Source organism: Petaurus breviceps, unplaced genomic scaffold (assembly GCF_028583685.1).
Source record: "Petaurus breviceps papuanus isolate PSGF00001 unplaced genomic scaffold, PetGlider_PUasm1.0 90762, whole genome shotgun sequence".
NCBI lineage: Eukaryota > Metazoa > Chordata > Mammalia > Diprotodontia > Petauridae > Petaurus > Petaurus breviceps.
The window spans coordinates 610215-748691 of NW_027187339.1; the positions used below are offsets into that span (position 1 = coordinate 610215).

At 49.0% G+C, this 138477-nt stretch overlaps 5 protein-coding genes across 29 annotated transcripts; 3 read left to right on the plus strand and 2 right to left on the minus strand.

The window, feature by feature from the left end:
- The first annotated feature begins 1173 nt into the window (after positions 1–1173).
- Positions 1174–21911, plus strand: SEC24C (SEC24 homolog C, COPII coat complex component). 3 transcript variants are annotated; one of them, XM_069068252.1, is made up of 24 exons: positions 1174–1321; positions 2524–2720; positions 5854–5992; positions 9183–9352; positions 9875–10237; positions 10731–10867; positions 12005–12073; positions 13513–13624; positions 13872–13999; positions 15391–15529; positions 15739–15854; positions 15984–16108; positions 16253–16444; positions 17162–17255; positions 17398–17514; positions 17757–17927; positions 18145–18241; positions 18352–18497; positions 18884–19022; positions 19335–19453; positions 19601–19780; positions 19968–20159; positions 20401–20490; positions 20640–21911. In XM_069068252.1, the coding sequence occupies exons 2-24, from the start codon at positions 2552–2554 to the stop codon at positions 20778–20780; spliced, it is 3345 nt and encodes a 1114-aa protein (XP_068924353.1). In that variant the 5' UTR covers positions 1174–1321; positions 2524–2551; the 3' UTR covers positions 20781–21911. The 3 variants fall into 3 exon arrangements, with proteins under 3 accessions (XP_068924353.1, XP_068924356.1, XP_068924355.1); XM_069068254.1 differs by lacking the exon at positions 1174–1321 and adding an exon at positions 1456–1638; XM_069068255.1 differs by lacking the exon at positions 12005–12073.
- Positions 21912–21992: 81 nt separating this feature from the next.
- On the plus strand, positions 21993–32390 carry FUT11 (fucosyltransferase 11). 5 transcript variants are annotated; one of them, XM_069068263.1, is made up of 5 exons: positions 22059–22745; positions 23048–23670; positions 23893–23968; positions 31655–31774; positions 32129–32390. In XM_069068263.1, the coding sequence occupies exons 1-5, from the start codon at positions 22074–22076 to the stop codon at positions 32240–32242; spliced, it is 1605 nt and encodes a 534-aa protein (XP_068924364.1). In that variant the 5' UTR covers positions 22059–22073; the 3' UTR covers positions 32243–32390. The 5 variants fall into 5 exon arrangements, 4 of the variants coding, with proteins under 4 accessions (XP_068924363.1, XP_068924361.1, XP_068924362.1 ...); XM_069068260.1 differs by lacking the exons at positions 31655–31774; positions 32129–32390 and adding an exon at positions 26026–27551 and having other exon boundaries at positions 21997–22745; positions 23893–24080; XM_069068261.1 differs by lacking the exons at positions 31655–31774; positions 32129–32390 and adding an exon at positions 26026–27551 and having other exon boundaries at positions 21997–22745; positions 23893–24072.
- Positions 32391–32468: 78 nt separating this feature from the next.
- Positions 32469–50857, plus strand: ZSWIM8 (zinc finger SWIM-type containing 8). 4 transcript variants are annotated; one of them, XM_069068259.1, is made up of 26 exons: positions 32469–32604; positions 38780–38933; positions 39105–39199; positions 39294–39466; positions 39674–39781; positions 39916–39997; positions 40228–40348; positions 40623–40824; positions 41431–41606; positions 42029–43022; positions 43447–43578; positions 43663–43842; positions 43948–44131; positions 44257–44355; positions 45321–45445; positions 46080–46320; positions 46425–46583; positions 46810–47038; positions 47263–47552; positions 47685–47908; positions 48386–48865; positions 49112–49262; positions 49363–49557; positions 49777–49896; positions 50102–50280; positions 50367–50857. In XM_069068259.1, exons 1-26 carry the CDS (start codon positions 32559–32561, stop codon positions 50568–50570), a joined length of 5343 nt encoding a protein of 1780 aa, XP_068924360.1. In that variant the 5' UTR covers positions 32469–32558; the 3' UTR covers positions 50571–50857. The 4 variants fall into 4 exon arrangements, with proteins under 4 accessions (XP_068924360.1, XP_068924357.1, XP_068924359.1 ...); XM_069068256.1 differs by lacking the exon at positions 32469–32604 and adding an exon at positions 35234–35562; XM_069068258.1 differs by lacking the exon at positions 32469–32604 and adding an exon at positions 35234–35562 and having other exon boundaries at positions 50170–50280.
- Positions 50858–50983: 126 nt separating this feature from the next.
- Positions 50984–57689, minus strand: NDST2 (N-deacetylase and N-sulfotransferase 2). 3 transcript variants are annotated; one of them, XM_069068264.1, is made up of 15 exons: positions 57397–57687; positions 56481–56840; positions 55096–56382; positions 54881–54968; positions 54326–54480; positions 53945–54130; positions 53599–53727; positions 53300–53482; positions 53101–53197; positions 52900–53023; positions 52533–52707; positions 52186–52356; positions 51988–52097; positions 51700–51802; positions 50984–51600 (listed from the first exon to the last, which is right to left on the minus strand). In XM_069068264.1, exons 3-15 carry the CDS (start codon positions 56083–56085, stop codon positions 51475–51477), a joined length of 2637 nt encoding a protein of 878 aa, XP_068924365.1. In that variant the 5' UTR covers positions 56086–56382; positions 56481–56840; positions 57397–57687; the 3' UTR covers positions 50984–51474. The 3 variants fall into 3 exon arrangements, with proteins under 3 accessions (XP_068924365.1, XP_068924367.1, XP_068924366.1); XM_069068266.1 differs by lacking the exon at positions 51700–51802 and having other exon boundaries at positions 57397–57689; XM_069068265.1 differs by lacking the exon at positions 56481–56840 and having other exon boundaries at positions 55096–56107; positions 57397–57688.
- A 580-nt stretch (positions 57690–58269) lies between these two features.
- Positions 58270–118140, minus strand: CAMK2G (calcium/calmodulin dependent protein kinase II gamma). 14 transcript variants are annotated; one of them, XM_069068281.1, is made up of 25 exons: positions 117940–118140; positions 116420–116514; positions 104067–104126; positions 92894–92948; positions 91479–91544; positions 87903–87975; positions 87578–87680; positions 87029–87112; positions 86244–86338; positions 85678–85800; positions 81844–81927; positions 81309–81351; positions 78180–78242; positions 76520–76563; positions 71696–71728; positions 68964–69026; positions 67055–67099; positions 66580–66628; positions 65292–65408; positions 64321–64446; positions 63386–63461; positions 62934–63028; positions 61385–61465; positions 60607–60851; positions 58270–60257 (listed from the first exon to the last, which is right to left on the minus strand). In XM_069068281.1, the coding sequence occupies exons 1-24, from the start codon at positions 118002–118004 to the stop codon at positions 60619–60621; spliced, it is 1971 nt and encodes a 656-aa protein (XP_068924382.1). In that variant the 5' UTR covers positions 118005–118140; the 3' UTR covers positions 58270–60257; positions 60607–60618. The 14 variants fall into 14 exon arrangements, with proteins under 14 accessions (XP_068924382.1, XP_068924370.1, XP_068924369.1 ...); XM_069068269.1 differs by lacking the exons at positions 64321–64446; positions 71696–71728 and having other exon boundaries at positions 58270–60254; positions 117940–118138; XM_069068268.1 differs by lacking the exons at positions 64321–64446; positions 71696–71728 and having other exon boundaries at positions 117940–118138.
- Positions 118141–138477: the final 20337 nt, after the last annotated feature.

The following is a 138477-nucleotide window of genomic DNA, read 5'->3' on the forward strand; positions in this document are numbered from 1 at the left end:
GATAAGGTAGAAATTATTATTGTTGTTCCTGAGAAATCATTTTATCTTGTTCAATGGAGTTCAACTAGAAACTGCCCTGGAACATCACTATCCTGTCATTCTTTTTATGTTTGGTGTAAAATTATTTCTTTCTGTAACCTAAAAAAGTAATTACCACATATGCTTGTCTTCTGTAGACTTGCCAAAAGCATCTTAGGGCTCTGTATTTTGAAAGATTTTTGTTCCATGCAATTTGGAGATGATGTATGAGTACTTAGCATGACTTACAGCTATTAGAAACGTGTTCTCAAGTCGTTGTGGATCATGTCAGCACTAGCCAACGATAGTTTGATTTGTGATAATGCACCCGTTCCAGGACAGTTTCCTGTTTTCAAGGATATTTTGAGGGGTTTTGGCTGTGTCAGTTTATGAAGGACACGCTTCTCGGATGTATACTTGAAGCCTCCAGGTTATGTTTTGTTAGGTATTTGGTAGGAGTTAAGTCTTTGCAGCCCGCTTGCAGTTTCTGTTGTTTTCCTTATTATCAGTGTTATGGGCACCGCTGTTGTCGTCAGCGTCGCCGTCATCATCATCACCCCCCAAACCTGCGAGTTCCTAAGGCCCGGGGAGAGTCCCTCCCATTTCAGATAGGGATTCCTGAAGGGAAGGTCTCTTTCTACGTGCCTGTAAACGTCCTAGGCTCTAGAGATTTGGTTAGAAAAGGGAGGGATGCCTGTCCTCAAAGAGATTCCATTCTACATACAACTTGGGTTTCTGCATGCACCCAAGGAACCAGCAGGGGGCGCTGCAGTGGAGCCCTGGGCTCGGCTAAAAAAAAAAAATAAACCACTCAGCCTCCACCGCCTGTTAGGGCCGGGCCTGCCAGCTGAAGTCTTGGGCGTCAGGGTCTCTCCTGGGCCCGGGGTGAGAGGTCATGAACACGTCACAGGAGCGCTACCGTGGCGTCCGTCTCAGCTGCGGAGTCTAACGCCATTGAGGTTTAGACTTAGGGTGGGCTGAGAAGGCGGTGCTAGGGGAAGGAGAGACTTGTCATGGCCTTAACATAACATCATCGCAAGGGGCGGAAACACGTCAAAAACAGCAAAGCTTCCTCCGCCGCCGCCATGACAGGGAGGCGGCAGCGGTGGCGTCCGCGCACGCGCAACATCCGGGTCCGTTCGCCTCGTCCTAGTGAGGACGTGGCAGCCCCGGAGGCCGAGGCCTCCGTGCGCGGGGGAGGCACTTCCGGCGGCGACTCCACGGCCGGCTCGGAACCGGAAGTGGGGCCTGAGAGTCGCGACGCCGGGAGCGCAGCCGGGGAAGGCGCTGGAGCCGGAGCCGGGTGAGGCCCTCGAGACAGGGGAGAGGTCGAGGACAGGAGGGCTGAGAGGAGGCTGGGGAGTGACGAGACAGACTGGACGTCCTGGGGGTCCTTCCTGGGCGAGCCCTGTGCGCAGGGGAAGGGAGGAGCCCGGGGGCGGGGCCGCGGCCGGGAGGGAGTGGACTGGGCCGGGACCCCCATCCTCGCGGGCCTTCACCCCGTCACTGCCAGTCCAAGCCGAGGGTCGCGCCCGGGCCGGCCTCCAGCTTGCCTCACTTCTCCCTCTGGGTCTGCAGCGCGGGGGTCACCCAACCCGGAGTCCTCTTTGACCGGAAGAGGTGATCCCGTCGTTCTGCCTGCCCGCCCTCTCTTAGCCCCGGCCGTCTGCCGGGGACCCAGCAGGGGTCCTCCACGTTCCTTCTCAGCTTCCTCAGGGGCAGCCCCCTCCGGCCTTCGGAGGCTGGGGAGCCCGCCCCGCCTCCTGGGGACTGTCACCCGGGACCCCCCCCACGCGTGTGCACCTTGCAGCGTGTGCTTGTTGTGGGTCATAGAGCTCGTGTCTCCCACCCACCCCGTTTTCAAGGGAGAGAAACTTTCCTTGTCCGCTCCCCCCCTCCGCCGCCCCTTTTCTCCCGTTGTATTCGAATGGTTCCCCGACCCTGTTGACAGCCCGTGCCATAGCGGTGGCCGGAGCTGGACTGCCCCGGCGACATGGGGGTTGGAGCCTGCCTTGACATTTAGCAGAAGGTTTGGAGGTGGGGTAGCATTTAGGCTCTGCTGCCGGACCAGTGTTTGTTCCACTGTTACTGTTCAGTGAACGTTGTTTAACCTTTCTCTGTGTGTCCTAGGCACTGGGAATGCAGGAACAAAGATGTGACCATCTCAAGCATCTTGGTCCAGTTGGTTTGGGGGGTGGGTGGGGTGAGGAGGAATTTACTTGAATTGCATTGTGGATATAAGTAGTCTCAGAATCTGGTGAGCCCGGCTGGAAGAATACCAGACAACTTGGAAATTGTGGTTGCTGTTCTACTCCAGGGAGAACTGTTTGCACTGTGAGAAACAGGATAGGGGCTCCAACCATATCCTGACTTGGAGCAGAAACACAGAGCAGACATCTATCTAGCTAGCCTCAGTCCCACTTTGGGCTGAGTGTCACTTATATAATATGTTGCAACTTTGGAAAGCTGGTTTCTGAACCTTCCCCTTTTTCTCCTACTCTGCAGGTGAGGCCAGGTTGGGGATGCACTCAAGATGAATGTCAATCAGCCAGCTCCCCCTGGGGTGCCCTATGGACAGCCTCAGCCTGGCTACACCGGATATCAGTCCAGCTATGGTGGGCAGCCAGGATCTGTAGTCCCCCCTAGTCCTTATGGAGCCTACAATGGTCCAGTGCCAGGCTATCAGCAACTGCCTCCACCAGGTATGTGTTTGAGTTACTTGTAAGCTATGAAGAGGTGGTGGCTAGCATCCTGTTGAGGGGTTTTTTTTATGTGTGCCAGTGAGTATCTACTCTTTCTTATTTCTGGTTCTTATTCACTTTTGTGACATTTAATGAGTGTGTACTTCCACCTTGTATCCATTGATAATTCATTGCTTACAGATATCACTATGAGGTGGTGTTCTAGTTTCCTTGGACTACTGCCAGTCTGGGCATACTGGCAAGGACTAGACAGGGAAAGGGCATGACTACCCAGTTACCCAGTAGGGGTAGGTGTTTTTCAAGCCTCTGAGTGGTAGTATTCTTGTTCTGTGTCTTATTTTTTGGTCTACCTTGAGAATTTCTGAACTGTTCCCTGTGGTTGGGTTTGCCTCTTCAGGACTGACTTGGTCTAAGAACTTGAGGAACTGGCTATTCAGCAAAAGGGGTAGAGTTTACACATCTGACTTTTTAGGCCTTTTATAGATTTCTGCTGAGATCATTTGCTTCTGTCACAGCCTTACTTCTGGCACCTCAGTCTTTGGGTACCATGTGTGTTTGGAGGGCTTTGGAAAATCATTCTAACATTCATTGTGGGGTGCATGTTTTATTATAATACTCTTTCAGGGAGTATAGTACTGTGCGCAAATGGGATTTTGTGCCGTATTTCAAGTTCAAAGAAACATCTTAGAGGAGAAGAGAATACATCTTCGGTGTGTGCCAAACTTACTGTTTTTAGTGGAAATGAGAAGAGGGGAGACTACTGAAAACTTGTGGAAAAAATATGAAAAATGAAAACGAAGTATTAGAATTCAAAGTTGGCAATGCTGAGACTGATTTGAGGTGAAAAACAAGTTTTCAGATTTGTAACATGTCCCTGCTCTGTTCTGGTTTGGGACTTTGATCATGACAGAGTCCACCTTAGGCTTCTAACTCCCATATCAGACTGGAGTTTGGCATCACCTGGAGAGCTATCTCTGAAACAGGAACAAATCTGGGTCCCTGCCATGATTCATAGGTATCAATACCTTACATTTATAAAGCACTTTCACAAAATACTTTCACATTCTTTTTAATGACAATAACTTTCATTTATATAATATTTTGAGGTTTACGAAGTGCTTTCCTCACAATTCTGTGAAGTAGGTAAAATAAATATCCTTGTTTTCCAGATAAGAAAAATCAGGCTTACAGTGTTTAAAATGATTTGGTCTCAAAGTTAGTAAATAAAACTGCTAGCACCAGCTCTCAGATCTTGACTTCTAGGCCAGTGCTCTTTTAAATATGTCGTGATGCTTCTGTAAAGTTGGGTTTATCATGTTCCATATGGTGTTTCTGCTTCCACTGAGAGCAGAAAGAACAAAAGAAACTGAGCCGTTTTTGTGGAATAATATTCTGATCTGAATTTAGGAGACTTGAGTTTCACCTCTAGTTCTGATGGTTACAAATAAGCTATATATCACCTTAGGCAAGTCATTTTAATTTCACTGAATGTTGTTTCTTTATTATTTGAACAGATTAGATTAGACTAGATGATCTCCAAGGTCCCAAATTCTGTGATTCTACCTGTGAAGGCAGAACAAAAGTGGTGTAGAAGAAATGAATAATAAAGTTTCCTTATGGGGAAAAGGGACTGTGGGTAGAGCTGCTCTCAGAACCTCTTAAGGGTTTAGAAAGGAGGTTATCTCTTTTCTTAGGGATAGAAATGGGGTCATAGGATCATAGATTTAGATGTGGAAGGGATCTAAGAGTTCTAGTCCAAACTCTTCATTTGACAGATTAGGAAACTGAGATCCAGAGAAGTTGGACAATTTGTGCAGTCACACAGGAAGTGGTAGAGCTGAAGTTCCAGTCTGGCTCCAAAACAAGCCTTCTTTCCATTGTACCATGTGGCCAGTGGTGTAAGGAATGACATACTTTATGAGAGGAGACTGGGGCTAGGGTACAAATGAGAAGCTGTTGGGGGAGGCCTGGCTGAGATGTGCCAGAGTGAGGGGCAGGTGACAACAGCGGGTTCCCTGCCCTTACCCTCTCCTTCACATACCTTCATAGCCGAGGTCTATGTCGTGCCCTACTAAAACTTCTTATCTGCCCTTTTATGATTTATCAAGTGGCTAATCCTCAGTTTAGACGCTTTTTCCTGGGAAATGTTGGCATCTGAACTGTGGAAGGGCCAAACTGTACTAAATTAGGGGAGTATAGGCGTCAGGTCAAATCATTGAGCATTTATTAAGTACTTACTGTGTGCTAGAAACTGTGCTGAACTCTGGGAGAGAAAGAAAAGCAAAAACACTCACTGTCCTTGTGGAACTCACATCCCGATTGTGAAAACCTTCAGACAGCTGTGTACGTGCAGGATACGCACAGAGTGAACCGGAGGTGGTCTCAGGGAAGCACCAGCAGGGGACGGGATTTGAAGGAAGCCAGAGAAGCAGGAGGCAGAGACGAGGAAGGGTAGAATTCAGGCATGTGGGAGATAGCAAGTAAAAAGGCACATAGTTGGGACATGGGGTGTCATGTGCAAGGAACAGCAAAGACACTGATGTTGCTGGATCCTAGAGTACGTGGAGTAAAGTGTGAGAAAACTGGAAAGGCTGGAAGGAGCCGGATTAGGAAGAGCTTTGAAACCCAAACAGAAGATTTTCTGTTTGGTCCTGGAGGTGATAGGGAGGATTATTGGGTTGGGGGATGGTAGGGTGGTATGATTCTAGAGATCTGTGCTTTCGGAAAACGACTGGCGGCAGAGTAGGGCAGAGACTTGGGGAAGGGAGATGGCCAGAGAAGACTATTGCCTGAGGACCTGTGTTGGAGGAGAGGAAAGGGCTGTAGATAAGAGATGTTGAGAAGGTGGAATCCGTAAGATTTGACAACAGATTCAATATGAAGATCTCAGCAGGGTTTTGTGACTGATAGAGGGCTCAGCCAGTGACATGATAGGGGTATGCAGGGAGCTTGCTGTTCAGGGTCCAGGACAAAAATGGCTGCTGTGGCTAAAGTTGACAATCAGTAGTGTCATCTTCATTGTGAGGCAGTAGGAGTGGCTTGTAGAGGCCTGAACACGCTGATCCCTATTTTGCATCTGGTTCAGGGTGGAGACCTTTTGATAATTTACTGAATTTCTGTTCATTCCTCTTAGGGGTGCCAAGAGCGCCACCTTCCTCGGGAACACCCCCAGCCTCCACTACAGCCCGAGTTCCTGGTGGCCAGTCTGCATATGGCCAGTTTGCCCAAGGAGATGTGCAGAATGGGCCAAGCTCCACTGTTCAGATGCATAGGTAAGTGTGTCACCTTTGGTTAATCTCAGATAAATAGGTATACAGATCATATTCAAGCTATGTAAGAAGTAGGCAACAGTGTGAGTGGGCCCCCTTCCTTTTGCTGTCTGTTCCCTTTTCATCTCTCTTTTTTCCTGTCCTACCCTTTCTTGACTTACTTCCTTTCTCTCCATCTTTTTTTCCCTTTCATTTCCTTTCCTCAGTCTTCTGCTCTTGCTGGTATACTGGTATCTTAGCTAGGATTCTGTTTCACATTCTCTCCTTTGAGCTCTAGACTCTCTGCCACTAGATTTTTTTCCTATCTAGACACGATCGAGCAGTTAACATTACTGCTCTTACTGAGTCTGCCCCTAGGAAAGAATAAGAAGGGTCTTTGAGATCCCTTAGGCCTGCTCCTGTCACTTGGCTGTGTGGAGGGCTGGCTGGTTGGACTCCGGCCAGCCTTGTCCTAAAGCACAGAGGAAAGAATAGCCCCTACATTTCACAGAGGCAGAAACAATGAGGACTGGGATGTAACTTGTGAGGGGCATAGCAGGAAGGCCCAAAGGAGAAATCATCCACACTCTTTGTCAGAGCAGTCCCCAGGACATTCGGGAAGCTTTTCTACTAGGGCACTGTTTGTTTTTCAGTTAACGAAGGAGAAGATGGAAGGTCCCAGAATTTAGAGTTATACATTGGGGTGAAACAGAGTAAGGGAAATAGCCTAGGAAACATCCTGACCTTTGTTAGCTGAACATGTGGCAAGTGACCTTTATCTTCTTGGGGCCATGAGATAAATATATGTTGGATAAGAATGGAAGGAGCTCTTAATCATCCATGCTAATACAAGGGTGGTTGATGAAACAGGTATCCTACCAACTATGTGTTTAATGAGTGAGGTACCAGAGAGTACAAAGTATAGTCTTTTTTTTCCCCATGGTTTTTTTTTTTTAATTTTTTGCTTTTTGGAGGGCAATTGGGGTTAAGTGATTTGCCGAAGGACACTCAGCTAGTTTTTGTGTTATGTGTCTGAGACCAGATTTGAACTCAGGTCCTCCTGACTCCAGGGCTGGTGCTCTAGTCACTGCGCCACCTAGCCACCCCCACAAAGTATAGTCTTGTCCACAGTGTAGTAGGGAAGATAAAACTAATAGGAATAAAATGATATGTAACAAAATTCTAAAAGTAAAACATTATATGTGAATATGTTAATTGTGGATTACAAATTAAAAGAGAGAGGTGAGAGGATAAAGTCTTCATGGGAATATAGTCTACTTTAAAATAGAATTTGGGATGGCAAGTCTGTCTGGGCTTCTGTCCAAGGGAGTTTTATTCCCCACAGAAACACCAGGAGGACCTTTTATATTATAGGCTTCTAACATGTACTTCCAAGGGTAGCATTTTAGCCAGGCTCCTTTAAATTTAAAATAAATTAACTTAAACAACAAAAGCAATGAAATATACATTTATAACTATTAACAATTAAAATTTAATACATACAGTATGTCCACAATAGCTTATTAGTTGCTTCTTCTTCTGTTTGTCATTCTCATTTTAAGGCAGCAGGAGTACCACTCTGACCCTTAGTACTTAACAGAACTTGGGCAAGTAAATTAGCCTCTATGGACCTCAACTTTCTACTCCATGAAACAAGGGGTTGAAGAGTCCTTGAAAGTCCTTTCAAACCTGTGATCTCCTGCAGTTTATCTTTCTGTAGAGTTTTCTCTCGATGTGTCTACTTTCTCTACTTGATGTCACTTCATAGAAACCTTTCCAAATATGTTTAGTAGTCTTATATTTTTCATCTCTAATGTCATTGTGACCCCTCAGTTCAGAGCTTTCTTTTGACTCTTACTTGCAAGATGGCTGTGGCCTAGTCACAGCCTCTCTGAACCTAAGGCATTTCTCTACCACTTGTTTTCTACAGTTTAGATGGTTTGAAATTTGTATTGCTTCACCACTGAAATCACAGATCCTTGATGTGCCATTGTAGTACACTGATAGTCCACTTTATTACACTGATGTACTATAGTTCATTCAGCCATTCACCAAGTGAAGAATATTTAGGTTGTCCAGTACATCTATATTTATGAAAATTCATTTCTAGATAAATTTCATCCATATCTATTGTATATTTTAATTTTTATGAGAACATTCTTGGAGTATATTCCCAATAATGGCATTATTTGGTTAAATTTCATGATTCTTGTTAAATTTTAGATTATATATAAAAAGATTCTGTTCATTTTCAGTTCTAGCAGCAATGTGTACATGTTTTTTACAAGTTTTTTAGCAATGAGTTTTCTCAGCTTGTATAATTTGAAATGTGGTTTTGTACTAATATTTGAATAGTGGCTTTGAAATAATACTCATGCAACATGCCAGACTAAGATGAACTGCTCTCTGAATTTATTTACTTTATGGCTCACACCTGTATTTTAGGAAGAAATCTCAAATTACATTCATTTGACCAGTATACTGTTAGTATAATGCAGTGCTCCTTCACTTCTAGCCCCTGGAATGTTGACTACCATACTGTAGCAGTAAAGTCAGTGATGGGCTTAGGCAGAGAAATTACATTGATAAGAGCACTTGGAGCTTTACAAAGTGTTTTCCTTACCCAACCCTTGGACATGGTGATGTCATGATCTAGTGCACTCACAAGTTCAGAATTAGATTTGTCACAGATGCCACCAAAAAAAAGTGGTTCACAGTATTGTCTCATGAATATTTAACCCAATACCTCATTGTAGTGAGGAGATGATTTTGGATTCTTGAAGGCTTTGGTGGTCCTTTCCCAGGTAAAAAGGCTTTGAATGTGATCTCAGTGCTACTGTTGACAGATACTGTTGTCTAAGGACCAGCCTAATTCAGTTTGGAGCTTCACCACCAGGTTGGCAGCAGGGGATTGGGGTGGAGAAGGCATGGGATCTCTTAGTGACAATCTGCTAAATTAGTGGGATTGCAGTGTTTGCAGTGAAAAATCTACCACATCAGTAAAAACACAGATCCTTGATATGTCAAAGAAATTCACAATTTGGATCATCAAGAAGTTGTACCATTTGTGTGTAGATATGAAAGGAAAAATGAAGTCTTGGCAGAGCCCAGTTTAGGGGAAAGAAGGGTAAGGTAGTTTGGGGCTAGAGATTCTTGCCAAGTTTGCCAGGGTCCTTAGATCTCATTATTACCTCTACTCTCACTCTCTCCTCAGGCCCCCTGTGTCTCAGCCATTTGTGCCAGCCCCAGTGGCCCCTCTGGTGAACCAGCCAGCTGCATTTCAGCCCTATGGCCCTCCCCCAACTAGTGCACAGGTGACCACTCAAATGGCAGGAATGCAGATCAGCGGCTCAGGTGCCCCTCCTCCTTCAGGGTTAGGCTATGGTAAGTGCCTGGGGGTACAAAGATTTTGTTGCCTTCCTTTCTCTCCCTTTCCCCAAAGGAATGGAGGAAAGAACATTTATTAAGTTCTTACTATGTCCAAAGCTTAACCTTGGAGGCATCAGAAGAAAAGTAGGAGCTCCTCTAGTGGGTGATACAACACATGTAGGAGGTTTCAACTTTTGAATCAGATGGGAAGGCACAGCATCTTTAGGGTTCAGCGGCCAAAGCAGGTGATCATGGATCTTTAGTGACATTTCTATTAATTAAATTATGCCAGCTTTTTATATAGAACTGCTGGACACTGCCAAGGACTTTGCCATTGAGAGTTTTGTTTTCTAGGTCTTTGGTAGCTGTAACTGATATAAGCTAGAAGGTTCTTTGATGGGTGCCCTAACTCTACTTTCCTTTGCCTCTTGGTATAAAAAAAATTATAAAACGACTTTGCTGTGTGGATAGAGAAGCAGCTTGTAATATGCAGGAATTAGGGACTAGAGTAGTAACTTATCCTCTTCTGTTCTTTAGGGCCACCACCTACATCAATGGCTTCAGGCCCAGGAAGTTTTCAAGGCTCCAGTCTATATGGCTCATACCCTCAGAATCTGGCTCCATCCACTAGCCTGGCCCAGGCTCATCCTGGTGCCCAAACCCCACAGCGCTCTGCCCCTATGCAGCCTTCTGGTTTCCCACCCTCAGCAGCAGGGGGCCCCAGGCCTCCTTCAATTGCTGGACCACCCATGCCTGGACAGAGTTTTGGGGGGCCCCCAGTGAGCCAGCCCAACCATGCATCCTCACCTCCCCCACAACCTCAGCCCCCAATGCCTGGGCCCCCAGGACCACCGCCTCCTATGCACTCCTCCCAGCCAAGCTATCAGCTACAACAGAATGGTGAGTCTTCCTCATGTTGGCTTTGTCAGAGCTGGGATGGCCATGAATTTAAATACCATTTGTTTGACTAGTAGTTTTCTGTATGAGATAGAAGGTAGATTGTCAGCAGCTCTCTTTCCCAGGAGTTTATGATAATTTTGATAATCACATTCATAAGAAGACTTGGAAATTTGCAAAGTGTTTTCCTTATCCAATCCTTGGAGATAGACTAGGTAGTGCAAGTATTGATTCTATTTAACACGGGGAAACTGAGGCTTAGGGAAGTTTAAGGGACTTGCCCAGGGTCACATAGCTATTAAACATGTGATCCAGGACTTATGACTCCCAAGATTAGTTATTATTTTTTATATTTGATTTTTTCAAGTTGTTGGTGAGTGAGCTGTATCACTGTATCTTAGTATTTATCTCTTGTGTTTGTGAAATGCCTTAGACCTTGTGAGAGAGGATAGGGAGGAAGTTATGGGGTTAAAATCTTCATGCCTTTGCCTCGCAGGCTCCTTTGGACCAGCCCGAGGCCTTCAGCCCAACTATGGGGGAGCCTACTCCGGAGCACCCAACTTTGCCAGTCAGCCTGGGCCTCCTCAGCCTCCTCCCCCGAAGCGCTTGGATCCTGACTCCATCCCTAGTCCTGTAGGTACATTGTCTTGTGACCATGGCTGTTGTGCACCTGTGTGTGTGCGTGCTAAGCTGGAGAGAATTGGAACAAATCTTAAGCAGCATTGCTCAGTCCTTTCCCCTCATCACCCTTTCCTTTTTAAGAGTTTAGAGTAAATTTTGGTTGTTATTATTTGCAGTAAAAGGGGATAGGGTAGGACATAATGTGAAGCTCCAAGGTTTATGGAGCTGCAGTGATCTTTAGTGAGGTATTTCACTAGCAGATACACCTTGGAAGTCTTGGGAACTGACTGCCTCATTTTTGGAGCGTGGGCTGAGACCATTTCTCCTACACTTAACACCTGGTTAGATAGAGCTCTTTCTCCCTAGAACATTCCAATTTCATTGATAGTGAGGGGAGTTTTTTCCCTGATTATTATGGGAATATGAATTGAAAGGCCTATAACAGAAGTACTTCTTTTCAGAAAGTGAGTATATTTTATCCCTGAAGTGGTTGGAAACTTCAGAATCACTAAAACTTAGCTGGATGCCAGGGGGCTGCTCTCTCTTGAATCAGCCCCTCAACCATTCCTGTCACAGCATTTGGTGTATTGCTCACTCCGTCATATTTTCAAGTTACCGTATTTCATCGTGTTTTTCCCCACTCTGTGGGGTTGTTCCCCGGGGCAGAGCCTGTATTCTGATGGCAGCCTGCCTGGCTGAGGGTAGAGTGAGCAAAGCTTTCCTCAGGTAATTGGAGCTCTTTTGGATCTATAGAAGACCAGCGGGTTTGAGGTCATTCCCTTTCAGTGGGATGAATCTCTTAGGTGTCTGGCTACCTGCTCAATGACTGGTCAAATGGGAACACCCCCTTTCCTCCCTGCAGCACCTCTGCCTGCCCAGCTCTTCCCCATACTCTCCCTGCTTGGCCTCCGTCTGTGCCCTGTTTCTTGTCCTCCTGCATCACACCCTGAGCCACCAGAGCCTTTGAGCTGGGAGGCCAGGGACGCAGGGGTTCCCCCACCCAGACAGAACCTGGTTTCACAGTGTTTTCAGAGCTCCAGATATATGTGTCTGACTCCTTTAGGGCTCAGAGAAGTAACATCTGCTTGTTCTTTTGTTTCTCTCTGTGTGTCCTTTTGCTGCCTTTATTATTAAAACACAAACTAAAAGCAACTCAATGAGCTGCCTCCTCAGCAGAAAACCAGGCACAGAATAGACCCCGATGCCATTCCCAGCCCAGTAAGTCCGGGGGTGGGGAGTGCGCGTCTGCTCCGTGTTGGTGCCACCTGTGCATGCTGTGACTTCAGTTTCACTTCATTCACTGTGTTTACCCCTTCCCCAGTTCCTTTCATCCTTCAACCCACCCATCCTCCTACTGGCAGGAACAGCATGCATGTCTCTGCTTACTGTGTTACAAAGAAAGTAGAGGGCTGGGAACAGCAGTACATGAAGATTGGGGGTGAAGTTTCTAGAAAACTCTATTATTAGTAAACCATCATTCCACTCACCTCACCTGATTTATCTCCCCCCTCCCCCCCCCCCCCCCCCCCCCCCCCCCCCCCCCCCCAGCCCTGCTGGCTTCTCTGAGACATCATTACCCAGTAAGACTGGGTGAGAGTAGAGGTCAGATTTCCCTCACTTTGATGCTGGTTTACCTATTGTGGATGAGTTCAAGCCTCTTTAGGGGCACTGGACTACAGGGCCTTGATGCTTAGGGACTAAGCTGTCTATAAGGGGGCCTGCCAGCTTGGGTTGAGGGATGGGGTAGCTGGTTCTGGACCTCTTCCTCATGAACTCTTGGATACTGTTGACTTTAGCCCTCCCTCTTCTATGGAGGACTGTGTAATATGAGGTGGGGTCATCAGAATCATGTCTTCTTTTCCCTTACTGTTGGCTTCATTTACCCCTTACTAGGGAGACTGAAGATAACCATGCTGGTCAAGAATGTCATCACTGGCCCACCAAATTTTTCTCCTTTTCTTTCCCTTCAGCATTTTTGTACAGTAAAAGGAAGCTCTGGACTAAAATAATGTTTTCTATTCTACTATAAGGATTAAGGGTGTTGGGATCAGGGTTGGGGTAGGTAGCAAGATGCAGCATCTTTCCCATGCTCATGTCTAGTGCTCCTTTGAGACAAAGGCAGCCTTTGTTCCCTGCCCACCTCACTGTTCATCCTCTTTACCCATTCCATTGAGCGTGGGGTCATTTCAGGTAGATTCATTTTCACCTTGTTAACATTTGTTTTTTTTTCTGACTCCAAATGTAACTTATGGGAAAGAAAGGGAAGTGGGGAGAGGGAATTTGATCAACCCAAGGGTCTGTATTTGGATTGCCCTAGAATCATCAAGAGAGGTTGGGGTTAACCATTTGTGGGGATTAAGTGATTTCATTGTCCAGCCCATCAATCATCTGACATACCTCTCCTCCATCCCCCAGTTTTGCCTGCTCAGAGTACTGCTGGCTTGAGAGTGGGGATTATCAAGGGTGGGGATTGGGTTTATAACCCATTCATTGGTATCAGTGGAAAGGGACCTAATTTAGGAGGTTGGGTGTGTGTAGGTATGTTGCTTGGTGAATCATCAGAGTCTGTTGTATAGCTCTGCTCTCTTCTATTTCTTGGTTTTCTGTGGTCAGCTTTCTTCCTTTTTACATTTACCCCATTCTCCTCATTCCTGCAGATTCAGGTCATTGAAGATGATAGGAATAACCGGGGGTCAGAGCCATTTGTCACTGGAGCACGAGGCCAAGTCCCACCCCTGGTTACCACCAACTTTGTAGTGAAAGACCAAGGTGAGCCAGGCACTGACATCTTCTGTGGAGTCTTTCCCTTTCCCATTACTGAGGGGCCTTCATAATTTGGATGGAGGTAAACTTAACCATGGTCTGCAGCTTGAGAATTAGGTTTTTATTATGTCTAAGCAGGGCACACCCCTTATGGCAAGGAACAAAGCCACCTTTGGTTGGGTCTGTGGGTCTGTTGATAGGGGTGATAAGTAAGACAAACTGGTCTAAATCTGACTCTGTACCTTTCTTGCAGGAAATGCAAGTCCCCGATACATCCGGTGTACATCATATAACATCCCTTGCACATCTGACATGGCCAAGCAGGCTCAGGTGCCCCTAGCAGCTGTCATCAAGCCACTGGCCAGGCTGCCCCCTGAGGAGGCAAGTGTTCTGGGCAGTGGGGTTGGGAGGGAGCTGGGAGTAAATAATAGTCATGAGAGTCATCATTTATCTAGTACTTTAAGGTTTGCAAAGAGCTTTACATAGACTATCTTATTTGATAAAACAATCCTGTAATTATCAATCCCATTTTACAGTTGAGGAAATGGCTCAGAGGTTGAGACATCCCCAGGGTCACACAGCTAGTGTCCCAGGCATGATTTGAGCTTGGGTCTTTCCTGACTTCAGTACTCTACCTACTATGCCACCCAGTTGCAGAGGGTGATGGTATTTTAGTTGTATGAGTAGGAGCCAAAGGCCTCATTGCTTATCATTCTGAGGCCCATGTTTAGAAAGAATTATAGAGGTAAGACTGGATCGGGGCATTTGGAGGTTATAGCCAGTCTGACAAAAGGAATTTAGTTTGGGTAAATGGGGTGGGAGTGGGGAAGGTGGGATTTGAGGAACCGGTTCTAGGGAGTTTAGACATAGCTGATATCTCAGTTTTGCCCCTTGTTGTCCTCCAAACACGGTTGGGTTGGAGAAGGCAGTCTTTCTCTTCTGCCTAGGTCCTTACCCATCCCTTAACAAATAGACTACTTGGATAATGAGAACTAAGCAGCTACCAAATAAGGCCCTGGTCGCAGGGTCCATAGCACATGTATCCCAGAGGCCTCACAGGTCCTGGGGAGGAGTGGGGGGAGGTGGATGAGTTGAGTGTGGCCTTATGTCAATGACTGTTCCCATCCTGACCCATTTAGTTTTGGAAGGGTTGCATTGAGTTTGGCTGAAGATTTTAGTGTTCCCCCAGAGGCCCCTTTCAGTTTCCTTGATGGATCTGTCTGCTCTAGTATTAGGGAGATGGTTGGTTACTTGGCTGGAAGATCTTCACCTGCTCATGTTCGTCAACCCAAGGGCACAACAGGAGTCACTGATACTTAGGAATGGAGGAGGGCAGGAGTCATAAGTATATAGTGGAAGGTCAGGAATCTTACGTATTTAGGAGTTGAGGGTAGAGGGTAAGGAGTCTTAAACGGAGGGATGAGAGTCTAAGGAGGTCTGAAGTAAAAGTTCCTAGAAGCATCTGGGAATTTCCATCTTGGTTCATGTCATAGCCCTCAGCTAAATGGGACCAGCACAGCTAATCTTCACCACTTCAAGGAGGGAATTGATTATAGGGATGGGGAGATTACAGTGCCCATTCTTTGAGGGACATATTTCCTGTGACCATTGCTCCCTTCCCCTTTCCCTTCTTCCTTCCATTTCTGCTGTTTCCCCCCACCCCCTTCTTCCTCCAGGTTGTTGTTATTCCTTTCCCTTGCCCCAGTGCCTGTCCCTCATGTCGGACCCACCCTAGTTCCCCTGTGTCTCAGCTCCTCCCCTCTCTTCCCTAGGCCCCTCCGTATGTGGTGGACCATGGAGAATCAGGTCCTGTGCGCTGCAATCGCTGCAAAGCCTACATGTGCCCCTTCATGCAGTTTATTGAAGGCGGGAGGCGATTCCAGTGCTGCTTTTGCAGCTGTGTTACTGAAGGTCAGTCTGTGGACAGGGCCTGAGAGTGGTATGTCTGGGGCTACGCCAAGTTGGTGATTGCCCCATCTAAAGAATATTGGGAAAATTTGAGAACATAGGGAATGGAACTAAGATTTTCAAGTCTGAGCTCAGTATAGGCTACTTCTTCATCATTCATGGAAATTGATAAAGTGGTTTTCTTTATAACATCCCACTGTACCCTTTGACAGTTCCTCCCCAGTATTTCCAACACCTGGATCACACTGGTAAACGTGTAGACTTCTATGACCGTCCTGAGCTTTCCCTGGGCTCCTATGAATTCCTGGCTACTGTGGATTACTGCAAGGTGAGGTCAGAGGGAAATAGAAGGGTGGCTCAATCTGGGCCCCTCCGATTTCTTTTCCATTTCATCTTCTTGCTCCTCAGTCACTTTATTGATAACCCTCATTTCCCCTCATGCTTCTTTCTACCTCAGAACAACAAGTTCCCTCATCCCCCTGCCTTCATCTTCATGATTGATGTCTCCTACAACGCTGTTAGGAGTGGCCTTGTCAGGCTCCTCTGTGAGGAGCTCAAGTCATTATTGGACTTCCTGCCCAGGTAAGGGACTGTGAGCTTGATATTCCCTCCTTCCCCCCAGGGTGGTGGGACAAGTTGGCTGTTAACGTGGCCACTGGCTTCTGGGTGGTGGGGAGGACGGCACTCAGGAAGGGAGTATCTCCTGAGGAGCATCCCCTCCTACAGGGAGGGCGGGGCCGAGGAGTCGGCCATCAGAGTTGGCTTTGTCACGTACAACAAAGTGCTGCACTTCTACAATGTGAAGAGTTCCTTGGCCCAGCCACAGATGATGGTGGTGTCTGATGTGGCTGACATGTTCGTGCCGCTGTTGGATGGCTTCCTGGTTAATGTCAGCGAGTCCCGGACAGTCATCACCAGGTGGGCTCCAGGGCCAACTGTTTGTGTCACCATGACCTATGATGGGGGACTGAGGGGAGGGAAGGGAAGAGCTGTTGGTTGGGCCTCCGGGGTCCCTGGTGGGATCCTGTTTTCAGTTTCCACTTTCTCCAGTCCATTCTCCACATTGTTGCCTGAGTAATCTTCCTAATGTACTCCTCTGATTAAGTTGTCATGCTGAAAAACTTTTTGTGCTCCCCATTGCCTCCTACACAGAGTAAAAACTTAGTCTGCCTTTCAAGGCTTTCCACAGTCTGGCTCCCAACATCCATTTCTACCTGTCCATGCAGAGTCTGTTCCAATCAGACTATACTACTGCACTGTGTACCTCCAGACCTATTAAATGTTTTTCCTTTCTTGTAAGGACCACCTCAGGTGCCTTCTCCTCCCCTTCCTCCAAAAAACTGAAAGGCATCTCTCTTTTTTCCCCCAAATTTGTCATGGTCCTTTTGACTTCCTTATGGTTAGTAGAGTATGTTTCCTATTCTCCTTAAGAGATGGCAAGTTTCCTGAGGGCAAGGGCTGTGTTACTTTCTGTTTGTATTCCAGTGCTTGACACAGTGTCTTGCACGTATTATGTGTTGGATTGAATTGTAATTGGGAGTACCGTCTGCGATTGGAGGCTTTGGTGGTTGGGATCCTAGATGGGGAGGAGATGATGAAGGTAGCTGTTAAGACTGACTTTTCTTACTCCTTCAGTTTGCTGGACCAGATTCCAGAAATGTTTGCAGATACCAGGGAGACAGAGACAGTATTTGCCCCTGTGATTCAGGCTGGAATGGAGGCCCTGAAGGTAAGTATAGAGCTGTCATGGGGTAGAGTAGAGTGTGTCAGATGTGACTCCAGCTCCTTTAAGGACTGTTAATGTTGGTTACCAGAGGGAAGTGTCTGCCTAGCAGGTATGTCCATGACTCTTCTTCCTGCTCCATCTATAGGCTGCTGAGTGTCCAGGAAAGTTGTTTTTGTTCCATACATCTCTGCCCATTGCAGAAGCCCCTGGGAAGCTGAAGAACCGAGATGACAGGAAGCTGCTCAACACTGATAAGGAGAAGGTAGGATGGGCTGAGTAGGCTTAGATGAGAAATCCTGCTCCTCACAAACTCTGCATGCCTCTAACATGTTTCTCCTACTTCCCACTAATACTTTGAGACAGCTTGTTTGAGAAATAAGCTGGGATTCATAGTAGCTCCCTGTAGACACTTTATATATTTTTTTTTTGTATCTCACACAGTACTGAATAAATAATGAAATATTTGTTGACTATAACTTTTTGTCCCTTTTTCTCCTTTCTCAGACTCTGTTTCAGCCACAAACAGGCTTCTATCAGTCCCTGGCCAAGGAGTGTGTGACCCAGGGCTGCTGTGTGGACCTGTTTCTCTTTCCTAACCAGTATGTAGATGTGGCTACCCTTGGGGTAGTACCCCACCATACTGGTGGGTCCATCTACAAGTACGCTTGCTTCCAGGTATGGGCTCTAGACACTCAAATATACTGACCAACATCAAAGACAATGGCAGAGCTTGGGGGTTTTCTGTCATACCTATTCTGTTGATAAGGATAGTGTCTAGAGAGCGTGTGGGCTGGGGGGGAGTAGTTCATGAAAGTATATTGGGAGGGTGAATAGGGATGGTCCATACTGTGAGGGGAGTCAGTGATGTGACTTGTGGCTTGGGAAACTGCAGGTGGAAAGTGACCAGGAACGCTTCCTCAGTGATCTACGTCGAGATGTACAGAAGGATGTTGGCTTTGATGCTGTGATGCGAGTCCGGACAAGCACTGGTTGGTCCTGGGATGGGAAAAGGAAACATCTTAGGGAGGGAGGTTTCAGGTGAGGTTTGGGGAGCTGCTCTTACATAGCCTTTGTCCTGGCACTGTCTCTGTGACCTCAGGTATCCGGGCTACAGATTTCTTTGGAGCCTTCTACATGAGCAACACAACAGATGTGGAGCTGGCAGGTCTGGATGGGGACAAGACAGTGACTGTAGAATTCAAGCATGATGATCGCCTCAGTGAAGATAGTGGAGCCCTCATCCAGGTTAGGAGATGAGATCCAGCAAGGAAATGTCAGTTACCAGGTGTCTCTTTCTGAGAAGCAGTTGTTTGATGGCCATTCTGAGAGTTCCAGTCACATTAATTGTGGCTCTGTGACCTTGAGCATATAATTTCTCACTGCCTCAAGCAACTCTCAGACTGTCACTTGGCCAACAGTTATGACAGGTAGGCATCGTAGAGGGAGTTTCTTTGCTTGTAGTTCCCTACAAAGGTCAATAAAATCACAGGTCCAAACTAACAACCCCCCACTCCCAAATTATTCTTTTGTCTGTAGGGGGGTGGGGTGGGGAGGGGGTGATGGGACCAAAGAAGGAAGCTGCTGGGGAAAGGGACTGTCTTTGACTCTTGCTCATCTCTGCCCGTCTCCAGTGTGCTCTGCTCTACACAAGCTGTGCTGGGCAGCGGAGGCTCCGTATTCACAACCTGTCGCTGAACTGCTGCACCCAGCTGGCTGACTTGTATCGGAACTGTGAGACTGACACACTCATCAACTACCTGGCCAAGTTTGGTGAGGGATGGGCACCTGAGTAGGCAGGGTAGATGTTGGGGAACAGAAATCAGGTTTTGTTAGTTAAGTTTGATGAGGTGAGTTATATGACCATGGCCATGTCACCTAACCTTGTCTGCCTCTTTCCTTATCCTTAAGATGGGGATAAGAATAACAGCATTACCTCTTAGGGTTGTTGTGAAGATAAAGCAAGATAATATTTGTAACACATTTGCAAACTTTAAGGCACTATGTAAATGCTAGCTGTTATTATTAGTGTCTTTTATAGCAGGGTGACTTGGAATGACTTGCCTTGTATTTTTTCTCTCTTAGCATACCGGGGGGTACTGAGCAGTCCTGTGAAGACAGTACGTGATGCTCTCATCAGCCAGTGTGCCCAGATCCTGGCCTGTTACCGAAAGAACTGTGCCAGCCCATCTTCTGCTGGACAGGTTTGGGAATAAGGGGTGGATGCAAGTGGGTGGTTGAGAGTTGAAGTTACATTGGGCTGCAGAGGAGATGAAAAGAAGGGAGCTAGGCTGGTTTTGAGAAGGATTTTCCCAGGCTCGCTCAGTGTCCCTCTTCTCTTCCTCCTTCAGCTCATCCTCCCAGAGTGCATGAAGCTGCTCCCTGTTTACCTAAATTGTGTGCTGAAGAGTGATGTCCTACAGCCTGGGGCTGAGGTCACCACTGATGACCGGGCCTACGTCCGGCAATTGGTCACTTCCATGGATGTGGCAGAAACCAATGTCTTCTTCTATCCTCGACTCCTACCACTGGTGAGGATGAGGGGTTGGTATGTGAGCTCCTGCTAGGGAGAAAGTGAGCTTGGGGGAGAAGGTAGGCACTGATGAGAGTGAGAGGTCGGCCTGGGAGAAGGGAAGAATCTGAGCAAGTTGGTGTTGTCTTGGGTAGGAGTTTACTGGTTTCCACTGGTCTGATCATCTTTCCCTCCTCTACTCGCAGACAAAGGTTCCAGTGGAAAGCAGTGCCGAACCACCAGCTATCAGGGCATCCGAGGAGCGCCTCAGCAAGGGAGATGTGTATTTACTGGAGAATGGGCTTAACCTTTTCCTCTGGGTTGGGGCCAGTGTGCAGCAAGGTGTTGTCCAGAGCCTCTTCAGCGTTCCTTCCTTCAGCCAGATTAATAGTGGCCTGGTGAGAGGCTGGGCTTCTAGGAAATCTGGGAGGGGGAGAGGCTTGTAGGTGATGTTAATGAGCAATGGCAAAGTTAGAGGGATCTAGCACCTTGGACAGGCTCTGCTGGTCTTTTCCAAGAGGTATGGGACGGAATTGTCCCATCTTAGGTCCTGTCTTTGCTTCATGGGGCTATATTCATGACTGGGCTGAGATACAGTAACTTGGCCATGGGGGAAACCTCGAGTTCTGTGTTCTCTAGAGTGCCCTGCCAGTCCTGGAGAACCCATTGTCTAAAAGGGTGCGTGACCTCATTGATGGCTTCCGTGCACAGAGATCCCGATATATGAAGGTACTAATCTCTTCCCAAGTTCCCCTTGCATCATTGTCTTCCCCAGGTCTAATGGGGCCAAAGATGATCCTGTAGAATAGTGGTGGAGGAGGGATGTTTGGTTGGTTGGCTTCCACCATCCTCCCATGTAATGTCTGCTCTGGCATTAGCTTATCGTGGTGAAGCAAGAGGACAAGTTGGAGATGTTATTCAAGCACTTCCTGGTGGAGGACAAGAGCCTGAATGGGGGTGCATCCTACGTAGACTTTCTGTGTCACATGCACAAGGAGATCCGGCAGCTGCTGAGCTAGAGGAAGTGGGTGCAGGGCAGAGGGCTCCAGGCCAGCTCCCCACAAGTCCCCAGGACAGCAGGGAAATCTGGACAGTTGCATATATTTTAAGTCACGTAAGCAGAGATCCCCTCAGTCTCAGGAGGGTGGGGGAGGGGATGGGGAGGGTAGCCCCTCTCTGGGTCCAAGTGTCTCACCACTCAAACTATGTCCTGCTGCTGGCAGGTACTCCTTCTATCCCCCCCTTTCCTGCTAACCCTGTCATAATGAATGTAGTTTCTCAGTTCACTGTGTGTGACTCAGTGTTGGGGGTGCAGAGGCACCCAAACTCTGGGAATGCTCTGTGTCCGTTTGGGCCAGCCTCTAAGCCAAGAGAGGGGGCAGCAGGAGTGTATGGTGGGGATCCAGGGGATTGGGGCAGCGGTCAGCCGGGACAGAAAAGGATTCAGGTGCTGCCTGTTTTAGCTGGTTCAGCTCTATATCCGTGACTTCCTATATTAGGGATGACATGTAGGGTGACATGTAGGAGCCGGGTGGGTGGCACAGTCCAGTGTTTTTCCAGGGTCACCCACCCCTCCTAGGCCTGTGGGAGCAGCAGACACGGGGGAGGTGGAAGGGTTGGGGGAAGGGGGAAGATGGCCTCCAACGTTTCCCCTGCCCTCATGTCTGGTGTTCACTGTGTGGGTGGAGACCCTGGGGGTTCTTTGCACCCACCCTTTCTCTGCTAGGAGAGCCCGGGACCCTTCACGGAGGTGGACGAAATTTTGGACGTTAGGGGGATAGGGGGCCGTGTCACCAAGCCCCTTTCCGTGGGGGTGTTTTAACACTGGATGGTTCTGTAGGGAGCCTGGTCATCAACTTGCAATACCTCACAGAGCCAACCCTCCTGGCCCTGACCCCGCTGCCTTGCCTTGCCCCGCCCCGCCCGCCCGGCCCCCCGGGGCCCGAGTTGGAGAGGCCGGATGGACAATGGTGCAGGAGCCCTGGTCCTGCCCCTCCCCTGGGACAGCTGGACCTTTGAACAGACCCAGGTCCGAGGGCGAGCACTGAGCTGGAGGTGGGGGACGCTCGGGCCTCTCACTTCTCCTCACTGGTTTATTTTTTCAATGCATCTTTAATTTGTAAAGAAATAATTAAAAAAATTAATTATGTTTTCGGCGGGCTGGTGTTTGTTGCTGCCTCCTCACCTCGGGGGGGGGGGGGGGGGTAGGGGGGGGGGGGGAGCTGGTCGTAAGGAGACGCGCATGCGCGCTCTACCCGTCTCCTCGGGGCGGGGTCTCGTCTGAGGCCGGCGGGCCGGGGCCGGGTGGAGGCATGGCGGGCGCCGGCGTGGCGCTGGCCGCCGCGGCCATGCTCTGGGTTTGCGGCGGAGCCGAGGCGGGGTCCGAGGAGGCGGAGTGGACGGAACCCTGGGACGGTGCGGTCTTCCGGCCGTCGGCGGCGCTGGGTTCGATGGGAGTGGCGCGGGGCTCGGGGAAGCCGGACCCCGACGAGGGCGAGTTGCCAGTCCTGCTGTGGTGGAGCCCTGGCTTGTTCCCCCACTTCCCCGCGGACTCGGAGCGCATTGAGTGCGCGCGCGGTGCGTGCGTGGCCTCCCGGGATCGGCGGCGGCGGCGGGAACCGCGCACACGCGCGCTGCTCTTCTACGGCACGGACTTCCGTGCGTCCGAGGCACCGCTGCCCCGCCTGGCGCATCAGAGCTGGGCGCTGCTGCACGAGGAGTCGCCGCTCAACAACTTTCTTCTGAGCCACGCGCCCGGCATCCGCCTCTTCAACCTCAGTGCCACCTTCAGCCGCCGCTCCGACTACCCGCTGCCGCTGCAGTGGCTCCCGGGGCTCGCGTACCTGCGCCGCGCCGCGCCCGCGCCCCAGGAGCGCGCGGCCTGGCGCCGCCGCGGCTACGCGCCGCTGCTCTATCTGCAGTCCCACTGTGACGTGCCCTCGGACCGCGACCGCTACGTGCGCGAGCTCATGCGCTACATTCCGGTGAGGCGAGGGGGCGGAGGGAGCAGGGTTAAGAGGAGGGACCCAATGGGGGCGGGGTCACTCAACGGAGGGCGGGGTGAGCGAAGACGGGGCCGGGTTACCAGAGAGCCTGGCGAGGAGAGGGCGGGCTTGAGGGCCGGGTCAGTGAGGAGAGAGGCAGTCCCAGGAGGGAGCGGCCGGGTTACGTGTCAGAGAATCTGGGGGCGTGGCGAGGGAAGGGCTGGGCAGCCTTGTGGGCGGGGTCAGAGGAGGTGAAGGGGCGGGTCCAGAGCGAGCTTGTCCTCTCCCTCCGGGACCCCCAGGTGGACTCGTATGGCAAATGCCTGCAGAACCGCGAGCTGCCGCCCCGGCTTCGCGACACGGCCACGGCCACGTCGGAGGACCCCGAGCTCCTGACCTTCCTGTCCCGCTACAAGTTCCACCTGGCCCTGGAGAACGCCATCTGCGAGGACTACATGACGGAGAAGCTGTGGCGGCCGCTGCACCTGGGGGCCGTGCCCGTGTACCGCGGCTCGCCGTCGGTGCGCGACTGGATGCCCAGCGAGCGCGCCGTCATCCTGGTAGACGACTTCGAATCGCCGCAGCAGCTGGCCGCCTTCATCACCTTCCTGGACAGTCACGAGGACGAGTACGCCAAATACCTGGCCTACAAGCAGCCCGGGGGCATCACCAACCGGCTCCTTCTGGACAGCCTGGAGCAGCGCGAGTGGGGCGTCAACGACCCGCTGCAGCCCAGCTACCTGGAGGGCTTCGAGTGCTTCGTCTGTGACCACGAGCTGGCCAGGCTGGCCGCAGAAAGGGCCCACGCAGCCGACCCTACCCGCATCCCGCCGCCGCCGCCCCGCATCGCACAGCGCTCCCACATGGCCTGCCCCGAGCCCTCCCCCGGCTTTGGGAGGCTCGAGGAGATCCCCGACAACGACAGGTAAGGGGGACTGGTGCTGCATGGGGTGAGAGACAAGGGGGGGGTGGACCAGTAGGTATGGTTACTTGTGGATGCCAGACTACTTGGATGGGATAAACCTCCCACAACCCGGCTCCACCTGGCCTGAGTGCCTCTGCCAGTAGCCCCAATCTGGCTGGCTCCAGTGTGTGCCTCTGACTCTACCAAGGGCTCCATAATTCTAGTGCTTCTTTGATGTTTCAGCTGGAAAGAGATGTGGCTGCAGGATTACTGGCAAGGCCTGGACCAGGGGGAGGCCCTAACCACCATGATTCACAACAATGAAACCCACCAAGGGAAGTTTTGGGATTACATGCAGGACATCTTCCTCCGAAGGAACCAGTACCCCCAGCCACCTACATGAATCCCTTGGGCACAGCTGAGGTGAGGAGGTGAGGAACGGTCTGGGAAAGGACAGAATCTTTCTACTTTGTGACTTAAAGGGAAAGACCCCACTTCTTGAGGTATGGAGATTCCCAGTACGTTCCCTCCCCCCCTCCCCCATCCCAGTTGTCCTGCTGTTTAGCATGTGGTTTCACAAAAACCCTTCTACCCTGAAAGAAGAGGGTAGGGTAGAAATTGGAATAGGAACTGCTTATTCTGCAGCAGACCCTGTGAAGGGTTCAGTGAAACCCCTACATTTTAACTGGTTTTATTTAGAGAGCGGGTCCTCAGAGTTAAATGGCAAAAAACTACTCAGTTCTCCAGACTTTCCATCTTTTCCTTAAGCCACAGGGTCCTAAAATGTTTGAATTGGAAGGAACCTCATTAGCCCCACTCCCCCCACCCTATTACACATGTTTTTTCAAACAAGTCAAAAAACCATGGGTCAGGTGAAATGATTAGCCCAATTTTTAGTTAATTAGCGAAAGACAAGAACTGTGTCTTCTGGTCCGCAGTTCAGAGTTCTTTCCCCATTACTCCTTTGCCTCAGAAAATTCAATGGAGGAAGTCTTCCTTGGGTTAGTCTCTTTGTGACATTAAGCTATACAAACAGGCTGCCAGCCAACCAAAATATGATCTTTTGTTGGCAACACATGGCCTTCTGCTTTTCCCTGCTGCTCGGTGAATTTTGTTAGATTTTTGTGTGCTGCAAAAGTCATTTTATTCTCTAAAGAATCATGGAAAGAATGCTAAAGATGCCATTTTATATAGCTTTTTGAATAACATATCATAAAGCACTTTCCATCCCAAGTCAATTGATATTTTAGGTTCACTAACCTTCCCCTTGGTTTGTTGCTTCTGTGTAGAGTTTCTTCTCACAACCATATGGTGTTATGATGTTGTATCATCCATTGACAATGTATTATTCAGTCTAGCTATTTAGGATGGAATAAAGCAAAGGTACCAAGCAAATGGGGATGGGAAGGTAAGAGATGGTCACCACAAGTGGCTGCGTAAATAAAAAGCTGTAGTCAGTCAACTTTTGGGATGCAGCCAAACCCACTTAAATCACTTGTGGTTTGTATGCACAGCCTGACTTCCTCTGGGCTGGAAGACTGTAGGGCCATCAGTGGGGAACCTGTGGCCTTGAGGGCACACATGGAACACATCCTATTTGTTTTGTGAAGTTTGGATTTAGTCAGGGTTGCACTTGAGGACTTAGAGGTTCCCTACCCCTGCCATAGGCTTTTTCTAGGGCAGTAGAGCAAGAGTGCATTGGATCCTAAATACAGACACAAGTTTTGTGGTTCTTCATTGGTAAATTATCTTTGGGAGTGGTGGACAGCTTTCATGCCTCACCCTTGCAGCTGTGGTCCCCAAACATCCATACACCAGCATTACTGAAATATTTTCTGGAGTTTGCCTCTCCTTTTGCTACCAAAGCCTTCTAGCATTGAGTGTATCAAGCAGTGTGTAATGCCAAGCAAAGGCAACTTCCCAAGGTTCAAAATACCAGCATAGCTGTTCTCCATTTTATTCAGTGACAAATTAAGAACTGAGAAAATCAAAATATAGCATAATTCAAAATACAGCATTCACCAAGTGTAATTCAATCAAGTACTACTCCACTCCTGGACATTACATTCATTTAGTCAATCACAAAGCCCCTCTTCTCAAATGGAGATTAGTTTCCAATCATAAGTACATTTATTTGTTCAAACACAGAGCACAAAAAAAAGTCAAAAGTTTCCCACCCTTGGATTACAACTGAATAGGCCATGTACTCCAGAGTTACAACAAGCTTAAGCACAGCATTTAATACCCAAAGAGAGGTCTTTTCTTCATCTTGACCCGAGGCAAGTTCTCAGCAATCTTTGTTCCTGGGAAGACAAAGCTTAGCAAGGCCACAAGATACATTGCCAGTGTCCTCATTAATTCATTCTCTGTCTGCAGAACAGTCCTAGGACCCCTGAAAATATTAGCAAAACCCTCTCCCAGGATTTCTGTAAACATACAACAAGAAAATCCTTCTTCAGGGCTTCTGAACCAACAGAAAGGTTCCCAGACTCCTGCAACAACAGCACTGTCCTTCACCAGTGGACACAATTCACTCTCTGTCTGCAGAACAGTCTCAGGAGCTCTGAACCAACAGCAAGGTTCCAGGACCTCTGCAACAACAGGACTGTCCTTCACTAGTGGACGAATCTGGCAAAACAACATCAAAACAGACAAAGTACCAGCATAACAGCCATGTCTCCTCAGTCTTTGGCAGCTCTGGGTGGCAGCTCTAAAAAGTCCTGGGCATTTCAAACTGGCCCTTAACAATCCTCTCCGTTTCTGCCTCCAAGATGCTGCTTCCAAAAAATTCTTCTGCCTTTCTCTTTGCTTGTGACTCTCTAAATTTATGTCACCAGCTCCTCCCAGTTTAGCCCTCTTTTCACATCAACAAGTCCATCCCACAAGTGGGATTCACAAGCTCTCGGTTTTAACACAATCAATCCAAAAACCAAGCCAATACAGGCGATCTTTAAATTCCATTACTATTACACAGTGATAAAAAGGAATTTTCTTTGATGCTTAGAAAACTATGAGACTGATAGAAAATGCACTTTATAACAGATTAAAAAGGCTGCTTAAGTCCTCTTTGGGCATTCTAGTGGAAAGTTCAGTAAGGAAAAGAGATTCAAAGGAAACTTCTAGAGAATGAGATGAATAACAGTCAACCAAAGCTTTTACTAGTTTCCCATTTAGATGTGGCACTATTCTGGGCAGCTTCAAAAGAAACTAAAAAGCAGACCTTGCCCTCTGAATTTACAGCTTTAGAAACAGAATATATTAAACAGAGACAAAACTAGTTTGATGTTATTTACATAATGTGTAATGAAAGGATAGATGCTTTTAATAAAATGGTAGGGAAGGTGCTAGATTCATCCCTGCCATCCTTTCTAATTACACAAGTGTGTCACAGCACTTTATATGCACTCAGTGGGTCAGTCATTAGGGAATTATAGCAACCATGAGGCAACATCTGATTGCTAGCTCCATTTGGGCTTTTCTTTTTTACTCACCTGCTAATAATACACAAGAAAGCATAACATTGGCCACTTGTGTGACAGAGCAGATACTGCTGGACATGGGTGGAAGTGGAGTGGGGCAGCATGGGAACTCAGGTGAGGGTTTCGCTTTCCCCTTATGGGGACCAGGCCAGTATGAACTCTGTCCTGTCTCTGGGACTTGAGATGCTGGTTTAGGTAATTCTTTTGATGTACTGGTTGCCTCCACCAATATAGGATAAATCTGGTTAATCTCAGATTTGTCCCCTGCAGACTTAGATTCCCCAGTTATGTTAGTGTCTGCCTTGGAATCTATGTTATTTTAGATTGTTTTGCAGTGAGTTTCTGCCTTCATCATCATGATTTGTTACTATTTTTATATTATAATCTCAGGTTTAATTTTGTAATAAAATGCTTTTATTATAACTTCTCCTACTTGAGCATTTTTCTTGTGTGTTCTTTATGGAGAGGGAATCGAGTACATTAATGGTAGAATGGATATAGAAGTGAGTAGAGCTTCAAGATTATTTTCTTTGCCCATGAAAAGAGATGTTGTGCTTAGGACTATGATTGCCCAAGATACCACACAAATGAAATGTGACTGATTTAAAAACATTTGTTATTGATACCTTTTGTTTTTATATCACCATAATTTCCCCAGTGACTGATTTTTGATAAATATACAACATATACTTAGGATCAGAGATTTATAGCTGGAGACCATAAAGATCATTTAACTCAATACCCCCTCATTTTGCAGATGAGGAAACTGAAAGCCAGAGAGATCAAATCAAACAAGAATTAAGTGTCAGAGCAGTGATTGGAATCTTGGTCTTTTGACTTCAATTCAGAGCTTTTCCTACAACAAGGGACCATAAAGATTTTGAGCTTGTTAGGCAATAAAGATTTTTGAACTAAAGATTTTGGAGCAGACAATAGATGTGATAAAAAAAAAAAGTAAGCATGATTCATCTGGAAGCTGAGAGATGATTTGAGTAGGGAGAGAGTGAAAGGGATTATGAATTAAGGAATTCAACAAGTATTAAGCATTTACCATGCACACAGGAATGAAACAAAGCAGGAAATCTTTGAGCAAATGAATGAAAGCAATCTGTCCTCCCCATCAACAAGAGTGGATTCTTTTGCCAGACACTGTAGATGAATGGTCTCTTCCCCCTAACAACTGGTAACTGCTCCCTTGGAGCAGGAGCACAAGAAGTTCCTAAGAATAGACTTTCCTAGCTCAAGAGATGACATCAGCTGAAGCAGCAACACATGGCAGAAGCAGATAGGTGCTCACTTACTTGGGCCTGAACAGTCTAGGCATTGTGATCCCAGAGTCTGGCTTTCTAATCAGAGAAGGGAAATTTCCTGGGGAGTGACCCTGTGTGTATCTCTAAGTTCAAAAATTCCCAAGTTGGAAAGTTCAGGCATCAGACCTTCTAAGGAAAGAAAATGATTGAACAGCATTGGCCTTGGAGAAAGAAGAGAATTGCCCATAGGGCCCCTATTGACAGACTAGTCATAGGAGCAGTCCAGATGCTGACTTTGACACTTATTCCCATGAGTTATTTGGGCAGTGGAGGTCCAGTGGGAAGGGGGTACTGTGAGTTAGCAGTTTTAACAAGCCTTTTTCCCTTCCAGGCCCTTAGAAGTTCTCTGTGGAGCTAAAGATAAATTCACTGGAATGTTGAGATTACTGTGTTTTATTTGAGTCCTCTGTGTTTTCCTGTATTTTCTGTGGATTGAAATTAAGGCTACAGTACCCAATATGCATTTATTAAAATGCATGTGTGCAGAGAGGCTAGGAACCTTGTTATTCACACTTGGGAAGACTTACACATAAAGTATAAACCTAAACTATATTGGGAGATTTTCCTAGATTAACTCTTGTTTGGGGATTGAGCCAAAAAGAGAGACTCTGACTTTTGGGGTTGGTCCCCATTACCAGATGCTAGTCATGTAGGGCTGAGGCTATTGAGCACTGGGTCACAGGTTATTGACATTATGATGGGGAATGCAACGGAATTCCGTACCGACTTGAGGAACGAGTGAGTACTAACCTCTAGGGCATGGGTAAGGAACCTGCAGCCTTAATGCCACAGGTGGCCCTCTAGGTCCTTTGTTCTGTGAAGTTTGGATTCAAAGGGCTGCACTTGAGGACCTAGAGAGCCTTGAGGGTGCAGGTTCCCCACTGCTGCTCTAGGAGAATCAAGGAATGTTTCCTGAGCCCTTGGCACCTAAACTGAGTCTTGAAGAATGATAAGGATTGAGAGACTGGGTTGAGAGGGTACACTGTGGTTAAGGAAGTACATTCACCAGTGAGACCTACACAAACCAAACAAGTGCTGTCAACTTCAAAGGTAATACACTTATCTTCTACAGTGCCATTATTGCTCAGAATATTTTTTTTTAAGCAATCGGGGTTAAGTAACTTGCTCAAGGTTACATGGCCAGGTGTTTCTGGGTGGGTGCTGAGTGTCTGAGCCCGGGATTCAATCTCCAGGTCATCCTGACACTGGAGCCTGTGCTCTTACTAGCTGTGCTACCTGGCTGCCCCAGCTCAGAATATTCTTGGGACTCTTGGATCTGCATGAAGTGTCTAAGCCTGAAATTGTGTGAGGAAGTTTCTTAAGTTTCAAATCCAGCTTCAATACTGAATAGTTGTGTTGGGATGAGATAACATTTGTAAAGTGCCTTGCAAACCTTAAAGTAATATAAATGCTAGTTGTTGCCTTGTTGTTTTGATCTGACTAGTCTCAATAATATATATTCTTGTGTGGCTCCTGATCTGTCTTGGAGTGCAATTTCAAAAAGCTTGAGCAAAGGCAACCTCCTCAGAATAAATGGATAGCTTTCCAAGGTGACTTAGGAAGGGGAATCTTCCCCATTGTGTAAGTTCTGATATGTCTATGTAGGGAAAAATCACCTTCATTAACTCTCTGCCTCCCAGACACCGTCTTGGTATGGAAGTTTGATCAAGGATATGCCAAAGATGTTCAAACTTTAAGGTCCTACCAAGCTGGAGGAGCCCTGATGTGTTTCCAGATACTGACAATGTTTACTATCTGGAGATAATCTCAAGTGTTCACTGGCTCCTCCCCAGCACTTAGTGGCAGGCATTTTGGCCGCATCCCAGAAATCCAGTTCAATAACTAAGCATCTATCAAAGACAATCCTGCTAGGCAACTCCGTGCAGCTCCCTGGGCTTATGGGGCAGGTCTATTCAAGGCAGCGGCCGCCCTTTCACCCTGCGGAAAATGCAAAAGACCTCACAGTTAAACAAAGGCACGAAGCGTGAGTCCTGTTCTCCCCGGAGCCACTCGAGAGCCGTCCCTGAGAAATCCATGCCGGCATTCAGCCTTAGGAACGTGCCTAAGGAGGAGGAGCCGTCGGGCCGCAGAGGAGCTGGATGTCACGGGCGCTGCCCCCCTCCAAAGGTGCAGGCGCGCTTCTCCGGGCGCTGGATCCCAGGGGGCTCTCCCCGGGCCTTCCTCAGCTCCCGCTCCGCCCGCATGTTCATCAACACGCATCCCGCGTGGCCCAGCCTCTCATTTGACAGGCAGGGAAACTGAGGCCCGGGAGAGGTTCGGTGACTTACCCAAGGTCGGATTCCGCTGGGCCTCGCTGCCTCCCTGGGGCAATGTCCCGCGAGCCTTGGGCCTGGAGCTTGGTCCGACACCCCCGCTTCCAGGCCTTCCCGAGGCCGGGTGCGACCCCAAGGAAGAGGCCTGGTCTGGGGAAATCGTGGCTGCCGCAGCAGGGACGAGGCGTGGCGCGTCTCCGTGGAGACGAGCCCTGCCCCCGGCGTGCGCGGTGACGTCAGGACGTCCCGGCGCGCCGGCAGTGGTGGCGGCGGCGGCTGGGGCAGGGGCAGGAGCGGGGTCATGGCTGCGCCAAGCCTGCGGGGCCGGCTGGCCCGCCTAGGCAATGGGAAGCGGCCGGTGCTGAAACCCAACAAGCCCCTGATGCTGGCCAACCGGGTCGGGGCGGGACGCCGCGAGCTCGGGGGTGAGTGCTTCCCGGTGCGGGCCAGCGGGGTCTGGGGGGGGGTGGGGGGGGAGGGGCCGCCTCCTCCACGAAGCCGGGCCGGATTTCCGGGCCCGCTTTCTCGGCGTCCTCACGTGTTCCCGGAGCTTTTTGTTTGGACGCCTTCCGCTCCTTCCTTGTGCACTTGTCGTGTCCCCCAGGCTCCCCAGGACCGTCCAGCCCTCGTGGGCAGGGGCTCCGCTACTGTTTATTCATTGTTACCCCGGAGTCTGGCCTAGAGTAAGCTGGAGAAACCTTGAGTGAGTGAATGAATGAATGAATGAAGCGGACAAGCTGGAGAGTCTTTTGACTGAATGAAACAAACAGACGGCTGGTGAATCTGAGTGAACGAATGAATGAAGCAAGGAGGTGAATCTTTTAGTGAAGGAATGAATGAATGAGGCAAACAAATTGGTGATCGTTGAGTGGAGAGTGGATGGGGATGGGAGAGAGAGGCAGGTGGGCACTCTGACTTAGGGATGCCTTGCTGCCTCCTTCCAGAGGCAACCTGTGTAACGGAGATGTCCCTGATGATGGCTTGCTGGAAGCAGAATGAATTTAGCGACACAATTTGTTCCAAGGAGATCAAAGACTTCTTTGACTGTGCTTCAAAGGCTGAGGTGACAGGGACCCCCTGGAGTGGGAGGGGGTGCGGTGGGGTGGGTCACCTGCCCGGGGTGGGGAGGGAGCTGGCACCCTCTTGTCAGGGCCCCCCCCCCCCAAGATCTCTGCTCCTTGAGAGGGGAGATCCAGGAGTAAAAGGGAAGGGTATTTACCTCCGGTGAGACACAATTTCAGGTAGATCTGAAAGGTCATTTGGAAGTCACAGGTTTCTTGTGTTTCAGATGAGGAAGTAAGAACAGGACAAAGGATTTGGGCCCGGTCCCTTCTCTTCCCCTAGAGTTGTTAGGGACTAAGTTTTAAGTCAGAAAGAATTTTGGGTGTCAACTCTGTCATTACTTTTTTTCTTATAGGCAGAGCGGAAGCAGAAGGCAAAACAGGAGTTGCTGGGCCCCTCTGGGAATTTGACGCCCAAGGAAACAAATAAATTGTTGGGGAGGTTTCCTAATATATCCTACATTATCTGAAGGTGTTATGTAGCTCTTTAAGAACTGGCCTGATGAAAACAGCTTGATGGTGTTTGGACTGAGTGGCAGAGGACATGGTCTCACCCCTGTGGGGTTGTGATTTGGGCGAGAATTCTGCTTTACCCTGAAATAAAATCTTGACAAGAGAGTGGGCTGTGTTGTGGGTTAGGTCACCCTTTGCCTCTCAGCTGCTGAACCCCCAGCCTTTTCCAGGGCCCTGGGACCTTCTTTGATTCATAGAGAAGAACCTAACCTGCTTTGGGAGTGGACTTAAGTTTGATCTCAGGGTCATTGAAGGACAGCTCATCTGGTCTGGATGTTGATGTTTGCTTTGGATGCCTCTTGCTACCGGGGGAGGCCAGGTATACCTTTGTCTTCCATGGTTATTGATTCATCACAAGAGTAGAGGATTTTGGATTTTATGCTGGTTCACTATCAGTGATGACTCTTATTCTCTCATTGTCTTTAAGATTCCTACAGTGTGAGAGTAGACTCATAGTTCAGATCAAAGGTTCTTAGCCTGGGGTCTGTGAATATGTTTTTTAAAAAAATATTTTGATAACTGTATTTTAACATAATTTTGTTTACTTTGTAATTTAATGTATTTAATTTTATGCATTTAAAAACATTCTGGGGACATAGGCTTCACTAGACAGCTATAAAAGTTTAAGACCCCTGATTTAAAACTTTAAGTAGCCACTGTGCCCAAGGTACTGTGTACTAAGTACTGGGAGGCAGTAGCTGTGGTGAATGAAGGAAAACAGACCCTGTCTTCTAACAAGCTAGCACTTTAATTGGAAGAATATAGGTACCTCAATTGAAACAATGTACAATTCGATAAGTTCGAAGGAAGGCTCCTAGTTGTGAGTAAAAGTTTAGGATGGAGAGATCACTTTCAGCTCAGGAGATCTAATAAAGTTACTGGAGGAAGATAGAGCTTGAGTTAGGCCTTGGGGGGTGGGAAAGAATTAAGTACAAAAGGAGGGAAGTTACTGCAGGCCTGGCCCTGAGGTAGAAGATGCCCAGAAGTAGCTGAGTTTGGCTGTTTTAAATCTTTTTTAGTAAAATTGTACATATTAAGAAATATTTCTCTGGTCTCAAAGCCCATTCTATACTTTTCTCTTTAGGAAGTAGGTAGAACAAAAGTTAAGGCCATTCTTAGGGAAATAAACGAAACAACTCTTTTCTAGAGTTGTCTTGCCTCCTCACCTACCTGGAAGGATATGCACTGATCACCCACTTAAAGACTGACCTCTTTTGCATTTAAGGTGTTAAGGTACTGATTACTGATTGAAAATGTTTTTCTGGGGCAAGTGGCCCAACCCCAATAGCTTTCCAAAAATTAAAAAAAAAAAAGTAAGTTACCCAAACTCCCCTTAGGGCAGAGTCATATTGGTGGGTATAGGAGAGTTTGCCAGCTTGGACATCTCTAAGCTAGAAATGCCTGGCTATAAATAGGTAATAAATTTAAAATATTTCTGGCAAATAAGCCTAAAAACATAGGGTACAGTAGTAATTTTTCTTCAAAAGAGGAAAGGAATAAGCATTTAACAGCACCTACTAAATGCCAGTCACATTGTGCTAAGAACTTTTTACAGATATCTCATTTGACCCTTATGACAACCCTTTGGAACAGGTGCTATGCTGTTATTTACCTAGAGTGAGTGTGTGAGGCAGGATTTGAACTCGGGAAAGGTAGGGGCCTTGAAGATAACCAAGATAAAGACATCATCAGTAGATGATGGGAGTGAACCACCAAATATTTTTGAAGAGAGAAAAGATAACAGAATAATCATTAGAAGGATCATTTAAGCAGCACTGTGAAGGATGGACTGGAGGAGAAAAAGTGGAGGCAGGTAGCTTGATTAAAGAACTCGTGTAATCCAGGTAAGTACAGGTTGGACGCCAGGGTGGTTGCAATGGCAAATAGGAGATTGGCAAGGAGGGAGATTATGGAAGTAGAATTGACCCGGCTTGGCAGCTGATGGAACCTGACAGTGAAAAAAGAGTTTTGAGCCTGGGGACCTAGGAGGATGCTAGTCCAAAGCAGACATGTGGAATGTGCGCTGCTGAGGACCAGTAAGGGAAGGGTGTCTTTAGCTTATTGCCAGGAAGAGTTCCCGTCCCTTTACTACCAGCTAGAACCCTATGCCCGGTAGACATCCTTTCTGCTACTGTCTTCCCCCCCTCGTCCTCTTCGCTGTACCTAGCATATATCCCGTTTGTACAGTGTTCGCCTTGTTCCCCCCGAGACAAGTCTGAGAGCAGTGGGCGCTTAATGAACGTTTACTGTCGCTGCCGGAGCTGCCTCCAGCCTGGGGAGGGCTTCTTTCTGACGACATGTAGATGACTTTTGCCTAATTCGAGTGGGGACACAAGTCTGGGAGTGGGAGCCGAGGGCCAGATGGCACGTTTCACGATCTGAGTCCCGCGTGTCAGATGGAGCGAGGGTGTGGGGAGGAGGAAGGAAGATCGCACGAAGCCAAACTTCGAGGCTAGTCCTACTCCATCATTGTTTTTCAACTCCACGTCGCCGGACTACGACTCCCAGGATGCCGCGCGACGCAGGAGTCGGAGGAGCACAAAGATCCGCGGGATTCCTGAGCTTCCAGCGCAGAGCCTACGATTCCCAGCATGCGTAGCGGGCCCCCCACCCCCGCCCCGTTCAGGAATCTGGAGTCTCGGCCAAGTTCGGAGGAGGCTGTCTGTAACATGCCGCGTGAAGGCAATGAGGAGGCGGGGAAACTGGGCAAGAAGGGGACGAAACCTCTAGCCAGAACTAGTTCCTCCTCGGGCACGCAGGGGAAGGGGCCCGCTCGGGAGGCGGAAGTGGAAGTGGCCACCGCGACCGGAAGTGCGGATCAGCTGATGGGGGAGGCGGCGCCGCGGCTGCTGGGAGGCCCCGGTGGCGGCAGCAGCGGGTCTCGGTCCCGGTCCCCGAGTCCGCGAGCCCAGCCCTGTGCGTGCGCCCGGCGCTGAGGCGCGGCCCCTTCCCGAGCACGGCCAGGGCCAAGGCCTGACCCTGGAGGCCATCCCGAGCGCCCGGACCTCCCCCCCGAGCCGGCCCGCCCCCGAGGCCCGCCCGGGCCTCTCCTCCTCCATCTTCAGCTTGGGCCCCATGGAGCTGATGTTTGCCGAGTGGGAGGACGGCGAGCGCTTCTCGTTCGAGGATTCGGACCGCTTCGAGGAGGACTCGCTCTGCTCCTTCATCTCGGAGGCCGAGAGCCTCTGCCAGAACTGGCGGGGATGGCGCAAACAGTCGGCCGGGCCCAACTCCCCCACCGGCGGCGGCGGCGGGGGCGGCGGGGGCCGCAGCCGAGGTGAGCCGGGGACGCCGCCGGCGCGCACACGCGCACGCACGGGCGGGGGGCCGGGCCGGCCCGGGACACTCCGCATGCACGCTCGCTCCTGGAGCGGACCCTTCGCGGCGCCTGAGCGCCCCAGACCCCGGGGGGGGGGGGGTGAGGGGGAGGTCGTGCGGCGTTTGTCCCGGGGCGGGGGGGAGGACCCTCCGACGCACGCCGAGCCCAGCAAGGGAGCAGCAGCCCCCGGGAAAGACAACTTTGTTTGAGGGGCGAAGGTGACCGCCTGAGGCTGACAGCTCGGCCGGGGTTGACCTGTCGCGCTCTCGGTCAGTGGGCTGGGAGGGTCCTAGAGAGGTCATCCTACGGGCGAGAGGGCAGGCTCCCGAAGAGGGGTCAATCTGGGGACTTGCCCTGGGGACACCGTGGCACAGCCCGACTGGCCGCTCCCAGCCCCAACAGACTGAGGGGTCCCGGCCTGGGGCGCCGAGGGGTGCAGCAGGGAAGTGAGTTAGGGCGTCCCGGAAGACCCCAGCGGTGTTGTGGGAAGGGGGAGGCAGCTGTCTTCCGAGGAAAGGTGTCAGGACTCCCCCCCCCCCCCATGGGACTCCCATCGGGAGTTAGGCTAGAGGCCAGGGTGTCAGCCCAGGCTTCTGGCTTGGGGTCTGGAGAGGACCAGTAGGCATGGTGGTCCAAGCCCGTGGGGGTGGGCTCCGCCTAGTGCATGGTGGCATCCTGTTACAGAGGCTGGCACTGGAATCCGCCCCTAGGCGCCTTCCCAGGCTTTTTTCCCTCTTCCATGAGCCTTTTTGGAACTTTCATAAATAGATAAATAGCCAGCAATACTCTTAACGGATTTGGGTGTGGTTGGGTGGAAGGACTCCTTTTCAGCATCGTGGGTTTGACCAGATCCCCCAAAGATCGCAGTTTTGCCCAGCCCCCCCCCATAATGGATTCTGAAATGGCTCTGGAAAGAATCTCATCCAGGGACCCCTCTTCTGGGCAGTTGAGAAGAGGGATCAGACTAGGATTGTTTTCTGCTTGTTCCTAGAGAGCCACGTTTTTAAAAAGCACTTATCAGATTTATTTTCTTTTATGTAAGCATTCCAATACAGGAACCATAACAAAAGAAAGTAGGAACTAACCAATATAATTATGTATGCATGCTGGTTGTTGAAAGAAACAAAAGGAATTTATACTAACTTGAATGAGGTTTTCTAATGTATTATGGGTTTTGTTTCTGTTTAATTTTAACATAGTCGTATATATTTAGGGTTTGCTTTATTCACAGTCTTCATATGTCTTCCTATATTTATTTGAATTATATTTTTATTTCTTATGGTGCAATAATACTCCATTACATTCATATACTATTATATATTCATCTCTTCTTCCCCCCCTCAAAAAAAATATCAGGCACATAACTTATTTTTTTATTTTTGTCTATTTTTGTACAGATAGAAGGCCTTCCCTTCCCACACCCCTCCCCAGCACCAGTGCTTTTAAGATGCAAACCTAATAGTTCTAATAGTGGAACATGAAGGATATAAACATTTTTTGTAACTTATTATACAAATCCATATTGCCTTCCAAAAAATTAAAGTAATTCACATTGTGAATTAAGCATTGTGTTCATTTTTATGTAGAAGTTCAGTCTGTTTACATTTAAGTGTGTAATTTTTTATTTTTTTTTTCCTGACTATACCCTGTTATTATTAACATGGAATACAACCCATTGTTTTACTTTTATCAATCTAATCCTAGTTGGATTGGTAAACACCCACGCCATTCTTCATTAACACCAAATTCATACTTTCATTGATATGAACATTTAAAATCCCTCCCTCCTAGTTCCACATTGGAGTTTTGAGATTGCTGCCACCGCTGTGCCGTGGCAGAAGAGTCCTGGAAGGAGTCAGAGAAGGTGGTTTCAGGTCTTGGCTCTGACCCCTCAGTCACTTTGTGACATCAGGCAAATCTCTTACTGGCAGTGGACCTGATTTTCTCATTTGTAAAATGAGGAGATTGGACCAGAAGACATGTAAGGTCTTTTTTAGTTCTGAGTCACCCCTTTATCTGCCCCCTTCCCAGTCTTTTTTTTTTATATGTGGGTGCCTACCCAGACTGGATTATTTCTTTTTTTTTGTAATCAATTGGTAGCTATTATTTCCTTGATAATTCTCTTGAAAAATGGGACATCAACAAAACAGTCTCCTAGTAGAGCTTTCTGGCATGCTCCTCTGGAACAGAAAATAATCTACTCATGTCATCTCTAGGCACAGTAATGATCCAACTTTAGCTTAGGAGGGACAGCACATGGTTGTGTGAGCACATGTGGACTTTAAAAAACCTTTTTTGGGCCCCTTGTGTGGCTAACCATTTCTCCCTCTTGTCACCTCTCCTTCCCTTCGTGTCCCTTATAATGAAGTCTCGCCACCCCCTCCCCTCCAGGGACCAAAGTCCAAACTGTGGGGCCCTCTGGGGCAGGGGCCTGGGTGAGGACAGAAAGGTTAATGTTACAGCGCTAGGGCTGAGGGGGAAGACTGCAACTGTAGTGGAAATTTAGCCAGAAATAGAGTCTGCAACATTGACTATCTTTTGCCTTTGCTGAGTGTGGAATGGGGACTCATCTGGAGTGAATTGACCCTAGGACTGAACTGAGGCTGTGACAGCAGAAGCTGCTCTTCCTTGGCTTCCCCTAGAGTGACCTGCTGTCCTCTCTGAGCTCTGATGTGTTAGGAGACCACTTCTTCCCTCCCTGCCACACCATTCCTTCCAGAGCCTTCCCTTTGGGCTGTTCTTCTGTTGGAGGGGATGGACCCTGGGAGAGAGGGTCAGAAAACAAGCACTGAGAAATGGGAAGACTAGGCTGATGGTAATAGCCTATGACACAAGCCTGTTTTTGTAGTTCTGAGTGAAGGAGGATCATTGGAATAAGACTATCTTGGGCTAGGGATCTCCAGGGAAAACCTCTGGCATCCCCCTTTGTAGAGGGGGTGAAGAAGTGGGAGGGGCGTCTTCTTCCTTTTCTCCCTGGGGTGAATGAGTCTTTGGGTTAACACAGCCTCTGAGATTCCCTCTGCCACTTTATATTACAACCCCAGATCTTTTCTCTCTGCTATGGGAGCAGATCCCAGACAGGTTCCCATGAGTAGAGTTAGGAAGAAAGTTTTAGTGCTTTGCTCCAGAGTGGGATGAGAATGTTGGTGGCCCTCCCCTCCCCCCTTTTTGGCAGACGGCCTCGTGATCCCGTTGGTGGAGCTGTCGGCAAAGCAGGTGGCATTCCACATCCCATTTGAAGTGGTGGAGAAGGTTTACCCCCCAGTGCCTGAGCAGCTACAACTCAGGATTGCTTTCTGGAGCTTCCCCGAGAATGAAGAGGACATACGGTACTGCTAGGGGCCAGAATTAAGGGGCCTGAGGTAGAACTTGGGGGCCAGGGACTATCTGGGGACCACATATGGGGGCAGGGAGCACGGGGCCACTGTATGGGGAAACCTGCTGGTGTGTGTGTGTGTCTGTCGGTGTCCATGTCCATGTCCATCCTCCCTCCCTCCCAGGCTCTATTCATGCCTGGCTAATGGTAGTGCAGATGAATTCCAGCGTGGGGAGCAGCTGTTCCGAATGAGAGCTGTGAAGGATCCGCTACAAATAGGTATGGACAGGTGGTGGTGGTGGGGCTCTGGGGGATGCCACTGCCTGGATCCCCTCCTTATAAATTGTGCTCCCCTCCCTCCTTGTCCTGGCAGGGTTCCACCTGAGTGCCACAGTGGTACCCCCTCAGATGGTTCCCCCTAAGGGTGCGTACAATGTGGCTGTGATGTTTGACCGATGCCGGGTTACCTCCTGCAGCTGTACCTGTGGGGCTGGCGCCAAGTGGTGTACCCATGTGGTGGCGCTTTGCCTCTTCCGGATTCACAACGTGAGAGCCCTTTTCAGCTGCCCCTCACGCCTTCTTATGGCCTTCTCTTCCCTAGCCCACCCCTTGCTTACACTTTTTACCTTTGATGGTACCTTCAGGAAATAGATAGCCTCTGCCTCTTTCCAAACCCCTTATGCTGGCCCATCTTTCTTTTGGCCTCACGTAGCTTCTACTGCTTTCCCCCAGTGTCTTGTGTCTTCCATGTAGGCTTCTGCAGTCTGCCTTCGGGCTCCTGTCTCAGAATCCCTGTCTCGGCTCCAGAGAGATCAGCTGCAGAAGTTTGCTCAGTACCTCATCAGTGAGCTCCCTCAGCAGGTGAGACCCTCAGCCCTGACCCTTCTCCCCAGTCTTAGGGTCTCTTGCTCTCTTGGATCTTTCTCTCTGTCTGGTCTATTCTTCTGTAGGCTCACCAGCACCTTTCTCTCTCTCCCTGCCCCTTCCACCCCAAGATCCTTCCCACAGCCCAGCGCCTCCTGGATGAGCTTCTGTCCTCCCAGTCTACTGCCATCAATACTGTGTGTGGGGCCCCAGGTGAGTGAGGTCGTGTAGGAGGGCAGAATGGAGGTGATGTGGCAGGGCTGAAGTAGGGAGTTCTCATCTCCCAGGGAGTGCAGCCACTTCCCACATTGGTAGATTGATGGCAATGGGAATCAAAGGTGGTTGGAACCTGCATGCAGTTTTCAAGAGGTCAGGTAGATGTGCCCACGACAGTTGGAGATCCCTGGGGACCAGTGCCTTACCTATGTCTGTGTTATACCCAGACCCAACTGCAGGTCCTTCAGCTTCTGACCAGAGTACCTGGTACCTGGATGAGTCTACGCTCAGTGAGAACATCAAGAAGACATTGCACAAGTTCTGTGGGCCCTCCCCAGTTGTCTTCAGGTGACCCTGACCTTCTGGCTAAGAAGCACAAGTGGGCTGGTGGGTTGGGGGTGATGTGGAAGGAGGTGAGCTTCTGGGAGTCCCTCTTGATCCTTCCTCCTGCCTTTCGTTAGTGAAGTGGTGGGTGTGAGGGTGGTGCTAATCCTCACATTTGCAGAGTTCCTCCTCCTAACTTGGTGCCTGGAGTCAGGTCATCAGCCTTTGACTTTATACTTCCTTTGACCTGCAACTCATCCTCTTCTCATTTACTTCTGCCACCTTTCTCCTCCCACAGTGACGTCAATTCAATGTATTTGTCGTCCACGGAGCCCCCAGCAGCAGCCGAATGGGCGTGTCTCCTGCGCCCGCTCAGAGGCCGAGAACCGGAGGGTGTGTGGAACCTGCTGAGTATTGTTCGTGAGATGTTCAAAAGGAGAGACAGCAATGCTGCCCCGCTGTTGGAGATCCTCACGGACCAGTGTCTCACCTATGAGCAGGTAAAGCCTACCCTCTCCTACCCACAATCTCAGCGGAAGCTGGGCTCAGGTAGGCGATTGAGAGAAAGCACATCGGTGGCTCCTTGTGGGGACTCTTCACCGCTTTTCCAGTGTGATTTCATTTTCAGTTACAGATTCTCTCCCTCCTCCACCCATTGAGAAGGCAAGAACAACAAAGCCCCTCACATATATAGGCATCCAGAACAAATTCCTGCATTAGTCATGTTCAGAAAGAAAGATGGGAGGGACAGAATGTATGCTTCAGTGTACTCCCCCATCTGGAGGTGGTCACCTTGTCTCAAAATGAGTCCTTGGGGTCTGGGGTTGGCCATTGTATTGATCAGAGTCCTCGAGTCTTTCCAGTTGATCCCCATTGTAACATGGTGGTAACTGCACGCTCTTCTCACATGTCTGCTCACTTCGCTACACATCAGATCCTACAAGTCTCCCGGGTTTCTCTGAAGCTGTCCCCTCAGTCATTTCTTGGGGCCCATCGTTTAGAGACCCCAGGCTGGAGGTAGAACATCCTCCCTAGGGTGGGGGTCAGGGTGTTACTTATGCTCTCGGGGTCCTGGTAGTAAGCCGACACCCCCCTTTTCTTCCCAGATCACGGGCTGGTGGTACAGTGTGAGAACCTCAGCCTCCCACAGCAGTGCCAGTGGGCATACAGGCCGCAGTAATGGGCAGTCAGAGGTGGCTGCCCATGCATGTGCAAGTATGTGTGATGAAATGGTTACGCTGTGGAGGCTGGCTGTGCTGGACCCCTCAATCAGCCCACAGCGGTGAGTCATCGGTGTGCCTCTTCTTGGTGCCCCTGCGGAAGCTTCCACCACAGAGTTTTCTCTATTTAGCTTAACACATAAACTGTCTGCAAGATATCACAGCCTGGAATTTCTTATAGTACCTAGGATCTAGGTCCCAGAGAAATAGGGATGGCCCTAGGATGTAGGGAATACCAGCACCTTGTGCTTAAGAATATAGAAGTCACCTTGCCTGGCCTTGGTTGCCTTTCCCATCCCCAGAAGATTTTCCTCTCCACCCTAGAACCTATGGTCTCTATTGCAGGTTGAAATGTTGTTATGACTTTGGGAACCATGGGGTGTTTGCTCCTCAGAAGCTTTTCCTTATGTCTTTCACCCTTGTTTCCCTTGCTGTTGGCAGGGGGATAACTGACCCCAGTATCCTATTGCCTCTGTCCCCACAGTCGCCGGGATCTGTGTGCGCAGCTGCGCCAGTGGCACCTGAAGGTGATTGAGAACGTCAAGCGGGGTCAGCACAAGAAAGCCCTGGAGCGGCTCTTTCCAGGTTTCCGGCCTGCAGTGGAGGCCTGTGACTTCAGCTGGGAGGAGGCCTACCCACTCCCTGGTGTTACCTATAGCGGTTCTGACAGAAAGCTGGCTCTTTGCTGGGCACGAAGCCTTCCTTCTCGGGCTGGCCCTCCCCGCTCTGGGGGTCCCGATGAGGCTGGGGATCGACCCCGGCCACCCCCACCAGAGCCTTCAGTTCGACCTAAAGAGCCTGGGGCCAAGCGCAAGGGGTCAGGTGAAGGGGTTCCCCAGTCCCAGCGTGGCCCCCGCCGCCCCTCAGCTGAGGGAGGAGATAAAACTGCACATAAGCAGGGTCTAGGTGGAAGCAAGGCAAAGCCCCCAGGTGGAGGGTGTGGTGGTAAAGGCCCAGTGAGTGGTGGGGGCAAACGTCGGCTCAGCAGTGAAGACAGCTCGCTGGAGCCTGACCTGGCTGAGATGAGCTTGGATGATGGGAGCAGTCTGGCTCTCGGGGCAGAGGCCAGCACCTTTGGGGGCTTTCCTGAGAGCCCCCCCCATGGACTTCCCTCCAGCACTCCCCTTAGTCCCCCCACCTTCCACTCTGAGCCCCCTGATGCCTATGAAGAAGATGGTGGTGTTTACTTCTTAGAGGGGCCTGAGCCCCCAGTTGCTCCCTCCAGCCTACCGGGACTGCTCCCTGGGGAAGGAACTCCCCAGGATGACCTCCCCTCCACAGATGAGAGTGGCGGGTGCCCCGCCAAGCCCAAAGACGTGGCCCCTGGAACTGGGGAGGAAGATGATGATTACCAGGTGTATTACCTGAATGCCCAGGATGGGCCAGGGGGTGAGGAAGAGAAGCCTGAGGTGGGTGCTGGTGAGGAGCAGGACCTTTTTGCTGGGCTCAAGCCCCTGAAGCAGGAGAGCCGAATGGAGGTGAGCCTAGGAGTGGGAGGCAGAATGCTTAATGATGGGCAGAGAGTGCAGGGGGGTGGGGTTATTTGTGGCTGGTGCTTGGAATGATTGGGCTTGAATTTGTGTGGTGCCTTCCAGAGGTCTATGGAGTGACTTATTTTTCCTTCAATAGCACTACAAAGGGGGAGTGAACATTTTATATCTACTTCGCAGAGCATTGGATTATAGATTTAGGGCTGGAAGGAAGCTGAGGTCCTCTAGTCTAACCCCACCATTTCACAGATGAGGAAACTGAGGCGTGGGGAGGTTAGGAGATGAGCCCAAGGACAAGGAGGTAGTAATTGGCAGTCAGGATTTGAACCTCATCTCCTCTGATGTGCAGCCCAGCCTCCTGATCCTGGGGTAGCTGATAGGCCCCCTCTCTCCCTCTCGCCTCCCATGTCAGGTACTTTTTGCTTGTGCTGAGGCACTGCATGCCCACGGCTATAGCAATGAGGCTTCTCGACTCACCGTGGAGCTTGCTCAGGACTTACTGGCCAACCCGCCTGACCTCAAGGTGGAACCCCCCCCTGCCAAGGTGAGACGCCCTTCCCTCAGACCCTCCTGTTCGCCTGAAGGAAGTGAGTCCGACGTAGTTGTCTCCTTTTTGACTTAATCTTAGGGTAAGAAGAACAAGGTATCCACGAGTCGCCAAACCTGGGTGGCCACCAACACTCTGACCAAGGCAGCCTTCCTCTTGACTGTGTTGGGTGAGCGGCCTGAGCATCACAACTTGGCCTTCCGCATCGGCATGTTTGCCTTAGAGCTTCAGCGGCCTCCGGCTTCCACCAAGGCCTTGGAGGTCAGACCTCTTTCCTCCCCTTTGTAACTTGTCAGCTTGTGCCCTCCTGCCATGTTGGCCCTAGCAAGGCCAGGGCTCTGTCTGATCTCCCATCTCATGTCCCAGGTGAAGCTGGCATATCAGGAGTCAGAGGTGGCCGCTCTGCTGAAGAAGATCCCTCTGGGAGTGAGTGAAATGAGTGCCATGCGCTGCCGGGCTGAGGAGCTTCGGGAGGGGACCTTGTGTGACTACCGGCCTGTGCTGCCTCTTATCTTGGCCAGCTTCATCTTCGACGTGCTCTGCACACCAGGTGCGGCAAGGCCGCAGGGGCCACACTGGCAGGGATGTGACTGTCTTTTCTCCTGCACCCCTGAGGCTCTTGGGTCTTCCTGACTTGTGTTTCCTTCTGCTCTTTTTCCCCTAACTCCCCCACAGTAGTTTCCCCCACAGGTTCCCGACCCCCAAGCCGAAACTGGAACAACGAAATGCCTGGAGATGAAGAGTTGGGGTTTGAAGCAGCTGTGGCTGCCCTGGGTAAGTCTGGCCCAGCAAAGGACAGATGACCTCCTGGGTGTCCAGCCCTGTTCCAGGTGCCGTGGCAGGGGCTTTTTATCTTTTTGTGAAATGGTTCGCTCTGGCAGGTCTAGGGCATCCTAGGCACCCCTTCTCAAACTCACGACCTTTGAATGTATCAGATGCAAAGGAAACCAATGATAGGAAATGTCGTCATCTATTTCTTTAAAGTTCGTAGACCAACCTGTGTGCAATGGCAAATGCAAAAGTATAGAAGACTTGGTACACTCTCTCATGTAGTTTACACATTAGTTGCAGAAACAAGACATGAAACAAGTAGAGAATATGAATTGATATACAATTAAGCTCAGATTATAGTGAATGCCCTAGGAGATCAGAGAAGGAAAAGCCCAATGGAGAGTGTTGAGGCAAGAAGAGTAGTTCCCATTTTAAGGTTTACAGCATCTCTGTGAAGTAGGTAGTGGAAGTGCTGTTTAGCCCCATTTTAGAGAGGAGAAAACAGGCATAGAGCTAGCCTGGTGCAAAGGTTGGGCCTCGTACTCTGTCCACCACATGAGGTGCCTTCCAGGAGGTGGTGGTGTGTGAGCCAGGCCTTGAAGGAGTGAGTGTCAAATGCATCTAGGCCAGGTCCCAAAGGGTCCAAGAAGCATGAGGCTTGTTCCTGAAAGAGGGTGGTGGGATTCCCTGGGCCTAGGGATGGAGGTCGTAGAAAGCAAGACAGAGTGAAGACTTCAGGTGGTCAGAAATGGGGGCCCATGGCCTTCTCTTATCCTTACAAAGGTATTTAAGGGAAAGCAGTCTTTAATTGCCCACACTGCCCTTGGAAACCTAGTGGTCCTACCTGGTCTCTTCCCTGTCCTGGAAGGACATTCTCTTGAGCTCTCGGGAGTGAAAAGAGCGAGTGCTGGGAGGGTCCAGGTGGGTCTTGACCCACTGTCCTGTGACTGGCACTGCCTGACTCCTAGGCATGAAGACAACTGTGAGTGAAGCTGAGCACCCACTCCTGTGCGAGGGCACTCGCCGAGAGAAGGGGGACCTGGCTCTGGCCCTGATGATCACCTACAAGGACGACCAGGCCAAGCTCAAGAAGGTGAGGGGCAGACCTCCTGCCCTTCCTCTGTGGTCGCTGCTCTGAGACCTTGGCCCTGGGAGAAGACATTGCAGGGCCCAGCATGTGTGTGCTGGGGAAGGCTGCATTTGCAGATGGGTATTGGTAAAGGGGGAGGGAAAGAATCTGAGACATTCACCACCTTTAGCAAGACTTTATTTTGTGCTCAGCCCTTGGCTAACCCAGTTCTGTGGGGGGGCACAAAAATGTTTGAGCCTGACCTAAGAGCTTGTAGGAGGCTTCCTGGAATGCCCTTTTTTCTCCTTCCTTTTCATCGACCTTTAGCCCAGGTACTGCTTCTGGGAGGTTTCTCCTGATCTCCTCAGTTGCTAGTATGCTGCTCCCCCCACCCACATTCCCAAGAGGACTGGCCTCTAACCAGGAATGCTGGGTTCCTGCCTTGCCTCTTGATATAGACTGGCTCTGTGACAGCGTCAGATCCTTTTCAGGACTCTGAGCACTCCCATGTCCTTAGCATTAGGCCTAGTGCTTGATGCAGCAGGTGTGGACTGGAGAATTCCTGGAAGAAGTTCCCTTGAACTTGTTAGAGTAGGGAGAACATGGAATGGCAGGCAGGAGGTTTTGAGAAGAGCCCTTCACTGTCTTTCTCCTCCAGATCCTGGACAAGCTTCTGGACCGGGAGAGTCAGACACATAAGCCACAGACGCTCAGTTCTTTCTACTCATCCAGCCGCCCAGCTACATCAAGCCAGAGGTCCCCATCTAAGCACGGGGCCCCCGCTGCAGGGGGAGGCCTGCAGCCGCTGCCTCCAGGCTCGGCAGGGGGTGCCCAGCCAGGGGCTGTGGCTGGGGTCAACCCAGACCCAGCTGAGGGCTTTGCAGAAAAGACTGTGCCTGGTGAGAGGTGGGGGACCTGGGCAGGGGTGGTCCAGTGGGATAAACCCCAAGTCAGGCTCTCTTCCTCTTGGCACTGTCTGATAACTTATTGCTCCCTTGCCTAGAGAGCTCCCCGCGTTCCCCTTGTGAGGGCCCCCCACCTGAGGCTGCTGTGGCCCCCAAACCAGAGGGGAAGGTTCCAAGCCGCTTGGCGCTTGGCAGCCGAGGAGGCTACAATGGGCGGGGCTGGGGATCCCCAGGACGGCCCAAGAAAAAGCACACAGGTATGAGGGGCCCTGGGTTGGGCATGGCTGGGAGAAGGGTCTTTGCCTGAACTGAGGGCTCTTCTTGGGGTGGGATGCTGGGAGGCTATTCACCACTCCCTGAAGCAGTTCCCTAGATTGAGATGGGTCCCAGACAGGTTCTAGGGGTCAGATCTGGGAGTTCCCATCCATTGGGTTCTCCCTTCTTGCCTCCTGGCTGGGGACTGACTGCTGTCTGGGGGATTAGGCATGGCCAGCATTGACAGCAGTGCCCCTGAGACGACATCGGACAGCTCCCCAACCCTGAGCCGAAGGCCACTGCGGGGGGGCTGGGCCCCCACCTCCTGGGGCCGGGGTCAGGACAGCGACAGCATCAGCAGCTCATCCTCCGACTCTCTGGGCTCCTCCTCCTCCAGTGGCAGCCGCCGTGCCAGTGCAAGTGGGGGTGCCCGGGCCAAGACAGCCGAGGTTGGCAGGTAAGTGGGAGAGGCCAGTCTTGTCCACTGGGATCCCAGGTGCTGTCCTCTCCACTTTCCTCCCCCCATCAAAGGTGTGAATCTTCCCCATCAGAAACATCCTTCATCCTCAGGCCAAATCCATGTCGTCTTTTGTTTCCTCTGCTCCCTCTGCTTCTCGTGTCCCCCAGGTGCCCATTGCCCTCCAGCCTCAGCTTATTCTTCCTATTTGCACCGCTCCTCAGGTACAAGGGCCGTCGCCCAGAGAGCCATGCCCCCCATGTACCCAACCAGCCATCAGAGGCAGCTGCACATTTCTACTTCGAACTGGCAAAAACAGTGCTGATCAAGGCCGGGGGCAACAGTAGCACCTCCATCTTCACCCACCCATCCTCATCAGGGGGCCACCAGGGCCCCCACCGAAACCTGCATCTTTGCGCCTTTGAGATTGGGCTCTATGCCCTGGGTCTGCACAATTTTGTTTCGCCCAACTGGCTCTCTCGAACCTACTCCTCCCATGTGTCCTGGATCACAGGTAAATCTAAGGCCCAGGGCTGAGCTTGGGGGGCAGGGGTAGTTCTAGGAAGGAAGGTGCTTGCCTTCACTGGCCGAGGAACCTCTCTTCCTGCATTATGGGGTCTGCTTCGTCCTGATCCCCACCCCACAGGCCAAGCAATGGAGATTGGGAGTGCAGCTCTGACCATCCTGGTGGAGTGCTGGGATGGGCATCTCACACCCCCTGAAGTTGCTTCTCTGGCGGACCGGGCATCACGGGCACGGGACTCCAACATGGTGAGGGCAGCAGCTGAGTTGGCCCTGAGTTGCCTGCCCCACGCCCACGCCTTGAACCCCAACGAGATCCAGAGGGCGCTAGTGCAATGTAAGGAGCAGGTAGGTGTGCTCAGCTGGAGTGGAAGGGGACAACGGGCGACGTGGACGGGGCCCAGCTCTTTACCTGCGGCCCTGGCCTGTCCTTTATCCTTCCATGGCGCTCTGTGTCTGGATGTGGTGCTTTGCATGTGTTTAGGATTCTTTCTGTCCATTATTGAACTGATCCTCACAATAGCCCTGGGAGAGAGGCAGGCTGGGGGCAGAGGGAAAGAGCAGATATACTTTCAGCTGAGGAAAATCCCATGCCTAAAGGCTCCATGATTGGTCCCCTTATTTAGCTAGTGACTGGCCAAACCTTGGGGCTCCTGCCAGCCAGGAGGCCCTGCCCTGAGCACCTGCTCCTAGCTTTCTGCTCTCATGTCTGGGCTCCAGCTGGTTCACCCTGAGTCACTTAGCCAGGGGCTCTGCCCCAGTAGGACAGTAGAGAGAGGTCTCTAGCTAAGACTCCTCCCTTTGGACTCTCTGTGCCCTTTCTAGGATAACCTGATGCTTGAGAAGGCGTGCATGGCAGTGGAGGAGGCAGCCAAGGGTGGGGGTGTGTACCCTGAAGTGTTGTTCGAAGTCGCCCACCAGTGGTTCTGGCTGTATGAGCAGACGGTGGGGGGCTCAGCCACACCACGTGAGGGTGCCACAGGCTGCAGTGCCAGTGGGGCCCGGGCATCGGGGGAGGCTGGGCGGGCACTGCCCGAGGGCCGTGGTGGACCAGGGACCGAGGCAGTCACAGTGTCGGCAGCGGCAGTGACGGCAGCAGCTACAGTGGTACCAGTCATTTCAGTGGGGTCCGGTTTGTACCCAGGGCCTGGCCTGGGACATGGCCACTCCACTGGCTTGCACCCCTATACCACTCTGCAGCCCCATCTGCCCTGCAACCCCCAGTACCTTACCCACCCTGGTCACCCCTTGCCCCATATGCCTCGGCCTGCTGTTTTTCCTGTGCCCAGCTCTGCATACCCACAGGTGAGACAAGAACCAAGGGGAGGGAAGGGAATTGGGACCCTTTGGGAGGCTATGGTGAGGGGACTCTGGATAGAAGAGCAGCAGTATGTTCAGGGCTGTCTCGGGGGGAAAGGCCCTCCTTGGGCCTTGGAATCAGGGGGAGGACTGTCAGCTGTGAAAAGGGCTTTAGGTATCTGGGTAAATAAAGCTAGAGAGGCGAGAGTGCTATGCCAACGTGACCTGGTTTTCCCCATCTTCTGCCTCCAGGGTGTGCACCATGCATTCCTGGGTCCTCAGTATCCCTACTCAGTGACACCGTCCTCACTTGCTGCCACAGCTGTATCCTTCCCTGTTCCCTCCATGGCACCCATCACGGTGCATCCCTACCACACTGAATCAGGGCTCCCACTACCCACCAGTGAGTGAGGGGCCAGAGGTCTGGCAAAGGCTGGGGCGGGGGGGTGGAGGTGGGGTCTTCTTGGCCCTGAATGCTCTGCTTCTTCCCCCTCCCCCTGCAGTGAACAATGTCCATACACCTAGCAGCATCCATCAAAGCTCCACGTATCCTGCTGTCCAGGGCAGCTCCATGTCCACCATGAGTACCCAGCCAAACTCCTTGCTAAGTGGCAGTTTTCCCCCGCCGGAGGAGGAGACACACAGCCAGCCTGTCGGCACCCAGAGCCTCCATCATTTGCATGCTGCCTACAGAGTTGGTGAGATGACTCCCCAGGGGGTCTTGCCACATGCCAGCCCGTGCACTCTATGCGGGCCCCACAGACGTCCTCCGCCCCCATCTTCCTTAGTACAGCCCTTTGGCCTCTCACTCTCGGCCCATGTTCTGCCCCTTTTCCTTCCCCTTGGCTCGGTGATCCCCTCAGTGCTCTTATGACCGTCTTGTCTCAGGCGTATGCCCCACGTCCATTCTCCTCTAGGAATGCTGGCTCTGGAGATGTTAGGCCGACGGGCGCACAATGACCACCCCAACAACTTCTCTCGCAGCCCACCCTATACCGAGGATGTCAAATGGTTGCTGGGGCTTGCGGCCAAGCTGGGTAACACCTCTTCCTAAACCTCTTCTCGCCCCTCCCCCTGTCTTGCTCCAAACCGCCTTCACAGCCAGAGGCCAGAATTGAATCCTGGGCTTATTGGGGTGGGCAAAGAGAGAGGGGCTGTTGGACCTAGAGCTGAGAAGGGCAGCTAGGCCCTTAGGGCAGGGGTGTCTGCCTTGGTCTCATGCCCCTCCCCCCTGCCCCCCAGGAGTGAACTACGTGCACCAGTTCTGTATGGGGGCAGCCAAGGGGGTGCTGAGCCCATTTGTGCTACAGGAGATCGTCATGGAGACGCTGCAGCGGCTGAACCCTGCTCATGCGCACACCCACCTGCGCACCCCAGCCTTCCATCAGCTGGTCCAACGCTGCCAGCAGGCTTACATGCAGGTGAAAGCCCAGGGGAGGTGGAGGAGGGGTGGAAGGGGCAGCAGGTGCTGGGAGAGCCGTGGCCTGAGCCCTGCTGTCCCTTCTAGTACATCCACCACCGCCTGATCCACCTGACCCCTGCCGACTACGACGACTTTGTGAACGCAATCCGCGGCGCCCGCAGCGCCTTCTGCCTGACCCCTATGGGCATGATGCAGTTCAACGACATCCTGCAGAACCTCAAACGCAGCAAGCAGACCAAGGAGCTGTGGCAGCGTGTATCGCTTGACATGACCACCTTCTCCCCTTGAGCCTGGCCCCCCCTCACCCTCCCAGAGCCCGTCTGGAAACACCGAGGGACCTCTGACCAGCTGGGCAGATCTCTTCTGCTCAGGGGGTGAGGGGAGGTCCCTTGTAGCCCCAACCAGCGGTTGTTCCTAGGACGTTGTTTGTGGCTAGGCCTGGGGCAGGGGGAGCAAGCTGGGGACATGCTGCCTCTGGGCCCAAGAGCCAGTGGCTAGTTGGGGGTGGGGGGTGCCGGGCAGCCTCTGATATTTATTTGGCATTTATAAATATATAAACTCTCCTTTTTTACTCATCTGTCTGGGCCTCTCTGTTCCTTAAGTGTGAAGGAGATGAGATCTCTGTCCCCTGCAGGCAGTAGTGGCTGGGAGACCCAGGCCTTAACTTCCTACCCCCACATCAGACAGACGGACAGACAAGACAGAAAAATAATGACGTTTATTAAGGATCTTTAGCCTTGTTCTCAGCTCCACGAGCTGCTGTCTGACCTCATCCCCATTCAATGTGAATGACATAGGGAGGCCAGACTGCAGAGTGACCCCTTTGACTGAAGGGTTCATAAGCAAGAGAACCTGCTGACCTTGGAGGCTGCTTCCTCTGAGAAAAATAGAGATGTACTGCTGGGAATGTGGGATGGCAGTCAGTTTATCCTTCTTCTTCCTCCCCCCACCCCCAAAGACCATGGGTTGGGAGGGCCCTGATCAGGAGTAGGGCCTTGGGCCCCAGCAAGGATGCACAAGTCCTTGACCTCAGGTTGTACAAAGGAAGTGAGGGTCCTGCTATCCTTCCCCATCCAGGCCTGAAGGAGCACTGAGGTGGGAGGGAGTAGGCCAGTCCGCAGCCCCTGCTGGCCCTGCCCAGTCTTCTAGCCTTGAGGCCCCCCGCCTGCTGGGTATCTGTGGGGTGGAGCACTCAGCCCAGGCCTGATCGCTGTAGTTCTTCCTGAAGCCAAGAGGGCAGTGGTTGCCCAAGCCGACTCAACAGTTTTGATAATTCCAGATTATGGTCCCGGAAAAAGTCAATCAGAAGAAGGCGGGACTGATTTAGAGGGGAGAAAGGTTAAGTCAGATGGGGTAAGAGCCAGGATGGAAGCCAAGAGATGACTGCAGGGGGAATCCCCTAACTCTAGGTGCTCACCTCAGGTTCCATGTCTGGGTACCTCCGTCCTTTGCTCTTTCCCAGGCATCGTGTCTTGCCACCCTCTAGCCCCTGGCACCAGAATCCCTTCCCCTCATCAAACCTGCTTAGCAGGAGAAGGCAGTCAGGTGACTTGGAGGGAAGGAATGCCAGCCCCTACAAAGACACAAACACGCCCCCTCCCAACCCTAGAGAGTTGTCCCAGACAGTCCCTCCCAGACACGGGCCTCTTCTAGGCAGATTAGTCTAAGCTCAGCAGGTCAGCCCAGCTCTCCCCACCCATCCCACCTGAGGGTTCTCGTGTAGTTGAGGACAGGGGTGACACCTAGGAACTTCTGGATGCTTTCCATGGAGGCTGCTGGGTTTGTGCGTAACTCCTGCCCATCCACTATCAGTACCTGTGGGCAGAGAGGCACAGCTGCCTACAGGGCCGTTTGTGGAGGTCTGGGATGCTGCCAGGGTGCTGTGGGAGGGGAGGGACTCTACCTGCCCAGAAGGGTAGTAGGTAAGCCAGCGCTGCAGATGGGTGGAGTAGTAGCCAGGGATGAGGCAGCGGTTCTGCAGGGCCCGCAGGGCCGCAGGAGCCTGGGGCGGGGCCGAGATCACTTGGTAGAAGGTGTGGTTCAGGGCTATCGGGTCCCCATGTGCTCGTTGATGCTTGAAAAAGGAGAGGGTGTGGATGAGGGATGAAGTAGCAGGGCTGGCCCCAGAAACACTGCCCCAATCACACAGTATCCTTTCTGTCCCCTCTCCAAGATGATTTCCCCATTCTTACTCCTCTGGCTCCCCTTCAAACTTGCTTCGGCATGCCTGGTCACTCTACACAGACTGACCTGGTACCAGGAGTAGGCCCGGTCGGCAGGGTTGGTAAGTACTGTGATGATCTTGGCACGGGGCAAAAGGGCTGCTCCCCGACGTGGCACAACCTCGGAGTCAAAATAGGTGGCACTTTTCTCAAACAGGAAGTCAGTGCTGGCATTGGAGGGGACTGGGAAAAAGTCCATGTACCTGGGGATGGACTTAGGGTCAAAGAGCAGAACAGTGCAGAAAGATGGAAGCCAGGAGAGGAGGTAAAGTGAAGAGCTCAAGCAGTAAGCACTTAGGGAACACCTGCTGTGTACGGGCACGGCGCTAAGTATGTACGAACAGGGTGGAAAGAAGCTTGTGCCAAGGAGCAGCCCAAGGGGGTCCCCCTCTCACCAGTCAATGCCCTTGTAGTAATTGGGGCCGTTAAAGAACTGGATCTCTTCGAAGGTGCTGGAACTAGGGAAGCTGCTGGTCACTGCCGGGTGCAGGCTCAGGAAGAAATGGACAGCTGTGGTCCCTGGAGGGGAGAGCGAGCTCAGCCCAGGGGAAGCCAGGGGCACCAGGCTAGGGCTCCCAAAAGGGAAGAGTCCTCACCTGTTTTCTGGGGCCCCACGATGAGGAACTTGGGAAGCCGGTCACAAGTCTTCTCCTTAGACCAGATGTCCTTGTGCCTCTTGTCATCGCAGGGGTTCTAAGGAGGGGGAGAGACAGTTGGGACCGGCTTCTCTCTCCTCTGCCTGCTTTACTTCCACTAAATTTGCAGCTGACCCCAGCTCCACCAGAGCACGCTGACCTGCCAGAGTGGGCTGCGTTCCTGAGGGAAGAGGTCAAAGTACTTTTGTGCCAGGGGGGCGGGGGGCAGAGTCTGCAGGCGAAGCCGGGTCCAGCACTGCAGGAAGCGCACCAAGCTCTCAAACGTGTACAGGCCCAGCCGGTCATTGCCATAGTTGGACAGATGGGTCATGAAGATGCTGATCTGCATGGGGAGCCCTCATGTCACATAACGGGAGCTCCAGCCCAAAGCTGACCATTAGATTTGGAGAGAAGGCCCCTGTTCCCACCCCTGATCAGCCCAGGCCTCTCAGCCTATACCGGATTGAGCAGAACAGTCAGGAAGAGTTCTCCCCCACGGATGCTGCGATCCAGCTCTCGAGAGCCCCCGGGATACTCATGATAGAAGATGGTATGAGTGAAGAGACCACATGTCTGTCGGGGCAGGACCTAGAAGGCAGGGGAGGAGCCGCCATGGCGGGGGCCATTCAGGCAGAACACGGATGGATAGACAAAGTGCTAAGGACTCACGAAAGGGGAAAGCAGAGGTTCTGACACATGCATTCTTATGAATGTGATGACAATGAAGCTCAGCCCAGGCTGGAGTCTGGGGAGCCTCAGGGTCAAGGGCCAGAGGATGTGCTGGTGACACATAGGGGACTCTTACCATGATGCCATTGTGAATAAAGCCTCGCCGGTAGCGTGCAGGGCGGAGGTGGGGATACTCTTCAGTGCTGGTCACCTGGATCCCCCACACAGACTTCCAGGCCTCATAGAGCTGCGTGTGGATGGGGTACACACCCGAGTGGTGGGGAGCCACTGCATACCCCAGATCCGTGGGGATCCCATGCTCCTGGGGATGGCACAGACTCATCTGGGACTGGTGAGGTTGGGATAGTAGAGGGACAGAAGGGATAGGGATACCATCCCAGGAGGAAAAACTGGGAAAAGAGGGAACTAGAGGGAGAGGAGCTGTGGGCAGGAGGCGAGGAAAGGCCATCCCACCAAGGGTGGGGAGAGCTGTGCGGAAGGCACCCGGGGGTCTCACCAGAGCAAACTGTTTGTTGAGCCGCATCTGGTCGGCCAGCACGGAGCGGTTGTGGAATAGGTGTGGCTGCATATGGCTCCACATGTGGGGGAACCACCAGAACTCTTTGCGGTGCCTCAGGAGCATGTCATCCCCTGCATCTTCCTCCTCTGTCCCTGCAGCCACACACTGACTGTAACCAACTGCTTAGTAAACAGTGACTGTTAAGCCAGCCATCATCCTCACTCCTGACCCTCATCATCACTGGAATGGCCAATCTGATAGGTCCTTCTGGATCCTCCATCAGGAATACTGACCATCCACTAACGTGTCCTATTATATTCCCCATACTCTCCACTCCCAACACAAGATCTGCTGGTTAGCACGTAGTAGGCACTTAATGACTGACCACGGAGTTGGATTTTCTGTCAGCTCCTGCTGCCTGTGTGTGTGGCCCTGAGCGTTGACATTAATCATCAGTCTCCAAATGTGCCCCTACACACCTGCCACGCTCAGGGAGGGGAAAACAAAACCAGGGCAGTGGGTGCCCTGAAGAATTAGGGGAATGTTACTCACCTGTGTGGTAGAACTTGCCGGAGAAGCCCAGATTGAAAGTGAAGTTGGGGACTAAAGCCCGGAGTTTTCTCTGTGTCGTAAGCAGGGCCTAGCAGAAGCAAGGAGAAAGAAGGCTTGAAAGGGTCTGCAGGAAGAGGGAAGAGGTACTGTGCCAGCCTGGGAAGAGCAGGGAGCGAATGCGGGAGGGGAGATCTGGAACAGGGAAGGGGACCGACCTCAACATCAGCCACCTTCATCCGGGTGCCTTCCTTGCCCACAAAGATGTCATCTATGTCCACCAGGATGTAGCGGTCCAGTGCAAGGCAGAGGCGCTTCCCGGTGAGGTAGGCCACAGCATCCACAAAGACCAGTTTGTGAAGCCAGAAGGTGAGGCTGTGGCCGAAGAGCACACGCTGGATGCCATCGTGCAGCCCCAGGTCCTGCACCACTGTGGGCAGGCGGGTCCGGCGGGGTGCCTGGCCCGGGGCGGAGGCCTCGGCCAACAACACTGGCTCATATGTGCTGTGGTTGGACTGGAAGACCGTCCAATCCTCCCCGGGCAGCGGCCCCGGCTCCAGACGGCTGGGCCGAGTGAGGTGCAGCAGGGGGGCAGCGGGGTTCACCTGATAGTCGCGCAGCCCCAGGTTGGAATGTAGGAAGAGAGGGAAGCCCTTGAGCTGGGCACTAAGCAGGCTGTGCTCGTGGGCACGGAAGAAGCCAATGATGCCCACCCCGTACTCCACACAGTATCGGTCCAAGAGCTCGCGGCTCCAGGCATCCAAGTTGACATACTTAAGCAGGTTCTCATAGACAACAAGTGCATAGCGGCCCCTGGCACGTTCAGTCAATGTGGGCATATCCCCCCGGCCAGGGGCCAGCTCTGTGCTGTATCGAAAACGGCTGGATTCTAAGATGGCCACGATTTCCTGGCCAAGCTGTGAGTAGACACTTTCCACAAACACCAGCACCACGGGCTCAGTGCGAGCTGTTTCTGAGGGCCGGGGGGGCCAGGGAGGGGCCGGGGGCCGGGCTGGCCCAGCACCAGCTTCTCCACCGCTGCTGCAGTCACCCAGGGGCAGGGGCAGGGGCTCCTTGGCCTTGGGGGTGGTGGACACGTAGTAGGCCAGGAAGGCCATGGAGGCCAGGCTGAAGGCTATGAGCAGCAGCACCAGGCGATGCAGCTCCAGCTGCCGGGCTGGACGTACCACTCTCCACAGCTGAAGCATGGCGTGGAGGGCACCGAGGGTCCTGGGGAGGGAGAGGAAGATGCCCTGGAGCTCGCAGGGAACAGGGCAAGACAGGAGTGAGGAAGAGGAAGCTGAGATCAGCTCCCCGGAGGGCTGAGGAGGTAGAGAAGGGCTCCCTTCGGGTGGGCAACAGAAGATGCGGGCAGGGGCCGGGCACTCTCCATTGTCCTCACGTCACCATGGCCTCTGGCCCATGGTTCCGGGCTGAGGGGCTCCTGTTCTCCCTGCGGTGCGGCTGGGCTTCTCACACAGGCATCTGCGGCTGGGCCCTACCGCCTGCAGGGCAGAGAATTGAAGTGTAGGCCCGGCCCAGTCACCAGGCCCGGCTCCCAGGCCCCCTTCACCAGCCCTGCCCGGCCCCTGGCCCCTCTCACCTCCTGCTGGGCTCTTGCACCGTCCCTGCCTCCGGCCCCTTGGCACCAGCCACACGCTGGGTCATCCGCTCAGCTCGGAGCCTGGGTTTGGGGGCAGGGCTCCTGGGTGTGCACACATGGGCAGGGCAGCTCTGTGGTCACTACTTGTGGGGGGGGGTGCCCAGGAAGCTGCCTGATCAGATAGGGGGCACTGCCCTTATCTCCCAGCTCTCCTCGTGGCCAGCGGCCTAACGGTCACCAGGGCGCTCCGGACGCCGCTGGGGGGAAGGGCTGGGGTCTCTGTGTCCGCGGCCCCCTCCCCTCTCCTCCTGGGGGGTGGGAGTGAAGCGCGGCAGCCCAAACAGCTCACACCGGAGGGACCTAGGAGAAGCGGGGCCTGAGTGCGAAGGTCCAGCCCCCTGCGCCCTAGGGCACGGCCCCCCAGGCCATTGGCCCCTCCTCGACAAGGGACCTGGGGAGGTTGGTAGGCAAAGCGCACGGAAGGCAAGGGCTCTGAGCCGCACTGGGGGCTGGAGGACCCCGAGCGTCTGGCATGGGGGACCTGCGGGGGTCACTGGGAGCGGGAGGGGGGACAGTGGATAAAGGGGACACGGGAAGGGACAGGAGGGGGGGGAACAGGGAGGGGAGCACTGGGTAAAGGGGACACGGTGGGAGGACGATGGGGGGGTGGAGTGGAGGGAACACTTGGAGGAGGGACACTGGGTGGGGGGACAGTGGGGAGGGGACACTGGGTGGGGGGGGACTGGGGGGGACAGTGAAGTGGGGGGCACTGTGAGGGGGACACAGGGTGGGGGAAATTGGAGGGAATACTTAGTAGGGGGACACTGGGAGGGGGGACCCCAGGAGGCAGCCCACGGAGGGGCGCGATCCTGCGGGGGGCGGGCCGAGGATGCCACGCCGCGGGGGCGCTGCTCACCCGGCGGGCGGGACGCTGTCTCTGCGGTCGCCGGGCTCCGCCGTGTCCCTGGGCCCCCCGGGCGCCCACCTCTCCCGGATCCGGGCCCCGCCGCGGCGGCTCCGCCATCTCCCCGCGATCGCTCCTCCGCAGGCGGGCCGACCCACGGCTTCCTAGGGGAGAAGAGGGGGCGGGCCTCGCTGCTCGGGCTCCGGGCCGGGCCCGACGACTCTGAGGCGGCCCATCACAGCTCTCCGTCTCTCTGAGAGGAAGATGTGCAGTCTTTCTCACCCCGCTGTACCTGAACACGAGACTCCTCCCTGGGCCTGGGGAGCGATTCTCCCCCGTCCTTCTGGGAGAGTGGAACAGTCCGGGCGTAGCGTCTGACGTCAAGGACCGCGGAGGGGAAGCGGCGCGGGGAGTGGAGGCTGCTTGGTCCAATCCCGGCGAGGAGGGTGTGGGCCGGTCCATTGTGCTGGGGGGTGAGGGGGTGGGGACGAGAGTGGGCGGGGCGGACCACCCCATGGCAGCTAGCGGGGGACGCCTCCGGACGCTGAATAGCGGTTGAACTCCCAGCAGGGAAAGGAGAGTTTGGCACAGTCGCGGCCGTTTGGGGAGGGCTTCGGGCGCCTAGCATCCGCTGCTTCTCTGGAAGTGGACCCTTGTAAAAGGCCTGAAGCTGGAGTCTGGGCAGTTCTGTCGACGCCCGCGGGGCCCCCTTTCCAGTTCTCACCCTAACCTTCCCCCATGTGCCTCTGTGGACCCAAACATCCCAGAGACGGTGGCACACGTACGTGTGTGTGTGACCTCCTGGAACAGACTTGGAACCCAGCACTCCCCCTCCCCCCTGCTTCAAGTACTTAGCTATGAGCCCCCAAAACCAACAACGCCGTGGACTGTTTAAATGTTATTTTATTAAATATCTTCAGTTCAAGGTTTCGTTGTAACAAAGCTATGAAGGGTCTACCAACATTCAGAACAAACACTAACTAGTTTTTAAATTATTTCTATGTCATCATGCAAAAATTCTGCATCAAATGCCTTCCATTTCCTGTTTAAAAGGTGATTTTTTTTTTAATAATCTAAATTCTATAGATGCTGACGTTAGCCCCAGGAGAGAAGAGTAAGAATGCTAAGGAGAGGTGGGGCTCGAGCAGCCGATATCAAGCTATGGGTTTCAAAGACCATTTGTCTCAAAAGACTGCAAAACCAAACCATGTTGTGAAGTTGTCTGCGTGCTGGCAATGCAGAATACAGGAAAGGAAAGGGGGCCTGGGGCCCAGAGGATGGGCATGCACACCGTGCTCCACTGAGTCTGACCAAACCCAACCGAAGCTCTCCCATCTGTCCTTTTGGGGCTTTCAGCTCCTCTCCTGCCCCTTCTCACTACAGCTTCATACTCTGAAGGCACTCCAGGGACTCTGGGGCCTGCCCACCTTCCCTGGAAAGGTGCAGGTAGGTAGGTATTTGTGCAGAGGACCCTGGCATATGACCAATTTGTCCTCAAGCACCTTTCCTCCTTCCTGCCTTCCCTCCCTTGTGGCAGTAGAACCCCCTGGGAACAGGAAGGAAAATTGATTTGAGGGGAGCCATGACCCTGGGCACCTCCTTTTTTGGGGTGCATGCAGGGTAGAGGAAGGGGAAGGCCCATGCAGACTCTCCAGCAGCAATTCTGAGCCTCTGTTGGTCAGTAGAGAGGCCTCTTGAAATAGGGACACCTAGGCAAGAGTTAGACAAGCCAACTCCAGTGATAAAACGAGATGGACAGTCCCACTTCTTCCATTCCCACTAGGGCACTCCTTAGTGGCCCCAGGCCCAGATGAGGTTTGGAATTGGGGGCCATCACCATGAAAAAAAGCAAGACAAAGACAACTGGAATCAGCACAGAAACAGAACTGCCCAAGGCTACAGGGAGAGTGGTAGGCCCAGTGACCCAGGGCCCAGCTCCATCCTGGCCAAGTCACACCAGAACAAACAAGCAAAGCGGCAGCCCCTCCCCCTTCCCAGCTGGGGGCCCAGGCCTTGATACCCAGACCCACGATTGGTTGTTCATCCTCTAGAAATGAATGGATGAGGGAAGTACATTTCAGACTAACACACCAGGTTTCTGCCTGCTTCCTAGTGGACAGATTTCTGCAGCACCAAGTCTCCCATCTACGTTAAGTGGAACAGTACAGTAAAATCCCAGCCACGAGCCCTCCATCTTGGAGCCACTGCTTTGCAGGGCTGCCTTTGCAATGGTAGCTGCCTGGGGATGATGCCATCTTCCCCCCAGGGAAGGGAAAAGTAAGCCCCAAGCATTAGCCATCTCATGACCTGCTGCTGCTTTGGCCCTCCTTCCCGGCTCACGTGCAGACTCTGAAGAAGTCCATTCCCAGGAGCCCCGGCTGGGCAAGCCACCTCAGGGGCTGCAGAGATCCAGGTGGCCCTGCCCAGAGCTGCTTTTGTGGCCTCCAGCAGGGTCAGCGTCAAGAGTTATGGCCTGGCCCTTCCCGGAGTCCACAGGGATTGCAAACCTGGGTTCACTCACTGCCAGGTAGATGAGCCTGCTGCTCAAACTTGCACCCTCTTGCCAGCCTGGGGGGGCTGCAGGTGGTTTTAAAACATGATCAGCGGTATGGATTCCTTTTTTTTTTTTTTTAAACAATCTTTTTTTCTTTTTTCTTTTTTTTTTTAAATGTAAAAAACACCTCGGTACAGCAGAGACAGACACGATGGACGGCGGGCGGGCTGCATGCAGGGGCGTGCATTGGTTGCTGCCGCTTTGTAATTTTAATTGTTTTTAAACCTCAAACGAACATGACTGCCGCTGTCACTCAGGCCCTCCAGAGCCGCTGGCTGCGAAGGTTTGACCTCTGGCTGGGAATCTCCTAACAGCACTGCTGGAGAGAACACAGCAGCAGGCCATAGGAGTGAAGGGTAAGGGTAAATGAAAGGAACTTCTGCCCCCTTTGTACTTGTAAACAAATCTACCATTCCCAGGGGGGCCAAGGAGACGGGCCTGTGTCCAGGGTGAGAAACATAGGACCTTTTCCCCTACCCTTCCCTCATTAGAAAATGAGGGCAAGCACCATGTCTCTTGTTTTGTTCATATAACTGGCACCCAACAGAGCATCTTGCCCATAGGAGGCATTTAATAAATCCTAGATCAGTTGAAGTAAGGTCCTAGAGGGGATGGTATGACTTTCCTGTCCCAAATGCCCACCCTGCCTCCCAGCACCCGGAGCTAACCTGTGGGAGAGCTCACTGCAGCGGGGCAGCAGGGGCCCCTGAGCAGTGGTAGTGCACGTTGAGCCATTTGCCATCACGGCGATGCCAGACCCTGGTCTCCTCAGACTGGCTGGTCCGAGGCCGGCCCTGGCCATCAATGTACTGGGTAAGGCGTATGTAGGCAATACAGGCAGCGTCTTCGCCGATGACATGCACGTGGGGGTTCAGGATGGTAGTGTGGATGGGCTTGCTGTTCTTAGACAGTACTGTAGAGAGGAACAAGTATTAGGTCTGCTGTTGAGGAATGATCTAGCATCCCCTCCTGCCTTGCTGTCCAGCACCATCCCTTAGTGCCAGGGCCCCAACATTTCTCCAAAAGTTTGGGGCTCACACTATCTCCATCAACAGCTGCTGCCACAGCTTAGGCTGTGATAATACTATCATCTCATCAACTCCCTTTATCTGAATACAGCAAAACCACTGACTTGGAATTTAAAAAAGCCCACTTGTGACAGGAAGTAAGACAGTTAAAAAGCCATGACCACCAAAGCGCTTGATCCAGGAAGTTCCCAGGGCTCACAGAATCCTTTGGGAAAAAGGCAAATGGAGCTGGGTGGACAGATCTCATTGCAGACAGTGCACCACGAATAAAATGTTGCTTTTAACCATTTAGGCTCATGTTTTATTGAGGGACAAATCTAATTTTGGTTAAAATCTAACGATGAGAATACACAAGATTTCTTAGAGCTCTGGACTTCAAGCCTTAGTGAAAAGCAGTTTAGATAATCCAGGGTTTTACCTTTGAACAGCTGGAATACTGGGGACAGGGATGGAAACTGATATGGAGATGGATGAGTGATGGCATCAGAGCAGGGCTGGGCTGAGAAGGTGGGAGGGAGAGAGAAAGTGTTTGTATCAGGAATGGGGCAGGGAAATGGGCGTCTAGCCCTGGAACGCCAAGGAGTCCTCGAATGCCTTCTCCAAAGAATTCCAGTGAAGGGTCACCCAAAGAACAGCAGAGAGGTGCATAGTGGGAATGAGTAGCCTCTAACACATTACAAATGGACTGCAAGAAGTGGTGTCAGGGATCTCACTAGACAAATTTATAACTAAAAGGTCTCAGGCTTAAATGAGGGGGAGATCCAGAAATCTTCTTGCAGAAGAGGGTGGATCACATAAGAATGAGGAATAATGTGTGGACAGCCTGTGTACTCCTTCACAGTCAAGAATTCTAGAGTAGGCTTCTCAATCTGGGACCCATGGAACCCCCACCACAGGGTCTGTGGATAGATTTTAAGGGGTCCTGTAAACTTGGATGGGGAAAAAAGTCTCATCTTTATTTCAACATATCTGGTTTCTTTGTTATCCTGTGTATTTTTATTTTAAGCATTTAAAAACATTATTCTTAGAAACAGGAGATCCATAAACATCACCAGATTGACCACCAGGGGGTCCATGGCACAAGATAAGAAACTAGCACTTCAGAGCAACAGTTCTCAAAGGCTGGTCTGGGATCCCGAGATCCCCCCCTTCAGGGGGCCTGCAAGGTCAAAACTATTTTTATAATAATAGTAAGTTTTAATTTCAAATGTGGTAAATATTAATAGATAGAACCCATATGAAGAAAAGCTTTTTTCTCTCAAGTGGGGAGCATGGTGGAAGGCAGGGTAGGATCCTTAATATTTTAAGAGCCCTGAGACCAAAAAGTTTGGGAAGAGCTACTCTAGAGGAAAGCCTCTCAATGCTTTAGATGGATAGATTGTGAAAGATTTTGAGGCTTGAATGGGTGTGGCTGGGTAACCAGTCTGAACTGATCACAAATCCATCGAAGAAGTATTTAAGGGCTTGAAATTCAACACCTTCACTTCTTTCTATCTCAATATTTGGAATTCCTCCCCAGGCAGATGCATTTCCCCACATCCCAAACAAGGATGTATCTGTATACTGGCTGGAAATTAACCCCCTCACAGCCATTGAAATTGTCCCACAGCTTGTACTCTCACCCTGATTTTAAGCTGCCCTATTGTAAATTTTACAGACAATTACTAGTTTACTTATTTGGTGAGATCAACCCAGGTGTGTCATTTAGCAACACTCAAACTGCTGGCAATCCAGAGGTCTTGGCCTCAAAAGCGGCACTGCCTTCCTGGCAAGTTTACAGCAGTCTTTGGGGAAGGATGTAGATAGAGAAGCAAGAGGTTGGGATAAGCAGAGGGTACAAAAGGGAGGGCCGGCAAAGGGGAAGAGAAGGCCAGTGCAGGGATTGGGAAGTGGGCAGCAGGGGGTCAGATGGAGGAAGAAGTGACAGGAGGCAGGTGGGAGGATCTCAGCAGCACGAACCCACTCACGATTCTCAAAGTAAAATTTATGGAAGTCCATTCCCTCCACCAGGTTGCCAAGTGCCTCAGGCTCGAAGGAGGTGAGGCCCGGATCGCAGATCTTCCTGTAGGGGAGAGCCAGTCAAATCAAGATTTTCAGGGACCTCCCTACATCCCTCCCTCCTCATTGGCCCCAAATTAGACATGTGCTAAGAGTAACAGTATTGATGACATAAATACTGGGACACAACCTAATCCTTTGGTCCTCTGAACGTCCTTGTTATCTGGCATCTATATTAATCCTGGCTTTTCCTTCCACCCACCAGGAAGCTCTAAGACCTCGAGAGTTGCTTCCCTAGGCAAGGCTATCCTACGTTCAGCCTGAGAGGCTGAGATTCAGCACTGTGGTCCCCACAAGAACCCCATTTACTTTCTAGGACAGACACCTTGAGGTCAGATGGACACCTCCTTCTAGTACTCACGTGTAAGCATCAAAATCCCCATTGTTGATGGCTTCAATCAGTTGCTCTGTGATCTTAATGATCTCTTGTTTTCGAACTGTGGGAGAAAAGCCCTGCAATTCACCTGCATGGGGTTGGGGAGAACCCCAGGAAAGCCCTCCCCATTCCTTTATAGAGCCTCTTTGACTTTAGGCAATTATCTTCTACCCCCTGTACCTTTAGGGTTCATCACAGAGCAGACCTTTCCCATCATTCCTTACCCTAACCATCTGCAGAGAAAAGTATCCTGCCCACCCCCATTAAGCCCCCCAGGACAGTTGATTGGGTATGGGTCTCTGGCTTTTGCCCTGTTCTTATATCAAGAAACAAACCAAAGCAAACACCCGGGAGATATATGGGGAAAAGACTCTATTGTCCAAGTGGGACATGGGATGCAATACTAATGATCTTCACAGGCTTAATATCCCATCCTGGCTAGGTGAAGCCACCCCAAAAAGGACACCCCCCGAACACTCACAATCTTCCCTCACTGCTAGGTATTCAATCACCCCTAAAATAGCTCTGGTCCCCTAGGCCAGGGGAACCAAGCCCCCCTGGCTATAAGGATTTCAAAAGGACCAAGCAGGAACAGGAGATGCTTGCAGCACAATGGGGAAAGAACTGCCAGCCCCCATTCTCTCCAGAGGTACAAAGGGGTGAAGGGTTTGCCTGTGTTAGCTGAAGACAGAAGCCAGGGCCCCTGATAGCCCCACACCAGAGAAATGGAAAGAGACCCCCAACCTGCTCCAAAGCTCCCACCAGCTAGCAAACCAGGCTGAGTCCCAGGGGGGATCAAGACTGAGCTCTGGATGGCAGGCAGGCAGGCAGCCAGGCAGGCAGGGCTGCAGCCCAGGGAGGTCCCAGAAGCCGAGGGGCTGGGAGGGGAGCATCCTACGCTCCCGGGGCAGCTCACTTACACGGAGCGCCACTGTGAGCAAAAGGCACCACCAGAGAGAGGGAGGGCTCGGATTGAGCACGTGCTAACCCTGATGGGAGCCCTGGCCTGTCCCAGGCCATAAGCCTTTCCTCACAGGAGCGAGCGGCTGCAAGACAAATGCAAGCATTAGAAAAGCATCCCGCTGCAGCCCAGTGTGGAGGTGGGGGGTGGGGGGAGCACAGCCAAAAACCAAAACCACAGCCAATGAGGGGACACAGCCAACACACCAGATGGGGGGGGGTAAGGGGGTGCATAGCCAACAGTCACAAGTGGGCAGGCAGCAATCAAGAACGCCATCAGCCTTCCAAAGGGACACTCGTGCAAGCGCACTCTGACACACGTACCTCCCGCCCCCATCAAGACCTCTGTCCCCATAACATCATCTGCTCAGCGGATCTGGCTAGCTCAGGGGGGCTGGGCCCAGAGGCTCAGGAAGATGGATGGTGCAAGAGAAGGAGGAGAAAAGGAGGGTGGCCTCTACACCAAAGTATAACTGGCAATTGGGGGAAAGCCCCTCCGGGAAGACCACCCAGACTGTGCAACACCTCCCCACATCTTCAACCACTTCTCTGGCAACACAAAATTCTGCTGCTAACCACCATCCTGCTTGATGATGGAGCCGTCTGTCTCCCATCCCATGGCCTGGCCCATGGCCTAGATACATGGTGATTTCTCCTGTCTTTTTCCATGCTGTGCACTTCCATGATCCTTTCCTAGGCTTCAGGGGCACTTTCCCTACTTGTCTTTCTCTGATCACGCCACTGACTCCATACGTCTTCCCCCAACCTAGAACCCCACCCCCAGGGCAGAGGCTGTGCTCCAGAACCTGGCTAAGATGTGGCAGCACCACTGGCCTGGCTCCTGTTGGTGGTGTTGCCAGAGACAGCTTCAGTGCAAAGGGAGCTGGGCGACTCTGGAGGGGATGGGGAGCCGTGCCTCCTTCCAACTTACTGGCTGAGGAGCAGAGAGAAGGCTGGGGCTGCATGCCTGCTGAGGGGGCTGTTCTGTCCCGGGGGCTCCGTCCATCAGACCCCAAGCTGCTGCGATCCCCAGTGCGGAGCTGGGCAGCTAGCCGAGCAGGGGAGGGTGGCCAAAACAGACAGAACAAGGCAGGTGAACACGCAAGCCAGACGGGAACCCCCAGGCCCATGCTACTGGAGAGCTGGGGCCACGGTGAAGCCTCAGGCCGCCGCTGGGCACTGGCCCACATCCCAAGCCACTGCCTCTGCCCTGAGGCTTCCCAATCTGTAGCCTGCACTGAGAAAAGTGGAGGGCCCTGGCACAGGGGCCAAGGACTACATCTTTACCTCAGACAACCTTTGTGACCAGAACTATGAAGACCTTAGAGCTGGGACATGCTCAGTCCTGTCACTGAACATGGGACACTGCCTTCTCAAGAGGGGAGAACCAGCTCTTGGAACAGGGCAGCGGCATCCAGTGCCGGCTTCTTCCAATATACCAGCATACTTTGGGTACCATTTATACTTTCTCCATCCTAGCCCTCCCATGACCAGGAAGTACTTCTTATACCATGCAAAAGTCTCTGATTTCTATGGTGGGCTTCAAAGTTCTATCCCTTTTATTGGTCCCTGGTGGGTACTAAGTTTTGGTGAGCTCCCAGTTCTGCCAATGTCCCTCAAGTTTGGCCTGGTGGAGATGGAGAAGAGGGAACAGATGAAAGGAACAAGAACCCCAGGGGTCGGGAACCCATATGTTTTTGCAGTTTGTTCCATCACATTTTTTCTATTCCAACTGAGATGATACCTGTGATTCTAGGTTTGGAATCTCCTGGAGGAAGGGTGGCTTGAGACCCATGATCCCTCCACGTGTGCGTGCGTGCATGTGTGTGTGTATGTGTGTGTGTGTGTGTGTGTGTTCTTTTTAATTGCTCTAATGACCATTTTCAGACCTCCTTGGCTTTATGATAGGGATGGGCAAGTTCATGTCTGAATGTGACATTCCCAAGGACCAATAATACCCATATTTTTAGAAGACAGGGTTCCCTGCCACCCCTAGGCACTACTTCCTGAGACTCAGCATCAACAAAAGTCTGGCGATTAGACAGGCTCACAAAAAACTCCCTCACACTTGGGATGAAGGTAAGAAAGGCTCTTGTTCAACCCAGCTGGATCCCTTTCCTTCCCCTCCCCCAAGACCCTGCTGCAAGGAGGCTGAAGAAATCCCTACTTTCCCTTGCAAAGTCAGCTATGGAAAAGATTCCCTCTCCCGTGTATCTTACCTTTGAGATCTTCATCTTCAGTGGTGGTGTTACAGCTTTCTGTGGAGCCCTGCCAGACAAAAAGAGCATATTACTGCCCATTTCGCCCTCAAAAGCTAGGAGGATCAGAAAAGAAGGGAGTGGGAGGCAGCTCCAGGGAAAGAAGGAATGAGCAATGACTCCCTGAGCCCTCCTATAAAACTCCATCCTTGCCCACCAGAGACACAGAAGGCCAAGGAGTAATCAGAGCACAAAGACACTCCTTTCTGAGGACAAAATACGGTTGGTTCCTCCAGGACATACAGCCCCAAACCCAGGCTGGCTGTCTCCATTTCAGCCTAGGCGCCTGTTGGAAGTGAATGAGGGAAATAAACCCTCAGCATCCCTTAGGGTACAGGCCCCACAGAAATGATCTAGCCTTGATCCCTCTTTCCCACTGATCCTATGCTGACTCCAGGCTGAAAAGGAGGCAGGCAGGGCCAGGGACCGCACTCACCTTGATCCCGTCTGTTGCATTGTGTACCACGGTGGTTTGGGGTTCCTGTGAGAGGAGAAGAGGGGAGTTGCCCTCCTGTCTTGAGGTAGGGCTGCAGCTCTTCCCAGAGGGGCTCTCTCCAGTACCCCCAGGGGCATTGTGGTAGCTGCCTGGCAGGAAACTAATCCCAAAGGACCAAGCCCTCCAATTCAACCTCAGCTGATGGACCTTGGCCTAGCTGGGTTTTCAGATAAGAATAGATACTAGTGCCTAATTCTGGAGGGCTAAGGGGAGTTAAGAGGTCATAAGATGATGAATTTGGAGCTGGAAGGGACCTCAGAAGTCATTAAGGCCACATGCCTCATTCTACAGGTGAGGAAACTGAGGCCCAGGGAAGCTGTGACTTGCCCAAGGTCACAGCTAGTAGGTTTCTGAGGCTGGCTTTGAAATCCAAGGTCTTTCTGACACTAAGCCCAAGGCTATCTCCATTGTACCATGCTTCCTCTCCATATATACAAGATAGAAGTGGGAGGGATGAGAGGTTCTATCTTGATTTTTCTACTTCACTTTTTTTTTTTCTCCTTGAAAGATACTTGATCTTTAGAAACCAATGGGAAGCAGATACCATAGCAGCCAAGAAGATGGAGTCATAGCTAGGTAATGTCAGCTAAGCTCCACTAAGGAATACCGAGCAGAGACCAGAGGCTCACAGGACCCTGAAGGTCCTCTCTAGACCCACAAATAAAGAGGTTGGGGCCTGGAGAGATCAAGAGATCTCTCCACCCAAGGTACTATGGGTAGGTAAGCATGCAGAGCCTTCAAACTCAGGTTCCCTGATTCCAAATCCAGTGTTCTTTCAACTACCCTGCACTGGGAAGAGGGAATAGCTGAAAAAGGAGGTATGGAAGGAGGGCAGAGGAAGAAGTCTCTGTCTCTGCTGCTTTCACCTTCTGACTCCTCCCAAAGCTTGTCCCTGTCGGAGTACCTGAGCAGTAGGAGAAAGGGCCTGCTACAACCTCCCTTGGCACAGAGCTGGCCATGAGAGCACAGTTCCCTCCTTGGAAAGAGATTTATAGGGACAGCTGGAGTTCTGTTGGCTGGGGGTTCCCTAGGAACTCATATCATAGATATAATCCATAGCTGGAAGGGGTCAACTAATCCAAATCCCCCATTTTTATGGATGGAAAAACTGAGAACCCATCGAAATTAGGTGATCTGTCCAAGGTCACATAGGCAGCAAGGTACCAGGTGAGTGAAGAGCCAAGTTTAGATCTGACCTCAGACACTTAGCTGTGTGACCTTGGGCAAGTCATTTAACTTCTTAGTCTCGATTTCCTCATCTGTAAAATGAGTATAATAATCACAGCCCTCTCTCATTGGGTTGTGAGGAGCAAATCAGAAACTATCTCCAAAGTGCCTTCCGAGCCATTAGGGCTGGCCTTAGTGGTGGAGCTGGGATTTGAAACCAAGCCCCTCTAACTCCACAGCCAACACTCTTTCCACACCTTTTCAGGGAGCCCCAAGCCTGGCTAGCTCCACTGCTCCGAGCCCAAGATCAGCTCAGACTCAATGTCTTTGGCCACACTAACCTCCTGTCCCCCCCTGACAGCAATACCCCTCACAGCCCTGGCCCTCATGTGAAGGGGGATATAGCTTCACCTCCATCTCCCCTCCCCAAGAGTAGCAGCAGCAGTGGGGGGTAGGTTGGGGAGCAGCAGCCATGACGGGATCAGAGAGGGGGGAGGAAGGCCAAGCAGGGTCAGAGGCGGCCCGTGAAAGGGAAGGGGCACGATGGTGCAAGAAGCTGCTCGCTCTATGGCGGCAGGGGGATGAAAAAGCCAAGGGGAGAGAGGAAGGAGAAGAGGCAGCCCCCGTGGGAGAGGGAGAAGGGGAGGCGAGCAGAGGTGGAGAAGCTGGAGTCAGGAGGTACCATGGCCGTCTGCAATGGCGCAGGCTCTTGGACTGGGTTTACGAGACTGTTTTTGTTGTTGCTCTGTAGTTGAGACAAGAAAACAGATGGTTTAGTCCCCCCGAGTTAACAAAGCAGCCCAGGTTCTTGTCCCAGCCCTCCCTTCACCCCTGGCCCCGGCCCCATTGGAGCTTGGCCTGAGGCAGCCTCCATTCTGCTGTATACATGGGAGCGATGGCTGTGGAGATGGGTGAGGGGAGCGGACAAGAGGCCGGGGGGGCCCCCCAACGCCAGGGACATCTGGGAGCAGCCCAGAGGCTCCCCGTGCCAAGGGAATCTCTGGGAAAGAGCAGTCTATAGTCTGCTCTTCAAGCTCCTCTGTGGCATTTCCTGCTGCTGCCAGGTACCACTTCTTCTCACACATCAAGGAAACTCAAGATTCTTCTCGTTTCACAGAGGCTAAGAAGGCTTCTTATTCTGGGTCATAAAGAGATAAAACCATGACCAGAATTTGAGCACTCTTTTGGGGCCCACTTCCCTTTTTCCTCCTTATTAGCTAAATCACTCACCCTACAACATCGTAGAATAAAGCTCAATGAAAAATGGGGTCTGGATTTGGAGACCTGTTGTTTCTTCAAAGGGGAGAGAGAATCTCAGAAGCAGGAGTATGCCTCTGGGCCCTGATTTCACCAATGGTTACTGATTCTTGTCCTGGGGTCCTAGGTTCAAAGCCTATCTGCTGATTCAGAGTGACAAGATAGGGCCATACTGTTCCACTCTCTGCTTGGTAAATGCTAGAACAAATAAGACTGCTCAGAATGAAAGGAAACTATCAGGAATAGCTAACTACATTTGACAAGCGAATTCCAGGGCTACAGCAGGTGAGTGCAGATAGGCTGACTGTGTAGTCAGTAGCTAGCACAGCTGGGTACTGTAGCTTTGACTCTCTAGCCACAAAGTATCAACTCCATCCACAACATGGCAAATAGGAAGCTTCCTAGCCAGGAAGATATCCCATGTTGAATTGCCATGGGCCAAGGATGGACACCTCTCCTTCACTAAGACCATGGCCAATTCCGCAGTGGGAAGTGACAGTCTAATCTCCCTTCCCCATGACCGCCTGACCTTAGAGCCCAGAGAACAGTCACATCCAGGCATCTCTCAATACTGCTCAGAGTCCACAGCCTCAATCTCTGTGCAACCATATTCCTCAGTAGGCTTCCAGTCTCAGCATAGGATCAGGCTAGAAATGAAGTAGAATCCTTGATGCCAGATACTCAGTGGTTGGTGGGAGGTAGGCATCAAAGCAGACCACACCTCCCACACCTTCATAGTTCTCTATAATTATGCTTGGACAGACTGACTCCCTTTCCCTTATGTCCTGGGGCCTCTCTGTGCAGTCCCTTGTACCTGACCCAAAGCCAACAGAGGAATATTATAGGAATGTGTAACGATCAGTGTTTTGTCAAGAGAGGGAACTCTAGCAGTAAGAACTTTCTCCGCCAACCACAGGCTGACTTGAAATCAGTTTTAGAGATGGAAGGGACCATTAAGGTCATCTTGCCTGACATCCTTACACATGAGGAAACTTAGGCCCAGAGAAGTTAAGTGACCCAAGGTTACACAGGTAGTATGTGGCAAAGCCTGAATTTGAACCTAAATTCTACCCTTAGGTGGCTTTCAATCTCAAGTTCAAGGTAAGGGATAGCACTTAAGGCTTGGTACCGACTGTTACTAGGAAGTCACAGGAATAAGAGACTATGTGCTGGCCCCCCTATGATTGGAGGAGGATGAGATCTCACAGGAGGTATCAGGGATCTCGGACCTCTGTTTCATGACAGTCTCTGCTCCACAGCTCCCCCTACCCGCAGTCATCAGAGAGCAAAGTTTTCTCAGTTTGGCTGCCAGAGCTGAAATCCTTAGTTCTGTCAGAAGGTTCTTGGGACATCTTACCTCATTAAATTCTCCCTGTGGGGGTGAGCTAAGGGCAAAGTGCACTCCAGTGAATGGTGAGTCATTGTTCCCTTAGGGCTAGGGAGCAGTATCAATAACTTCCTGCAGATCTCCTCCAGCCTGAGCCAGAGATAAGAAAAGTAATGGGATTTGCATCCTGACCTCTCATTTTAGTGGCTGCATCTGCAGAAGTTCATGGTGCCCTTGTCTCATTGGGTCCCATGGAAAGAAAAAGTAAATTCTAGGGGAAGGCTCCTTGCTCTACCAGGCTTTATCCTATTGGGGAGAGACAGGAAAGACCAAGTTCTGGCTATGGCTGGAGAGTTAGTATTCTTGCCAGGTCAAAAAAGCCAAGAGACTGAGAACAACAAGGTACATTCCTTTGAATCTCAGACAAGTATTTGGAGGCTGCCATATGGTGAATCCCATTTCAGGAAGAGGCTGCTGCTGGCCAGGAGAAAAAAACCAAAACCAAAAATTTCTCCTTCCCAAAAGAGAGTAAGCTTCCTCTCCCTGTGCCTGGAGATCTGCACCAACCCACTGCATACCAAGGCCACCTCCTGCCCAACCCCCACGGCAGGGGGTGCCGCACCACATTTCAGTGCTCGTTTTCCAGGCCATTGGGGCTGCAGGGAGGTGAGAATGTCCCTGTGCAATGGCCCCGGCCACACCTGCCCGCCTGTGACAGATGTGGTGGTAATGAGCACAAGCAAACGTGCATGGTATGAGGATGAGTATGCATGGCTGGCGGGCGGGGAGGCAGCACGGGGTGGGCAGATGGGTGGGCAGGCCGGGCTCACCATCAGGTGCACGCTGGAACTCGACTTCCTTTTCTGGACACACCACAGCAAAAGGGAAAGAGAAGGGGAGAGAGGTGAGAGAAGAAGCACAGAACGGCCTTGGATTAGTGCATTAGAGCAGCGGCTCTGTATCAGGGTAGAGAACAGGGGAAAAGAGACAGAAGTGGCAGGATTAACAAAGCACCTGGATGTACACACACACACACACACAGGTGTGCACACACCCTGCACAGAAACAGCCTGGAGCAGGAGGCAGACCAGACCCAATCCTACCCCATAGGACACTGTAAATTGAAGGCACTTTCCCCGCCAACCTCTCAAGACACATTCTATCTATCTCTATATATAATTATTGCCTTGGTCAACCCTATGTTCCAACCAGACTGGCCTGCATGTCTCTCATCTATGTGACTTGCACAGGCTGTCTCTCTCATTGGCTGGAATGTTCTCATTCCTACTCCTTGAATCCATAATTCCTTTCAAGGATCAACTCAAATGCCAACTCCTTCTTAAGGCTTAACTTGATCTGTGCCTTTTCCACCACTATGTGCTAGCAACCCCTCCCAGAAACCATTTTATATTTACCAGTCTGTGTTCAAGCTGTCCATTCTTTCCTACCCCTTTCCCAAAAGAACATAAGTTCCTTAAGGTCAGGGACTTTTTCTTTCTTTCTTTCTTTAGTGGTTGTTTTTTTTTTTTTTGGTCTTTTGTGTCCTTAGCTCCTAGCATTGTGTTTTAAAAGTATACAGCAGGTGCTTTATAAATGCTTGTTGAAAAAAAGAAGCAATATGTGAACTACTCTTATCATTCTTGACTCTCCTCTCAGATCTGTGATGGTGGTGGCCTCTTCTTTGTCTCCTTGCTGTTAACACATGTGAAGAAAGGATCCTGGACGGAAACTCAGAGCCCTACCCCTGACCCAGTCCTGCCTGATGATTTCTTTACATGAACCTTCAGAGTGACATGACCATGAACCAAGATTCAGGCTTCTGACTCCTGCTAAGGGAAAACCTCCTGAGAAGAGAGACCTACAAATCCAACACGTTGGGACATTTACCATCATTTCAGAAGTCTGGGTTTTTAAGACCAGTGCACATACTTGGATATTTAAAATGGATTTGTGAGCTTCTATGTATTAGCAGGTCCCCCAATGGCACACATGGAAACCCTATCTGCATCTTCTCGTGTCCTCATCTAACCATGTCTTCCCATAAATTGTTCACAGAGAGTCTGCACAATGTCAAAAAGGCCTTCTACATCGGATGTTTTAGGGGTAGCATTCTATCCATTGTTGTCTTCACCATGTGACTAGCCCACTTTTTTTTCTGACTGTAACATTGTTCTGATGGTATCATTTCATACTGTGTCTTCTGTGTATTTCTTCATCTGAAATATGCTACAGCCTTTTCAATTAATCACCAAATATTTATCAAGGGCCTACTATGCATGAGACCCGAGACCCTATGTGCTGAGCAATGGGCATATAAAGACAAAAAATGAGAATTTCTGCCCTCCCACTGAACTTGGAATTCTTCCATGAATTCTATGTTTCATACAGCAGCCTCAGAAGATTGCTGCTGTTATGAAGACAGGGCCTTTGTTTCAGGGAGAAGATAGGGGTCATCAAAAGCAACAGACAATTTCCCAAGGCAATCCATCCTGCTTGGCTCCCAATTCAATTGAGTCCCAGTTCCAATGATCATCTGCGATGCCCATCACCTAAGATATACGTACTGATGGATACATGCTAAATGCCTGTACATCTACCTGTAGAGTATTAACTGAGACAAAACAATCTTCATCCACTTGGATTTTTTCCATGTGTATAGTTTGGCTGAGCTCATCTGAGTGATTATAGGAGGCTGTGCAATGTTCTGGAGTTTGATATGATCAGCATAATAGCACCTATTAATGGGTCCATTTGTAGGACCCTACCATCTATATGGAATCCCTCTCCAATTTAGACTGTGAAGGACATCCATTCAGACGGTCAGAAAACTGAAGAGTAAATGGCTCCCTGTTTTACACCTCATAAGAAATTAATAATCCAGGGGGTCATGAAGTTCTTTTTTAACATCTCTCTAGGAATTCTGTGTAATTTAAAAATATACTATACATGGGGAAAAAAATTTAAAAAAAAATTATATATATACGGGAGACACTTTGAAAAAATGTAGTCTGACATAAAATGTCATTTGTGAAAGTTTCATACTTTTACCAAGAATGCCCGAAATATATGTGTAGATTTTCCTCATTATGATTTCAGAATCTTTTTCCATTTGTTATCTGTATACCGTCCCCCTTCCAGCTTCACCTATAGGTATACTGAGGAGGGTCTCACATAATTGAATCCTCTCTACTGTTTTGCCCTCCTTTGCTTCTCAAGTATTTAATGAAGTGATACTCCTCATAATCCTCTGTTCTCATCCTTCCCTTAAGAATTTATAAATGTTTATATTCTCAACTTTTGTTGCCTTTGGATGATCTCTCTCTCTGTGCTAGGCAAGATCAAATGTTTACTGACTGAAGTGGTTTGTAGGCTCTATAAGTCTCCTTACTGTGGCAAATGACTTAGCATTGGTTAAGCCTTCTTAAGGAAACAGTGACAGTCTGTGTTGATGTTTGGGTTTTAAAATCCACTTCCCATTTTTTGGCATCAACAGCTTATTGAAATCCGTCCAGTTGGAGCTGTGTACAATCGTATGCCATATCTTCTCATTCCTTCTTCTAATTTGGTGTGGATTTTTATCTTTGTTCTAAAAAGCCAAGGACTTGGCTCTACCCCTCACTCAGAAATGACTGCTGATTCCTGTCTATGAGAAGAAAATCATTTTTTGTGACATAACTTGGTTTTCACAATTTTCTAGCACTTCCTGGCTCTCTTCTTGAAGAAAAATAATGATAGAAAGGCTTGATGCTTTTGTATAACAATTGCTGACATTTACAGAAGTGCTTTGAGGTTTGCTAAGCCCTTTACAAACATTCTTTCATCTGAGCTTCCTAACAATCCTAAGATTTAGCTATTAAATACAACTATTACCTTCATTTTGCAGATGAGGAAACTGAGGTTTGGAAAGGCTAACTAACTTGTCCATAGTCACTAGCCCTGGAGCTAGTAAAAGCTTGGTCTTTACCTCCAACACTATCCACTAGGCCATGATGCTTCCCTTTGCAATGGCAGAATCTATACCTCCTCAGTCTCCTTACTCCAGAATCCTGTTTTAAAGCACTGTTTTTTTTGCTGTCCTCCTTTCTGTTCACTTTTGCATTGAAATCACTGAATGTTACAAAATCTTTATGCTGATTTTATTTGGGCCTAGTCACGGAATTTCTTTTTGCTCATTCTTGGCGATGGTGCATAGGCTACCATTGTCTTTGTGGTGGCCTTTTGGCAAATACTTATCACTGAGCACTAAAAATGAGGTGACCGAATATCCCTTTAATTGATAGTTCCTGTTCCCTATAATCCTTCATTAAAACCAACTCAGTCAACTCTTTTGTTTGCCTAGCTAAGGACAGCCTGAGAACTATCCTATTTAGCTGCAACTTCCTTTCCTCTTCTGGTTTCCTTTAGAACAAGAATGTCAAGATTGATACACTTGGTTCCTCCAGCTCTTTGTCTCACCCTGTGTGTTTGAGTCACCTGACCATTCTCATATAATCATTCTGTGTGCAGGTGGTTCACCAACTTGGCTAAATGGTTAATGTCTTTAAGGTGAGGCCAGAGACCTCATGGTTCTTTTGTGATTCCATACAGAGCCCCACAGTTAGAAGTTCAAGAAATCTGCAGCAACTGACTTCATCCAATATCTCTGCCAAGGGAACGAAGTTCAAATCTTTCTCCCCGACTAAGGCCTATCCTCCCCTCTGTCCAGCTGTGGCTCCTTCACTACCTTTCCCATTTCCTACCCACTGTCTGTTCCTACCCCGATATGTCCAAAGGGTAGGCTCTAGTTCCAAACTCTTCATTTCCTGGGGGTAGGTGCAGAAGCAGCCACGCACATAAAATTAGGGCAGAGTAAAAGAACAAGAAAGAGGGAGAGGTACACGTTCACATCTCAGATGCAGACACACATACAAGTCCTAGGGGAAGAGTCCAGTTCAAACATTTTATACACTTGGGCAGTTTTGTGGGTTGAATTTCTCTATAGCAGTCATCCCTATAGTCCAAGATAGCACCAGTTTCTGAACAAAGCCATACCCTTGGAATCTTTTTATTTTCTGACTGTTCTCTCCCCCCTACCCACCTCAACTAAGAGTCCATCAATACATAAAGTTGGTCTTTCCCTTCCCTGACCCAGCCATCCTAACGAGGCCCCTTGCTGGTCCTCTGAGCTCCTCAAGGACAGACCTCACTTTCCTTTTCTTGGTTCTGCATGGAAAATCGACTCATTCAAAGCAGAGTGGGAAAAAAACAAATCAAACAGCCACACATCTGTCTGTTATTTTATGCAACACCTAATTGTACTGAGGAAGTTAAAGATATTAACCAAGTAACCTAAAAAAAAACAAAAACAGACGGGAAAATCCTAAAGGAGAAGACAGCAATCTTCCAGAGGAAGTAGGGTTCGGCTCTTAGGCTCTCCCAAATTACACCATTTTGGATGAATGGCCTCCGAGTCCCTTAGAGGAAAAACATCATTTCCTTTCTTTCCCTCTGCCCACCGGACTCTGCAGCCTTAAGACAGAAAAGAACTTTGATTTAGAAGGAAAATAGCCAAGCCTGGGATCCTAGGAAGAGAGGGGGAACAAGATGGCAGAATCCCTGGAATAGGTGCAGTCAGAGTGGGAGTCTCTGGCCCTAGGAGCAGAGGAGAAACCTACCTTCACACCTCCATCTGATTTCTTGTTCAATAGGCTTTTGGCAGCTGTGAAGACAAAGCAGAAAATCAGGATTCCTGCAGCATGACCCTCCTCTCTCACTCACTCTCTCTCCAATGTGAATTCCTGGTAGGACGGGAAGACCAGAAGAGTTCTGGGCCTGTCAGGGGGACAGCTTCAGCCAAGCCCTCTGACGTCCTTCTGGTCCTGAGAACCTGCAGAGGATGACTGCCCCATGGAAGAACATCCTTCCTGGTCCCCCTGGGTTAAAGGAGAAGCAACCTCAGAGCTCACTGGGCACTAGGATCTGGGACCTACGGAGGCCCAAATCTCACCCACCTTGGGACGTACGTCTGTTGCTTTATATTAGGAAACATTCCATCTCTGGGGAGAAACATCATTCAGAAAAGGCCCCAACCACCAAGGGACGACACTGTTAATTCGGAACACTCTCTCCAACGACATCTAACCCAGATCCTTGGTAGCCACGCAGCTGAGGTGAAGGGGTAAAGACACCCACTCTCCCTAGGCTCTACTGAGAAACTCAGAATTGCTATTCTCGGAGGCTACAAGATTTCTAAGGCTTCATCAAGAGATAAAGAGATTCACACTGCACAAAGGAGAACAGACATGAAGACAGACAGACAGACACTGACAAAGACCAGCCTACAGGAGGAAAACAAGCAGATAGTCACAAAGGGGGCTTAAGCCTCGAGGAGGCAGGAATGTTTATGCTTGGTTTAATAGGAGCCCAGCTCACTCAACCATCTCCCCAGGGGGTCGCTGCCTTGCCTCACAAGAACAGGAAGGACTGGGCACAGCAGCAAGATCTCAGAGAGGTTTCAGGTGGGACAGAGTAACAGTGAGCCCTTGTGTTGGAGGACCTGAGGAAGGTGGCTGGCTGAGAAGGCAGAAAAATGGGCAGGTGCAGAATGTAAGGGGGAAAAGACCACCTCTCACCGTCTGTGCTGTTCCCTCAGGGTGGAACATGGCTCTCCTGCCCTCATCTGTTATACATTCTGAGCCCAGCAGGCAAGAGCTAGGAGTCCTTTGCATCTCAGATGAGGACATAAGGCTGCAGATTCACCCTAGCCTAACCTATCAATAGATTTCAAAGTGGGGTGGGGAATATTCTTTGATATGGCCTATTCCTTAAAATGGGACCAACCTGTCCATTCTCTTCCCCAGGAGGGGCTGAGAGCTCTGGACTTGGGATGCTCTGTCTGCTCTCCAGATTCTTGAGAAGTAGCACCTGGGACTCATGGCGGCTACTACTAGGTTCTATGCCATACCCAACACTGCCCCAGGGGGCTGCCTGACCAGCCTTCATCCCTTGCTGCCATGAGTGTCTTGTTGGCCAGAGTGTACCAGGCAGCTTGGGTTCTCAGGCGGCCTAGAGGAAATTCCTGCCACTTCCCAGCTCCATTTCCCCCAGGCTACAGCCCCCTGGGAGTCAGCAAGCACCCAGCATGCAGAGCTGGTTAGTGGGCTCAGTGGTGCCAGTGCACTGACGATGCCAGGTTAGGCGGTCCGTTCTGCATGCCAATCTCAGCCAGCAAGCATGGGTGGCACCTCCCTGATGAGCGGGCCTGACATGCTGGCCCCTCCTGGTAGGATGGGAGAGGGCTGGGTCAGGCAGGCGGGGAGGACTCATGCCACGTACCTTGCCCGGCCAGGCCGGCGGCGCTCACGGCGGCCAAGGCGGGGGCGGAGCTCTGCCTGCCAACTGAGGGGATACAATCTCTCAGTGCTAAGAGCCGCCACGAAGCCACAGTGGCCAATCAGCAGCTAGCATGCCTGAGCGTGAGAGGTGGGCGAGAAGAAGGGAGCCCACTCACAGCCCACACACACCAGGGCCAAGGGCATCGTGGCCAAGCCAGCCGAGCTGGGAGGAGCAGGAGCGTCGGAGGGGAAAGGGCAACAAGGCAACTGTTGCCCTTCAGCAAAGTGTAGTGGGTGGCATGGAGGACTGGAGGTCTCTAAAAGTGCTAGGGGTGGGGTGGGACATCAAAACTCCACTACATGGAAAGAGGCTCCGCCCCACCCCCAGATGTATCTCCACACACACCAAGCTCATTTGGGAGACAGACAAGACCCACAGAAACCACGTGTCATGTCCACGCCCCAGAAAACGGGGTACATGCCTATTTTCTAGGTGTGGGCTCAGAACCAGACAGAGGTGCGAGGGAACAGAATCCTACCTAGAGAACAACTTCCTTCCCTAATGCCTGAGCAAGAAGATCTGACAACCTCCCTGGGGGCCAAGCTGGAGGGAGGGGAGCCTTTTCTATGTCCCAGACCCTGGAGAAACCCTGGCCCCCAGGGTTCCAAGGAAGAGTCCCAGCCTGCGGGCTGCCAAAGCTTAATCAGGGGACTTATCCTAGATAGAGATTCTCCAGTCTCCCTTTACCATGTCCCTCTCTGTTTCCCCTCCTGGTTAGACAGAAGACACTGGTTCTCTAAGTACAAAGATTTGGAACAGATGGCACCCCAGAGACAAACACTCAGAAAAGAAAGCAATGGAGGTAACTGAAGCAAATGATTCCTACCAGCACAAATCCCAATTTTACAATTAACCAAGATCCTGAGTCCAGTGGATAAGCAGCATCCCAGCCAAACTGGCTTCTTGGTGGGTCCCCACACTTAACACTCCATGCCTTACTTGCACCTATTCAAACTGGCTGGTTCTCGTGTCTGCTACTTATTATCGCTGCTTCTGAGAAGGCTTCCCCCTTCTTTAAGGCTTAGCTTCAATGCTATCTCTTCCAGGAAGCCTTCATGGATTTCCCCACCTGTTAGAATTTTCTCCTGCCTCAAGATATCTGTAATTTATCCACATACATCTGATAGCCTTCTGATAGAATAGGAAATTCTTAAGGGCAAAAGCCATTTTGTTTTGGTCTTTGTGCCAGCAATACCTAACCGAGAGTACCTGTCACAAAGTGGGCACTGGTAATTAATCCAGGCTTAATTTATCTATATTCCTTCCAGCTTCTAATCAAGAAAAGTTCACAGTCTTTCCCTTATTAGGAATACTAAATATCTCTTCTCACGGGAGCTCCTGCAGACAGGATCCACTCCATACCCATTCCAGGGACTAGGGTAAGAAAAGGTCAGCTTGGAGAGCCTCCAGTGGGGTCAGCTCAATGCCAGGTTCAAGGCCACTTTTCTGTCTCATATCTCCCCTGCCCATGGCAGCCCATGGAGCAAGAGAACTCTGAAGAAGAGAAGACACAGCAAAATTCTAAGGCTCCTCAGGGATCAGAGTGAAATGCTTCTCCTGTCCTTACCAAAACCCTAACCCAGAGGGGATAAGCCACCCTTGGCCACCCTAGAAGGGAGCACAGAGGAACTGACCCTAAAGGGGAGGTCTAAGGCCAGAAAGTACCCTCAATACATGAGACAGGACAGAATTATGGCTCTAACTTCAACATAAAAATGCCACTGGGACTTCAGCACGACCAAATTTGGGCATCAGAAGTACTGAGTAATTAGGGGCTAAGAACCAAGTTGTATAAGTTCAGTTTAAATCCCAAGAAGAAATCAGCTAGACTCACCCTCAGTCCCATTCTTGGTAGGGCTGTCAGACTCACCCCTCATGTCAAGAATACGCCAGAAACTGCTTCAAGCGTAACACACAGAGAAGGTTGTATTGCATCGTTAAAGGGACAGAGAGGCCTTATGGTCACTGACCATTCCCTAACCCTCCAGACATTTTATTGCTAAGCTCCAAGGCTTGTTGTTTTCATGCACCATTACCCTAAAAGTCCATGCTTTTATCCTCCCCAGAACAAGGGTACAACCCCACTCTGCCTCAAGATGGTGGGCAGTGCTTTCTGAGACGTCCTCCTCCTACAAAGTTTCCCACTGAGTATATTACAGCAGGCTGACATCGATGGATAGCAAGAGATGAGAGAAGAATGGAACCAAGAGGAAAAGGAGCAAACCAAAAACCCAACACCAAACCTAGAGGAATGAATGAGAGAGGAAATTCCTAAGCCAAAGAGGCATGATCAGCAACACCTCTCCATCTAAGCCTGCCCTGCTAGGCCAGCTGGGCTCTCTGCAGCCGCCCTGGGACAGGAAGCCCCATCATAAGACAGGAGAGGAGGGCGCACAGGATATGGTAGCACAGAGGCTGATCTCTCAATTCTGCTCCTGTCTTTCCCATACACTCACATCATTAAGCTGGTCCTGTCCTCTCCCTCTGTTCCTTCTCTCCTTTACAATTATTATCATTAAGAAAGTAATAAGCACTTTATTCTGCAAAGAGCTTGACATCTAACATAATTTCTCTGGGCTAGTGGGCTGGGCTTGCTTGCCTCCTGCCAGGGATTAGGAAAACAGGCTGATGGGTCTAGATGTGCTCAGTCAGCAAGCTGGCAGTGAAGGTTGACTGAAGTGCTCACTGTGGGAGAGCCTCCTAGATCTCCCCTCCCTTCTCTCTTCTCTTTAAGCTCCCACCACTCCCCTTCTCCCTGATAACCAAGTTGGCTAAGATTTTCAAGGCGAGAGAGAGAGCTAGGTTAACCCCAGAAGAAAGAGGGGTCCAGATGTGCTAGGGAGGATTCTTTAGAGAGTCTAAACCCAAGCAAAGTGGCCTGAACATCTTAGTTAGAGGGGAGTGTCTGGGGTCAGAAGGCCAAACTCAAGCTAATGCCCTTTATTAATCTTGACAAGCTATAGCTTGTCTAGGGTGTATGAGACCAGGAAATGAGAACAATACCCCACCCAATCTCACCTCCCAACTCACCTTAGAAGGATTGAAATGCCCTGCTGGCAAAAAACTTACCTGAAAAATTCCTGGAAACCAACATTGTTGTGAGGATGGCACCCTGAGGAAAGAAAAGGAATAAATGATTGGTACAATGAGCTTCAGGGACATTTATCTTGAGCTCTTCCTCTAACATGGGGCCATGCTGGTTAGGGGAGGGAAGGGATATAGAGGACAGTGCCAGAGACTCTCTTGGTGGTGTAGAGGGAGTAGATTCACAGGAAGAGGAATAGACCAGCAACCTCTTGGGGGTAAAGAGGGGAGGAGGAGGGCAGAACTAAGTGTCAGGGGAATGGGATCCTTATGGTGCCTCTTAGTACAGGTTCAGCAGAGGACTTGTAAGGATTGGAATAGGGTTCTCCGGGGGAGACTAGCACCTTGGACAAAGCCCTAGTCATCCCAGCCTAGTTCCAAATCTTATGACCATCATAAATTGGCCTTTGGGCAATCCACTGCCACCACACTCCACCCCACCTCCATCTCCCCAAACATCAAACTGCCAAACGTAACAGAATGGCTGGATTTCTTGGTGAGAGAAGGGGGAACAACTCACCTTCAGCTTTCTCCGGGCATTGAACTTTCTCAAGCACTCCACAGTCTCCTGCCGGTGCATCATTGAGGCCACTGTAGAACGTTGCTAAAAAGAAAAGCAGAGAAGGTGGTTCACCCTATACTTTTTATTGAGAGAATGCACCAGCACTGCATATGGTATTCCCGCCAAGTTTCCCAGCTCTGATGCCCAGATGAGAAAGAATGCCATTGTGCCTTGGACAGGGCTAAACTCTCAGCAGGCATCAAACAAATGGGCATAATCATACTTGCCCTCACTACTGCACATGGGGTTGCTGAGGTCAGAATGAGATCATTAATGTGAAAGTACTTTTAGATAATGCATTATACAAATGCAAGTTTTATAAGATGATAATAGTCTGAATAATAAACAACATTTGTACGCTAATGATGCCTCCAGAGGGTATTCCAATCTTCCCAGGAGAGAGAAGGCAATGAAAGGACATTCTGTTAATAATGAACTTCAAGAACCACAAGACCATTAGATCTGGAAGAGTCACTGAACATTCATCTAGTAAAATTGCCTGACTCAATCCAAGGCTAGCAGCGCTTTTGTAATTTCTGAAACTAGTGGCCTCATCTCAGCCCTCATTATGCTTATCTTCTGCAGATTCTGACCTTGCAGACCTTCTGTGCAGCTGGACATAGTACATTTCTCCTTAGGCTTCCATGACCCTGTTTACTCTTGGTCATCTACTTGTCTCACTGTCCCTCCTCAGGCTCCTTTCCAGATCAGCATCAATCTCCAGGCCCCTAAAGGTGGGTGTTCCCCAGGGCTCTGACCTGGGCCTTCTTCGATTTCTGTCAGATGCCACAGCTTTGATTATGTATCTAGGCAGATGACTCCCAAATCTACACATTCAATCCTTCTCACCCTCCTCAACACTAGTCTTATGTTACAAACGGCCCACTGAACATCTTTGCCTAAATGGTTCATTAGCGCCTTAAATCCACGTGATCAAAATCGTCCATCCCATTTTCTGCCCAAACTCATCCCTCTTCCTAATTTCCGGATTTCCATGGAGAGAACCATCACCCTTTCAGCCACCCAAACTCGCAACCTTGGGGTCAAACTTGATTCTCCCCTTAGCATACCATCACCTCGTTTCTAATTAGTTGCAAAAAATTAAATTAAAAATATAAAAATTAAAATTTAAAAAACCGTTTTTATTCTGTCCCTACAGCATCTGGCCTATTCATTACCCTTCTTCTACCCATATAGACTCTACCCTTGCTTGGGGTATTAGTATTTATCCCCTGGTCTATTGCTATAGGTCTATGGCTATGCTATAGCCTCATAACTGAGGCTACTTCTAGTGTCTTTCCTCTCTAACGCATCTTTAAAACAGCCACCAAATTAATATTCCTAAATTACAGACCTGATCCAATCACTCCTATGTTCAGAAATATCTGATGGCTTCCTAGTGCCTCTGGGACAAAATACAAAGTCTTCCACTCAGCATTTAAAGCCTGGCACAATATGGCTCTCACCCACCTTTCTAGTCTCGTGTCATAATCTTGACCCTTCACATACTCTCCACTCCAGGCATACTGGCCTGTTAGCTGCCTCCTACAGAGAACCTGAGGGTATACTAGACAGAACACTGCATCTGGAGTCAGAAAGACCCCAGTTCAAATCTTGCCTTGGACAATTATTAGCTATGAAACTCTGGAGAAGTCTCTTAAGTCTCTCAGTTTCTTTATCTGTAACACGGGAATAATAATGCTACTACCACCACCTACCTCCCAGGGTTGTTGTGAGGATCAAATGATATAACATATGGAAAGCATTTTGTCACTCAAAGTGCTACAACTGAGGCAGAGAGAGGTAAAATGACTCACTTAGGGTCTCAGAGTTAATAAGAATCTGAAGTTGGATTTGAACTCAGCTCTTCCTGACTCCAGGCCTAGCACTCTATCCATTTTGACACCTAACTGCTTCAAGTTCCCCATAGGAAGCAGGAAGTACTCTGCTAATCCCACCCAGGAATCTGGAACGGTAGAGCCAGAAATGTCAGGCTTTTCTTGTTAAGGACTGTGGGGTCACCCTGATGACATTCAGGGATAGCGTGGGAGTTGTCCATCCCCTCCCATGATGCAAACTCCAGTGGTTCTTCTTGAAAGATGCCTAGGTCCTAGATATGCCACCTGTCTATGCGAGGGACCCAAAGAGCTTGGCAGAGTCTGGAACACTTAGGGCTCTGGTCAGACAACTGTATGTTTAAAGCTAGGAAGAAACCCAGAGGCCATCCAGTCCAACCTCCTCATTTTACAGATGTGGAAACTGAGACTCCAAGAAGGCAACTGACTTGTCCAAGTTGACATGAGTAGTAAGTGGCAGCATGTGCAAAATGGAACTCCAATGTCTGTACCACTGCCCCCCAACTCAATCCCTACCCTCCTTCCTCCCTTCCAAACTTCCCTGTTGATGGCACTTTTCTTCTTCTAGTCCCTCAGATTCACAACCTTGGAGTTGTGTCCAACTCTTCCCTTTTCCTCAGCCCTCAAGTCATGCCAATTCTGCCACCCCAACATCTCTAGTATTCACTAAACACGGCCACCACCATTGTTCAGGACCTCATCACCTTTGGCCTGGATGAGAACAATACCCTCCTACATGGTCTCCCTGCTTCTAGGCTCTCCTCTTTCTAATCCAGCCTCTACCCAGTTACCAAAAATGATCTTTCCTAAAAACTCGGGTCACTCCTCTGCTGAAGAATCTTCAATAGCTTCCCACTGCCCCCGGCATAAACTATAAATTATAAACCCCAATATATATAAACTATAAACCGGCACTGCAAGCTCTCCTTTCCAGTTAGACCGCATATTCATCCCTCTCACTCATATACTCTCCATTCCAGTCAAACCGGGCTTACTTGCTATTTCTTGAACTTGGCACCCCACCTCCTCCTGCCTTTGTACCCTAGTCCAGGGACGCCTTCCCTCCTCACCTCCACCTCGTGACATCTTTAGCTTCCTTCACGGCTCAATTCAAGTTCTGGCTACTGCAGAAAGTGAGTAGCCAGATGGCAGAGTGAATAGAGCACCAGCCCTGGAGTCAGGAAGACCTGAGTTCAGACATGTATTAGCTGTTAACTCTAGGCAAGTCACTTCACCTCTAATTGCCTCAGTTTCCTCAACTGTAAAATAAGGATAATGATAGCACCTACATCTAAGGATTGTTATCAAGATCAAATAAATAATATTTGTAAAGACAAACTTAGCATGATGCTGGGTGCTAATAATAAATGCTTATTCACTCCTCACTCCCCACCTCACCCTACCCCCTTGAGGGGCAATCTATTATCTCTGAATACCTCTAATCAGTAGAAAATTTTCTAAGCCTAAACTGGTCTCTCTCTGCAATCTCCTCTCCCGTCCCCCACTGTTCCTACCTCTACCTTCTGGGGTCAAGCAGAAGAAAGCTACACCCTGTTCCACATGGCACCCCTTCAAATTCTTTTAGACAGCTATTTGATAAGCTTCTTTTCCAGTCTAAATAGTCCCTTCAATTGGTCTCCTTATGACACAGTCTGCAGGCACCCCATCATCCTGGTTGCTTTCCTGCGGATTTTCCCAGTTTGATCATTTCCTTCATAAAATGTGGCAACCAGTACTAAGCTTGACTCCAGACATCTTTTGGCTAGCATAGGGTATAGAGAATCCTCACCTTATGAGACAGACAGGCTATTGTCAATCTTATGACACAATACCATTAGCTGATACTGTTCTGGAGGTCCACTAAAACCGCCAGATCTTTATCAAATCTGTTGCTGTCTAGCCAGAGCCTTAGTTCTCCCAGCAATAGGACACTTACGCAGACCCATGGGTGTTTCAGTGCTTGGTCAGCTGTGATACGCTTGGCAGGGTTTATTGTCAGCATCTGGTTGATTAAGTTCTTGGCTTCAGGAGTCACAGTGTCCCACTCTGGTGATGGAAACTAGGGAATGGGAATAGGGGAAGGAGAGATGGGGAAAGCATGAGCACTGTCCTGTACCCAGGAGGTCGGCTCCTCTTTCTTGCCTCAGTTTCCCATACTGAACACCCTCTGTGGGGTCTGGTCCACTGAGGCAGCATAGAAAGTATTAAGAGATTAAGTATTATGTCTTCCAGAGCCTATGGAACACAAACAGCCAAAGACTCCATAACCAGGGAAGAAAGAATGCAGCATGGATGGGGGAAAGTTAATGTGACAGATAGAGAGGTTCCAGGGATTCTTTCCTTCTCTCAGGGCACCATAAACCCCTCCACAGGTAACCCACAGCACAGGACAGGACAGTATTGGCCTAAAACCAAAGCCACCCCCCACCGCTCCCCAGCCCCCTTTCTTCCCTCAGGCCCACACTAAGGGTGTGGTCAGACCCCCTCCTAGCATGTCCTTACATCATAGGCTCCAGCTTTGATCTGCTGATACAGTTTGTGCTGATCCTCATCCCAGAAAGGAGGGTATCCCACCAGAAGTATGTACAAGATCACGCCTAAGGGAAAACACAGAGCACAACACGAAACTAGGGTCAGTTGCCTTCCCAGGGCACAGGTGAAGGATGATCCAAGGTCTAGAGTCACTCAGCAAAATGGCAGCCAGACCAAGGTTAGAAGTGATCAGATAGATGAGTGTGTGTGTGTGTGTGTGTGTGTGTGTGAGAGAGATTATCAAAGGGTAAAGAAGGGAATATGCATATATTAAGCACCTACTATTTACCAGGCATTGTGCTAAGCACTTTACAAATATTCTCTCATTTGAAAGGAATTTCTCATCATCACCTTAGGGTTGTGCTCCTTACTTCACCTTTTCTCTGGGGTTTGGGGGGTGAGGGAAACTGAGTCAATCAGCCTAGCTGACAAGAGAACCATTTATCCCTGCTTCAAATAGGTGTTCACATAATTTGTATTCAACTGAACCAACTCCCTGGTCTTGGTTTGATTCTTTCTTAGAGTAGGGAATCTAATGCAGTACAACAAGTGAACCTTCTCCGTTCACTTGATTAGAGAATTGTGATGTGGCTATCAGTCCCTTGGACACTTGAGTGAGTTCCACCCATTCAAACATTACTGACTGGCCATGTGACTGCAGGATCCCCATTCACCACCACCAACCCCTCTCCTTCCAATTCTCCTAGAAACTAAGGCTGCTCATACTCACAGCTGAGTGTGTTAAAAGGGCTTACCACAGGCCCAGATATCCACAGGTTTTCCATAGGGATCTTTCCTCAAGACTTCAGGGGACAGATATCCTGGCGTACCAGCAAAGCCTGTGTTGGGAGAAAAGGCACTGGTACACATGTGTCTGCCTCCCACACCATCATACGCAGGGTGCCTCATTTCCCAAGCTTCTTCTGGTGCCTAGCTCTGTAGCTTTTTCTGAATCTGCATTAGTCTCTGTTTCTGGGCAGCAGAGAGAGACTCAGCTTCTGGGTGGAGTCATGAAGACAAGGACAGCACTGAGTACCACCAAGAAGCAAGGATGGGCAAACAGGACTACATGGAACCCAGAACTTCCTGCTCATCTGCCCAGAACAGAAGGAAGACACAATCACAAGGCGTCAGCCAAGATACAATCACAAGGCGTCCAGTACTGGACATAGCCAGCCTGGGTGCCCCAGGGAGGTAAGAAACATTGGAATTTCAGTTCTCATTCTGCCAGGTGAAGGCAGCCAAGGAATAGGGAAAAGGGATGGGGGCTCTGCATCTCAGGAAGGAAGGGGTTGCCCCCTTACCGAACCAAGCCTGCTGATCTCCCTGCACCTCAATGGCCAGTCCAAAGTCAGCCAGTTTGACAGCAGCACCCTTGCATTTACTTGCCAGCAGAAGGTTCTCAGGCTGAAGAGAGAAGACAGAGAAACTTGTCAAGCCCTTGCCCTCAGGGTCCCCCTAAATCTGCTCTTCACATGACCTACAGGGGGAGCAGAGGAGAGGGAACTCTGGCAACCCAAGTCAAAGGACATCCTGCAGCTCCTCTGTGATCCAAGCACTACCAGCGCTCGACACCAGGTGGCGCCAAGACGCCACAAGGTACAGCAGGAGTAGGCATGCAGTCAGTACCTTGAGGTCACGATGCACGATGTCATGCTGGTGGATGTGGTTGACGCTCTCTAGGATCTGATGAATACAGTGGCTGAGAAAGCAAATGGGAAAGAAAGAAGGAAGCAGGGTCAAACCACCGTCATCCCAAGCCCAGCAGTGGGCCAAAGCTCGTGAGCAGGTCCCCGGAGACCCTCCAAAATGACAGCGGCCAGCTTCCAGGGACCCAGGAAAAGATCCTCGGATACACGGGAGCCGAGAGGGGAGGAGGTCCTTCCCCCGCCTCCAGCTTGTCCTTCTCCCGCCTCCAGCTTGTCTCTGGCTGCCTGAGAAGCCCCCTGCGGTGCGTGTGTGGAGCGAGGCGAGAGGCAGAGCTGGGCTTAAGCCTTGCCCAGCCCCACCCCTTGCTCTAGCAGCTCTGCCATTCCGTGTGTCTGTCTGCTCTGCGGCAATAAGTATGCACCGAATGAATCAGGATCAGGGAGTTCAGGAGATTAAAAACATTTTCATAAGAATATGAAGTTGTTTTCAATAGCTCCAACCCACATAAATAAAAGCTCTTGGGAGGGGGGAGTTCTCCAATAATTTTAAGAATTGCTGGCATGAATATGAATGAATGAAAAATACCTGAGCATCTACTAGAAGGTATGGTGCCGGATAATACAGTAAATGGTCCCTGCTCATAGACGAGTAAGGAAGTTAAGATCATTGTTAACAAGAATTATCAACTAACAGTATTCGATTTTCTACTGGCAGTATTGAATGATAGACTTGGTAGGCAGGAAGATCTCGGCTCAAATTCAGCCTCAAACGTTTGAGTAGCTGCGGAATTCTGGGCAAATCACTTAACCACTCTGAGCTTTAATTTCCTCACCTGAAAAATGAGAGTAAGAACACCTACTTTCCAGGGCTGCTTATGAAGACTGATCAAGATATTCCAAGTGCTCTGTAAACCTTAACATGCTATAAATGTGAACCATATAATGTACAGTGAGCTGGAACGCAAAATACCAGATGAGAGCCCGAGGGAGGGTCAGGGGAAAGAAAGGTCTTGGTCATGTTTTTGTTTAGAAAAAAACCCAGCTCGGGCTCAAGAGACATTCAGTGACTTAGTGTCTCTTCACTAGACATAATCGGCCCTCAAGCCACCACAATCTGCTCTACCTACATTTCAGACTTCAAGTGGTACTCGGAGACATGGAATTTTAGACATTTTGTCCTACTCACCATACTACATATCCCCACCAACTGCCCAGGGAATGCCCAGAGAGCAGGGCAGAGATGTCCTTCCCAGGAGGCAGGAAAAGCCCAGGATGAACTTTCTAGCACCTGAGCTGAGATAGAGAGCCTCTCAGGCCTGTATTCTCACCTAGGCAATCTTGAATTCCAGTATCTCCCATCAAAAACCATGTTGGGACTCCTACCAGAGGCAAGGGGCTCTGCAGATTCTTATAACACACAGTGCAGGCTGCAAGGCCAGACAAGGAGGCTACTCCCCGTTCTCTCCACAAAAATGTATAATTAGAACAGAGCTGGGCCGGCAGAGAGCCTTCTGGCCAAAAATGGCAAAAGTGTGAAGTGTCCCAGCTGAGCCAGGCCAAGCCCACTGGCACCGTCATCCCCCTGCACTCCCCCTTCCTGCCTCAGCACTAACCCCCCCACCCAGAGGCTCCAAGGACTGTCTCTCTCCTCCCTTTTTCTCTTACCACCACCCACCCCCCTCAGGGTCCCCAGGCCATCCCCACTGGCACTAGAATTTATCTTCCCACTTGAGACTCCTTGAAGCTTAAGCATCTGAAATTGGTCAACAAGCAGTGACCTCAAGAAATGACTAGAGTGATCTTGACATCCCAATCAGCCACAAACAGAAGGTATGCCCTCCCCTCCTAACAAGTCAGGCTATAAGAACAACCCACTTGCTAGGTCATTAAACCTGAAAATGACAGGATGGGAGCAGGGGGAGTTAAGAGTCCAGAGAAGGAGGCTGGACAAAGTTTATCTAGAAAACATCTGCATTGCATGGAGGGGCTCTTGGAAAGATTTGGACACCAGGCTGTCAGAGCTATGTCCAGGAAAAAGAAAACTCTTATTAAGGAGCTCCTGGAGTGGTGAAACCTCATTCCAGAGCGCGAGATGTGGATCTGGCAGCTGGCCACAGTGGTCAGAAGACATCAGGAGACCAGAAGTCTTAGAGATACACTCCTCAGGCTGGTTCATTCATTCAATACTCATTCAATGAAAGCATTTATTAAGTGCCTACTATGTGCCAGGAACTGTGGTGGGTACTAGGGAGAAAAATGGAGACAAAAACAAAACAGTCCCTGCCTTCAACAGACTTGCAATCCAATGGGGAGGGGGGAGATGCTGGAGAAGATGTATATATAATACATTATACAATGTATACAATAAATAAAAGATTAATACAAATTAAATTTAATTTTCATTAGACTGCAAGTTCCTCATGGGCATCTCCCCTGGCACTCAACACAGTGTTGGACACATAGTATGAACTTAGTAAAGGCCCACTGATTTACTGACTACTAATTGATTGACTAATTTTCTTGAGGGAGTGTGGAGAACAATCAGGAAAGGCCTCGTGTAGAAAGCAGCATTTGGGATACATTTTGAAACTTAGGATTCTAAAGGTGGAAGTCAAGAGGCAGGGGAAGAAACAGGAGATGGAATGATGTACACAAGGAACAAGAAAGCCAGTTTGGCCGGCATGCAGAAGGGGCGAGTGGAAAGGACTGAGGAGGCAGCCTGGAAACAGACTAGGAAGGGCTTTAAAAACCAAAGGAGTCTGCATTTTTCTTAGAGGTAATAGGGAGCCATTGCAGATCCTTAAGCAAGAGTGTCATAGGCAGACATGTGCTTCAGGAGTAGCACGTTGTGTGGCAGCCAGGCAAAGAATGGCTCCTTGAGGGCATGGATCTTATCTTACTTGTCTCTGCGTTCTATGTCCTGCCTCCCACAGTGTCTGGGATGTGGCAAGAGCTTAATAACCCTCTGTGGATATCAGAGCCGCTGCCGCGAGTCTGGACACCCCACGGGGGATGAGCACTGGGAGGGGGCACTTCCAGGGAAATGGGGCTAAAATCTGGCTAGGCAAGCTTAAATAAAGGTAAGTTTACAATCCTGCCCTGGCCCAAGAAATTCAGGACCAGTCTAGAACTGATGATCCCTTTTGTGAGAAAGAACCATTTCCAAGCCTCTTTCGGAAATTCCCCCTGTTTGATACAGACCTGAGATTTCATCAGTATACACAGCGGTAATGCCCAAAGCAGACTGGCAACTTCTTCATAACTTTTAAGTCTCAGCAAGTCATCTGGGGTGCTTAGAGGCTGCCCATGATTACACAATATGTGTTAGAGGTAGGCAGGGCTTGAACTCGGGTCCTCCTGATCCCAAGGCTGGCCCTGTTTCCACTATACCAGCTGGCCTCCCCTCCCAACTTTATCACACCTAATTCACCTGGCCCAGCAAGGCAGTCAAGAGCTACAGCAGAATCTACTGAGATCAAAACCCAGAGAACCCTAAGCTGCAGGGAGTTTACTAAATACTGAGGGAGAGAATCTGCATCTATTTACTGATGCTCACCTGGCATCGGCTTCACTGTAGTACTCTCTGGCTACAATGTCTTCAAACAGTTCCCCGCCGGTAACGCTGTAACCCAACAAGAGGGAGCAAGAGGGAGTTAGAGGTGCCAGAAGGCAAGATCCCCAAATCCCAGTCCCAGGATGGCCAAGGAGGAATCCACTTGCACACACCTGCTTCCAGCAAAACCCAAACCACCCATACAAGGGCATTTCTACTTGTTCCTTTCCTTTACAGATGGCCCTATTCCAGTCTTGGGGAGTCCTGAGACTGAACTACATAGCACTTAGCACAATGCCTCCTCGCACATAGTAAGTGCTTAATCACCTTGATTATTGATTACCTTCATTTCAGTCACATTTCTATGACCTTCACATTGCTTAGGAGGACCAGAAGGAAACAAGATGGCACCTAAGAGACAGCACCTGGTCTGTCCCCCCAAAATAACACCTGTGATTGGAGACAAATGAACCCACTGGGAGAAACCCAATATTAAATGTGAGGAGTGACAAAATTCCATGGACATCTGGGCCTAGTGAAACAGTAGCTAAAAAAACAGGGAAGAAAGCTTCCAGGAAAACTGAGAAGGCATTTCCAAGATGTAGAGCTGCAGGCTTGCAGCAGCAGAAACCACACGGAGCCAAGTTACTAATAAAGGCCAATTTGCTTCCTCTAGCATTTTTTGGCAGGGGGTGACAGCCACAGATTTAATCGGTGTGGGGAACTCCATCCACCAGTGCTGATCACTGATGCTGTCTACATCACTCTGAACCTTGGGAGAGCTACTTGGGGGTACTGAGAGGTTAAACAACTAGGGTGTATCAGAAGGAGGTCTTGAATTTGGGTCTTCCTTGCTAGCTCCAAAGCTTCCATCTCTTCCAGAGAATTAAAGGTGCAAAAGTCTCCATTTCCTCTGATGACCCTAGGATCAAACCCCTTTTCCCCCTTCCCCCACAAAAAACCAACAGGGGCGAGGAATGCAAAAAGAACATTATAAATTTGTCTATCTCCATCTATTTATTTTTGGTCAGATCTGTGATCACATTGGTGTAGGGAACTCTTGGGAAGGAGACTCTCTCTACCAATGTAGGTCAACACCTTCTCTGTAACCTATAGTTTTGGAGAATTGCCACTTTAAAAAATTCCATGATTTGCCCAGGGTCACAAATTCAGTATGTCTGAGGCAGGATCTGAATCCAGGACTTCCTGATTCCAAGGTCAGCTCTCTCTATACATAATGTTATCATGGCCCCTTTCTATTTCTTAGGCAGAAGGAAAAAAAAAAGGCCCACTCTTTCCCCTCATCCTCTGGAGTCACAAATTCCAAGCCTTTATCTTAAGCTGGGGAAGGAGTGGAGTGGAGGGAACCGCCCAAATGCTTCTAATGCAAGTGTTGGCAGTGGCAAAGGGGCACTTACAGGTCAAAGACGAGGTAGTGGAACCCTTCTTCAGAAATACTGTCATGGAGGCGTACTGTAAAAGAGGAGACAGTGAAAGAGGGGTTAGCGAGAAAGAAGACTCCAGAAGCCCTTCATCCTTTTGGTGGAGAGAAGCCTGCCCTCTCTGCCCACTCTCTGCTCAGGTACTCGCTTCTCTCCATCCTGGCACATCATCAAAGGAGCTACACACTTGACGGAGATAATAAAAGCTCATTTCTCATCAGGCTTCACCCATGCTGGCCTCCAGGTCGGGCAACAAAAAGAGAGGATCACAATCTGCTACAACAAAGGGTCCAGAGAACAAGTCAAAAGGAAGAGGTGGAGATTTGAGCTGAGATGAAAGAGAAACAGGAAGTCTACTCCATAGGGTAAGAATTAAAGAGGAGAGCTCTCTGGGAGAGATCTGGTAGGGAAGGGGAAAATCTGATGGTGTAAAAAAAAAAAAACAAACCCAACAAAAATATCAAGAATGTTTTAAAAAAGAGATGCAGAGGAAAAAATGGTTCTCTTCTCTTCTCCTTTCTCACTTCCTGGGTATCTCTCATCTGTTCCCTCAGCTCCACTGCTGAGAATCCTTAAGCCTACATCTCCAGGCCTCACCTCTCAGCTGAGCCCCAGTCCTGAATTTTTATCTGCCTGCTGTATGTTTCCTGCCAGCACCTCGAACACGCCATGATCAAAACTCAACCAACTAACCCATCAACAAGCATTTATTAAGCCACTACTATGTGCCAGGCACTAAGCTGGGGACATAAAGTCTCTGGACCCTCAGGGAGTTACCATCTATCAAAACTAATCATCTTTCTCTGTGCCCCCCCCCATCTGCTCCTTTTCTCCAAAATGCTCTATTTCTATTAATGGAAATGCATTCTCCCACTAACCGAGGCTTGAAACCTCAGTCATATCTTCAGCTTTCCCCTCTCTCCTGCCTCCCACATCCAATCTCTGGCCAAGTCCCATTGGATCTGCCTCCACAGTATCTCTCCTATCCCTTCCTTCCTTTCTATACTTGCACATACCTCACTTCTCTTAATCAGGCTGAGGATTATTATGATAAACTAATTTCTCTGCCTCTAGCCTTTCCCCTTTGCAATTCTCCCAAAAGGAAACTTCATAACATGTAAGTCTGAGTTATATATTTGTTCAAGAAACGTCAGCACATCCTCATCACTTACTAAATCAAATACAATCTCCTTGGTCTGGCATTCGAGGCCCTTCACAGTCTGACTCCAAATGTACACGTCTTCAGTCTTATCTCATAGTCTATGCTCCAGTCAAACTGGTTCACTTACTATTCTGGAACCTCAATCTGTCCTTTTTCTGTCTCCATGCATTTGTAGATCCATCCCCCACCCCAGCCTCAGAATGAGTTTCCTCCATATTTCTGCCTGATAAAATTTTCTCTCTTTAAAAGTCCAGCTATGGAGCCACTACCTCCTCCAAGAAGTCTTCCCTGACTTCCCCTTCCCACACCCATCCTTCTGCTAGAAAGGATCCCTCCCTCCTTCAGTTTTTCATGCTGTGAACTGATCTTGCCTGTTCTCAAAGATACAAATACAAATCAGGAGGGAGTTAGTCACATTGTAACTTGTCTCATGGAGATTCGGGTACACGTCTCATCCTCCTGATACTCTGCAAGCTCCTTGAGGAAAGAGACAATGTCATATTTTAATCTCTGGATTTCCAGAACCTAGCCCAGTGCCCTTGTACATAACATGCTCTAAAGTAAATGTTTGCTGTTGGATATCAGTGGAGAACTGGGGGGGGGGCTGGGGGGGGGCGATGTCATAGGGGATGGGTGGGGAAAAGACTCTAAAAGCAATAAGTAGCTAAGAATTAGGCAAGAATGCCAAGGGAGTGAGCTTAGAGAAGGGAAAACCAAAATGGAGAATGGGATCAGGAGAAATGAATGGAGAGAGTAAAAGAAAGTGGGAAAGGGGAAGGAAAAGCTAAAGGATGAGAATTAGGGGAAGGTGGATGAGGGGTGGGGAAAATCCAGAACACTCAGGGCAAAGGACAATCATACCAGATGGTCAGACATTTGAAAAAAGACCCAGGGCAGCCCTTCAGCAGCAGCAGATACCCAAGGCAATGAAGCAAGATGTCCAGAAAAGACAGACTATGTGTAAAGGTTAAGTAGAGAAGGCAAGACTCCCTTCCCACTCCCTGCCCCGCCTCCCTATCTTCTGGGCCAAGAACCAACCTAGTTTTTCTTCAGGCCTCCTCCCCAATCTTTTGCCCACAAAGCCACCTCTGGGTAGGCTGCCAAGCCCCGATCATCATTCTGATGGAAGCATCACCTAAGTAAGCCCTTGGCATTAAACTCCTGTGGCAGATTGTACTCTCTCTGCTCCTCCCATCTCAGACAAAAGGTAGGCAGGATGGATCCTCTCCTTTGGGCTACTTTCTTCCTTTGAAGTCTCTCCATGGAGAAAGGAGGCTTTGCCTTAGGCCTCACACGGTTTCCCTCCCTGTCTTCTGGGATACAAAGGGTATTGCTCAACGCCACCCAAACTCAACCAGGAAAGCTCTTGGCCAGGGGTATATAACCAGGGGGAGCAAATTCTATTAAGGTTATTGGCCCAGGCTTACCCAAGAGCCCAAATACTAACAACTGTATATTTTTAGAAGAGGTCTACTTTTTAAAACATCTGCACATGTTTTATCAGGAGATCCTGATAATGACCCTGGAGGGAAGGGAAGGGAAGGGGAAAGAGTAGGCATTATTCCCCTTTGATAAATGAGGAAAAGGAGGTAAAACTGGCTATAGCCTAGATCTCCTAAACCTTCATGTGGAGCCTGCTTGCCTCCCTAATTGGATCCAAGATGATAAATCATGCCAAAAGCTAAAAAAATCAACAAGCATTTATTAAATGCCTACAGTGTACCCAAGGAACCACTGATCATTCACCTCATTTTCTCTCTCCCTCTTGGATAGGGATGGATGGCAGGTACCATTCATCCTAAGGCACAGAGGCAATATCCCTGCTCCTCAAAGACAGCCTGGGACTCCTAAATCCTTCAAAGGAACCCATTCTTAATCAAAAGCTACCCCTTTCAAGACCAATAGAAAAGAAGAGGGCTTTCTAGCAAGCTGGAAGGGAAAGTATGAGTCTCATATTATTCTCCTTCCCTCATAATCTGTAACAACAACAGTAGTGCTGGGGTGGCTAGGTGGCGCAGTGACAAGGGCATCGGCCCTGGAGAAAGGAGGACCTGAGTTCAAATCTGGCCTCAGACAGCTGACACAAAAACTAGCCATGTGACCTTGGGCAAGTCACTTAACCCCAATTGCCCTCCAAAAAACAAAACAAACAAAAAAACCCAGTAGCATTGATATTGCACTTTAAGGTTTGAAAGGCACTTTACAAATATTGCCTTATTTCATACAACTCTGGGAGGTAGGTGCTATTATTAGCCCCATTTTACAGATAAGGAAAACTGAGGTTGGGGGCTGTTGAGTGTTTCCTCAGGGTCACACAGCTAACTAGTGGGTACATGAGTAGGGGTTTAAATTCAGGTCTTCCTGACTCCAAGTCTGTTGTCATCTGTCTTACCTATCCATCCTTTCTTCTAGCATTTTCAACCAGGAGACACTACTCAGTTGTTCCTCCAAATTCATGCCTTGTGCTAAGTGTGGCGGTGGCAGCTGCTTCCAAAAGGCCTTTCCCATTTAATTAAAAATTTGCTATTAAAAAGCATTAAAGTGTGTAATACAAATAATCCCCTGGAAATCATCTGTCCCAGAAGCTAATGACCAGCTTCGTTAGAACGGTGACTAACAGTGGCAGGATGGGGAGCTGACAGGCCAGCAGGGACCCGCTGCAGACAGTCAGGCTCAGGGGATCACAGCAGAATCGGGCCTGTTCCTGCTCCTCCCCCATGCTTCAGGATCCCACTCACCCTGAGCCAAGAGCAGAGTCAGCCCTGGACCCCCCCTCGGCTCTGCACACAGCACAGCCGGGCGAGCCTGGGAACACAGAACGACCACAGAGAGCCCAGGCCCAGCCAGGGTCAGAGAGCCCCTGTACTCTAGAGGAACACGAGGGAGGAATCTGAGCAAACCAAAAGGCTGCCCCTAAAAGGCTGTCCCTAGGACCACAAACTCAGAACTGGGAGGAACCTGAAACTAAGGTCCTCATTTTATAAATGAGGAAACTGAGGCCCAGAGAGTTGGTAAGACTTGTTCCTTGGGTAGTAAATGGCAGTTAGTATTTGAACCTTGGTCCTGACTCCAAAGCCAATGCCTTTTTTGGTACAGTGAATAGACTGCCAGGCCTGGAGACAGGAAGACCTGAGTTCACCCCTTTCCCATTAAAGAGAAACAAGACTGATCAATCCAGTGCCTTTCAGGGGCAAGAACTGGAGGAATGGAAGAGACACAAGTTCAAATGTGGTCTCAGATGCTTACTAGCTGTGTACCCCTCAGAAAGTCACTTAACTTCTGCCTCAGTTTCCTCAACTGTAAAATGGGGAAAATAAGATATCTACCTCCCAAGGTTTTAAGGATCAAAAGGGATCACAGTAAAGTGCTTAATGCAGTGTCTGGAACACAGTAAGCACTATAAAAATGTTAGTTTTTGTTATTAGCTATTGATATTAGTGTGTGACCCTAGGCAAGTCACTTAAACCCTGTTTGCCTCAGTTTCTTCATCTATAAAATGGGAATAATAATAGCACCTCCCTCCCAGGGATCAAAGAAATAATTGCTGTAAAGGGCTCAGCACAGCATCTGTCATATATCAGGTATAATATAAATGTTAACTCCTTATTAGCTATCATCACTTTTTCTACTGCATCACAACTACCTATCTTTCTAGGGTAGAGATTTTTAAAAAATTAATTAATTAATTTTTAATTTTTGCCTTTTTTTTTTTGGAGGGGGGAAGGTAAGGCAATTGGGGTTAAGTGACTTGCCCAAGGTCACACGGCTAGTTTTGTGTTAAGTGTCTGAGGCCGGATTTGATCTCAGGTCCTCCTGACTCCAGGACTGGTGCTCTATTCACTGTGCCACCTAGCCGCCCCTAGGGAAGAGATTTTTAACCTTGAGTCTATGAACTTAAAAAAATATATACTGATAACTTTCAACGTAATTGGTTCCTTTGTAATCCTACATTTTATGCATTTAAAAACATTATTCTGAGAAGGGGTCTATGAGCTTCACCAGACAGCCAAAGGTATCCATGCCATACATATACAAAATTAAGAACCCTCATCACAGGGCCACATCCAAAACAGAAGAAAATCAAGACAAGGAAGAGGAAGCACCTACTATGTGCCTGGAAAAGAAAATGGCAAACCACTCCAGTGTCTTTGCCAAGAAAACCCCAAATAGGGTCACGAAGATGCGAACACGACCGGAACAAAGGAACGACAAACATGCCAGGCATTGTGTGGCAAACAGTAAGAAGGTGGAGGCCAAAAGAGGCTGCCTCCCCCCACTCCTATCATGTTTATAGCAAGGACTGGGTTTAGACGTCAGATGATATTGGAAGCTTATTTAATTGATACGTCTCCCCCAGGCCCAGGGCACCAGGCTTCCTCTTTAACTCACAAAGAAGTGCCCAGCTCTATTCTGTTGCGAAAGGTCCTAGACACTATGATTCCAACATCTTACGAGTGTTTATAGTATTTCAGCAATAAACATAACTATTTTTCCTTAAACTGTTAAAAAAAAAAAAAAGAAAGCAGAAAAATGCTCAGAGCCTGGCCAAATCCCCAAATGTCTCTTTTTGATGCTGCCAACATATCCTCACGTTGCGTAGGCTTAAGGACTGACAAAGCCCCAGCCCAAAGTGGGATGCTCCTGCTTACTAAAGCTCTCTTGAAATCACCCAACAGCATCCTACACCTCTGCTAACAAACCTTTGTCAAAACAGCCAGCCGGAGTGGAGAACAAAGGGTGGGGAGGCTGACTGAAGGGCTCCCCCCAAGCCTCCCAGCCACTGGTGGGCCTAGCACTTCTTGGCTGGGAGGGGCAGGGGTTAGCCCACAGAGCCTTGGAGTTCTGAGCAGGTGTGAGCAGGAGTCCCCAGAGGCGCTATTTCAGCAAGTGGTATTATTAGGACGTTTTCTCCTTCCTCTGCAGCATTTTTACTTCTTGCCACACTCGTCTTGAGCCTAATGGGTCCCAGGGTAAAGGCAGAGAGGGTAGAAATGAACACTGAACTCCTGAAGATCTAAAGGAAGGCTCTTTCTTAGCTTTGGGAGGCAGCCTAGGATAGTAAAGAGAGGACTGGTTCTATGGTCAGTGGGATATGGGTTCAAATCTTGCTTCTAAGGTTTACTACCTGTGTGACCTCGGGCAAAGTCATGTCATAGTCCCTTGGAGGCGCCTCCGTTTGCCGATCTAGAAAGTGAAGGGACTGGTATAGCTGGTCTTAGAGTTCTCAGCCAAGTCTAGATCTATGATTTGGAGATGGATGGGCCCCAGGGTGGGTCTATCAAGAATATTTACTATATGCCGGGCAATAAATTAAGTGTTGGAGATACAAAAAAAAGTAAATAGAAGGTCCCTGTCCTCAGGGAGTTTAGATACTAATAAGGGAACCAATGGAGGCAAAAAAATCCCCCCAAACCATACAGTATAAGATCAAACAATCTTAGAGGAAGGGGGCGGGGAGAATCTGGAAAGGCCTGCAGATGGTGGGATCTGAGCTAATGGTAATGGGCGAGAGGGTAGAAGAGAAGACTGAGATAAGGAAGATCTAAGGGAGCAGATTCCTTCCCTGGAGGAGGCAGTGTAACTTAGAGGAGTATTGGATCAACAGTTAAAGGATTTGGGTTCAAATCCTGCCTTTGACACTCTGTGTATGACCCTGGGAAAGTCACTTTTCTTCCCCGGGTCTCAGTTTCCTGATCCGCCAAAAGTCAGAGGTTAGTTGAGCTGGCCTGAGGTCCTCTCCAAGACTTAATCAATGTCTCCACTAATGAATGGTGCCAGCAAAGCTAGGGCTGACCCCAGTTGTCGGGAGTAGCTGGGTAGCCTTCATAATAGCTTGGATTCCAAGAAGGAGCCACAGACTATAGGACATTAGAAAAGGGCAGACCCCAGGGTGCCAATGGATACAGCACGCTCTCTTTGGACTTTACTGGGCAGTTAGCAGAGCTGCCTTTCCCAGCTCTTAAAACTCCCTTTATTGCTCTTTGCAAGGGCCCCTAGAGTTCAGCAACCTGGTAACCAGTGAGTTTTAACTCCAAGGATAGATAGTAATTCTACTTGGGGAAGAGAGAGTGGGGAGAAAATGAATCTCTGACTCTTTCCACCAAATAGACCTGCTGAAATCAGGTGCCTCTGAGTCTGGGGACAACTAGCTGGGGAAAATCTGATCTCTCTCCCTCTCCAGCACCAATGTGCAATCCAGTCCACTGGGATGGCTGAGTCGGGGTAAGATGGAGCCAACGGGGGGGTCACAACCCTGGATGATTGGGGCAGAGGGACAGAAAGAATGAATAGGAGGCACCAAGCCGCCTCTTCTGGCCCCTTCCACAAGCCGGGGCAGAATCCATGGCAACGTCCCCACAGTTCCCTGGGCCACTGCTGCCCCATGTCCAAGAGCAGCCAAGCCCAGGCCTCATCTTCCAGGCCCTCATTCTCAGGCTCAGGCCCTCCCTCCCTCCCTCTCTTTCACCAACTATTCACAGAAGAACAGAGCCCCAGGCCAACATCCCTCCCACCAGCACAAGACACCAGGAGCAGTCTTAGAATGGGGTCACCACAGCAGGCCTTGCAAAGGGCCTGTCCTGGGCCCATCCTCATGTTGCCCACTGCCTCTGTTACAGCAGAGAAGTGTCAGGACAAGCTCTGTCTTTTTTTTTTGATTGGGGGGTGAGGGGTAGGAAGAGCTGCCAACCTAAGTTAAAACCAAGTCACATATCTGATCTCTATAACTATAAGAGGGGAGAAGGGAGGAGGAAAAATAGTTAGAAATACAGCGAAAAAAAATTTGGATTGTTTTTCAGATATAATCACATCTTGTCCTTTCCAATCCATTTTCCCATACCCTTCATTCTATTTCCTTGACCTTTTGTGGAAACGCCATCACAGGTAAGTGGCCTGGCTCTGCTCTTTGTGTTCTAGCTCTCAAATGAAATGTTTTATCCATTCACTTATTCATTCATTTGGGGGAGGAGGTTCATGGGCCTAAGATTTAAGAACTTGAAGAAACCTTAAACTCCACCTAATCTAATAATTTCATGGATGAAGCAATTGAGACCCGGGAGGTGAAGTGTCTTTCCCAAGGTCATAGCAGTGATAAGTAACAAAGCCAGAACTGGAACCCAGGACCTATGCCTTCCAATCCAAGATGTCACAGTCTTCTGTTAGTCATGAAATGCATGAAGCACCAGACAGGGATGAGGGGCTTGGAAGTGGTTGCCTCTCAACACTGAGGCTTGTACCCCAAGATTCACCCTGCTCTGGTACTCCTGGGTGGTCTTGGAGGCCCACAACGTCTTTTTTCTTCTTTCTAAGGGCCTGTAGGTATTATTCTCTGATCCAGATTCCCAGAATTCGCCCCTTTCCCATTAAAGAGAAACAAAACTGATCAATCCAGTGCCTTTTGGGGGCAGGAAGCTGGGAATGGAAGAGTGACCACCCAAGAAGAGGAGCGTGTTCAGAACACAAGGGTCTATCAGCTTGAAGGTGCTGGTTCTGTGGAACAGAGTACATCTTTGCACAGCCATCAGTAGTCAGAGTTGCCAATCTGCTGCAGGGTGTAATTCCAGATGAAGAGTCTGCGCTGTGAAGCTTTGCAGGGTTTGATTTCTGGTTACCTCAGTACTGTGGCTCTGAGTGGGACCTGTGATCACCCACATGGGGGCTCACCACCCTCACGGCAAAGAATGCCAACAAGCCGGTGGAAAGAAAGCTAGGCTCAGACTTGGAGAAGACCTGGGTTTGAATCTCAGCTTAGACATCTTACTAGAAGTGTGACAATGGGCAATTACTCAACAAAGCTCACTCCCTCTTTCACGCAACAAATCTTTACCCAGAACCCCCCTACAAGCAAGGCACTGTGCCAGGTACTGGGGGAGAATAAAAGATGATCCCTATTTATAGTCTAGTAAGAGAGATAAGATTATCATCAAGAATAAGAATGAATAATATTATAGGGCATGGTGCCTAGCGTATAGAAAGTGCTTAATAAAAGATGGTTGATTGACTGAGGGCTAGAGTTGGAGCCAGCAAGAACTGAATTGGAATCTCACCTCAGATATTAGTTGTGTGACCCTGGGCAAGTCATTTGATAGTTCTGAGACTCAGTTTCTAAGATCCCTGCAGTTCTGACCTTACTGAGTTCTCGTCAAGATCAACCGAAATAACGTATTTTGTAACTGTTAACAGCAGTACATAAATGCCAGCTAGCTATTATCTTTATCCCAGACCACAGGGCTTTGCAGCACTAATAAATGGCTAGTTACTGAATTTGCTGAATTCTCACGATGATTTAAATCTTCAGCAGGTTACCACAGAGCCCTCACCTCTGACAGGAGCCCAGAGGCCTGGCCCTCAAAGCACCGAGGAAGCCCCCAAAATCTTCTGGCTATGGCTATGGAAAATTCCTTTCCCTTCTGGAGGACTTTTAAACCCAAGCTCATGAGATGCTCCCCTGTGCCTCTCCCTCAAGACAAGGCCCTGGTTTCTGCTCAGACTTGGCAACTGGCTTAATTTCTGGCCCCTTGTCAAGGAGCAGCAAATCAAGGCCAACAATTTTGCCAAAGACTGTTTCAGCTGAACAATGTAAAATTTAACTGGAGTGGGTTGTGTCAGGCAAAACTCGGCAGGCTTTGGAACGGCAGACAATCTACTCCTGTTCCCCCCATTGAGGGGGGAGGGAGAGGGGAAAGAGGGGGAGAGAATACTCCTAATTTTTCTCTTTCCTTGTATTTGGAGTCCAAGTTGCTCCTGGGCAGCTTGCTTTCCTGGCTCCAGGGGAACACAAACCCAGGCACCATGGAAACCCCTTGAGTGTGCATGGAACTGCAGTGGAGACAAAACGCTTTCAGGTACAGAAACAAAATCCTGACCCGTTTGAGGTAGCTAGGGGTGGCCCCTGCTGAGGGACACTGGCAGAATTAGCCTGCTGCCTCCAATGCTGAGAACCCTGGGAACTCAGCCTGAGGAAGGAGGAAAGGTGAGTCAGGAGACAAACAGCAAGATGATAAAACCCCTGGTCTGGAAACAGGCCCTGCAGGATCTGGGGAGCTCAGGCCCCCTACTCAGGGCATATCTGTGGCTCAGCGCAAGGGCCCAATCAGAGACAAGGAGTCAGAACACCTATGTTCATGGTACAGTGGAGAGAGTGTCAGAGGCAGAGGACTTGGGTTTGAGTCCTTGTTCTGCCTTGGGCAAACTACCTAACCTCCTTAGGCCTCACTTCCCTCCTCTGTTAAATGAGGGGCCATGGGGGGCGGCTAGGTGGCGCAGCGAATAGAGCAACGGCCCTGGAGTCAGGAGGACCTGAGTTAAAATCTGGCCTCAGACACTTAACACATACATAAAAAAAAAAAAAAAACCTATCCGCGTGACCTTGGGCAAAACACTTAACCCCAACTTCCCCCCAAAAAACAAAAAAAAAAAAAAAAAGAGAGGCCACTAAGATCACTTACAATTCTCAAGTCTATAATTCTATAATCTTGGTTTTCCCACTGACTAAGCAATAATACTCCTGGGCAAATCTGAGCCTCAGTTTCCTCACCTAAAAAACGGGTATAACAATCCCCATACTACTTACCTCACAGGGATGTTGTAAGATCAAATGGTTCATAAATAAAGACAGAGAAGGAGCCTTAGGGGGTCTCCCCTTCTCCCCATTTTACAGACTAGGAAGCTGAGGACCAGAGAGACAAAGCAATTTACTCAAGGTCATATAGCTAGTTAATGTAGGTGCAAGTACTGGAACTCTGACTCCAAACCCGGCATTTTTCTCCACGCTACCTTCTTCACAACAGACATAAAAAGTACTTTGTAATTATGAGCATCCCATAACTCGAAATGAGACTGCTGTTGTCCTTTTTTTAAACACATAAGAAGAGCCAAACCAGACGCTAGAGGAAGAACATGTGTACAGACATCCCCAAAAGACAGAACTGTTTCCACCATCTTCCATAAACAGGCAAGGAACCAACCAGCGTACCCAAAAGCACTTACCAATGTTTGGGTGTTTTAAGAGCCGGCATATTCGGGCCTCCCGTTCTAACTTCTGGTGATCTGCAATCATAAGAGAGAAAACAAAAGATGTCAACTCAATCATCTGTCCATCCCACCCCCCCACAAAAAGGACACTGTGCCAGGACTTCATAGTGTGTCTCCCCCTTTGAAAAAGCTTCTCCTCCCCATAGAATAGTGAAGATTTGATCCCCTATGGATGAATAATTTGTCTCTATAGAGAAGTCTAAAGACCCCTCCTCTCCACGAAATCAACTTAGATCATAGTCTAGCTTCCTTCCAATTCTACATAAGGAAGCATGGGACAGGGGAAAGAGACCTGGGTTGGGCCCCAGACGATCTCAGTTCAAATCCTATCTCTGATACTTACTCCCTGTGTGACCCTGGACATGTCTTTTCCCATTCTTGGGCCTATAAAGTTAGAGGATTATACCAGAAAAGACAGCTGAGGTCCTTTTAAGGTCTAACTTTGTGATTTGGAACCTAATGGGCTCCAAATAAATAAAATGTGCTCCGTAGAAAGGTAGAAGTGAACACTGAGCCAGTGAAGATCCAAGGGTGACTCTGGGGCAGGACAAAGGATGGCACAGTGGAAACTGGAAGATGTGTGTTCAGATCTCACCTCCGGCACTACTTCCCGGGCACCTCCCAAAGCCTATTTTCTGATCCATAAAGTCAAAGGGTTGGACTGGACGGCCTCAGGGGTCCTTTCAAAGTCTGGATGTACAGTCCCACTCCTGGGGGATCCGCTCATCCAGTCCCATTTCTTCCTCAGGCTACACCACACTCCAGCACCCCAGGGTCTTGTCTCTCCAGCCTCGAGCTCTCTCTCCCAACTACACTGCACCCACAGTCTGATACCTCATCCCAACCCCCACCCCCACCCTGTCCAAATTGGGTTTTTTTTTTCCAAAGGTGGAAAAAGTTCTAGTTACAGTTCTGGTCCTGGGTATCCACGATGCCCAATTCAATATTCATTAAGCACCTATTATATATAAGGACTGGGATGGGGGTAGGGGTGGGGGATGGTGTTTACAAAGAGAAAAACCAAAATAGTCCTTCCCTTCCAAGGAGCTTACAGGGGTCTCTAGGAGTAAGCTTTTATATATACTTGTTATATATGATGTCCAGCTCAAAACAAACAAACAAACAAACCCCTCAAAAATTCATGCTTCATTAAACTCTCTGCCATCCCATCTCTCAGTTAGCCAAGGCCATAAAGGCCCCCCCCCCCAGCTATCTCAATGTAAGGTACTGGGTATCTCAGCGCTTCTCCCTGGTGGGGCTCCTCCCTGAGAGGTGGCTCTGATTCACTGAAGGAGGGGAAACGGGCGGAGATGAGGCGTGTGTCCTTGCTGCCTGGCTAATCCCGGCCAGCTGCTCATCGGGATCAGCCCTTCCCACCCCCAGGAACGTGGTTCCTAAGCACACTTGGTCTTTGTAGGGTATGGCTAAGAGAGGGCTGGGCACAAGCATCATTGTCACATCTGACCAACATCCCATCGATCCCAGTCAGGGGCAAACTGAGATGACCAGAGCGATCCAGGCACTAGAGTTTACAGCATGAGGGGTGTCTTTGACTCTGGGGGCGGAGCGCAAATCTCCCCAAAAGCAAGTGGAGAAACCATCCAGAACATCCCCTGCTGTGGGCTTGGGGTACAGAGGCTGCAGCTCCCCTCTCCCTCCTTCCCCACCTATATCCCTCCCTCTCCAACAGACTTCTGATGCTGGCTGCCCCAGCCAGTGTGGGCAAGAGGGCGGCTTGGGATGCAGGGACTAAAGAGGGAGGCCCAAGGAGATTAATGCTTATCTCCTCACTTAAGTCTCTTACTAGCTAATGGTTACAGCCCCAAAGCGGCAACAGCACTAAAAATAAGGGAGCTCAGGCATTACCAGTGAGTCAGAGTGTGAAAGAGAAGTCTACTCATACTCCCAAGCAGGGAAGGATGGGATGGGCAGCCCTGGCCTCCCATGCCTAGATCCACTGCTCTACTCACCCTCCCTTTTCTCTGGTGCTCAGTCTATAGGGCATATAGACAAAAGTGAAATGGCCACTACCCTCAGTGTGCTTACGTTCTGATGAAGGAGATACACATACACAGAGGAATAAAGAGAAGATAGCTAGAGAAGGCAGGGGCATTCACAAGTGGGGCAATCCCTTGAACCTTGGGCAAGAGCTTAGAAGGGTAGCTGAAGTGTGGCATAAAACGTGAGCGGGAGGCCTAAGCAAAGGAGGGCCAGCATCAGCCAGCCTTGACCTCAAGCCCGGAGAGTGCCTGGTGGGACACTCCCCCCCCCCCACAGGGGCCCCTAACATGCGAAAGCAAGGACTCTAACCCAGACCTAAGGCTTTCTCTAAAGACTACCCCCAACCCCTGTCTACATTCCACCATGGCTGGGGTTTCTTCCTCTACATTTTGGGTAGGGGAAAACCCCAGGGCCCCATGTCAGAAGCTTGTGGGTAGAAGATTCTTTCAGCAGCGGGGGCTGCTCTGCCGGGATGTGAAATCCCCTCTTGTCCCCAGCCCCCAAGAAGCCCAGATGCCTGCTGGGATCGCTCGGCTTCCTCAGCCCCTTGGATGGCAATGTCGTGGCATGCGTGTGGTTTCTGACTACCACACACTTGCTACCTCTATACCCTGCAGAAGCCCAGCCATCTCTCCAGCAGCTCCAGCTGTTATCTCCTGTCTCTCCCCCCCACCCCCCAGCCCCACTATACTTCCTGTCCTACAGCAACCCCCCCAGGGCTGCTTCTGTGGCCGGGAAGGAGTAAGGGCTCCACCCCAGCTGCAGCTGCATTTCAGGAACCAGTAATGGTGGGTAAAAACAATCAAGCAGCCCTTTCCTCCAAAGCTACCTTGGCCATATTCATGACTCCCCTCTCCCCAGTCTGGGGGAGGACATAAGGAATCCTTGCTGTCACTCATAGTCTAAGGGTCCAAGGGTGAGTACCCTACTTCTGTTAGTCAGACCAGCTTAGTTCTGCCCCTTCCCTTCCCTTCCCATCCTACCCTCTTTCCCAGCACTGTTTCAGAGGAACGAGCTTGCCCTTCTAGGGGCTAGGTCAGTCCCAGCCTCTTGGGCTGCCCCTCCTCATCACCCCAATCCAAGCTCTAGGACCCACCTCCCTGACACAGCCCAGCCCCCACCCCCCATCCCCTTCCTGTTCAAAAACCAGCCACTTCCCACTTCTGCAAAAGGCTGCTTCCTGCCTCCTGTGTGCTACTGCCATGCGTAGGGACCCGTGGCTGGCCAGCCCTCCGGCCCAACTCCTACCACAGCCCCACTGTCCCCTCTACCTCCTCCCTCAAGAACCACAGCAGCAGCTTCTGCTTTCTGTGTACACTGAGCACCTATGCTCCCCCCTCCTAAAGACCCAGGAGTAAATCCCTGCCTTAGGCTAATCCCAGGGTCAAGTTCAAGCTCTGGGGAAATGGAAGAGTTGGGGGTCCACCCCCCCCCATCAATCCAGCCCAGCAGCACAAAAGATCATGGGGCTGGCTGGCCCACCATCCCACTAACAGACGGGCTGCCCACACAGTCTGTAGAGAAGGCCAGGAAGAGGCTGGCAGATAAATCTTCACCAGGAAGGGGTTAGGGCGTTAGGCAGAGAAGGAACACCTCTGTCCTCTAAGCAGTCAGCTCTCCACCCAGAGGTACGCCTTGTAACAGAAACAGCACTTGGAATCAGCAAGGTTGGGTCCAAGTCCTGAACTATGGACGTGGGACCCTGACTGCAAAACTTAACCTATGCCGCCTCAGTGTACTCCTCTGTAAAATGAGGAGGGTAGACTAGATGACCTCTGGGGTCCCTTCCAGTTCTGATCCTATGAAGGAGGGAACAAGCATTTACTCAGCACCAACTATATGCCAGGCACTTTACAAAGACTGTCTCATTTGATCCTTATAAACCTGGCAAGGCAGAGGCTATTATTACCCCCATTTTAGAGAGGAGGAAACTGAGGAAGCAGAGGTTAAGTGACTTGCCCAGGGTCACACTGCTGCTAAGTGTCTGAGGCCAGACTGGAACTCAGGTCCTCTTGACTCCAGGCCCAGGGTTCTATCCACTGAGATACCTGGCTGCTTTTATGACTTGAGAAGTCACAGGAGGCACTGGATTTGAAAAGAGAGGATCTTGGATCAGGCACTGACACTTACTTACTGTATGACCATGGGCAAGTCAAATAACCCCTTTGTGATTTAGTCTCCTTATCTATAGAATGAGGGGGCTGGACTTGGCAACCTCTAGTTCTGAACCTACCATCCTATGATCCTGGCTTTGCCACTTACTGCCACTTACTTTGCCACTTATGACTCCAGGAAAACTGGGGAACCCCTGACCCTCAGTTTCCTCTTCTGTAAAATGGGGATAACATGCACACTACCTACCTTACAATACACTGTAAAGCTTAAAGAGCTGTATAAATGGGAGTAATTCTGTTCTTTTCCAATTTAGGCGAAAGGACAAAAACAAGGGGGAGCCTTGAACCACACCCCTCAGCAGCAGCCAGCACCCTCTCTTCAAGTACATAATGGAGGGTACTGGCTCCCTCCACCCCAGCTTGGGGATCAGAACCCTGAGTCCTGATCAGAGCTCTACCCTTTACTTCCTATGTGACCATCCACCAGGCTGTCCCCAATTCCATGGCTGAGTAGGGGCCGATGTGGATCATGAGAAGAATTTCTCTCCTGCCCCGTCAATGCCCATGGAGGCTACGTAAGCAGCATGCCATGATTCAGTGCTGAGTGCTGGGCCCTTGAGCATTCACAAGATCCAGGCATTGCTGAGGTCACTTCCAGAATCATCAATCCACTTCAGCTCCCTCCAAGAGTACCACCCATCCTCTCTCCCAAGCCCAACCCCCTCCAACACACTGCTCCGAGGGCAGGAACCAGCATTTCACAGGGGCCCAGTGTCTTAATCCAGCTTTCCCGGCAGCTTGTAAGCAGCCCACTGGCCCTGGGCACCGGGCAAGAGGAAATCACAAGGCTTAATCCGATCACAACATGCCCCTCCTCATCACTCCCCACCCTAGCACTGTGACATCCTCTCCATCACCGCCCCCACCCCAGGCAGTTCCTTCGAGGCACAGAGTCTAGCAGTGGTCTAATGTCTCTTGCTGCTTTTCTATTCCCCACGGCACTTCGAATAGAGTCAGTGTGCTGCACAAGCATCTGGTAAGGGTCTGTGACTTCATCAGTGCTGGGAAAACTCCCACTGTGGAAACTCTATCCACAAATGGAGATCCCGAGCCATCTATGAAAGTCAAAGGACATTGATTTAGATCAGGATATCTGGTCTGAGTCTGATCCCCACCTCCACCTCATTTTACAGGTTAGGAAACTGAGGCCCACCAAGGTGAAATGCTTGCTCTAGGTCACACAGGTAAGGAATTAGTAACACAGAGACTCTAACCCAGTTCCCTTGATCGCAAATTCGATGCTTTTCTCTCTGCACCAAGAAAGCTCCAACTCAATAGGTCAGTCCAAGCCTCTTTGAGGATGTTAAATGATGCTTAAGGTCACAGTATAAGAGTCAAAAGTGGGATTTGAACCGAGGTCTCCCGAATCCCAAGTCCAACTTTCCTCCATCACATGCTGACTGACTGAACAGAAGCAGGGGTGGGAGAGCTCCTCTCTCCCTCCAGAAGTAGAGCTTTTTCTCTCAAACACCCAACTCTTTAGCCCCAACTCCTGGCACATTTAGATAAGACATACCTAATGAGAGAATGAAGGAGCTCCCAAGGAGTATTTCTGTAGCAAGAAGCGTCCCAAACTGGCTTCTAGGTCAGAGAAAATCTCTGCTGACCCATTATCTGTCCCCAGGGAATGGAAGGCCCTGCCTTTGGGCACCATGCAGAGTTATGGGGGAGGACATCATGCCAGCTGCCCCTAGAGGGTGCTAGCCCTCAGGGGCAAGGGCAGGGTCAGCGCCCAGGTTCCTAGGCCAGGGGATTCTGCTGTCAAGAGACTTCGCTGCCTGCTTGGGTAACATTTCCTTCACGGTAACCAGCCCGCCCCAAGTAAAGCATCCCAGGAAGGCAACCCTAAAAATAACTACTCCCAGGCCAGCAGCAAAGCAGAGGGGGAGGGGAATGGATCCAGAAGAGGGGAGCAAGGAGAGGCTTTGGTTAATAGGGGCCCAAGGGTATGAAAGAGACTTTAGGAAGTAGGGGGAATGGAGAATTCCAGGCCCAGAGTCTGGTATAGACCAGAAGAGAGAAGGGACCCTTGGGAAGGAAAGAAGGGTTTGCTCCATCATTGTGGTCAGTTCTCCAGGCATGGATGGATGACAGGATGCCAGGAATGGGACAGTAAGGCACTGTTTGAGCTGGGGGACAACATACCTAGGCAGGGGCCTGTAGTTGGGCGGTGGAGGGGGAAGGGAAATACTGGGCTGAGGAGTTGAGTGCTAGGCTCTAGGCATGGGCAAGACAACGCATACCGGCCAAAGAAAGCTCTTGGTGCCCCAGGCCCTGAAGCAGCTCTCTCTGGTTGTGGGCAGATGGTAAAGGCCCTCTGCCGAGAGGTACTTTAAAAGGTGCAAAGTGCCAAGCTGTTGCTGTCATCAGCTTCTCTGGCACCCAGAGCACCAGGCACCTGTGTGTCTGCCAGGGCTCTCTGGAAAGACTGGGTGAGAGTGAGGGTGAGTGGGGGCAGTGGCAGGTACACTGTGCATCGACTCCTACCCCCAACAGAAGCAAATCTTTTCCCTTCTGTCTCTGGCCTGAGCTGGAGAATGAGGTTGGTTACTCACCTCTAAGGTTTCAGCGCAGGGGCCCGAGGCTCAGCCTATCTCTTCCAATGGACATACTGCGATGGGCAATCAGAGCAAAGGCCAGTCTGGCTCTTCAAGACACTAACTCTTACCTAGACCACTCCTCCATGGCATTCAAATAGCAACCTGCTAGGATATGTCAACACCAGAAGAGATTCTAGGACACTCTAGGATGGGGAAAAGGGAGAGGGCATGAGGAGACTGGAATCCAATTCCAACCAGTATGTACTGCCCCATTCTACCTTATTGTACTGTAACCTAACCCAGTGAGATAGACCTATCCATTATATGCCTGACTCACCAGAATAAGGTATAGCAAAACAGAACTGAGAAAGTCCAGGGGAAGACCTTCCAGGTTATGGTATTTCCCATCCCCAGAAGCACAAAAGGACCAGTGGGGTCAGACTCTTTGACCGACCAATTTCTCCTCCAATATCAAAGCCTTATTTTGAACACAGTCTCAGGGATCACACATCCCCGTCCTCTAATTTCCCAGTCTTTCATCCAAGTATATCATAAACCTTTCTTTCTTTTCTCCCCTCTATACTCCTGCTCCCCCCCCCCCCCCCCCCTGTCCTCAGCAGGAAAACAGCTCTCAGAGATCCACAAGGGACACAAATGTCATGGGGGCTACTCAGGCCAACTTGAAGGGGGTGGAGACTTTCTGCTGGCACCACCCAGACAGATCCCCTTTCAGGCCCAAGGGCCAGCTGGGCCAGTACAGAGACGGTCTCATCCCTTCTTGTAGCCAACACGCCCCAACTGGCCCATCCCCGCCTCTAACAGTGACAGGCAGACCAAAATGGGGGCACAGGCCTCAGTGTACAATCACAGACTGATCTGCACTCATGCACACATATATAAGCTGGCCCTTCCCTACCCGCCCACCACACCCTACCCCCAGTGACAGATATTCAGGCTGGGAAAGATGGCAGAGGAGCAGGTGAGGCCAAGGCCCTGTCTGGCTGTCAGACTCCAGAGAAACACAGGACAGGAACACTTCTCACTGCCACTGTGTCAGCTGCCCCAGTAGAACAGGGATAGAGAGATGGTGGAAAGACTCCCACATGCTCCCTACAAACCACAACTGGACTGTAGGCAAGATAGACAGTATCCCTCTTCCTTCCTCACCTTCAAGGTTAGATGACCTCTCAGAAGCTGCTGGTAATTTGCTTTGGTCTTTTAAAATTTTTATCCCAAACACCAAATAAAATGTGTATTTCCATAGACATGGGAGAACAGAAGTGAATTGTACATTAAACTTCAGATCTCTATTATGTACAGCTTACTCTTCTTTTAAAGTATATAATAAATTCCACATGTAACTTTCAAGGCTGTTTTGCAGTCTGGAGTTATTACACTCCTGCTGAGAAAGGTATGACCAGCCTGGTTCTATCAGATACTGGTTTTATGCTTGTCTCAAAGGGATAAGGGTCCAGTACCGTCTTCCCTGCCCTCCATCATAGGGCCTAGCTTTAAACCCCTCCTATAGTTAAACAGCTGAATAAGACATCTTCCCTTGTGCTATAGGATCAAATTAGGACTCCTACAGATTAAGCAACTCCACATTCACCCCTGTCAAGAAGCAACCATATAAATCCCTATAAAGGCCAGGAACTTAATATACCTGATTCTATGCTCAGTGGACAGCTCACATAGACTCTACTTCCGACCACCAAACTAATCCATGACATGCCTCTGAGGCTACAAGGAGACCAAAGTTAAAAAAGGGGAAGGGTCCCAGTTCCTGATTACAGGATCAGAGAATGTCAGAGCTGAAGGAAATCAAGGGTTCAGACCAAAAAAGGATACGAATAAGAAGATTTTAACTCCCTGGTCCAAACTTCTAATCTAATAAACAAGGAAACAGGGGCCCAGGAAGAGGACAAGACTTTCCCAAGGTCACACGAGTAATAATTAAGAGAGCTGGGATATGAATCCAGGTTCTTAAGAGTCCAAATCTAGGACCCTTTATCATCACACCAGGCAGGCTCATCCACCCACATGCATGGATTCAGAGAACCTATGATCTAAGTCCTCATGCGCAAGCAACCAGGTCCCATGTGCCCAGAAGAAATCCTAAAACCTTAGATTTAGGGCCAGGAAGGAAATTGGAGGCTATCTTAAATCCCCAACAACTAATAATACCTGGTACATTTTTTTTTTTGGTCCAGACCTGTGATTTTAATTGATATAAGGAACTCCCAATAAGGAAACTCTCTACCAATAAATTCAGCACCAGCTTTCCAATTTAGCATCTTAGAGTTACCCAGGGCACTAAAAGGTTAAGTCACCTAGCTAGTAAGTGTTCAGCGGTGAGACTCCCATGACTTCCTGACTCGGAGGCTGGCTTTCTAGCCACCTCACCAAGCTGACTACTCTAGGTTCCTAAGTAGACTTCTATACCTTCCCTGTCTTTCCAGGGTCAGTTGCACTGCAAACAGAAGTGGAAAAGGAAGGGGAAAAAAAAGACAAGGAAATCTGGGTGACACAGCAACCAACCTCAGACCCCCTCCCTCTAGAATGGCTCCCCCAATCCCCCACTCTACCTGCATGCCCACCATGGCCCTGGCACCGAAATCCAATACCTATTTAGCCCCAGGCAAACAGTGAAGAGGTGAAATCCAGCCCCAGACACTCCAGTACCTTTATAAAATATACAGCGTAAGCCGAGAGGCTGCAGGATAACCACAGCCTTTACTCCAGGGCTCTGTGGGGCAAGAGCACAACATGGCACTCATCCCAACCTTCACTCAAGGGACTTTATCCCACCCTGCCCTCTCCTGCCTCTACCCAATAAACATTCTCATAGAACTATTACCCTAAAATGTACCCTCCTATTGTGCTACAATGCTATAACCCCCGGTCCCCCAATATTCCAGCTACTCCATACTCCACTGGTACTACCCAATGAACATTCCTTCCTCCATAAGTTTCTACTCAGGATATCCTCACTCTTGGCATCTGTGCCAATCATAATGGACTGGTTCTCTAAATTCTTCTGCTCCACAGATTCTTGGCACACTCACACCCCCAGGGCATAGTCCCCATCTGGGCATGACAGTCCCAAGAGAGAACAACATGGTACCCTAGCTCACATTCCTACAGAAACTACTTAGCTAGAGTTCTTTTTCTAAGGGGGAAAAAAATAAAGCCTGGTTCAAAACATACTCTAGTTTGAGTCCCCAGGGCTTGGGGACGAAAGTACTGGTTTAGTATGGCTTATAAGAGATAAAGAAGACAGAGGCAAGAAGGACCAGAAAGGGACATTCCTCTACCACCTCAGGGCAGCGTAGGATTGGGGGGGATAGGGAGGGAGAAAAGGTTTGAAGCTCCACTTCAGGTTAGGTCAAAGAGAGCAGACAGCTCCCCCAAATCAGGTCTATCGGCACAGCACTCATCTCCCAGCTGTCCTTCCCTTCCCCAGCTCCTGGACAAGAGGAAGGCACTGTTAAGAGGAGAGAGGAACATTGCATCATCAACTGGAGACACCAGACACCAGGGTCCCATTTCTGAGGGCGCTGGGACTTTGCTGTGGGTTGCTAGTGAGTGATGTATCCATTCCCAGGATGGAGAATGTCTGGAGGGGGAATGGAATGAAACAGTGTTCCTATCCCAGCCCACACTGCCCCAACGGAGGGTAGGAGGGCACCCTGGCCACCCACATGTTTCTATGGCAACCATCACCCTGGAGCCAAGATGCCCAAACAGAAAAGAAACCAATGAACAAGTGAACTTGGTAGGAGATGCTCAGGGCCAAGAAAGGGCTGGGAAGATGTCATGTGAACAATAGGGACTGACAAATCCCACACATGAGGACCACCTCCTTCTACAGAACCCCATCACCAGAAGGCGAGCAGTCCCAAGGAAATCGTCCATGCCGCAGGACCCGAGGCTCCCTGCTTTCTTAGAACTAGCTCTAAGTCCTAGATCATTCTTTTCTCTGCTTCTCATGGCCCTGGGATGCTGACAACAGTGGCCAGTCCCCTCGATCCTACAGCCCAACAACTTATGTTCCAAAAAACATTTACTAAGCATCTACTAGGTACCAGGCACTGGGGGTACAAAGGCAAAAATGAAACCATCCTGCCCTCACAGAGCTTACATTCTACCCAGACAATCCCAGAGTTCTCCATTCCCTAGAACAATAATTACTAATCCTGATGTAGTACTTTTTAAGGCTTACAAAGCCCTTTCTATACTCATGAGCCTCACAACACCCTGGTGAGCTAGGTCACCACTGTATTATTGTTCTCATTTTACAGATGAGACTTAGAGGAAGTTAAGCGACACCCCCCCCTCCCATATACTCAAGTGTCAGCACCAGGATATGAACGTGGGTCTCCCTTGACTGCAAGCACAGGGATACACTATAACCCCTCCATGCAGCCCATTTGGGGGGCCAACCCTGTGGTGCCTTGCATAATTCAGAGCACCCTCTTCTATTTCTCCTGCCTCATAGTGGAGTCTTCATCATACCCCATCCACTAAACATCTCTACATAATTATTCCTTCACTGGATCTATTCATTTACCAATCACTCATACTTCGAGGACCACACAAGTCTGCGGCTAGGAAGCGGGTATACACCAATGGTGAGATTAGAGGTAGAACTGTTCAGGGGAGGAGATACAACAATTAGACCTTGTCTTTTCTGGCCCTGAGAAAGCCTCCACAGTCAGGCCCCCTGCTGTGGAGAGCTGCATTCCCTCTGACCCACTGCCATCAGGTGCTTTTCTCTTTCTCTTGTTCGTGAGGCAACCAACCTCCGCCCAGAAGAGATTGCATCTGCGGCTGCATCACTAACTTGGTAATTTGATCAAAAAAAAGCAATCCAGTTCATCTGGCAGGATTTGTTCCCGAAGAGTCCTCGCCAATACCAGCCTCCCCTGATGTTTACAGATTTTTTTCCCCTTGGGAGTCTATTTGGCTGCCTGGTGGGCAGGGGGAGGCAAGCAACCATCCAGGCTGCTCATTTACTGCAGTTCCAACCCAAGCACAAGCTGGGAGGGGAGGATTGTGTGTGGATAGGACAGCTCTACATTCACTGACTCTGTCTCCAACAAATCCATATCAGGTGAGACCTTTCCTCACATTCACCAAATTAGGGGATCCTTGCTTTGTGCTTCATGAAACTACATTTCTCCCCCAAAATTTGCAGTTAATGCCACCCTTTCTCCACTTTAAGGGACCAAAGTCCCCATGGTCCAGAGACTTTGCCTAACCCAGTCACCCTTGTGAGAACAACCCACCACTTCATTTCTTCTTCCATCCCAAAGACTCCTGGGCCTCTCCTTCCTAGACAGAGGAGCTCTCTGTACCAATTCCCCAGAAAGTCACTTACTTCTATTCCAAGTTCCAATGATCACCTCCTACTGTCACCAACTTCTGCTCTACCATTCAAATGCATGAGGCTAGACACCCCACTCTTTAAGGGGATAAAGATCAAGATCAATCGAGTAACAAGTATTTATTAGGGACCTGGCACTGTGCTGGGATGTAAGCACAAAAGTGCAGGAATTCCTCCTTCAAGGAGTTTTCATCCATACACACTCACCTCGGGCTGATAACTTCTTTGTGTTAATGATTTTTGCTGCATACTCCTGAGTGGAGGTTTTCTTGACACATCTTCGAACCACAGAGAAAGCCCCCCTGGAAAGAGAGGAGAGCAAGAACTGGGACAAAGATTGGAGTAGAGTGACGAATTCTTAGACCTGATCTCACAACAACATGCCCAGATTCTAGATCAGAATGACTGCCACCTATAACCACAGTCATCCACTCCTGACAGTGACTCCCCCAACCCTAATACAGGTTGATAGATTCTTACTTGACCTGGCCCCCCACTCACCCACCCAATGGCACTCCCACCTAAGCATTCATGACAAAAAGATATTTCCCTCCACCCTGTCCCTTTATCTGACCCTGGGGCAAAGAAACAACTCAGACTTCAGGCTCCCAGGTGTGGGATTGGTGGGAAATGTTCCTAACACACACCTGATGCATTCAGAGCTACCCTGCATTCCAGGGGAAGAAAAGTGAAGAGTGAGGGGCAAACGTACCCTCTCCTACTCATAAGACTCATAGTTGGGAACCATAGTAAATTTGGAAGGTAGAGCTCCCTACAGAAGACACCATCTCCCTCATCCATGGGAGGCATAAAGCTCTAGCATCAGGTGAGGAGAGAGCAGCCCACGGACCCTCAGACCCTTAGGGTCCCACCACATCCCACAAAAAGAATAGCATCCCAGTTTAGACTAGCAGCAGGGAAAAGGAAGGAGAGCCCTCACAAGTGGGGCAGGGGCCCCAGCTGTCACGGGCAGGGCTGCAAAGTCTCTCCCTTCCTTCTCCCTTTCCCCTCCCGCCCCCCCTCCCAGACAGCCCTCCAGCTTTCGATACCCAGCTCCCCTCGCCTGTGTGTGAACAGGATGGGGGGGAAGGGCGGGGGCTGCAGTGGCCAGGTTGGGGGGGGGCGGGGAGGGGAGTCTGGGGCTGCAGCAGCAGCGGTGGTGGCGGCGGCAGCAGCAGCGGCCGGCGGCTGCTCGGTGCCGTGCGGAGGGGAGGGGGATGCTGCGGCTGCGGCGCGCGGCTCCCGGGACCACTGCAGGGAGGGGGGGGGGGGGGGGAAGAAGGGGGAGGCTGCAGCAGCGCCCAGCAGCGGGGTCGGGATCCGGGAAGAGGCTGCACTAGCCCACAGACGGGGGCGGGGCCAGGCACCAGAGCAGCCCCCCGACCCCGCGCACCGGCTGTGGGTCGGGCCGCGGGGTCTGGGCTCGGACAGGGTGTGACCAAGGTCGGAGAGCCCGCGGAGCCGGAGCGGGCCGGGGGCGTGGCTGGGGGAGCCCGGGAGCGGCCGGGGGGCTGCAGTCTGCCCGGGCTCGTCCGTCCAACCGGATGCAGCAGGAGGCTCCGGTCTGGCCGCAGGGGCCGGAGCTGGCTGGGGAGGGGCCGGGGGCGGGGGCGCCGGGCGGGGAAGGGGCCCCCCCCGGGCCGGGCGGCGGGGGGGCGGGGGAGGGGGGGGGGGGGGGGGGAGGGGCCGGAGGGGCCCCCGGGGGGGGGGGGGAGTCCGAGCCGTACTTGCCGAGCTCTTCGTAGAGCTGGTAGTCGTCGGTGAAGCGGGTGCAGGGGGCGGTGGTGGCCATGCTGGCGGGGCGGGCACGGCTGCGCTGCCCGCTCCGATCTCCGTGCACAGTCACCGCCGCCCGGCCGAGAGGGAGCAGGAGGAGGAGACGGGGCTGAGCCCAGCAGCACCGCGAGACTTTACCGGGGAGCGAGGCGGGGAGGGACACCCCCGCTGCCCGCCCCCAGCCCGGCCCGCCCGCCCCCGGGGAGGGGCTTCTCGCGGGCGCCCCGCCCCGGCCCGCCCCGGAGGGCAGCCGTCTTCCCAGCCCGGGCACCGATGGACCGTCGGCCAGGGGCGGGGAGGGGGGGGCCTGCGAGGAAAAGATGCAGGGAGGGGGGCTGTACTGACCCAGCAGCCGCCCCACGGTCAAGGTCCCGAGAAGCGGAAGGGAGGGTGACCCCAGTGTCCTTCTCAGGGGTCTGGGCTGCACCGGGGAGTCCGGCATGGAGGGGTGGGGGTGGAGACAGAGCTGTGGGCCCATACCTCTATGACGGAGGCCCTGAGACAGGGCCCTAGATGGAGTGGCTCCTAAACAGTACCCTGGGGGCCCCCAAACCCAGCCGCTCCGGGCAAAGGGACAGAATGTCCCGACTCTGTCCAAGTCGGGCCCCTGCACCACTGGGGACGCAGAAGAAAGAAATCAGAAGACCTACTACAGAATCCCAGCTCTAGCATTCAAGCGAGTGGGTTTTCTCTGGGCCTCGATTTCTTTCTCCGTCCAAAGAGGGGATTCGACTAGATAACTTCCCAGGCTCCTTCCAGCTCTAAAAAAACATGATCCTGTGTGGAAACAGGGCTGTTGGAGTTGGAGTCAGAGAACCTTCGTTCTAATTCTGTCTCTACCACTTCTTTATCTTCTCTTAACCTCGGTTTCTTAACCCATAAAATGAGAAGATTGTGCTAGATGACTCTTAAGTTTCCCTTTAGCTCTAAGGCAATCCTGTGATCTTCAGATAGAATAATGGATCAGAACTCAAGCTTAGGAACCTGCAAGAAGCAGATCTAAGGCTGCAAGCAGTTCTCGGCTCCAGGAGAAGACGCCAGCTCAAAGCCAAGATTAGGATTAACTAGGAACACCCCAGAGTGGCAGAAAGTTAGAGCCAGGAAGGGCATTAGAGCTCATCTGACCAAACCATCCTCATTTTGAAAAGAAAACTGAAACCATGAGAGAGTGAATACCTTTTGGAGAGGGTTAAACTTTGAGTCCAGAAGACCCAAGTTTGAAAACTGCCTTCGATGTTTATTAGCTGTATGACCCTGGGCAAGTCACCTAACTACTGTCTGAGTTAAATTCCTCATTTGTAAAATGAAGATTAATAATAGCATTTACATCAATGAGTCGAATGAGATTATGTAAAATGCTTTGCAGACCTTAAAGCACATTGTTGTTGTTGTTGAAGTGACAGAGCTGGATTTCAAACCCAGCCCCTCCTGACGCTAATTCTCCAGAATCCACGTTTAATTCAAATTTTCCCAGAGCCAAGTGAAATGCATTACCTTCCCTGGCTAAGAAGAAACGTTGGCCAAACCTCAAAGATGGACGAATGACCCCTCTCTAATCAGCTTGGTGACAGACAATAATGAGAGAGACAAGAGGCTAGGAGAGCGTCTTGAGCCTCTGAGGGAGTATCTGGCCTAGAAGAGCAGGTAAAAGGGAGGGATTAACATTTTCATTCTCTTTTGGCCAAATCCCAGGAAATTTCCTCCTCCTTCCAGCTCGTGAGAAACATACCAACTGCTTTGCTTTTCTTCCTTCCTGCAGGCCCCCCCTCCCCCGTGAGGTGGGGGGGCAGTAAGCAGGGCACAGGGGCACAGCTATCCCGGAGCAAGAACAGGCTGGGCAGGTTCCAGACCTGCCCGGACAGCTGCATGCTCACCTAGGCTTGGGGCCGGAGACAGCTGAGCAGGGCTGCAGTGTGCTCTCACTCTCACTGCGGCTGAACAGACTTGATTACAACAGGACACCCACTGGGACTCGGCTGAGCTGGGCTTCATCCAGTTATCAGGCAGGCTCCTCCAGGGAGCCGGTAGAGAGAATCCATCACCATAGCCTCATTTCCAGATCTAGCCTGGGGAGGCTGGGAGGGGAAAAGGTGGACAACTTATATCACAGAACCGGGGCTAAGATCATGAAGTGTGGGGGGATGGGGGAGTCAAGAGATCTGGGTTCTAGCCCTGACTCTGCAACCAGGGCACTGTACTTATCAAAAGGCACTGGATTTCTGATTTCATTGGTATAGGGAAGACATGGAATCTTTTCTGAAATCTATAGTTTTGTTTGTTTTGGGGATGCAATTGGCATCAAGTGACTTGCCCAGGGTCACACAACTAGTGAGTGACTGAGGCCTCATTTGAACTAGGGTCCTCCTGACTCCAGGGCTGGTGCTCTATTCACTGCACCACCTAGCTGTCCTGCAACCTATAGTTTTAAAGACTGGCCCAGAATACTGAGAAGTTAAGTGACTTGCTCAAGGCCCCACAGTTTATAGGTATCAGAGGAGGGGAACCCAGGTCTTCCTTACTTCAAGGCCAGCTTTTTACCCATTAGACTCTCAAGATAGAGGATAGCCAGATAGAATTTGAAACTATCTTCAGAATCACTGTTGCACCACTGCCCCCACATTTCACTCTCTTGGCCTTAATTTCCTCCTTTGTAAAACGAGGGGACTGGATTTAATGATTATGAAGGGCCCTAGGAGAGCCTTATCAGCTTGTTTAGATGGTTCCTGGATTGGTGAGAAGGAAGAATCCAATGGAGACGAAAACTCTTCTGATCCAAGGGCTGGGTTTGGGACAAAGGTGAGGAATAATAAAACCACTCTCCACCCTTGCCCAAGGCAACCAGAAATACAGCTGTTGGGGACTCAATTCACTTCCTATCTTAAAACATTAGAGTGAAATCCAGGCCCCCTTATGGGGCGCAAATCCTAAAGGAGCTTGTGGGGAGGGAAGAGAGACTAAAGCTTAGGGTGTTTTCTCTTTCAGTTACTGTGGGTGCATTCATTAGCTAGAGAGATGAATCCAGTACTCCAGCTCAGCTCAGCTCAGGGTATGTTCATTCAGAGGAATAGTTATAGTTTTGTGGTGAATTACAGTTGCAAAGTATTTTATATATATGATCTTGTCTGATCTTTACAATAACCCTGAAAGGGGATCAGTTCCAGGATTATGATCCACATTTTACAGATGAAGACACTGAGGCTCAAAGTGGCTATGTGGCTTAATCAAATACTGGTGGAACCCAAACTTGGAACGAGGTCTTCTGGCTCCAACTGCAAGGCTCTTTCCATTACACCCTACACAAGTGCCCCACCATCAATCGTCATCAATTTTTAATTCTAGATTAAAATGCCTTAGTCCCTGTCCCCTAGGAGCTGATCCTGAAAGTTGTATATTTATTAACATGAAGTGAAGGGAGAAGAAGAAAGATGCAGGTGTGAGGCAATTCAAAGGAGAACTGATAAAGGCTGGTTCCAGTAGAAGGGGGAAAACCTTGGAGTGCTGGTGCACCCTAAGGAGACGGGAGGAAGGCTCATGGCTTCCTTTGCTAGCCTGAGTCCTCCACACCTCCTAAATGACTTAGCCCAGCTTCAAATCTAGAGACACTGATTCCAGGGTCAGTGTTGTCTCCATTCCCTCACTATGAAGGGTGTAGAAAGAGCGAGAAAGGAGCTGGGAGAGCTTAAGTCAATATATGCTTATAGCAAGTACTAAGTCCCAAGAGCTGTGTGCTAGGTGCCAGGGAGATGAAGAGAAATGTGCCTTTCACTGCCCTCGTACTAGGGAAATATGAATCTACAAGTAAATATGTTTAAAGTATGTGCAAGTTAATTTCAGAAGAGCCCACTAACTAGAGGTCAGAAAAGGCTTGGTGTAGGAGGTAGCCTCAGGGCTGAGCCTTGAAGGACACTAGGGAGTCTAAGAAGTTGAGAACGGGTGTGCTGGTAAATGTTTACCAACTGGTTCTGAGGGAGGGAGAGGGGAGGGGAGTGTAAGCCTGACACATTTTAAAATTTAATCTGTATTATTAATGCTTTCTTCATTACTTTCTTAAGTCTAGACAATCAACATAACAATAAATCACTCCCTGATTTGTATCATTTACTGATTTCTAAGGTATAAATGCTCATTCTGAAAATTTAACAATGGCTCTGTTAGAGCTGGTATCAGCATACCCCTGGATTGAGGTTAGGGGAGAATATTCTGGGCTATGAGGGTCAGCTAGGTGGCACAGTGAATAGAGCACCAGCCCTGGAGTCAGGAAGATCTGAATTCAAATCTGGTTTCAGATACTTACTAGCTGTGTGACTCTGGGCAAGTCACTTAACTGTGTTTGCTTCAGTTTCCTCATCTGTAAAATGATCTGGAGAAGGAAATGGCAAACCACTCTAGGATCTTTGCCAAGAAAAAAAAATGGGGTCGTGAAGAGTTGGATACCACCAAAGAACAATAACATATATGCAAAAGCATGAAGAAAGAGATGTAACATTGAGTATATGAGCAGTTCGTAGGTCATTTGGGCTTGAAATGTTAAGTGTGTGAAACCGAATAATAGTAAATGAGGTGGAAACCAGACTGTGGAGAGCTTTCAATGCCAGACTGAGAAATTTCTATTTTGTTCTAAAGGCAATAGTGACCCACCAGAGGTGTTTGAGCAGGGGATTGACAGCTTTAGACCTGTGTTTTAGAAATATCAATTTGGCAACTGAGTGAAGGGGAGATTGGAGGAAAAATGGGGAGCTGGGGAGTTGTGGGTAAAGCAATTTTTTGAGATTATTCTGAGTTGACAATAAGGCATTTGACAGTAAGTGCAGCTGTTATTACTTAAACAAAAACAATTTTCCAAATGGGGTGTGCGGAGTAGAGGGAGATATGAGCAGGAATGCATAAACTGAATCCATTCTCTTCTTTTTCCTTTCCTCATTTATTCGTTAAACACCTAATGGTACAATGGGCTGCAAAGGTTTTATCTCCTCCTAAATACCCTCCAATAGCTTGGACACTGAGGTGGTCTCGTTGGCAAATAGAATCCATCAACCCACACCATCCCAGTATTCTAACCCTTCAGCACTTACCCAACTTCCTGCTATGCCATAGCAATTAGAAGGAAGATCGCTGTAAATAATAACTTACCAGTCCTTCACAGGTCACTTTATAGCAGTTTCATGGGATCTAATCTGCTCAGGCAGAAATATAGTCACAACGGATCCTCTGGGCCATATTCTCTTAAATTCAATTCAACACACATTTACTAAACATCTATGACACGCCAGGCACCATGATACAGAGTTAAATGATACAGTCTTTGTCCTTTGTTCTTCTCCTGATGAGACGACTTGGGCATGGATAAGAACGTACAAAATAATTTGGAGAGAGCAAAACTAACCTCTGTCAACAACCAAGGCTTTCTCTGGACTGTGGAAGCTGAGGTGAGTCTTGAAAGATGATTAAGGTACTCAGCCAGGCATCATGTTGGGTGGTCACAGTAGGCATGGGGCAAAGTCAGGCTGATAGCAAATGATTATGGCCATTACAGATGGATGACTGAACCATAGATTTAGAGTCGTAAAGCACTAAGAAGTCATATGGTCCAACACCCTTATTTTACAAATGAAGAAACTGAAACCTGGAGAGGTTCACTGCCATATCCAAACTCACACGTGTGGGGGGATGTGTGTGGTGGGGAGGTCCCCTAGGTAAAAATGCTTGGTCTCCTTTAAGAAATGGTCCTGAAAACTGCTCCATAGATGAGAGGACTTTACTTCTGAATTCTTTAAAAATGACGGATATCTCAATTTTCTTTATTCTAGAGATAAAAATATTTGCGACTGGGGCAGGAGAGGAATGTGACTATTTGGAAGTGGGGTAATTGAAATATGAGGGATGGGGTATTGAGAGTCAGGATTTATGCAGGTGGAAGAGTGGAGAAGTCTTAAGGGCACCTTATCAAGATATAAGAAAGAAATGGATGCTGGTGGCTGAAGCCTTCTAAAAAAGGGGAGGGATGCAGCCGTTGGGAGGATGGGAGAGAAATATTGAGGTATTCAGGTAAGGACCTGCGGTCAAATGAGATCATGTTCGTGGAGGACTTTGTCAACCTTGAGACGCAAGATGAATGTCAGCTATGTGGGTTAAGGACTGGAGTATCTGGAGGGAGGGACGGAGGCATTTGGAAGTGAAGAGAGCCCGTCTGTGAGGGGAGGAGACAGGCTTGGTGCTGCGGTGCGTGGGGGAAGGTATTTAGGCGATGTCTGAGGCTGGACCAGTGGGCTTCTTAATCTGGGTTTGGGGACTTGAAGCAATTAGGAAGAGCGGGTGTGTGGAGCCATCTAGTGGCAGAAGCCTAGAATTTAGCATAGGGAAGGACCTAGATAGAGGAGAGGGGAGAGTGGCCAATCAGAGGCAGGTCTAGGCGACTGTGGGGATGACAGGTCCTCATTTGAAAAATAAGGGGGATAGGTATATGTTGACAGAGTGGTGTGAATAATAGCCCGCGTGACTGGCTGGTATAAGGGATAGTGGACAGAGGGCTAGACAGCATCAGTAAAACCTGAGTTCTAATCCTGCCTCTCAATTTACTGTATGACCCTGGGTAAATCATTGAATATCTCAGTCTCCTCATCTGCAAAAATGAGGGGGTGGACTTGACGACCCCTGAGACTCCTTCCAGCTCTAAATCTGTGATGGGGAGGAATGGGAAGTGAGAAAGATGGGGCTTGGGGTAGAGAGAGAGAACCCTGGGTTAGGAGTCAGGTCCTGGGTTCAAATGCTATCTCTGCTACTTACTGCCTATGTGATCTTGTACATTTAAGCTGCCCTTTCTAGGTCTCAGACTCCTCGATTCTAGGTTAATAAATATATTTCAATATAATTGATTTCCTTTGTAATTCTGTGTTTTTGATTTTATGTATCTAAATAGAAAGGGTTCATGGCTTCATGAGACTTCCAAATGTCTCAGCTCCCCATTTCATTTTTTAAATTTTATTTTTGTCTTTTTTGGAGGGGGGAAGGCAGGGCAATTGGAGTTATGTGACTTTCCCAAGGTCACACAGCTAGTAATTATTAAGTGTCTGAAACCAGATTTGAACTCAGGTCCTCCTGACTCCAGGGCCAGTGCTCTATTCACTGTACCACTTAACTGACCCCTCAGCCCTCCATTTCAAAAAGAGATCCATCAGCCACAAAAAGTTAATAACTTCTGGACTAGATGACATCCCACTTCAGCTCCAACCCTATGAATCTATGAGAGCAAATGATAAGAGGTATGAGTGGGACAAGGGCAATGTAAATTTGACAAATTTGAGAAAGTGAGGAATGGGAGTGTGTGTGTGTGAGAGAGAGAGAGACAGAGAGAATGAGAGAGAGAGACAGAGAGACAGAGAGAGAGAGAGAGACAGAGAGAGACAGAGAGAATGAGACAGAGAGAGACAGAGAGAATGAGAGACAGAGAGAGTGAGAGACAGAGACAGAGAGAGAGACAGAGACAGAGAGAGAGACAGAGAGAGTGAGAGAGAGAGAGAGAGAGAGAGAGAGAGAGAGAGAGAGAGAGAGAGAGATTTATAAAGCCCATTTTACGTGCCAGGGACTGTTTTAAGTTAAGTGCCTTACAAATATTATCTCACTTTGTCCTCACGACAATCCTGGGAGGTGGGTGGGTTATTATCCCAGTTTTACAGATGAGGAAATTGAGGCAGACAGAGGTAAAAGTGACTTGCCCAGGGTCACACTGCTAGTAAATGTCTGAAGCTAGATTTGAACTCAGGTCTTCCTGGCACCAAGCTCAGCACTCTATCCACTGCATCAGCTAACCACCCCTCATAAATGAGACTAACAAGAACAGTGGCGTGACAGGAGAATGATGGGTAATGGAACAAAGAGTGGGCATGTGATAAGGAAGCATGGCAGCTGTGGTAGGAATATTTATTTTATTTTGTTTTTGTCCCAACCTGTTATTTCATTCATGGATGGAGCTCCTAGTGTCGAAACTCTCTCCACTAAAATACAAATGAGCAACCGTAGGGAGCATGTTTTAGCTTTTCTTTGCATCCCCAACACTTAGCACAGCATCTGGCACATAGTAGGCACTTAAAAAAAAGTGGCCCTTACTTACTCTTAGTGCGTCACCTAGGAGGAATTAAGTGATCTGCTCAGGATCACTCAGGTCAGAGGCACTCTTTGAACCCAGGTCTTTCACTCCACCACACTTCTTGTTCAAAAGAGGGGAGGGATTCATGATGAAAAAATGAGACCTACATTTCTGGGCATAGTCAATCAGTGTGGAAATTTATTTTGTTTGCTTATGCATAGTCATTTTACCAGAGTCCTTCCTTTTTCCTTGGGGGAGGGGAAAACGGAATGCTTATTAATTGAAAAAAATAATTTAAAAAAGAAAGTAGGGGGATATTTATCAATTTTACAGTTGACACAAAGCTGAGCACGATGGTTAATACTTTGAATGAATGATAGCATGGACATCTAAAAAGATCTAGGCAGGCTAGAAACACTGAACTGAATCTGATAAGTTGATATTTATTAGGAATAAATATAAAACTTTACATTTGAATTCAAAAATCCATCTTCCCAAGTACAAGATAGAGAATTCATCTGAAAATGATCTGGAGGTTATAGTGGCCTATAATCTCAATACTAGTTAACAATATAATATGGTAGCCATGAAAGTTAACTAATGGAATCTTAGGTTACATTAAGGGAGAAAGTACGCTGAATATGTAATTGTACCAGACGTGGAGTCCAAAAATGTGATTCAATCCCTAGTTCTGCTACTTATTAACTATGTGACCCAGGGTAAATAAATTCATTTATTTACTGAGAATCAGTTTCCTCATTTTAAAATGAGAAACTGAGAATCAGTTTCCTCATTTTAAAAATAAAGGTATTTAACCAGCTGCTTTCTGAGGTCCCTTCCAATTAATAATACTAATAATAATTACTAACATTTATATAGCTCTTACAGGCACTGTATGCTAAGCATTTTACAATTATTATTTCATCTGCTCCTTACAACAACCCTGGGACCACCTTTTAGGTATCATTATCCCCTTTTTATAGATGAAGAAATGGTGTCAAACAGAGGTTAAGTGACTTGCCCAGGGTCACACAGCTAGTAAATGTCTGAGGCTAGATTTGAATTCAGGTTTTCCTGACTCCAGGCCTAGCGATCTGTCTACTGTATGACCTATCTATAATTCAACAGTCCTACATTCTTATAGTCATCCTAGGATTTAGAATGAGGGAGATAGTCCCACCATACTTTTCGGTGGTCGAATCACAGTCATAGTACTGTGTGCTGTTCTGGGCACCATGTTGTATGATGTTAAGAAGAATGTAGGAAGTTTTGCACAAACAAAACCAATGCAACCCAGACTAGAAGGGAAGCAAAAAGCTGGGAATAGACAGTCTCTGATAAAGGCCTCATTTCTCAAAGATATTGAGAACTGAGTCAAATTGATAAGAATATAAGCCATTCCTCAATTACTAAATGACCAAAGGCTATGAACAGGCAGTTTTCAGAGGAAGAAATTAAGACTATCTATCATCATATGAAAGATGCTCCAAATCACTATTGATTAGAAAAAATGCAAATCAAAATGACTCTGAAGTACCACATTACACCTATCAAATTGACTGACATGACAAAATAGGAAAACAATAAATGTTGGAGAACACGTGGGAAAGTTGGAACACTAATGCTTTGTTGGTGGAGTTGAGAACTGATCCAATCATTCTGGAGAGCAATTTGGAACTATGCCCAAAGGGCTCTAAAACTATGCATAATCTTTGGCCCAGCAATACCACTTCTAGGTCTGTATCCCAAAGAGATCATAAAAATAGGAAAAGGAAAGACACATATAAAAATATTTGTAGCAGCTCTTTTTCTGGTGACAAAGAATTGGAAATTGAAGGGGTATCCATCAATTGGGGAATGGCTGAACAAGTTGCGGTATATGAATGTAATGGAATGCTATTGTTCTTTAAGAAATGATGAGCAGGCAGATTTCAGAAAAACCTGGAAAGATTTATATGAACTGATGCTGAGTGAAATGAGCAGAACCCAGGAGAACACTGTACACAGCAACAGCCACACTGTTCAATGACTGACTTTGATAGACTTAGCTCTTCTCAGAAATGCAAGGATCAAAGACAACTCCAAAAGACTCATGATGGAAAAGGCTAACCACATCCAGAGAAAAAACTTTGGAGACTGAATGCAGATGGAAGCATATTATTTGCCTTCTTTTCTTTTCTTTTGTTGTTCTGTTTCCTTTTTCTTGTGGTTCCTCCCATTAGTTATAATTCTTCTTTATATCATAACTAATATGAAAATATGTTTAATAAGAATGTATAAGTAAAACCTGTATCAGATTGCATGCTTGGGGAAGGGGAAGAAGAGGGAGGGGGAGAAAATTTAAAACTCAAAATCTTATGGAAGTGAATGTTGAAAACTAAATAAATTAATTATATATATTAAAAAAAAAGAAGAATGTAGGAAGAACATTAACAAACTAGAGTATACCTGGAGGAGGGCAGTCAGGGTACTGAGGGTACTGGAGACTAAGTTATATAAGAATTGGTTGAAAAAATGTAGGGATTTTCATTCTAGAGAAGACTTAAAGGGGACATAGTAGCTGTCTTCAAATGTTTGAAGGACCATCTCATAGACAGGAGATCAAATTGTTTCTATCTGGCCCCAGAGGGGAGAACTAGGACCTAGGGGAAGCTGGTGAGAGACAGATTTAAGTTTGTTTTATTTGTTTTTGTTTCTGTTTTTTTTTGGAGGGAGTAAGGCAAGGCAATTGGGGTGAAGTGACTTGCCCAAGGTCACATGGTTACTAAATGTCTGAAGTCAGATTTGAACTCAAGTCCTCCTGACTCCAGGGCTGGTGCAGATTTAAGTTCAATGAAAGGGAAAAGTTCCTAACAATTAAAAGTGTCCAAAAGTTGAATCTGCTGCCTCAGTAGGTTCTTCCAGAGTGTAGTGCAACGCTTAGCACATAGTAGGCATTTAATAAAGTTTGTTGATTTGACTTCTTCCTTATTAGAGGTCTTCAACCAAAGATTGACTGGACACCTTGTTCAGATGTTGAAGAAGGGATTTTTTTTCAAACAAGAGTTGGACTCTTCCAACTCTGAGATTTTATGATTCTGTGAAATTTGGAGCTTGGTCCCATCCCTCCCTGGATGACGAGGAAAGTCACCAGGATCTGGTGATCATAGACAAACAGTAATTCATCAAGTAATATTGTTTATGAGTGGATCCATAGGCAAGAACAGTCGGATCTCAGAATTTAGAGTTGGAAGGAACTTTGGAGAGCATCTAATTTGATCTCTTTGTTTTACAGATGTGGAAACTGAGAGAATAAATGATTCACCAATGTCACACAGGGAGGAGAGTAGCAGAACCAAAATCTGAAAGCAGATTCTCTAACAACTACAATACTCTTTCTGCTATGCTGCCTTATAGTGATTACTAAAAAAGAATTGGAGTTTGGCATGACAAAACCTACCTTACAAGCTGAGTGGCACCCTATATTATTAGTCTTCCCCTCTCATCCTGCTTCCTGGCCTGGATCTTCAATTGCCTATTTCATATTTTTACTTGGGTATTCTGCTGTCACCTGAAAATCAAACAAGTCCCCTTTCCAACTTTCCTCACTCTGGTGGTGACCCAGCTCTACTCTCCAAGTCAAACAAAATTGGGAGCATCTTAAAAAGTTATTATGAACTTGATGGGTATATACAAGCATGATAATTTCTGCATGCAAATCAGGACAGAAAAGGAGAATTCCATATTAAATTATGAATCTCAATTATAAGCAGCTTGTTTTTTCAAAGTATAGAATATATTTTGCATAATGATTACAATACTGTCCTGCTTGCCTGTGTCTATTTCCAAATTTCCTTCTGCCCTTTTCTGAGTATTTTATGAAAGTTTCATTAATACTCTTTTGTTCCTTCCTCCCTTCCTTCCTTCCTTCCTTCCTTCTTTCTTCCTTCTTTCCTTCCTTCCTTTCTTTTTTATTGCTATTACTACCTCTCTCCTCTCTCTATAACTTTCTCCTTAACCTCCCCCCAAATTTCATCCCATGTAATATAGTCCAGAAAACCAGTTCCACATAAATTGAGGGGATACCCATTGATTGAAGAGTAGCTGCACAGCTGTGGTATATGATTGTGATGGAATACTGTTGTGCAGAAAGGAGCAGAATGCTTTTAGAAAAACCTAGAAAGACTTACACAAACTGATGAAAAGTGAAGTGAGCAGAACCAGGAGAACATTGTACACAAGCAATATTGTAACAATGATTAACTGTGAATGATTTAGCTATTTTCAGCAATAAAATGACCTAGGACAATTCTGAAGGACTTACTATAAGGCTATCTACCTCCAAAGAAAGAACTTTTGGAAAACTTTTTTTGTCTGTGTTTTCTTTCACAACATATCTAATATGAAAATGTTTCACACGATTGCACATGTATAACCTATATCAAATTGCTTGCCTTCTCAAGAAGTGGGGAAAGGTGCGAGAGAGAGAATTTGGAATTCAAAATTTTTTAAGATGTTAAAAATTGTTTTTACGTGTAATTGGGGAAATAAAAAAAAAAACAAAAGAACAAAACTCCTTCTGCACATTGACTATGTCAAAGAATGCATATCTCATCCTGCACCTCTTGACCACCACCTCTCTGTTAAGATTCAGTCATTCTTCTGAAGTGGCCGTTATTCATTGAATTGACCAAAGTTCCTATCTTCCTATGTAGTGTTCTTGTATAAGTTGTTTTCCTGGTTCTGCTCACTTCACTTGGCATCAGTTCACACAAGTCTTCCCAGGCATCTCTGAATCCACCCTTCTGTAATTTTTTGTAGCACAATAATATTCTAATACATTCATAAACCATAATTTGCTCTGCCATTCTCCAGTTGAGGGGCATACCTTTATTTCCAGTTTTTTTGCTACAACAAAAATAATGCTGCTACAAACATTGTCATAGACACAGCTTGTATCATCTCTGACTCACCTCTTTCCTTCTTCTTTCAGGCACCAAATGTCATTGTTTCCCCTTTCAGATGCCTTTCATTGTTATTCCTTCATCTTCTTTCTCACCACAATTACCATAGTGTATGCCTTTATCACACCTGGGTTGCTACTAAATAGTTTAGTATTTGACCTTCCTGAAGTCTCTTCCCTCCACCAATCCATCCTGTATACTGATTCCAGGTATTCCTTTAAAAAAATAAATTAACAAGCATTCATTTTTTTTCTTTCTCTCATCCCCACCCCAGTGGAAAAAAAAATAGAAAAACCAAACCCTTGTAACAAATATGCATGGTCAAACATAACAAATTCCCACATTGACGATGTCCAAAAATACATGTCTCATCCTGAGTCCATCGCTAGCAGGATGCATCTTTGAAATGCTTCTGTCCACTGGAATTGGTGGCCTGCTGGCTGTTCCCAGAACAAGATACTCCATCCCTTGATTCTTGGCATTTTCTCTGGTTGTCCCCAGGCCTGGAATGCTCTCCCTCCTCTACTCCAACTACTGACCTTCCTGGGCTTCCTTTAAGTCTCAACTAAAATCCCACCTTCCATAAGAAACCTTCCTCAACTCCTCTTAATTCTAGTATTCTTCCCTTTTGCTAATTATCTCCTATTTATCCCATATATAACTTGCTTTATATATATTGATTTGCATGTTGTCTCCCTCTTGAGAGTGCAAGCTCCTTGAGGGCAGGCACTGTCCTTTGTCTCTTTCTGTATCCCCAGTCCCTGGCACGTTGTAGTAGGTACTTTATAAATATTGATTGATTGGTCATTGCATTGAACAAAATTCTAAAGTCTTTCAAAGCTGTTTGTCTTTTACACTAATATTCCTTAAACATGACTTTCATTTTATTATTTCTCCAGTAAAAACACGATGTTTTCTATTTCCTAGCATATGCCTGCCTGGCTTTCAAAAATGTCTACAATCTGGTCCTACCTCACTAACTAGTCTCATTCTTTTCTTAAAAAACAAAAACCAAAACAAAACTGTCCCCAGCTTTATTTGAGAACATACAATAAATATTCAGATATCAAATGAAGGAGGAGACTCAGGGCAGGAAAGGCTAGCCAGTTTACTTTACAGGCTAGATAAGTTTAAGGGGACAGCCCAGAAAAGGCTGTGGCTCATGACCTCAGCCCTATACTTGGTTACAGAGTCCTCAGGCTTCTTGGTCTCAGCTACTCACCTGAAAGGTGAAAGCCTTTTTCAAAAGGAGGTGGGCTCCCCAAGCTTGGAGGCCTTTGAGGCTGAAAGACCATTTGTCAGGTAATGTATGTAGTTGGGAATCCTTCTGTATATGAGTTAGATCAGGAATTCTTTTTTTGTTCCTTCTTTTCAAAATTAATTAATTTTTAGTTTTTAACGTTCATTTTTATAAGATTTGAAGTTCTAAATTCCCCCCCTCCCCACACACTCCCCAAGACAGTGTGCAATTTGAGATCATAAAAATCTTTTTTTTTTTTTTTGCCTTTTGGAAGGCAATTGGGATTAAGTAATTTGCCCAAGGTTACACAGCTAGGTTTTTTTTTTTTGTGTGTGGGTGTTAAGTGTCTGAGGCCGGAACTGAACTCGGTCCTCCTGACTTTGGGCCAGCGCTTTACTCACTGTGCCACCTAGCTGCCCTGAGATCATAAATTCTTTTTTTTTTTTCTTTAAAGCAATCCGGGTTAAGTAACTTGCTCAAGGTTACACGGCCAGTTATTTCTGGGTGTGGTACTAAGTATCTGAGCCCGGATTTGATCCCCAGATCATCCCGACACTGGAGCTGGTGCTCTTACTCGCTGAGCCACCTGGCCACCCCGAGATCATAAATTCTTAATGAAACTTTCTTGTGTCATAGACCCCTTTACCAGTCTGGCAAAACCTATGAACCCCTTCTCAGAATGTTTTAAATGCAAAAATAAAATGCATAGAATTACAAGGTATCAAATGAGATAACCTTTTTTTCTTGTGGTTTAGTGGTGCCCAACTCTTCATGATCCCATTTAGGGTTTTCTTGGCAAAGATATTGGCATGATTTGCCATTTCCTACTCTAGCTCATTTTACAGATGAAGAAACTGAAACAAGCCCAGTTAAATGACTTGGCCAGGGTCACATAGCTAGTAAGTGTCTGAGATTAGATTTGAACTCAGGTCTTCCTGACTCCAGGTCCAGCACTCTGTGCACTATGGCACCCATGTAGCTGTCCAGCAAACCTTAAAGTATGATATAAATGCTATCTATTATTATTATATTGAAATGCAGCCATTCAAATATTTAAAAAACCATATTCATAGACCCCAGGTTAAGAACCTTGAGACCAGAGGTCCCTTCTAACTCTCAGATTCTGTGACTCTGATTCTGAGATGTTCATGTCTTTGAACTAGGCACTGGGCCTATGAAGAAGGGCCACAGTCAGTGTGCCCTCTGGGAGCAATGTGGTCTAGTGAGCAGAGCCCTGGCATCAGAGTCCAGGAGACCTGGGTTTAAATCCTGCCCCAGTTACTTAAGAGGTGTGTGACTCTGGGCAAATCATTTAACCATAGTTAAATGCCTTAGTTCCCCCATCCCTAAAATTAAGGAATTGACTTGGTGATCTCAGTTTCTTTCAAGGATAAATGGATGATCCCTACCAGGAGGCAGCACAGATTTCCCAGAGAAGCACCTGGGGATGTTCATCTTGTCTCTCATCACATCTGCCATTCCTCTGGGCAAAGTGCTTGACATTCAGGGCCACCTTCCCTTGCCCTGTTGAGACCTAGATCCCACATGGCTCATGTCTGCTGAGTGCCTGGTTCATGATAAGTAGGTTCCAGGCACTCAATGGAGGTAGTAGGTGCCTGGACAGCTGATATGCTTGGGCCACTGGTACTGGTCCTTGAGGCGACCAGTGGTTGAACAAAGCGGAGACTATCTGCTGTTCCCCGGTCATTAAAAGGATGATCTTAGAGGAAGGTGAACCTGTTGGTCATGCTGAATTCTTTATTTTTTTTTAGGGCCAGGTGATCAGGGTTTTATTTTTTTTTTAATTTTTAAAAATTTATTTATTTACTTTTAGTTTACAACATTCAGTTCCACAATCCCTTGAGTTCCAAATTTTCTAACCCCTTCTCTCTTCTCCTCCCTCCCCACCCCCCCTTCCATGGCAGCATGCAATCCGATATAGGTTCTACAAATACCTTTGCATTAAACATTAGTCAAGTTATAAAGAAGAATTATAACCAATGGGGTGAACAACAAGAAAGAAGGAACGAAACAAAACAAAACACACGAGAGAGAGCAAGTTGTTTGCTTCAATCTGCATTCAGGCTCTGAAGTTCTTTGTATGTGGCTCTCTCTTTCCATCATGAGTCTTTTGGAATTGTCTTCTAACCTTGCATTGCTGAGAGGAGCCCAGTCTGTCTAAGTCAGTCGTCACACATACAATGTGTCTGTAATTGTGTACAAAGTTCTCCTGGTTCTGCTCTCCTCACTCAGCATCAGTCTGTATAAGTCTCTTCAGGTTATTATGAAGTCCATCTGCTCCTCATTTCTTATAGCACAATAGTATTCCATTACATTCATATAGCATAACTTGTTTAGCCATTCCCCAATGGATGGGCACCCCCTTGATTTCCAGTTCTCTGCCACCACAAAAAGAGCTGCTATAAATATTTTTGTACATACAGGTCCTCTTACCACTTGTATGATCTCTTTGGGGTATAGCCCTAGAAGTGGTATTGATGGGTTAATTTATATTAATAGCCCTTTGGGCACAGTTCCAGATTGTTCTTCAGAATGGTTGAATCAATTCACAACTCCACCAACAATGCATTGTTGTTCCAATTTTTCCACATCCTCTCTTTTTATTTATCATTTTTCTGTTTTGTCATCTTAGCCAATCTGACTGGTAAGATGTGGTGCTGCGAGGTGGCTAGGTGGTACTGTGAATAGAACACCAGCCCTGGAATCAGGAGGACCTGAGTTCAAATCCAGCCTCAGACACTTGACACACTTATTAGCCATGTGACCTTGGGCAAGTCACTTCACTCCAATTGCCCTACCCCCCTCTCCAAAAAGCAAAAAAAAAAAAAGTGGTACCTCAAAGTTGTTTTGATTTGCCTTTCTCTAATCAATAGCCATGCTGGATTCTTGATGATGATCCTCAATCAATCAACCTGCCAACATTTATTAACCGCCTACTACATGACAAAAACTTGGAGTGCAAAAACAAAAATTAAAGAGACTCAGTTCTCAAAGAGTTTGCATTTTATCAGGGGAGAAAAAAATATATATATGTGCAAGTGTGCACAAAATAAAGCTTTGGTGCTTTTGAGTCTTCCTTGGAGTTCCCAGACTAAGCCCTAAATATTTTTTGTTACTTCCCTCCACCCTTGCAGCTTTTCCCTCTGATTGGATGGTTTCTTCCAGAACTTCCATTTAAAGAGAACATCCAGGCCAGCCATGTCTCATTCCTCTCTAGGCTGCCCTCCACCTCCCTGACTTCTAGCGTTTCTCAGGTTAGGTACCCAGCTTTTCAGCTTTCTTTTATGTGTGGCCTTCCCCTATTAGAAGGTAAGCTCTTTGAGGGCAGAGATTATCTTTCTATTTGTATTCCCAAAGTTCCACAATGTGCTTAGCCCATAGTAAGCACTCAATAAATGCTGATAGACTGACTACCCTCCACTCCATTCAGAACATGACCGTGCCAAGTTCAGCCCTGATTCTGGGTCTTTGCTCAAGTTCTTCTGTTCACCTGAATTGTTTTTCCCTCTTTTTTCTATCAGCCCAGATCTAAACACCCCTCTTTCTTCTATCAGCCCAGATCTAATGTATTCTTTAACATCCAGGCAGACTTCAGAAAAACCTGGAAAGATTTACATGAACTGATGCTGAGTGAAGTGAGTAGAACCAGGAGAACATATACACAGTAACAGCAACAGTATGTGATGACCAACTTTGTTAGACTTAGCTCTTCTGAGCAATGCAATGATCTAAGATAATTCCAAAAGATTCATAATGGAAAATGCTATCCGCATCCAGAGAAAGAACTATACAGTCTGAATGCAGATCGAAGCAGACTATTTTCTCTTCTTTTTGTTGTTTTTTGTTTTTTCTTTCTCATTGTTTCTCTCTTTTGTTCTGATTCTTCTTTTGCAACATGACTAATGTGGAAACATGATTAATATGATCATATGTGTACAGCCTATACCAGATTGCACGCTGTCTTGGCGGGGGGAAGTGGGTGGGGGGAAATTTAGAACTCAAAATCTTATAAAAGAGAAGTTGAAAACTAAAGATAAATAGACAAAAAAACCAAAACAAAACAAGAAGTGTTCTTTGATTGACTAGGTCTAGTCCTGTCTTATCCCAAGAGTCAATTGAGTGTCCAGCCTCAAATTAGGCTTTCTAGCTCAATAGTCTGTGAAGAATTGGGTGCTATGAGACTGAGACTGAGACGGTGTGTAGTGATGGCTAGAATGTTGGACCTGGAATTAGGCAATTCAAATCTAGCTTCTAGGTTCAAATCAATCACTGATCCTAACTAGCTACATGCCTGTGAACAAGTCACTTAATGTTTCTAAGCCCCAGTTTCTTCATCTGAAAAATAGGAATAAGACTAGAAGTGCCCACTTCAGAAGGTTTTTACGAAGCTCAGATTAGATAAGGGTTATCTTGCAAACCTTAAATCAGTACATTAATATAGGTGATTATTAAATTACAGTGAGAGAAGCTGGTATCATCCCCTTGGAGGCAATGATAACCACATGGCCACTAGGGGCCGCCCTAGGTCCAGTTTTTGAGAGTAAGCCTTGTGGCTATGGTGTCCCCAAAGCCTTAGTCCAGGCTTTAGCTAAAATTTTTGAGATATCCTATATATGAAAGGAAGTGGGAAGAAGATGGGAGCCCCTAGGGTGTGTCAGTTCCTGCTTTAAACTCCCACATCCATTATTTAGGTCAGCCCTGGGACCCAGACACAGGGAACCCAAGGTCCCCGGCCTTCCTTTATTCAGATCTTTGGTTTTTCTGGGCTAGAATGAGTTCTGTCTAGACCATCAGGGGAATAGCAAATGTAGTGTAGAAGCTTCTCATTCTCAGTGTGACTGGTTCCTTCTCTGGTCTCTTTTAAGGACTGGTTCTCTTCTCCTTTGGGAGACTGATTGGGCGCTTCTGTAGGGAAGAAAACATCGATCTACTCTTTCTTCCTTCTCTGTACTCATTCCTCCTATTTTGGATGGCCCTGGGGAACTGGTGGCCTTATAGTATGGTGGAAAGAACATTGGCTTTGGAGTCAAGGGTCTTGGGTTCAAATCCTAGCTCAGTCACCCCTACTGTTGCCTTGGTTCAACTCCTTAACCTCTCTGGGCTTTAGTTTTCTCATCTGTAAAATGGGGTTGTAAGGGATAAAGATTCCTACCTCCCAGATCTAAATCTACAGTCCTTCAGTCACTATAGATTCCATTCCCTTTGCATCCAGGTGAAGGATTTCAGGCACTACTATTGTAGAATCTGGAGGTCAGACATTAGGGAGCTGTCCATGAGTGGATCTCCTTTCTGCCTTTTTAGATTTCTCTTCTCTGTTCCTTCTCCTGACTACCCCCTATATGTGCCATTCTAAATAGAAAGCCTTTACTTGGAAGCCTTCACTGACTCTCCATTGTCTATAAAATAAAGTATAAATTGTTTGTCCTTACAAATGGTCAGCTAGGTGGTGTAGTAGATACAGAGCCAGGAAGATCTGAGTTTGAATTCTGCCTCATATACTTAACCAGATTGTGATCCTGGGTAAGTCATTTACACTCAGTTTCCTCATCTGTGAAAAATGGGGTAACACAGATACAGCACCTGCCCCATAGAGTTGTTTGGAGGATCAAAATACATAAAGTGCTTTGCAAACATCTATATGTATATTATACAAGTTATGTATTTTATTTATATATGTATGTATATTCATGTGTGTGCACATATGTACACATATACATATATGTATACATATATGCGGGTGTAGGTATATGCATGCGTGTATGTATACTAGTCTATATACACCTATATATAGGTCTATATATGTGTATATATATATATGTGTGTGTGTGTGTGTATATGTATGTGTATATGTATGCTATTCAAGGCCTTAATGATCTGGTGACAGTCAGAATGTAATCCCCTGTGTTCCCCTAGGCCTAGAGTGAACTCCCTCCTCAATTACAGTTAGAAAACCTTCCTTTATTTCTTAATTCAGTTGCTACTTCCCCCTTGAAGTCTACCCTGACATATTCCCACCCTCTGTTGATAGTGACTTCTTTCCCTTCCCCAAGATTTTTTTATGGTTCTTTTCCTGGATTCCAAAGTGCTTATCACATTCTCTCTCTCTCTCTCTCTCTCTCTCTCTCTCTCTCTCTCTCCCCTCTCTCTCTGTCTCACTGTCATAGTAATTTGAGTTTGTGACTTTATCTTCTGTTCATTTGTA

Excerpts from the sequence above, each read along its gene's own strand:
- SEC24C (XM_069068252.1), top strand. The coding sequence starts at position 2,552 with ATGAATGTCAATCAGCCAGCTCCCCCTGGGGTGCCCTATGGACAGCCT. Across the intron at positions 16,109-16,252 it reads TTATTGGACTTCCTGCCCAG|GGAGGGCGGGGCCGAGGAGT; the intron begins GTAAGGGACTGT and ends CCCCTCCTACAG. Across the intron at positions 17,928-18,144 it reads ACAAGTACGCTTGCTTCCAG|GTGGAAAGTGACCAGGAACG; the intron begins GTATGGGCTCTA and ends GGGAAACTGCAG.
- FUT11 (XM_069068263.1), top strand. The coding sequence starts at position 22,074 with ATGGCGGGCGCCGGCGTGGCGCTGGCCGCCGCGGCCATGCTCTGGGTT. Across the intron at positions 22,746-23,047 it reads AGCTCATGCGCTACATTCCG|GTGGACTCGTATGGCAAATG; the intron begins GTGAGGCGAGGG and ends CGGGACCCCCAG. Across the intron at positions 23,969-31,654 it reads TAACCACCATGATTCACAAC|GAGGCAACCTGTGTAACGGA; the intron begins AATGAAACCCAC and ends TGCCTCCTTCCA.
- ZSWIM8 (XM_069068256.1), top strand. The coding sequence starts at position 35,361 with ATGGAGCTGATGTTTGCCGAGTGGGAGGACGGCGAGCGCTTCTCGTTC. Across the intron at positions 43,843-43,947 it reads CTTCCACCAAGGCCTTGGAG|GTGAAGCTGGCATATCAGGA; the intron begins GTCAGACCTCTT and ends CTCATGTCCCAG. Across the intron at positions 46,321-46,424 it reads TGCAGAAAAGACTGTGCCTG|AGAGCTCCCCGCGTTCCCCT; the intron begins GTGAGAGGTGGG and ends TCCCTTGCCTAG.
- NDST2 (XM_069068265.1), bottom strand. The coding sequence starts at position 56,085 with ATGCTTCAGCTGTGGAGAGTGGTACGTCCAGCCCGGCAGCTGGAGCTG. Across the intron at positions 53,198-53,299 it reads AACGCAGCCCACTCTGGCAG|AACCCCTGCGATGACAAGAG; the intron begins GTCAGCGTGCTC and ends CCCCCTCCTTAG. Across the intron at positions 53,024-53,100 it reads CGTGGGGCCCCAGAAAACAG|GGACCACAGCTGTCCATTTC; the intron begins GTGAGGACTCTT and ends TCTCCCCTCCAG.
- CAMK2G (XM_069068281.1), bottom strand. The coding sequence starts at position 118,004 with ATGGCCACCACCGCCCCCTGCACCCGCTTCACCGACGACTACCAGCTC. Across the intron at positions 81,352-81,843 it reads ATGCCCGGAGAAAGCTGAAG|GGTGCCATCCTCACAACAAT; the intron begins GTGAGTTGTTCC and ends TTCTTTCCTCAG. Across the intron at positions 71,729-76,519 it reads AATCAGATGGAGGTGTGAAG|AAAAGGAAGTCGAGTTCCAG; the intron begins GTAGGTTTCTCC and ends TGGTGTGTCCAG.